Source organism: Tachypleus tridentatus, chromosome 2 (genome assembly GCF_004210375.1).
Source record: "Tachypleus tridentatus isolate NWPU-2018 chromosome 2, ASM421037v1, whole genome shotgun sequence".
In the NCBI taxonomy this organism is placed as follows: Eukaryota; Metazoa; Arthropoda; class Merostomata; order Xiphosura; family Limulidae; genus Tachypleus; species Tachypleus tridentatus.
This window is the reverse complement of record NC_134826.1, coordinates 12,497,559-12,602,815: the sequence shown is the minus strand read 5'-3', so window position 1 is coordinate 12,602,815 and position 105,257 is coordinate 12,497,559. Positions and strand designations below refer to the sequence as shown.

Genomic DNA, 105,257 nt, shown 5'->3' with positions numbered 1-105,257 from the left:
GGAAATCGCACGTCAAGAGCTGGTTACAGTTTAAAACGCGGAGTGCCGTAAGTGTTGTTCAGTATATATATTGCCTAGTTCCTTTGTATATTAAATGTGTAATGTGCTGTAGATAAAAAAAATAAACAACAGTCCTGTTCCATGCTGTGGTTTTAATTAAACACGGAAGGCGAGACACTTAACATTAATCTCAGCTGGAGATTCGACTTTCTGATAACCAAGTAATCCATAAGACAAAGCTTAAAACCATTAGCACCAAACGAACTTGGTTGTTTACGTTGACAGTTGTGGGAGATTTCGTGTAGGGGTGTAACCCTCCAATTGTGATGAGATTCCATGTGACAACTGTATTGACGGCTTGGGAAGTGAACGGTGTGGTAGAACATTCATCTGATTAATGAAGTGTGTATAGAATAAAGATTTAAATCAGTCATGTTGAAGAAGAACCATACAGTAGCAATGGTTTCTACATCATAGTAATTTGGTTTTGAAATAATCTGCCCAAAGATCGACCAAAGAAATAAGCAACTGATGTACTACCAAAAACGATGGAAGGTATATTGCTCTCATCTTGAAGACGCGCTTAGACCGTGAGATACGAAGTCCATGTTTTAACAGTTACTTCTAGGGTTGCAAGATGGAGATTTTCCATATTCTTTAAAGTGACAGGAAGACTAGACACAAGCTTCGCTCTAGCCACAATGAAGCAAGTTTCTCTCAATTACGGCAAATTCATTTGTAGAAATTGCATTGTATTCTTAACACTATCACGAGCGGATGGGTGCATTCAGTCTTGAGGTGAAATTTTACAGTAAAATTAATAAAAGTGTTGAAAATAATCTTTTGTTCCTTCTCTCACCTGGCCTAGCATGGTCAAGCGCGTAAGGCGTGCGACTCGTAATCCGAGGGTCGCGGGTTCGCGCCCGCGTCGCGCTAAACATGCTCGCCCTCCCAGCCGTGAGGGTGTATAATGTTACGGTCAATCCCACTATTCGTTGGTAAAAGAGTAGCCCAAGAGTTGGTGGTGATGACTAGCTGCCTTCCCTCTAGTCTTTGCTAAATTAGGGACGGCTAGCACAGATAGCCGTCGAGTAGCTTTGTGCGAAATTCCACAAACAAACAAACGTTCTCTCACACTTGGAGAAAAAAAAGTTTTGGACAAGGAGATTCGAATCCACGACATGCAGTTCGCGAGGCGAATGCCCTGACCACAAAGCAATGCAGAAAGTGAAAAGGACCTGAAATGTAAAATAATAATAACATATTGTATGCCATTGATTGTAAACACATTTAAATTTGATGTGGTGGTTAATGTATGATAAAATTTCAAAATGGTAAATATTTTTAATTTGTCGCCGAATGAGATTTGTAACGCTAAACTCGGGGATTTGATTCCCTTATGTAAATACAGCAAATAGCACGTTGTGGCTTCGCCTAAAAAGAAAAAAATTGAAGCCCAGAGTGTCTCAGGCAAATGTGTCGCTAAAAGCTGGGTTTATATACTCGTGGTGGGCGCAAAACAGACAGCCCATCGCATAGATTCACGCTTAACTGTAAACAAACATTTTTAATTATTTCTTGAAAACATCTTGGTGGTGTTTTTTTCGACATTTTAAAGCTGCGAATGCATATAAATATTTAAAAAAGATGGTGTCACGAGCTGTGTAATTTGTAGAAAGTATTTTTGAAGTTTCAAACTGTTTCATCTAGGAGGTGTTTTCACGATAAAATATATTATATATGCAACAGGTGCATTAAACCGAAACATCTACACTGACAAACGTACTATTCATTTTTACAATGGATTCGCAATAATATCTAAAATTTTGCAAATTCCAATTATTATTAAATTGTTTAAAACACTTCCATAGTGAGACAACGATCAGTCTTTGGACTTTCAACTTTATATATTTAAAAACGGCTGGTATGTGTAGAGAAAGCACAATTAGAGGAACGAACAACGTTTATACCTTCTTCAAAAAACGTCGAAACGTTGTCCATTCATCTACTAGTATTTTCTCTATCCATACCAACCGTTTTTAAATATGTAATTTTCTTTACAAGTGGGTTTTCTCTTGATCATGGATTGGACTTGCAACGCTAAAATACGGGATTTGATTTACAGCAGGTCGCCCAATGTGATGTTTTACTAAAATTGTTTAAAGCAATGCAGTTATTGTGCTAATTTTGTATTCACCAAAAAAATGTGTATTTTAGCCGCTGATTAAAAGTAAAATAATAAGCAAAGTACATATATTAATGAAGACAACCATGTGTAATAATTGTATACAAATACTTAATATTATATTGTAATGGGTAGATCGTGATCAAATATTTAGTATGCCGATCTGTGGTTTGTAAATATTTATTCTTGTATGCCACTGAACGTTCTGCATCATTTTCAACTGTGGACATCTTAGAAAGTGAAATACAACCTAATTATTCATCTCAAAAAAAGGCCAGATGGTTAAGGCACTTGGCTCGTAATACGAGGGTCGCGGTTTCGCATCCCCATCGCGCCAAACATGCTCGCCCTTTCAGCCGTGAGTGTGTTATAATGTGACAGTCAATCCCACTATTCGTTGGTAAAAGGGCACCCCAAGAGTTGAAAGTGATGACAAGCTGCCTTCCCTCTAGTCATACACTGCTTATTTAGGGAAAGCTATTGCAGATAGCCGTCGTGTAGCTTTGCGCGAAATTCAGGAATCAAAAACATTTCAAAAATTGGTCGTTTAACATAAGGTGCGTTTTGGTGAGAGGTAATACCACAAATTATTACACCAACAAACTAAAACCTGTAGTTAATGAATCATACATAGAGTTCCATTATACTCAACGATATGATTATAAAATTAATATATGTTCAGTGGCGGAGCCAGGATATTTTCGTTGGGGGGGGGGCTGAGGTAAACTGTGAATATGAAGTATATATGGTAGATTATAATAATGTAAATACCAAGGCACATTTCAGAAAGGTGTGCTATTTTGAACTGCGTTTTCAATGCAGTTTTCATTGGAAACTCATACTCTGATTAATAATTCATTGTTACAAATTAGAAATAATCTGTTTATGAAAATATGCGTATATGTAAAAGAGGAAGCTCACTTAAATTCCACCCAAGGTAATACATAATAATAAAGAAAATCAAGATTAGCTTAGATTGAACACTTGATATACCATTAAGAGTAAAGCTACAAATCAAACAAAATGTAACATAAAGACAGTTTATATAGCAGCAACAAATTATCCCATGTGAAGTTAATACACTCTGAGGAAAAGTAAACTCACTATTAGGCTAACTATCTTTCATCGTGTTGTGTTTGTAGTCAATATTACTTCAAAACAATGCGCCTGTTTTGGTGATTGGCAGCAAATGTGTCTGTAACAATATCAGTGTCGAGTTGTTTTGCCCTCCTGGAGTTAACTGATATGACAGCAAGGTTGCTGGTGTCGTTGTTACCACTGCTGGTGCGCAAGTATGTCTTGAGAAGCTTCAGACACGAAAAACTTCTCTCACAGGCAGCTGAAGTGACAGGCAGGGTCACAGCGATACATACAAGTTTGTGGAGATCCATGAAGGCATCCTTGTATGGCTCCAGCATGGTTGCAAGCATCAGTGGTGCAGATACATCCTGCCCTTTGTCTTTCTTCCTGGCAATCAGCCGGTTCAATTGGTGGACCTCCACTGCGAGGTCATCCTCTGCCACACCATAGTTTGCTGCCATTCCTAAGAGTGCTTGCTTGTCCAGAAATGTGGAGTGTTTGGGGTTCAATGCAGTTTCACCCATCAGAACACTGCAGGCATCAGAGGAGAATCTTCTATTCAGCTCGTTGAGCATCCTGTCTATGATGGCATAGAAGGCGTGTCTCCTGGAACCTGGTGTTGGTTCATCTCTTTGGCCAGTACTAGATGTGATTATGAATTCGTCCAGGTGTCTGGGGGCAGATCGCTGTCCACCTTGATGCACCACCTCAGTGCGTATTCCCACTTTCTTACACATATCCTCAGCAGACTCTTTCAAGTCTTTCCATGCTGCTTCAGTTCTCATTTCTGAGAGACCAGAGATGACAGATTGTACTAGGTATGACCTGGGTGTGAGTGGTTCCATTTTGTTACTGGGGTCGTGCACTAATCGTTTCCACATTCTCACCCTCACGATCACCACTGTCCTCCTCACTTGCACCACATGTGTTTGTAGGACCATCTACTAGCTGCCTCTTCTTGGGTAGTAGGTAGTGTTGCATAATTAACCCTATGTGTAGTATGACCGGTTTATGTTTTGGTGGGTGATGTCTGACTCTTGTCTTGTGTGTTGGTGTCCTTGTTTGTAAACGAGTCGCTGATTTTGATTTCCTTTTATTAATCCAAACTGAGTGTGTGTTCCAGTGTGAGGCCAAGTTCTAGAAAGAGCGAGAGACGCGTAAACAAACATAACTCCCTTTTATACAGAGCGCGCGAACGTCAAAGTGACCCCCGAGCAGGCTGACTGCTGGTACCACTTCTTACTTCCAAATTGTGTTAGTTTATATGAAAGAAATGGGAATTTCTCTCCTTATATTGGCATTAGGGCTTGCAAATGATATTCATTTTAAACATCGAAATCTAAGGAAAAAGATATAACATACATACTATTGGGTCATTTCATGAGTAAGGAACAAATAACAACTAAACATAGTTCAACATTACGAACAACTGATCTGCGGCATTGAAATCACCAAATTATATTAATAGCACATGAAAATCCAGAACATATCCGTGAAATACTGTTAGAGAAAGTGTTTATTTTTAACCATATAGCACAAGTACTTATTTATAGGGTAGTGATAATGTAAAGTTACAGGGCTAATTAGGGAACACAAACACAGCTTTAATAGGGCATGTTGTAAAACTGTGGGCAGCTAATGGGAGTGAGCAGGGGGTGTGTGGCGTGCAGCTGCTATCTTGATCTCGATCGGGCTGAGCAGAGCGTACACAATGGTCAGCGGCTCGGTGATCATATGCTTAAGGCGTTCGAGGCGGAAATCGTGCGCTCGAACAAATCAAACCCGCGGCTTGGATATTGAATGGTCATAGTAGCACCAAAACAAAATGTCTAAATTTCAGTTGACCTTCACAGAAAGGCTGGTTTCTTCATAAGTTCACATTATTCATACAGGCCAAACTGTGATTGTGATATTGTTCTTATTATCATAAGTGTGACAAGCACCTGTTACAATAATGCAACTACTTTATTTTGTTTTTTGAATTTCGCACAAAGCTACTCGAGGGCTATCTGTGCTAGCCGTCCCTAATTTAGCAGTGTAAGGCTAGAGGGAAGGCAGCTAGTCATCACCACTCACCGCCAACTCTTGGGCTATTCTTTTACCAACGAATAGTGGGATTGACCATCACATTATAACGCCCCCACGGCTGAAAGGGCGAGTATGTTTGGCGCGACGGGGATGCGTACCCGCGACCCTCAGATTACGAGTCGCACGCCTTAACACGCTTGGCCATGATGAGCCAATGTAACTGCTACATTACATTAATTTAGGCACTTCTAAATAGCCCAATTACAACTTCAAAATTTATTCTAGAATTGTTTAGAAATATTATTTGGTCCGTTAACATGTAAGGTTATTATCTAATCATAAGTATAACATTAATGGGATTATAAGTCACAATTTTAAGTGTATGCCACAATCATCCGTACAATTTTGGATGGCTGGATACGCAATGCAAAATTATCTCACAGGGGACACAACACTGGCTAAATGCTTCATAGTTTTGACCTATACACAATACACTTATACATTCATGCTATGTTTTACTTTTCAATAATAGATACATGAAATTAATGGGTAAATACCTGTGAAACCTTTGATTTATCAAGTAAAATCCCTGATGATCTGTTGTAACTTGAAATCAACGTGGTTGTCTAATCTTCGTCAAAGCTCAAGATAGAATGGTATTACACAGGGAGTGTCAATATAGCACATGAGTTTCAGTGCATTCAGTACGTTGCTATGGGACGCATGACACATACTTCCGTCTTAATGAAGACGTTGAGTTCTACAGATCTATGTCTCTTTGATGTTAATTGTTAAGCAACAACGACGATTGCATTTTCCATATTTTATTAATATATGTAGGTAACAATATTGGGGGCTCAAGCCCCCTGGAGCTGTCACTGTATATGATTGCCCAAAAAACCAAAAAAAGATAAGTATCAGGCTATCCCATACATAATGTCGTTGGTAATACTGAGATTTGAAAGGAGAAAAAAGAAATGAAATAAAACTTTAATCAATTATGTATTTTTATTGCTTTCAATAAGGCTTGCTAACGTCTCAAATTATTTTCAATACAACGCTTATAAAAATCAGCTGGTTTTGTGCCAAAAAAGGTACAAAGACTATTTCTTAATTCATCTATAAAAGTAAACGGTTTTCCATTCAGATGATGTTTGCAAGCTTATGACAAGATAGTAATCTGAAGAGCAAGATCAGGAGAATGATGGGAATGGAGAAGTAGTTTCTCTCAGCCAATCTCTTCAATGTTCCTGGTAGTAATCCTAGTGGTGTGATGAGAGTCATTGTCATGGTGGAAAACATTCTTCTTTCCGATTCAACACAGCAAATTTCTTTTTTTCTCTCTCTTGAGTGCAGTGTTCAGTCAGCCCAGTTTCTGACAGCATCTCTAAACAGTGATTGTCTGGTTTGGTTGCAACAACTTGAAGTGTGTTACACCACCTTTTTCCCATCAAACACTAAGCAAAACTTTTTAGGGTGCTGGTTCGCTTTTGGCTGTAATGTAGCTGGTTCTTTTACACTAGCTCACTGTCGGCGGCGCTTAACATTTTGATAGAGTACCCATTTCTTATCTCGAATCACAGGGCAGTTCAAAAACGAAGCTTGAAGTTCACGAGCGTGAAGAGGTGTGGAGATGTCTACTCGTTCTCTTGGTTGATCAGCTGTCAGCTCATGTGGTACCCATTTTTCCAACTTGGTAACTCTACCAAATTGTTGGAAATGTCGATGAACAGTGGAAGGAGATGAATTGAGTTTCTGGGCTAATTATTCGACAGTTACAGCATAATCCTCCTAGAGTGCTGATAAAAGCAGATCATTATCAAACTCAACAGGGCACCCAGTGCAAAATGCATCCGTCAAACTGCAGTCACCACTTCTAAATTTATTGAACCACCTTTGACACTTCCTCATATTCAGAATGTCATTGCCATACACCTCTTGAACACTTCGAGTAGCTTCGGTAGCACTTTTCCCTTTTCTGAACTCGTAAAACATTATATGCCTTATGTGCTCCTCTAACATCTCAATGATAATTCTTTTAGCCGTGGGGGCATTATAATATTACGGTCAGTCCCACTGTTTGTTTGGAAAAGAGTAGCCCAAGAGTGCCGGTGGGTGGTGATGATTAGCTGCTTTCCCTCTAGATAGCCCTCGTGAAGCTTTGCGCGAAATTCAAAACAAACCAAACCAATCCATAATCATTAGAGCTTCTAAAATAAGTAAAAAAAAAAAAAAAAACGAACTTTCTTACACTTAATGCCATCAAGTTATCCCATATAACTTGTATGACCTCATTTACTCAAGAAATATGCATTTAAACTTATCCTATCCCCAAAAGCGACATTACTTATCGGATGACCTGATATTATTTAAAGACTGTGCAGAAATAATGAAAATTTCATCTTGTGTTTGTGTTTAAACGAATTTGCCCAATTTATTAACTGAAACGAAGATTTTTGTTCTTTACGCTGTGCAATTTTTTGTTTTGTTTTTACTTCGAAATGAAAGTAAAATCAAATCATAAGATTAAAATGGTAAGCCAATTTTTGAAATTTTCTACTTAAAAAATATATTGCATGATAGGTCATTAAAGCTTAACAAATATATGAAAGAAAATAAAGGTTATGGTCAAATAATTTATAGAGTTTTTGTTGTTTTTCACTAAGCAAAATGTGTGTTTTCTTATAACAAAGCCACATCGGGCAATCTGTTGAGTCCATCGCGGGAAATAAAACCGCTGATTTTAGGGTTGTAAATCTATAGACTTACCGCTGTACTAGCGGGAGACTGCTAAGCAAAAGTTATAACATCTTAAAAGAAAAAAAAAGCGAGAAAGAGGGGGAAGATACCTTAACTATAGTGTTTGCAACTATGACAACTATTAAATTCTTCATAATACTTCTCTTTGTAACTCATCTCTGAATTTTAGTAGATTATGCTTAAGGCTCAAAAAGCAACATATTGGAAACCAAAAGGCGTAAATCGTGATGACGAGAAACCTCTTTGTCAACTTGAAGATGATCTAGGAAAGTCGAAACTTTGTTCTCTGCTTTATTAGTAAAAGTGTTAATACTCATATCAACCGTCCTGAGATATACAAAAGGTGTAAAATTGCATAAGAAAGTTATATGCATATTTCTGATTGTTCTTCACAGTTTAAATATGTTTTCAAAACATTCCATCATAAGAAATAAATTGTCAGCCAGATTACATTTATTAATTATCAACTACATTTATTCATATATGTACGTAGAGAGAGCGAGAGAAATTTAGCGATATCTTTATTAAAAATCATTGCAAATGAAAAACATACTATCTAACTCTATGTGATAATATTCTGCAAAAAGTGATTTGGGGCTTTCAAATTTAGTATTTCACTTTCTAGTATTTTCCTGTAAATATTTCAATGTATTCCATTAGAGGGCATTTCATGGAAATAAGTTGTATTATTACAGGTGTGCCCAAAATCTTACTGTTGGATGCGTTAGATTTTCAAAACATGGAATGTTCTGCTTTGCCCAACGGATGGAAACGAGAAGAAGTAATCAGGAAAACAGGAATTTCAGCAGGAAAAATTGATGTATACTATTACAGGTGAGTGTTAAAAGTTATCAAGCTTGAGTTAAAGTTTAAAATAAATTATTTAATCAAAAAGTTAGGAACAATGTTGTGTGATGTAAGTTTAAACGACGAATTATACTTACAAGTTGCAGCGTACAAAATGATTAGTTTATATTGTCACGTGATACCCCGGCGTATTTATTCATGCCGATATACTAAAATGTAGACGAAGCAATGTAAATTGAAGTAGAAATCTAAATATCCAAGACTTTGCTTGAGTTTATTAAATTATATTTATGATGAATTGTTAATGAGTGAAACTACTTGCTTAATATTAATAACTGTACTTGAGGTGTTTGAATGGAAATTAGATACAAATTACAATGTAAAATCTGTGTCTCGGAAAATAACTTATAACCCAGATTATCAAATTCAAACAAAGTGTGAGAAAGCAATAAATGCCAATGAATAAATTATACAGTGAATTAACCATTTTATATTAAAGTTTCAAGGTTAAGAGATGGAAAAAGCTGTTCATTGTTATGTGTATCTATCGTGTGGACCTGTGCTACACACTCTTGGAAGTTGCATAGGTTATTAATTTCAGTGATTTTGTATACACTGTGTGTGAGCTACATTATGGTCTAGTTCATAATATTAGATCAGCACTAGGCAGTAGGAACGCTGACTAGTTAGCATAAGTTTGATTTTACTTTATGAGAAAAAGTAGTTGTATATATTTTTTAGGTTTTACACCACATGTTTATTTCATACACCACTTATAGATATACTAAGAACATCTATATGCCTTTCAGTTGGTAACATATTATAGTATTTTTTAGTATACATAGAAAAATATTGTATCACTCTAATAAATTCTCAGTCAGGTTCATCTTCTCTTCCCTTTTGGACCAGTGGAGCTTTTGTTGACTAATTTTAGGAATATAAAACTATACAGTTGTTTAAAACTGGTAGTATCATTATTTTAAACTGCTAGAGAGAATGAATTTGGTGGATTAGAATAAAATTTGGCAGTATGCAACAAACTAAGTTACCCCACCTACAAACACTTGGTGATGTTAGTTAAGTTTGATCCTTCCATAATTCACATTGATTGCTGTTACTAGAATCTTTCTTAAAATTTAATTTTATAACAGAGAAACAGCACTTGTGAAAAAACAAATTTTAATTTTATATGAAAGTATGGTAAAATATTAAGTAAAGGATAAAAATGTTGTATGGGACAAATGCTTTTCATGTGATAGAGTGATTAGTCAACTAAGATAGAATAGTTTTGTTTGGTAAAGAATTGTTTCATTTTAACATATATCTTCACTTGAATTCAAAACTAAATTTATATCAATTTTAGGACTCCTTGAGTTTTACTCTTGTTTATTATGGTTTGTTGGTCCGATACCTTACAGCTTCCACCTAAACAGTTTATGTAAACATTGATACTTCAGAAACATATACAAAACTATAAGTACAACTTGCTTCTTTGGACAATTTACAGATTAACTTGTTTTGTGGGGTTGTGGGCGAGTTCATTGTTAGGTACATAAATTTCCTTTGAGCTACAGTTGTGAAGTGAATTATGTCTGAAAGTTGCAGTTGACCTTAAGGTCTTGGGTGTTGGTGGCTGTGAAGAGGATTTTGATTTCCAAAAGGATTTAGATCATTTAGTGAGTTGGGTGAATAAATGTTAGATGTGTTTTAATTATATTATATGGAAGATATTGGATGTGGGTTATCTTAATTTAAATTATAATATAGATGGGAATAACCTTAACAGTGCTATGAAGGAAAGGGTTCTTGGTGTGATAGTTGATATGTTTCTAATACCTCTAAGCAGTGTGCTATTGTTAGTGGTAGAGCAAATAGGTTATACCTACATAAATATTGAATACAAGCTTAAAGAAGTTATCATTTCATTATATAGATTACTGTTAGGCCATACTTGGAATACTGTGTTCAGTTTTGGACTTGTTACCTTAGGAAAGAAATCAAATTGATGGAAAGAATTCAGAAGGGTTGCTAGAATGATTCCTGGGGTTTTTATGTGATGAGAGGCTGAAATCTATGGAATTGTTTTCTTTTGAACTGTTTGTTGTTGATATAGAACTGACCACTGATAACAGTACGCATTAAGCACATGCTGTGTAAGGCTATTAGCTAATAAAACATGAGGATATGATACCAAAACATGATATAATTTGTACTGGAAGAAATTCACAAAATACATTGTTATGCTAAAGTTACAGTTAATATGTATAGAAAGCTAATATATAAGAACAATTTGTATATATTAAGGTACAGCTATGTAACCTCAGGTGTGATTCATATTATCTTACATAATACACACACACACTGATACCTTGATATACAAAGTAGATGGATTCCTGGAACTTTGTATATTGCAAAACTTATAACATTATCACAAAGAGAATGTGTTCCCAACCTTCATAACTTACTATTTAATGCTATAGACACTTCATAACTTACCATTTATATTTTATACTCTCCAAAATTGAAACTAAAAACTGCCATAAATAAAAGAAACACATTGTACTGTCATTGTAGTTCTGTTCATGACTTTGGTTGAAGAAGGTTTGTGGGATTATGTTTGGGAGGGATGACAAGATCCATTGATGATCAAAGTTCAGGTTGATGGGTGAAGAGGAAAATTGTTTTAGAAGAAGAAATGAAGTGTAGACTGTTTTACCTTCTTCTACTTCAGTTACCAGTTGTAAGAATCCAACCAAACAGATATAACTTGACAACCAAGAAAATATCTTAAAAAACAATATGTGACTATGTTGATGTCCAATGCTTAAGAGTCCATTTGTTATTGTAATTTTACTCTTTATTTATATTTTATTGTAGATAAATTTATAACATATTTATTCATTTCAATTTATTATTTTAGTTTCAGGTTTCTGTCTAAAATAATGGTTAAAAAAAATCCAAAGTTTGTTGTACCAAAACTTTGTTTATGAAATATATGCATGTCAAGGTATTACTGAACATCTGTTTTATAATAATTTCTTAATGACCCAAAGAATAGATTTACAGCTAGAAGAATTTAAAATATTTTTTGAAAGAGAAGTAACCACATAATGAGACTGTTAAACAACTTCAAACTAAATAACACAAAGATCTTTAGTGTTCTTTGTAGAAGCATAAAAATTTGCAGTGAAGTACTTATGGGTCTTGAAACCCAATCTGGAGCAACGTTCTCATCTGCTAAATGAAGGCTGTAGTTACAAAAGACAACCCACTGTGGTTAAGCTGGCAACATCTGATACTCTTAAGAAAACTAACAGGGATTTGAAGTTGATAAATCTTATGGGTTTGCACCTTAAAATCACTTTTAGTTTTTATGACAATGAAGACCACCAGAAATAAAATTAGAATAGTTCCTTAAATGTGCTCGTGGAAACTAACATTCACAATTTAAATATCCATCAAAATGTGTGGTATAAGTCTGAGCTTACAGACCACCCAATACAAATTAATATTCTAAAGTACATTTATATTACATTGCAAAATAGTATACCTTAATAGGTATATTTTAAAAACATATTTTATATTTACATTGTTTTGCGGTACTAGTTGAAATATTCATGTGGACTGGCATTTGGTAACCATTGGTCTGAGGTTCACCTCACCATCCTTTGAAGAACTTGAGACAATAGAAGTTGTGGTATCTATAAATAATACATTATCATGGCCCTCAGAAGAGCATAATCCATAATGGAGGAAGTAGTTTCAAAGACATCATGGGACTTTCTAACATCATTCTTATAAAATGTAGTTAACTCATAAAGGACAATGAGTAAAGTGCTTTCAAAGAAATAAACTACACTTTTTATGAAGTAGTAAAAATATAAGTGATAGTTCTTGACAACGTTTAATTTGTTTTTTGAAATGATAACTTTGGGCAAGTGAGATTAGTTCATGTTCTTGTAACTTTTATAATATAGTTAGATATATTGTTCTGAATGGTGGAAGGCTCCTTTCCCATTATTGATATTTATATATTGCCAGTATGTTTTAAGTTATATTAAGTGAAGACTTTATTTAATGGGATCATTTTGACTATTTTAAACTAGATTGGAGGTTAATTTCAACATTTTGGTTTTATTAAAAATTTTCTCAAGTACTTATTTTAGTAAAATGTTAAGGTGAAAACATGGATTTTAGTATTTTGGTCTCAGAAACTGATTTATAGGTTTACATTATTATAAAGGGTTGTGCCATGTTTAACATTTGTTATCATATATTTTCAATTATTTTATGACTTATAATAAAACAAACAAATTAGGAAGTGCACAGTTGTTGTAAATAATTACCATAAGTTTGTGCTTTGTATTGCAGTCCAACAGGCAAAAAGTTTCACAGTAAACCCCAACTTGCCCGATATTTAGGAGATGTTGTGGACCTCAGTACATTTGACTACCGTACTGGTAAAATCAATTCAATGCTTCTTAGAAAAAGTAAAAGACAGCGTGGAATGCAGTTTGATTACAGCAGAGGAATCCGTAATGATGCTTCACTTGTACCCCCTATTCGACAGACTGCATCAATTTTCAAACAGCCAGTAACTGTTTTGAAGTCGCAAGAGAGCAAGGTTCGCAACGACTTCAAGCATGGTCCTCAGGAGAAGCCCAGACAAGTATGTGGTCTGGAAGCAGTATTTCCAACTCTAGGGTGTTTATTAGAATATTTATCATTCAATAAGTTATAAAAATAAAAAACTCCTAACATTTGATTATCTTAATCAATGGTTCTAAAACATTTTATTTATATAGATTTATTTATAAAATTGTAAAAGAACATGACAATTTTTTTTTTTTTCCAGTCATCTTAACAGTTCAGATGTTTGTAAGTTTTATAATGTGCAGAATGAACTGCAATTATTGTTAACCTAAAATATGGTTGTTTAATGTTAACAATGAAAAACTGCTTAAACTTTTGTAGTCAACTGGTTTTTTACTTAAACAAAGATATAATTTGCACAATAAAAAAACATGTCTGAAGTTCACTTGTGTAATAAATATACTTTTGTTTATTAAATAGATAATTACAAGCTTGGAAATGCATACTTACTAGGGTTGCTGGTTCTGTATACAAGTTGGAAGTATGTAGACACTTTAGTAAATTTTACAGACAAAAAAATATGAAAAGTTAAAGTATTATAGCACATTTCATGTCTTTCTGATATAGCTTTTTTGGGAAAAACGACTTGAAGGTTTACAAGCATGTGATAGAAACGAGGAGACCTTTGGACAGTTTGAATTACCTAAGAGTATAAAAGGTAATATAAAATTTGTTCTTGGTATATTGAAAACTCCTGGATACTTCAATCAAGACTGCAGATTTACTGCTTTAGTTGAAATAATTATCAAATTGAAAGAAACTGAACAGAGGTAGAATGGATCTCTTAATGTATAGTAAATTACTAAGTTAGTGTAACTTAAGATTAAATCAGCAGTATCAACACTATAAACTAAACAATGTGACACAGAGCTACATACAAAACATAATTAAACAACTTTATTATCTCAGTAAGCTTGGTATCAAATTGTAGTTCATAATTCATATTTTTGTACTGTTTTTAACAAAGTTTTAATTTCTTAATTTTAACAGGCACCCAGGATTAATAAATAACATCATTTCAAAATGAGCTAAAACTATTTTTAACATTTTCAAGTTGAACTAAAATTCCATGCAAAGTTTTATGAAAAGAATTGCAAACTTAATGATGCTTTCTTGACTTCCATAGTAAACTTAGATGTAAGTGTGTTGTTGATCTAGCATAGTTTGTTGTGTTCTTGGCTGTTTGTTCCCACTTTTGTTCACAATAGATACAAAGATCTTCACCTTGGCATTAGTGGGATAATTCTCATCAGTTTGATTAGTGGTACTCTACTGCTTTTGGCCCCTCTATGGATTCCTGTATATGGTGAGGGGACGTCCCAGAAGATGTTCTGTACTGTCAGTTTACCTTCTCTGGGATATGAACATCCACCTGTGTGTTTGCCGTGTGTGGTGACCTGTGAAGGGGAGGAGAGGATCTTGGTGGTTGAGGGTCCAACTCTAACAAACCAGACACTAGCTAGTCCATTTGGGCCAGGATCAACTGAGTGCCAGCATAGGATATCCTCAACGGATTAAGTAGACATTATCTTTGACACTGGTGTTCGGGTATAGTGCTCATGAAACCCTGGTGTCACTGCAGTGACATTATATGGTACTGTAGGGCTTCATGGTGGGTGGGGTCAGTGGGCACTGAAGTATTCTGTTTTTCATTATGGATACCCCTCAAGTAAAAAAAACAAGCATGACAGCATAGAGAAAAATCTGACTACTGGCAAACGACCACACATTGATGACTCTGTGTGGTCAAACTCACAACTTTATCTGTCCCATGATTTTTAATTATACGTTCTTTAACTGAAAACCCCTTAGAGCACATCTCCATTTTTTTATTCAGAAGGATTTAGAAGGGCTTGTTGGCTCTCCTAAATTGGTAAAAAAATTATGTCTGGGGACATTTTAGTGGAAACATCTTCATCATAACATTCCAAACTCATATTGAAATCAAAGGCAAATGGGGATATACCCACTGAGGTTCCTCCTCATTCTACTTTGAATTCTTCCAGAGGAGTTATAGTTGAGAGGGATGTAAAGACCATTCCAGAGTCAAAGGTCCTCGCTGGTTTCACCAGCCAAGGTGTTACAGTCGTGCGCCAAATTTTTACTCATAGAGATGGGATTATGGAGCCGACAAATGTTCTTATATTAACATTTACAACATCATGTCCTCCTACCACAATCAAGGCAGGATATCTGAATTGTGAGGTACAGCCTTATATTCCTAACCCTGTTAGATGTTTTCATTGTTAATTATTTGGTCACTCAAAAACATCTTACAGTGGTTCCTTGACATGTGCTTGTTGTGCTGTTAAAGACCATGATGCTTTTGAATGCCAACTAGAATAACATTGTGTTAACTGTAATGGTCTACATCCTTCTTATTTTACTTCTTGCCTTAAATGGGTGGATGAGGAAGAAGTACAAAGTCTCAAGACAGTTCACAATATTACTTATCCAGAGGCTCAGAAATTACTATTCCCAATTCCAACTCGGACTTATGCTGCTGTAATCCATTCCACTACTACAGTAGGAGTCCAGGCAGACCTTTTCGTGTCTCCTACAGAATCCTTAACAGTGCATCTTACTCTAGTACCCTCCAAAATCAACAAAGTTAACAAATGAGTATCTGCTTCCATCTCTGTCCCTACCACATCTTCCAGTCACTGCTCAACCTCACCTTGTTCAAGCCCAGGTGTTTCTAAGGGGTCTTCCTCTATTGACACCTCAAAAATTAAACGAACCATTCATTTACATCCTCAATCACTGGAAAGTATGTCTACAAACTCCAACCTGCCTATTCGATCCAGAGCAGGATCACTAGATAGTAACGGACCCACATCCAGTAAAGAAAAAAAGCGAGGTCACAAGCAGAAGGTCTCCATGCCATATTCTCCTCCAAAATAAATAAAAAATGGCCACACTAATCCAATGGAACTGTCGAGGTTTTCAATCAAATGTGAATGACATCAAGGATTTGATTGACTTTTATCATTCCAAATGTCTTTCTTTACAGGAAACATTTTTAAAACCTACTAATACAGTCAAAATTTGACAATACTCCTGATACTGAAATGACAGGTCATGTGTAGGATAAGGACATGGGGGAGTAGCACTGCTGGTTGATCAACATGTACTCATCTGGTCCTTGTCATTGAATATGCCCTTGGAAGCTGTAGCCATCCGTATCTCCTTGGGTCGTACCATCACTATTTGCTCCATGTACCTTACCCCTGGAAAAAATTATCACCCATCAGACCTTGATACTCTTATTGAGCAACTGCCAACCCCCTTTTCAATTTTGGGGGATCTTAATGGGCATAATCCCCTCTGGGGTGTTTCTAGTATTGATGTGAGGGGTCATGCTATAGAGCATATACTCTTGAATCACAACCTGTATCTCTTCAATACTGGTTCTTACATTTATTTTCATGCACCCAGTCAGTCATTTACTGCTATAGATCTTTCTCTCTGCTTGCCTTCGCTTTTCACTTGCTTTTCTTGGGAGGTTAACATCAATCCATGGGGTAGTGATCATTTTCCTATGATATTAAGAGAGAGATTGACCATGGTCAGTGCCACCTGACCCATGTGCTTCAGTGGAAGTTGGACCAGGCCAACTGGCCCTCTTTCACTGCTCTCTTGGAACTTGATTCTTCCATCGATAGATGATTGTGTAGCAGCAGTAACTAACTGTATTGTCCAAGCAGCTTCTCAGTGCATCCCCAAAACCTTGACATCTTTCCCACAGCATCCCTGACCTTGGTGGAATTCTGCTTGTTCTATAACATGGAAAGCTCAGAAACGTACTTGGGATAAATTTCGTTGATATCCCACAACTTCAAACCACATTGTATTTCAGCAAGCCCGTGCACAGGTTCGGCATGTTTGGCATCAAAGCCAGAAGGAATCTTGAATTAAATACACCTCCAGCATTTCTTCAACCATCAGTTCATAAGTCATATTGGTTCAGATTCGGAGGGTGAGTGGAAGATATACTTCGGCCCGCCCCCCTCTCTCTCTTAATATTCAATGGCCATGAAGTTGCTGATCCTCAGGGCATTGTCAACAGGGTATTAATCCAGATCCAGAACTTCGTATTGATGATGATGTATTTCCTGTTTTCCCTGAGGCAAAGTTTGTTCTGGAGTCTTCAATCTCTCTTTCACTTCTTTGTCATCAGTAAACATAGCAGTGAAAATAAAACTTTTCTCTGACAAAGCTTGCTTCACATCATCGGCAGATGAGAGTAGATTTTTATCATCAGATTTCTTACAAATATCAACTCCAATCATGTTCATAAGACCATTTGGATCTCATAAGAGTAACATAGCACACAGAATCCTTAATACAGTCACTCAGAATGCAAGAAATCAATTGTTCTCGTCAAGAATACCAAAACGTGATGCCTTCCATCAAACTTCTTCATTTGGAAAGTTTGATATTTCTGTGGATTTGATACCAGGTATCATTCCTTCTGTTGGAGTACTACAACAATGTTGTAAATGCTTTGCTTTCACACTTGAGTTCTTGGATGACCTGCATCGTTTCTTTGGTGTCATGAAATCCAAGGGATCTTCAGAAGTATTGCTAGACATTTCTTCTTCATCTAATACAGTAGTATAATAAATCCTTCCTTTCTCTTTCTTCATGTCTTTAATTTTCTTTGTGGCTGTTTGTTACCAGCTTTTCATTCCATTTTAACCTCTGGGTCTAAACCATTGCATCCACACTGACATTAAAGGTATTTCACACACGTACTGCACATACACACTTTACACATGCAAGTCATTTTCCTTCTTTTCATGTATTAACGTCACTTTATCAGTAAAAAATCAGTACACTGACTAACTGGATGTCGATATCTGTATTAACGTCACTTTATCAGTACACTGACTAACTGGATGTCAATATCTGTTTTTTTCCCAGTTGTGGATCCAATTATTACAAAGGATGCAGCAATTGCCTGCATTTTTGTTCAATCAGTTTTGGGGAAAAGTGTCAGCTAGTAAACAATCTGGAATGACTTGAAAAACTAGGTTCCGTGAAATCCTGTGTGCCTGTTCTGTAAATGCACAATTAAAAAGAATTATTTTTAAAATTTCTGAATTTTATTTTTTTGTCTTGATATGTTTGTGCTCCAAATTTAACACTTCAAATTTTGTTACTTGGAAATTAGGCTTACACAGTTTTCAACTAATTAGAACACAAATTACAAGCAATAATATAAAACTTTATAATTTTTTACTTTATAGTTTGCTGATTTATTAATAAATTTGTTAAAACTATCAATGAAGCCCCTCCCATATGTCTGTGTTTTTCAAGATATCTAAAACAATTTTATGTGTCTGATGGACATGTTTATAACCAAGAGAAGACACAGATCCTGTACATAAATCACTACACATGGCATCTGTTTAGTTTCCAGATTAGCAGAGAGGTCCAGGCCCTCAAAAGAAGAGGTTCATGGATCTCTTGTGCAGGTGCTTGTTTTCTGACGTGTACAATAGTTTGTCTGTAGAAAACGAGACTAGCTCAGGTTTCACATAGAATGGAAGTATTTGTTAAGCTAAAATGAAAACAAAACATAAAAAACACAGTATTTTACCACAGAATGAACAAGTGATGGTGTACCTCGCTGACTTCTTTACTTATACATTTAATTGGTAGTTTATTAATGTGACTTGAAATAATTTTGTACAACTAGAGACCTTGAAATATTTTTATTACTAACAGTAATAACCAACATGTTGATGTCCTTTTTCATAGTTAACATGACCATTGTTTTACTCACTTAATCATGCTTTGTACTATTTAACCAATCAAAACCCAATGTTTTACAGTTAGGGAAACAGATACAGTGTGTGTAATATGTGTTATTAATGTAAACATTATTTCACCTTTGCTACACTGAGTAGAAATATTGTGAATTTTACTTTTTTAAAACTTTAATAGTGAACAATTTTGTATGAAGGTTTAGTATTCTTATATTGTTTCTTTCAGACTTAAAAGGTCCATAATCTTTCAGGAAAAAAATTTCTTATTGGAAAGTGTGTGATATTTTCACTGAATCTAATCAAATGATTATATAACAAAAACCAATACTTATCAAGATATACAAATCAAATTAATGATATTAGTACTTGTTATATAATATACATACATATGTATGTTGAGACATGTCACTGTATAATTTTATGTACACCAGTGTGTTAATAGTAGTACTATGCATTTCGAGATATACACCAAACCGAGACTGTATGATGTCAGTATTGATAAGTTTTATCTGGAGTTATCTAACTAGTGTAATTTGTTTAACTACCTTGAGGTGTTGGACCTGATTTAAATGAAGAAACTGTCCTGAGAAGCATTGCCACTGCTCTGCATGTGTCCAGTCAACCAGTTACTGGACAAACAGGGTTTTCAAAGTCCTTGTTGGAGAAGAAACCTGGCATCTATTTAAATCCAGATCAACCTTTAGTCCAGGTATGTGTTTTCATGTATTCATACATTTGGCTTTTCCTCATTGGAATAAATACTTAAAGTAGTATTCAGTTGGTTGCTATGTTTACTGTTCACTTCAGAAATATAAAGAAATAAACTTTCTAAATGTGATGTTCTCTGACAAACAGTTGTCTTCTTAATCTATACGTTTCTCTAAATTTCTAATTTATTTAAATCACTTTATGTGATACACATTTTAAATTGGTCTGCGAGTAACACTTACACATTCTTTGTTAAAGTTATGCTTGTTACAGAAACTAATATGTTGTAGTGAGATTAATAAATTGAGTTGTGGTCAGTGTGGGAGGTTGAAGTATATCGTTGTCAGAGCAAAAGATTTGAAATATATTGTAGTGAGAATGAGGGACTAGGGTGTACTGTAGTGAAAATATATTTTCTGGGAAGAATACTAAATATTCCTTGAACAAAGGGATTAGTTATTTTTGTACAATAGAGTTAGCATAAGAAAAGCATTTTTTAACAATATTTGATAGAGTAGGTGTTACATATAAAAAATAACAGTACAGTTCATGTCCATCAGGCACTGCTCGTGTCAGAAGATGACATTCTGAAACAAGAAGAACGAGTGCAGGTGGCAAGAAAGAGACTGCAGGAGGCTCTGAATGACTTGGAGGGATAGAAGACCACACGTGAGGCTCTGAATGACTTGGAGGGATAGAGGACCACACGTGAGGCTCTGAATGACTTGGAGGGATAGAGGACCACACGTGAGGCTCTGAATGACTTGGAGGGATAGAGGACCACACGTGAGGCTCTGAATGACTTGGAGGGATAGAGGACCACACGTGAGGCTCTGAATGACTTGGAGGGATAGAGGACCACACGTGAGGCTCTGAATGACTTGGAGGGATAGAGGACCACACGTGAGGCTCTGAATGACTTGGAGGGATAGAGGACCACACGTGAGGCTCTGAATGACTTGGAGGGATAGAGGACCACACGTGAGGCTCTGAATGACTTGGAGGGATAGAGGACCACACGTGAGGCTCTGAATGACTTGGAGGGATAGAGGACCACACGTGAGGCTCTGAATGACTTGGAGGGATAGAGGACCACACGTGAGGCTCTGAATGACTTGGAGGGATAGAAGACCACACGTGAGGCTCTGAATGACTTGGAGGGATAGAGGACCACACGTGAGGCTCTGAATGACTTGGAGGGATAGAGGACCACACGTGAGGCTCTGAATGACTTGGAGGGATAGAGGACCACACGTGAGGCTCTGAATGACTTGGAGGGATAGAGGACCACACGTGAGGCTCTGAATGACTTGGAGGGATAGAGGACCACACGTGAGGCTCTGAATGACTTGGAGGGATAGAGGACCACACGTGAGGCTCTGAATGACTTGGAGGGATAGAAGACCACACGTGAGGCTCTGAATGACTTGGAGGGATAGAGGACCACACGTGAGGCTCTGAATGACTTGGAGGGATAGAGGACCACACGTGAGGCTCTGAATGACTTGGAGGGATAGAGGACCACACGTGAGGCTCTGAATGACTTGGAGGGATAGAGGACCACACGTGAGGCTCTGAATGACTTGGAGGGATAGAGGACCACACGTGAGGCTCTGAATGACTTGGAGGGATAGAGGACCACACGTGAGGCTCTGAATGACTTGGAGGGATAGAAGACCACACGTGAGGCTCTGAATGACTTGGAGGGATAGAGGACCACACGTGAGGCTCTGAATGACTTGGAGGGATAGAGGACCACACGTGAGGCTCTGAATGACTTGGAGGGATAGAGGACCACACGTGAGGCTCTGAATGACTTGGAGGGATAGAGGACCACACGTGAGGCTCTGAATGACTTGGAGGGATAGAAGACCACACGTGAGGCTCTGAATGACTTGGAGGGATAGAAGACCACACGTGAGGCTCTGAATGACTTGGAGGGATAGAGGACCACACGTGAGGCTCTGAATGACTTGGAGGGATAGAGGACCACACGTGAGGCTCTGAATGACTTGGAGGGATAGAGGACCACACGTGAGGCTCTGAATGACTTGGAGGGATAGAGGACCACACGTGAGGCTCTGAATGACTTGGAGGGATAGAGGACCACACGTGAGGCTCTGGAATGACTTGGAGGGATAGAGGACCACACGTGAGGCTCTGAATGACTTGGAGGGATAGAGGACCACACGTGAGGCTCTGAATGACTTGGAGGGATAGAGGACCACACGTGAGGCTCTGAATGACTTGGAGGGATAGAAGACCACACGTGAGGCTCTGAATGACTTGGAGGGATAGAAGACCACACGTGAGGCTCTGAATGACTTGGAGGGATAGAGACCACACGTGAGGCTCTGAATGACTTGGAGGGATAGAAGACCACACGTGAGGCTCTGAATGACTTGGAGGGATAGAAGACCACACGTGAGGCTCTGAATGACTTGGAGGGATAGAAGACCACACGTGAGGCTCTGAATGACTTGGAGGGATAGAGGACCACACGCGTGAGGCTCTGAATGACTTGGAGGGATAGAAGACCACACGTGAGGCTCTGAATGACTTGGAGGGATAGAAGACCACACGTGAGGCTCTGAATGACTTGGAGGGATAGAAGACCACACGTGAGGCTCTGAATGACTTGGAGGGATAGAAGACCACACGTGAGGCTCTGAATGACTTGGAGGGATAGAAGACCACACGTGATCATAAACTTCATTCCTAATAAAACTATTATCAAAACTTTGTGACTCATTCTGAATAAGTGAAACATCAGTAGCCACTCGTTCACTTCACACAGAAATATTTTCTAAATTAGTTGTTATCAGTACAAGAGTTCATGTTTCATATACAGGATTTAGTATGACATATAAGATTGCCTTTGCTCATACAGTTAATTACTGTTTCAGTAGTATGACACTGAATATTTGGTTGTGTTAAATGTGATAGTCATTCAGTTTTCATTTCTAGTACCCTATTATTCAGATTCTTGTATTGGTACTATTAGTGTCCAGAGTTCCATGTTCGTCTTAGTTATGTTAGTACCCAGTTTTTCAAATTTTTGTGATGGTACTGTTAGTGTCCATTTGTTGAACTTATCAGCACTGATATTTTTTAGACTTCAGTTGTTCATTATTAGTACTAATAATATCCATGTATTGAGAGTCTTGTATTTCTATCAATAGTATAAAAGTGTTTGGTTTATTGTGTTTGCACTATTGGTTTCCTAAAGTTCATAGCACTGTGAGTGTTTGAGAATGAATTAAGTGTCAAAATCTTGTATGATGTGGGAAATAGACTATGTTAGAGACATTTAATATTAATATTTATTGTATGGAATGCATATATTTCACTTCAAATGTATGCATATAAACCTTATTAAAATAAAGCATTTCTTTACTTATTTTTGAACCATTTTTCTTTTTATAGAGTTATAAATTCATCCAAAAATTTTCAGATTTCTATGCTTCTATACTTTTCAGTGTATTTTAGCATCAACTAGTGATTAACTACCTTTCCTTACTTATGTCCAGAAAGCATTTGACCAAACTTCTATAAACTTTACTTTGGTGTAGGCATTCTCATGAGGAGATGTTGTTAGTGTACCAGTAATTTACTTCAGTACTTGATACATTTGTGCCATCCGTAATTAAACTATCTGTAATAATTAATTTGAGTCCATATTCCAATAAAAAAAAAGGTTAAAGCAGGATATGAAAGTATCTAAGGTGACACTTCAGACATTCATCTTACAAAAAGGATAAGCTATAATCTTTTTTTAATTCTATTCATTGTATTAGAAAAACATGTAGGTTCAAGAAGTCTTGATAAAAACAAATAAAAACCTAATAAATTGAGAGCTTTCAAAAGGTGGAGCAAACTTTTAATACTTTAACTTTACTCCTTATGGAAATGACTTAGTGAATCTATTAAAATAAATTATTAAATGTTATTCTGCATTATGAATATATTCAGATATTGTGATCAAAGGTTATGCACCTCATAAATTGGTATATACCAATGTTGGTATATTGGTTTACTTGTGAAACATAAAGCACTTGCCAGATAGTACATATTTATTGTGTATTTTGTTTCCCACTCATTAAATTGATATATATTAAATTGCATATAACACACATGCAAAGTGGTATATTGAGTAAATGTCTAACTCTTCCATTCTATTGTCAGTTTTTTAATGGAGGTGACAATGTGTAAAATGAAGTGTCTTTATGATCTTGTAAGATTGTTTAAAGATTATTGTTTGAGGGTCAGGAGGGTAATGAAGCAGATAACAGTAAACTGGCGGTAACGTAACCATAACAATTTTTACAGATTATGGTTTAAGGGCTAGGATGGTAATGATACATGTACCGGTAAACTGGTGGTAACGTAATATTTTTAGATTACTGTTTGAGGGCCAGGAGAGTAATGAAATGCATACCAGTAAACTGGTAATAATGTAACCATAACTGTTTTTAGGGATTCTGTTTGAGGGCCAGGAGGGTAATGAAATATGTACTAGTAAACTGATTTATTCAATAAGTAAGACTGATCCAACAGGTTTCTTTGTATTATAATTTGTTGTAGTGAAAGTAAAGAAGAGTGAATAATAGTTTGTCAGTCATGCTATATCTAGTACTAACAAGTAATTTCAACCAATACCATTCTTCTTCAAGCTGGCTAGAATACCATAGTGGTTGGTATAATTTAACTATTATAATTCATTACATGTCTGCCAAGGTCCAGTGATCTCTACTTATTAACCTATTGACTGCCAAGTATTTCAGCTGCTACAATACAATTCTAATGCTTCTTCATTTTGTAACTTTTTTCGTGACGCCATTTTGGATAGAAAGTGAAACAATTTGTAAGTAGGTCAAATGCATGTATGGTGCTGACATCTAGTGTTGACGTTAGGTATTATGGAGAATTAATTAACTCGTCCATGGCACTGTGTTACCAATCAGCTTGGATGAGTTATCTCGTCTACGGCACCGAACGTGTTAATGTAGAGTTACTCACTAAATGCTGTAACAATTTAAGCTAGTCTCTCAGAATGAAACCCTGAAATTTACTTTATTACCCTGGAATTAAACCTGTAGACAAAAGTCAAAACTTAAATGCACAAATTAACTTAAATCCTTTCAATATAGTAAATAATCTAAAACAAATAACAATTAGAAATAAGAGCTTAAACTAAATTAAGACTTCATTCATATTAAAACCTTTTCATTACTACAGCTTTGGAGCTAAACCTATAAATTATATCCATTTAGACGAGTTGACTTGCTTTATCCACAGTGTATACTATCTTGATATATGCATGACAGTTTTTAAATTCTATTGTATATAACAAATCACAAGTGCTAAAAGCTGTATATTTCTGTCACAGATCCCAAAACTTTTATTTCATACCTGTCGCACAGATTACTAATACCATATTTATTATTGTCACATTAAGACACCAGCAGGGTTTTAGGCCTCAAACCTTAAATCAGACAAACTCGTACAGCGGAAAACTTAAATCCTGTGTGAACTCAGTGTTAAAATACAAAAACAGTGGTGGTAAGTGGTTCACTAGTGAGGCTGAACACTTATAATGTTAAAATTCATATTTCTATAGTCCAAGCAGGCATCCATAGACAGCATATTGTTTAGCAACAAAACAGCTGAATAATTTGGCTTTATGGGGAACTTGTTCAATATGTGCATTTTCACTTCTCTTGCTTAGTGGAAAAGCCAATTATACAGGGGCACCATATTCTTGTCTATCTATCGATAAAATGTGGTTATTTTATTAAACAAAGCTAGGTATACATATATTATGAATTTGTTTAATTTTTATTTTAACCTAAATTAATTTTTTTTTAGTTTTTCTTATCATAACCAGTTTGTTTTTATCTGTGAGGTATGCTGCTATAGCACAACGATTCCTTTGGTCAACTGGTTGATTCTGTGAGGTATGCTGCTATAGCACAACGATTCATTTGGTCAACTGGTTGATTCTGTGAGGTATGCTGCTATAGCACAACAATTCATTTGGTCAACTGGTTGATTTTGTGAGGTATGCTGCTATAGCACAACGATTTATTTGGTCAACTGGTTGATTCTGTGAGGTATGCTGCTATAGCACAACAATTTATTTGGTCAACTGGTTGATTTTGTGAGGTATGCTGCTATAGCACAATGATTCATTTGGTCAACTGATTGATTTTGTGAGGTATGCTGCTATAGCACAATGATTCATTTGGTCAACTGGTTGATTCTGTAAGGTATGTTGCTACAGCACAATGATTCATTTGGTCACCTGGTTGATTCTGTGAGGTATGCTGCAATAGCACAATGATTCATTTGGTCAACTGGTTGATTCTGTGAGGTATGATGCTACAGCACAATGATTCATTTGGTCAACTGGTTGATTCTGTGAGGTATGATGCTACAGCACAATGATTCATTTGGTAAACTGGTTGATTCTGTGAGGTATGTTGCTATAGCACAATGATTCATTTGGTCAACTGGTTGATTCTGTGAGGTATGCTGCTATAGCACAATGATTCATTTGGTCAACTGGTTGATTCTGTGAGGTATGCTGCTATAGCACAATGATTCATTTGGTCAACTGGTTGATTCTGTGAGGTATGTTGCTACAGCACAATGATTCATTTGGTCACCTGGTTGATTCTGTGAGGTATGCTGCAATAGCACAATGATTCATTTGGTCACCTGGTTGATTCTGTGAGGTATGCTGCAATAGCACAATGATTCATTTGGTCACCTGGTTGATTCTGTGAGGTATGCTGCAATAGCACAATGATTCATTTGGTCACCTGGTTGATTCTGTGAGGTATGCTGCAATAGCACAATGATTCATTTGGTCAACTGGTTGATTCTGTGAGGTATGATGCTACAGCACAATGATTCATTTGGTCAACTGGTTGATTCTGTGAGGTATGTTGCTATAGCACAATGATTCATTTGGTCAACTGGTTGATTCTGTGAGGTATGTTGCTATAGCACAATGATTCATTTGGTCAACTGGTTGATTCTGTGAGGTATGCTGCTACAGCACAATGATTCATTTGGTCAACTAGTTGATTCTGTGAGGTATGCTGCTATAGCACAATGATTCATTTGGTCAACTGGTTGATTCTGTGAGGTATGCTGCTATAGCACAGTGATTCATTTGGTCAACTGGTTGATTCTGTGAGGTATGTTGCTACAGCACAATGATTCATTTGGTCACCTGGTTGATTCTGTGAGGTATGCTGCAATAGCACAATGATTCACTTGGTCAACTGGTTGATTATGTGAGGTATGCTGCTATAGCACAATGATTCATTTGGTCAACTGGTTGATTCTGTGAGGTATGTTGCTATAGCACAATGATTTATTTGGTCAACTGGTTGATTCTGTGAGGTATGCTGCTATAGCACAATGATTCATTTGGTCAACAGGTTGATATTTCAACAAATTTTATTGCACACTGTAGGGATTTAGACATTTTTTTTCGATAAAATTTGGAAACAAAACTACCGTTGCCTTGCAAATAATAATAAAATATTACTATTATTATCTTGACCCTTGGTATGGATTCCTGTACATGGTGAGGGGACCTCCCAGAGAAAGTTCTGTTCTTTCAATTTACATCCTCTGGGATCTAAACATCCAACCACGTGTTTGCTGTGCTTGGTGACACGTGAAGGGGAGGAGAGGATCCTGGTGGTTGAAGGTTCCAACCCTAACACACACCACTTTGGCCTTAAATTCCTGTAGGTGGGCAGCTTTGGGGTGACTCCTCTTGGGTCAGTTGGCTGGTCCTCTTGAGCTACGGTCAACGAATACCAGTGTTGGATGTTCTAAACAGGTGTTGTGGACATTGCACCTGATGCTGGTGTTTGGGTATAGTGCTCATGAAACCCTGGCGTTGCTGCAGTGTCCTTGTTTAGCATTGTAGTGCATCCTCTCATTGGGCTGCATAGTGGGTAAGATTAGTGGGCACCAAAATATTTTTTTTTTTATTATGGATCCCCCAAATAAAATAGTGAATAAACAGTCCATAGGTAAACGACCATTTCTTGAAGATTCTTAGCAGCAATCTTCAGCATCTCTTAACACCTGTACCTCATTTTCTTTCAGACAAACCTTTAGAGTAGATGTCTCTCTTTTTCATTCAGAATGGACTAGAGAGACTTGCTGGCTCTCCTGAGTGAGTAAAGAAGCTTTGCTGTGGTGACATATTGGTGGAAACATCCACATCTCAATACAGTGAATTCCTCTTGCATTCAAATGCAATTGGGGATATACCTATTGAGGTTATGCCTCATGCTACTTTGAATTCTGCACGAGGAATTATTATTGATGATGAGAAACCCACTTGAAATAACCTGAAGGTGCCCCAGGAAGGCCGAAATATTGTTCTCTCCTTATCAATATAAGTGTTAATACCTATACAAAGAGTTATTGTGGAGAGGGATTTGAAGAAAATCCTTGAGTCAGCGATTCTCGCTGGTTTCTCCACCCAAGGAGTTTTTGCAGTGAGGTGTATAGCCACTCACAAGGATGGAATTATGATACCGACCAGTGTCCTCGTTCTGACATTTACATCACCACATCCACCTGCCACCATCAAGGCAGGTTATCTCAATTGCAAGGTATGGCCATACATTCCAAATCCTCTCAGATATTTACAGTGTCAGCAGCTCAATCACTCCAGGACATCATGTCATGGTTCCTTGATGTGTACTCGTTGCAGTGGCAAGGACCATGATGCCTGTATGTGTAAAGCAGACCCTCAATGCAGCAATTTCAATGGCTCTCACCCATCCTACTTTTGTTCTTGCCATAAATGGTTGGGAAAAAAAAGAGGTGCAGTTTGAAAATTATTCAAAACATTACTTTCCCTGAGACACGAAAGTTGTTGTTTACCACTTCATCTCGGACGTATGCTGTTGCACTTTGTTCCACTACCACAGTGGGAGTGCAGACGAATCTATTTGTGCTTCCAAAAGAATCGTTCTCAAACAAAATGAAAAGTCTTTTACCTCCATGGTTAAAAAAGTTGATGAATCAATATCAACACCCATCTCTGTCCCTGACATACATTCCAGCAAACCCCAAGACCCACTTCCTCTGGCTCTGGGTACAGGCACTATCTCGGATACATCATATCTCACCCCAAGATGCAAAATGATCATTCGTTCACGTCATCAGTCACTGAAATCCTCTTCCAACAGCAATGATCTGTCCAATTGACCCAGAGCAGGATCCATGGAGGTTGACAGACCTCCCTTGAATAAAGACATTAAATAAAAAAGACGTGGTCGTAACAGAAGGGCTCTCCACCCAATTCGCCTACACATAAATAAAAATAACCACTTTGATACAATGAAACTGTGAGGTTTACATTCTATTTGGATGACTTCAAAGCAGTGATTGTTTCCGACCATTCTGTATGCCTTTCCTTACAGGAAACATTTCTGAAACCTGCCAATATAGTCACCTTTTGGTGGTTTTCTTTGTACAGAAATGACATGTTGTGTGATGGACAAGTGCTTGGAGGGGTAGCACTGTTGGTTGATTAGTGTATCCCCACCCTGTCTTTGCTACTCAACACACCCTTGAAGGCCGTAGCCATCCGTGTTTTCTTGGTTTGTACCATCACTGTCTGTTCTCTACCTGTCTCACCTGCGTGTTTCTCGTGCGTGGTAAGCCGTGAAGAGGAGGAGAGAATCCTGGTGGTTGAGAGGTCCAACTCCAACACACCACTTTGGCTTTGAATTCCTGTAAACGGGCAGTCTTGGAGAGGCCCCCAGATCAATCAGCTAGTCCATTTGGGCCAGGGTCAACTGAATACCAGCGTAGGACGTCCACAACAACTGTTGTGGACATTATATTATGTCTGTCACTGGTGTTCGGGTATAGAGCTCATGAAACACTGGCATCGTTGCAGTGCCCTTAAGGCACTGTAGTGCATCTCCTTGTAGGGCTCCATGGTGGGTAGGGTCAGTGGGCACCAAAACATTTTCTATTTGTTATGAATACTCCTAAAACAAAAAAAATAACTTGAAACCATCGTGACAAACCCGACTACTGGAAAACGACCACATATTCTGTACAGCCTAATTCACCACTTGAATCTGTCCCATAATTCCTAATTTTGCATTCATTAGGTGTCAAACCTCTAGGGCAGATTACCCCATCTTTTTTTATTCAGAAGGGCTTGGTGGCTCCCTAATATCGGTAAGAAACCTACGTTCGGGAGACATTTTAGTGCAAACATCTTCATCACAGCATTCCAAACTCCTCCTGACATCAAAGGCCTTGGGGGGACATACCCATTGAAGTTACTCCTCATTCCACTTTGAATACTCCTAGAGGAGTCATAGTTCAAATTGATTTAAGGACTGTCCCCTAATCGGAGATCCTCGCAGGTCTCACCAGCTAAGATGTCACAACAGTACACCAAATCTTCACGCGAAAAGATAATTCTGGAACCATCAAATGTTCTAATACTAACATTTACAGTACCACGATCTCCCACCACAATAAAAGCAGGATATCTGAATTGTAAGGTGCGACCTTATATTCCAAATCCTGTATGGTGTTTCCATTGTCAACGATTTGGTCATTCAAAACAATTTTGCCGTGGTTCCTTGACCTGTGTCTGTTGTGGTGGTAAAGACCATAATGCCAACTTGAACCACATTGTATAAACTGTAATGATACGTATCCTTCTTATTTTACCTATTGCCCTAAATGGGTAGAAGAAAAAGAAGTACAATGTCTCAAGAAGTTAACAATCTCACTTACACAGAGGCTCGAAAATTATTACCTATTCCATCCAGAACTTGTGCTGCTGTAACCCGTTCTACTACTACAGCAGGACTCCAAACAGACCTTATCCTATCCCTTACACAATCTTCACCAGCAAATCTTAATGAAACACTTCCCAAAATCAACACAGTTCACGAATCAGTGTTTCCTTCCATCTCTATCCTAACCACACCTTCCAGTCGTTGCTGAACTTCACCTTCTTCAAGTCAAGATGTTTCAATGGAGTCTCTCTATCTTGATACCCCGAAAATTAAGCAAACCACTCGTCCACGCCCTCAATCATTAGTACGTGTACCGATAAATTCAGACCCGACCATTCGAGCTGGAGCAGGATCCATAGAGGGCAATAGACTCGCATCCAACAAAGAAAAAAAAACGCGGTCGTAATCAGAAGGATTCTTTACCGTCTTCTCCTCTGAAATAATTGCACATGGCCACATTAATCCAATGAAACTGTCGTGGTTTTCTATCAAATGTGACCGACATCAAAGATCTGTTTGACTTTTATCATCCCATATGTCTTTCTTTGCAGGAAATCTTTCTACAGCCTACAAATACAGTTACTATCCAATACTATTCATTATACCTGAACGACAGGCTATGTGTAGGATGGAGACGTGAGGGAGTTGCATTGCTGTTGATCAGCATGTGCCCACCTGGTCCATGTCATTGACCACACCCTTGGAGGCTGTAGCCATCCGTGTCTCCTTGGGTTGTACCATTACTATTTTCTCTCTATACCTTACACCTGAAGCACATTATAATCAACCAGACCTCGATACCCTCATTGAGCAACCCCCTTTTTAATCTTGGGAGATTTCAATGGGCATAATCCTCTCTTGGATGGCCCCCTATTGATATGAGAGGGCGCGCCATAGAGCTTAAGCTCCTGAACCACAACCTGGCTTTATTCAATACTGGCTCTTACACATATTTTAATGCACCCAGTTAGTCATTTACAGCTATAGATCTTTCTGTCTATTCCCCTTTGTTACTCACTCACTTTTCCTGGGAGGTTGAGATAAATCCACGAGGTAGTGATCATTTCCCATTATCTTACAAGAGATTGGCTGTGATCAGTACCACCCGACCCATGTACCTCGGTGGAAGTTGGTCCAGGACAACTGTCTTCTTTCACTACTCTCTCGGAACATGATCATGCCATCTTATGTAAATCATCCAATGATGATTGTGTAGCAGCAGTAACCAACAGTATTATACAAGCTACTACTCGATGCATTCCTAAAACCTCGATATGTTACCTACAGCATCCCTGCCCTTGGTGGAATTTTACCTGTTCTAGCGCAAACATTTCAGAAGTGTGCTTGGGATAAATTTCGAAGATACCCCACGCTCTCAAACCGCATTGCATTTCAGCAAATTTGTGCACATGCTCTACAAGTTAGACGTCAAAGCCAGAGAGATTTTGGATTAAATACACCCCCAGCATTTCTTCAATCACCAGCACAAAAGTTATATTGGATAAGATCTGGAGGGTGAGTTGAAGATATACTTCTGCTCCTCTCTATCTTAATATCTGATGGCCACGAAGTTGCAGATGTACAGAGCATTGCCAATACTCTTGGGGACTTCTTCTCTCGTATATCTAGCTCTTCGAACTTATCCCTTTCTTTTTAGCCATTAAAAGACAGGCGAAGCATCTGCCTCTTTCCTTACCAACTGACCATTCCTATGACTACAATCGCCCTTTTACACTGATGGAACTCAAATTTGCTATTCATCAGTCTGGCAATACATCAATCAGAGCTGATAACATACATTATAAAATGTTACAACACTTTTCCTGGAACTCTTACTATTCTTTTAGTTGTCTTTAATCGGGTATGGCAGGAAAATGTCTATCCAGGTGCTTGGCGACAAGCTATCATACTTCCTATTCTGAAACCTGGGAAGGATACAATGATTCCTTTGAATTACCGTCCAATTGCTTTGACAAGTTGTCTCAGTAAGATCTTAGGATAATCAATGCCTGCCTCGTTTGGTTTCTTGAATCAAACAACCTCCTCTCACCTACTCGGTGTGAGTTCTGAAGACAACGCTGTATGATAGACAACTTAATTCGCCTTAAAACATCAATCAGAGAAGCCTTTTTTAAGGCGACAACATTTTGTTACTATTTTTTTATTTAGAAAAAGCTTACGATACAACATGGAGATATGGTATCTTACGAGACCTTCATTTGTATGGATTGCATGGCAACTTACCCCTTTTCATCAAGCAATTCTTCATGAAGTGCCGATTCCAAGTCCGTGTGGGCTCAACGCTTTCTCATTTTTTTCATTCAGGAACTTGGAGTCACTTAGGGCTGTATTCTGAGTGTCACACTTTTCATTATAAAGATTAATGCCATCAGTGAACAGCTAACCCCTACAGTTGCAAACGGTCTTTTTGTTGATTACTTTCACATCTCATGTCAGTCATCAAACATGAGGTTTATTAAATAGCAGCTACAAACTGCAATCAATCAGATACTGAAGTGGACCACGGCAAATGGTTTTAAACTTTCACTCTCTAAAACCATTTGTATACATTTCTGCCACAAACGGGGAATCCACCCAGAACCAAAACTCCGTCTTGATGATGTCTCACTTCCTGTCGTCCCTGAGGCAAAGTTCTTAGGTCTTATATTTGATTGTAAATTAAATTTTATATCGCATATCAAGCAACTTCGTATCAAATGTAAAAAAGCATTGAACATTCTCTGTGTCCTCTTTTCTACTTTGTGGCGAGCAGATCGATACTCCATGATCAAAATTTATCGTGCCGTCGTCCGATCCATACTTTACTATGGGTCTGTGGTTTGTGGTTCTTCCAGAACCTCAGCACTTAAAATGTTGGATCCTGTCCATCACTAGGGACTTCGGCTTTGCATCGGAGGTTTTGAACTTCTCCCGTGCAAAGTCTGTATTGAAATTTCATGAACCTCTTTATATATTTGCCGTTTGTAACTCTCTATTAATGTATGCTTCCAAACATCGATCCTTACCACAGCATCCTATCTGGAGTTGTGTTTTCCACTCACAATGTACCACACTTTTTAATAACAGAAAAACTGCCATTGTTCCTTTTAGTCTCCATATCCAGGCACAATCAGAAGAATTTGATTTCTCCTTGAATAACATTGCAGTTTTTCAAATCAGCCTATTCCACCATGGCAAATTACTGTCCCCAATTGTAACGTATCTTTGAGTCATCTGAGGAAAGCAGATACACCCAATTGGAAATATCACTCTTTTTTGCTGAACATCTTTCATGTGATCCATCCATTACTATATATACAGATGGTTCCAAATCGAATGACTCTGTGGGCTCTGCCACGGTTTGTGACAGTTCGATTGTGGCACATAGACTACCCCCACAGTTTTTGTTTCCTCTGCTGAATTGTTGCCATCTCTCTCGCCCTAAATCATATTGAATTAATGAAATATACAAATTGTACAATATATACGGACTCACTCAGCTGTCTATTGGCCTTGGAATCATTCCATGATAGTCACCACCCTCTTCTCATCAATATCGAAAACAAACTGGCCCATCTTTCTCTCTCATCTGTCTCCGTACAATTCTTTTGGATACCAGGTAATGTTGATATTTGTGGGAATGAGCTGGCTGACAGAGCAGCAAAGTCTGTCTGTTCTGGATCTATCATCCCAGTACCCATTCCATACATAGACTAGGGCTATAGTCCAGTTATCAAATCTAGACTGTACATCAGCTAACAGGCAACCTAAAATGAGCAACACAATAACAAGCTTTTTCAAATCAAACCTTCTCAAGGTCGTTGGCCCTCTTGCTTCTGTAAGGATCGAAGAGAGGAGGTTGTTTTTGCAAGGCTACGCAATGGTCACAGTTTTTCAACCCACCACTTCCTTTTATCTGGTACTGCTGCACCAATGTGTGGTCTATGTGGCACTCAGATCACAATCATCCACATTTTATTATCATGCCATCGTTACAACCTAGAACGACAACACCATTTTAAAGATATTTGTAAGGCAGGTTTGCCCTTGACTTTGGCCCATGTTATAGGTGATACTGCCCATCTCACTCATGTTTTTACATTTTTAAGAGCCATTGGTCTTTTACACTTAATTTAAGGTTTTTTTGTCGGACTATACAGTATTTTAGCATGATTTCTTTTACACGTTTTAATTTTTCTTTTGACTTGAACCCAAGACTGGAAAGGCCAACTTCAGATGACTGATTGCAAATTCGATCTTGATGCTTCAGTCTTCCTGGCAAGTTTTAATTTTACATATTTTAGTTTTTCTTTTGAACTGAACCCAGGACTGGAAAGACCAACTTAAGGTGACACAGCAAGGGTGTACTTCTTGCTTCAGTTTTACTGGCAGTTCCTAATTTTACATATTACCTCAATTGCCCTCTACCTATACTGTACCACATATTGTCTGGCACAAATAGCCTTGTAGCTTTGTGCCAATAAACTTTGAATACCTACCTACCTCTACCTGTCGCCTGAAGAGACCAATGATTAATCAGCCCTTGATGCTCATTGAACAGTTGCCTTTTCCCTTTCTAATCCTGGAGGACTTTAATGGGCCACAACCCCTCTGGGGAGGTACTGATATTGATGGGAGTGGTTGCTCCATGGAGCATATGCTCTCTGATCACAACTTTTCTCTTTTCAGTAGTGATTCTTGTACTTATTTTCATGCACCTAGTCAGTCCTTTACTGCTATTGATCTCAATTTTCTCCCCTTTACTATTCTCCCACTTTTTTATAGATAGTTGACAATAATCCACGAGGCAGTGATAATTTTCCTTTAATTATGAGAGAGACTGGCCGTGGTCGATGCCACCTGACCTGTGTGCCTTAGTGGAAGCTGGATCAAGCAAACTGGCCTTCTTTCACTGCTCTTGCAGAACTTGATCCTGTCATCGTCTGTAAGTCATCAATAGATGACTGTGTGGCAACCGTAACTGACTGTATTATACAGGAAGCTACTCAGTGTGTTCCTAAAACCTCGACAAGTTTTCACTATATTCTCGTCTGGGTGGAATCCAGCCTGCTACATGGCATGGAAGGCTCAAAAACGCCTGGAATACCTTTCGTAGGTATCCCACACTCTCTCACTGCATCGCTTTCCAGCAGGCCCATGCACATGCTTGGTGGGTAAGATGTCAAAGCCAGAAGGACTCTTGGATTAAGTTCACAATCAGCATATCTTCTACCATCATTTCCAAAGTCATAGGGGACAAGGTTCTAAACATTAGTGAGCAATATAATTCTCTGTGATGATGCGAAAACCCACTTGTAGAGAAAAGTATATACGTAAAACAGCTGGTATAGGTAGAGAAAACACTATGTAGAAGAGCAAACAACATTGTACCAGCCGTTTTTACATATATAATATAATTCTGCCCTTCTCTCGATCTTGCTTTCTGATGGCCAGGAAGAAGCTGATACTTGGAGCATCGCAGATACTCTAGGTGAAAGCTTTTGCAGGGTGTCTAGAACTTCTGCTTCTTCCTCTACCTTCTTAGCCATCAAGACTTGGGCAGAGTGATCACCTCTTTTCTTTTGAGCTGATTGACTCTATGACTATAATCGTCCCCTTACACTGGTGGAACTCAAACTGGCCCTTCATCGGTCTGGCAGTATGTCTGTTAGACCTGATGATGTACGCTATGAAATGCTGTGCCATCTATCTCCTGCTTCTCTTTATTCTCTTGATTGATTTTAACCAGATCTGGCAGGAGAATGTTTTTCCTGATGCCTGGCACTAGGCTATTGTCCTACCTTTCCCTAAGCCTGGGAAGAATCCCAAGATTCCTTCAAACTACCGTTTGCTTTGACGAGCTGTCTCTGTAAGACCTTAGAGAGGATGGTCAATGCTCGTCTTGTTTGGTTCCTCGAATCAAACAACCTCTTCTCAACCACCCAGTGTGGGTTCCAACAACATTGCTCCACCATGGATCACCTGATTCGACTTGAAACTTCAATCAGAGAAGTATTTCTCAAACGACAACATCTTGTATCAATATTCTTTGATATTGAGAAGGCTTGTGATACAACATGGAGGTATGGCATTTTGCGAGGCCTCCACATATATGGGTTACGTGGCCATTTGCCCATTTTTATTTAATAATTTTTAATGGACATAAGATTCCAAGTTCGTGTGGGTTCGACACTTTTATGTTCTTTTCTACAGGAACTTGGAGTTCCTCAGGACTGTGTTTTGAGTGTCACACTTTTCAGTATAAAAGTTAATGCCATCACTGAACAACTCCCTCTTACTGTTGCAAACGGGCTCTATGTCGACGACTTTCACATCTCATGTCAGTCGTCGAGCATGAGGTATATTGAGTGGCAGCTACAGACTGCCCTCAATCGTTTACTGAAGTGGATCACAGCAAATTATTTTAACTTCTCTCTCATAAACCGTTTGCATGCGCTTTTGCCACTAACGGGATATTCACCCTGGTCTTGAACTCTGTATTGGTGAAATTGTGCTGCCTGTGGTCCCTGAGACAAAGTTCTTGGGGCTTATCTTTGACCATAAGCTAACCTTTATACCACACATCAAGCAGCTATGGGTCAAATGTACAAGAGCACTGAACATCCTCTGCATCCTCTCTTTCACCACTTGGGGAGCAGATCGATGTTCTATGCTAAAAATATATCGTACAGTCGATTGAAGCTTGACTATGGATCATTGGTCTGTGGCTTTGCCAGGACCTCAGCATTAAAAATGCTGAATCCAATTCATCATCAAGGACTTCGACTCTGCACTGGAGCTTTCTGCGCTTTCCCAGTTCAGAGCTTATACATAGTCTCATGAACCTTCTTTACACCTCTGCCGTTTGCAGCTGTCTTTACTATATGCTTCAAAACTTTGTTCCTTATCACAGCATCCCACCTGGGGTTCTGTTTTTCCTTCCTCGGTGGGCCATACTTTTTCAGAACAGACAATCTGCCATTGCTCCTTTTGGCCTTCGTATCCAGGTGCAGTTGGATGAATTGAGTCTGTCCTTTGACAACATTGCTGTATCCACTGGTTAGCCCGTTCCACAATTTACAGCCCCCAAATGTGACTTATCTTTAAGGCATCTGAGAAAAGCAAACACTCCTGTGTGTAAATACTGTCTGTTATTATCTGAACATCTTTCGAACCATCCTTCCATTCCTATTGATACAGATGGTTCAAAATCAGGTGACTCTGGGCTCTGCCATGGTTTGTTGTGGTTTGGTGGTTGCACGCAGAATCCCCTCTACAGCTTCTGTGTTCACTACTGAACTGTACGCCATTTCTCTTGACCTGGATCACGTAGAAGCTAAGCAGTACTCAAACTGCACTGTTTATACTGACTCGCTTAGTTCTCTACTGGCCCTGGAATCACTTCACGTTGGTTCATACCCTGTTCTCGCCGATATTCAAAACCGACTAGCGCATTTCTCTTTAACATCTACTTCTATCCAGTTTTTCTGGATATTGGGCCATGTTGATATTCGCGGGAACAAGCTCGCCAACACCGCTGCTAAATCTATCTGCTCTGGCACTAACATTGCTGTGCCTGTTACATTCAAGGACTATGTATGGTCCTGTATTCAAGGCTCGGCTCCATGCCAGGTGGCAGTAGACTTGGAGTGAGAAACGCGAAATCAAGCTTTTCCAAATAAAACCCTATATTGAATTTTGGCCATCTTGCTTCCGTAAGGATCAGAAAGAGGAAGTTGTTCCAGCTAGACTACGTATTGGCCACAGTTTTTTAACTCATCGCTATTTTTATCTGGAACTGATGCACCAATGTGTTGTCTGTGTAACACTCAGGTCACAATAAGCCACATATTAATGTGTCGCCATCGTTATGACTCTCAATGATGTCGCCATTTGCATCATATTCTGCCCCAAGGTTTGTCTATAAAGTTAGACAGTGTTATTTGTGATGGTGATACTGTCCATCTTAGAAATGTTTTTAGTTTTTTAAAGGCTACTAACCTTTTTAATGCTATTTAAGTTTTTTTAATTTATACATTAGACATTTTTAATGTGATTTCCTTTTAAGAACCAAAGTACATTTAGTTTGATTTGAAATTAGAAAATGACCATAATGTCAAATAACTCGAAACCAGGACTAGAAAGGCCAACTTCAGGTGACTGACGGTGGTTTTTGAACTCACATGCTTGTCTTTCTGACGAGTTATGATAATTACAGTTATGCTACAGAAAGTCCTTTATAACTTGTATCACTGTAGTTTTTTCTTACTGCTGTCAACTAGATGCAAAAATTGGACTTAATGCTAATTATGGTTTTATAAATTAAAAAATTAAACTTTGTTTTGTTTTACCTTAATTTCCTTTTATGAATTTTACTTTAATTTTAACTTTTTACCGGATGTTTGGCGCAGATAGCCTAGTTGCTTTGCGCCATAAAATATCAAACCAATTAATTATCATCCAGAGAGTAGAGGTACTTTTTTCTAATCTTTAGCTTGTTTTGCGAGTGAACGTTTGCTAATAACAAACTTTTGACATTCTAACAAGTGGAGGTTTCTTATAAGATCCATATTGTAACGAGTTGTAGATTGCAGTATTGTTTTGTTTCTTGAGTATTGGTTTTTGTTTGATATCTCCTATTACATTGGGTAACAAAAATTCCCTGCTATGATAAAAAATTCAACATGTACATTTGATAGGTGTAGAAAAATTGTTGTTTACTACTATTTCTCTCGTTATATAGTCGCATAATAGCAGGTATAATAAATAAAGCTAGATTTTCGAATTTTTTTAAAATCTCGAAGTCTACATTCAAGGAATGTCCAGTTCAATCTAAACGTTGATCAACATGTGTTATTATGTCATACTAGTTTTCGATACGGCACTTCTTTCCATAAGTCTGGCATAAGCAGATGGTTAGGGCATTCCACTCGCAATCTGAGGGTCGGGAATTTTAATCCCCGTCCTACCAAACATACTTTCCCATTTCAGCTGTGGAAGGCGTTATAATATGGGATCAATCCCACTAGTTGCTGGTATACAAAAAAAAGAGAAAGAGGTACAAGAGTTTGCAGTAGATTGTTATGACTAACTGCCATTACTCTGGTCTTTCACGGCCAGGCAGTTAAGGCATTTGACTCATAACTAGACCTCAATCTAACATTCCAAACATTCCACTAAGATGATCTACTATTATAAGCTAAGTTAATACACCGTGGTATTGACAATCGTATGTTTTATCGTTAAATTCACTGTTAAAAATAAACTAGACCTCAATCTAACATTCCAAACATTCCACTAAGAATCGTATGTATTATAAGATAAGTTAATACATCGTGGTATTGAGAATAGTACGTTTTATCGTTAAATTCACTGTAAAAAACAAACTAGACCGCAATAGAATATTCCAGACATTCTACTGGAATGAACTACCATTATAAGCTAAGATAATACACCGTGGTATTGACAATCGTATGTTTTATCTTTAAATTCACTGTTAAAAATAAACTAGACCTCAATCTAACATTCCAAACATTCCACTAAGAATCTTATGTATTATAAGATAAGTTAATACATCGTGGTATTGAGAATAGTATGTTTTATCGTTAAATTCACTAAAAATAAAAAAAACAAACTAGACCGCAATAGAATATTCCAGACATTCTACTGGAATGAACTACCATTATAAGCTAAGATAATACACCGTGGTACTGACAATCGTATGTTTTATCGTTAAATTCACTGTTAAAAATAAACTAGACCTCAATCTACATTCCAAACTTTCTAATAAGATTATCTACCATTATAAGCTAAGTTAATACACCGTGAATTGACATTCGTATGTTTTGTTTTAAATTCACTGTTAAAAATAAAGTACAGGTCAATCTAACATTCCAAACATTCTACTAAGGTTATCTACCATTAAAAGCTCAGTTAATACATCGTGATACTGACAATAGTATGTTTTATCGTAAAATTCACTGTTAAAAATAAACTAGACCTCAATCTACATTCCAAACTTTCTACCAAGACGATCTACCATTATAAGCTAAGTTAATACACCGTGGTATTCACAATCGTATGTTTTATTCTTAAATTCACTTTTAGGAATAAACTATACCTCAATCTAACATTCCAAACATTCTACTAAGGTTATCTACCATTAAAAGCTCAGTTAATACATCGTGATACTGATAATAGTATGTTTTATCGTAAAATTCACTGTTAAAAATAAACTAGACCTCTATCTACATTCCAAACATTCTACTAACATGATCTACGATTATAAGCTAAATTAATACACCATGGTATTGGCAATTGTATGATTAATTGTTAAATTCACTGTTAAAAATAAAATAGACCTCAATCTACATTCCAAACATTCTACTAACATGATCTACGATTATAAGCTAAGTTAATACACCATGGTATTGGCAATTGTATGATTAATTGTTAAATTCACTGTTAAAAATAAAATAGACCTCAATCTGATATTCCAGACTTTCTACGAGATGACCTACCATTATAAGCTCAGTTAATACAACGTGGTATTGACAATCGTATGCTTTATTGTTAAATTCACTGTTCAAAATAACCCAGACGTAAATCTAACATTCGAAACATTCCACGAAGATGATCTGCCATTATAAGCGAAGTTAATACATCGTGGTATTCAGAATAGCATGTTTTATCGTTAAATTCACTGTAAAAAATAAACTAGACCTCAATCGAATATTCCAGACATTCTACTAAGATGATCTACCATGATAAGGTCACTTAATACACAATGGTATTGAGAATAGTATGTTTTATCGTTAAATTCACTGTTGAAAATAAACTAGACCTCTATCAACATTCCAAACATTCTACTAACATGATCTACGATTATAAGCTAAGTTAATACACCATGGTATTGGCAATTGTATGATTAATTGTTAAATTCACTGTTAAAAATAAACCAGACCTCAATCTAACATTCCAAAAATTCCACTAAGATGATCTACCATTATAAGCTAAGTTAATACATCGTGGTATTGAGAATAGTATGTTTTATCGTTAAATTCACTGTAAAAATAAACTATACTTCAATCGAACATTCCAAACTTTCTACTAAGATGATGTACCATTATAAGCTAAGTTAATACACCGTGGTATTGACAATTGTATATTATTTTGTTAAATTCACTGGTAAAAATAAACTAGACATTAATCAAACATTCCAAACTTTCTACTAAGTTCATTACCATTACAAGCTGAGTAAATATACCGTGGTATTCACAATCGTATGTTTTATTGTTAAATTCACTGTTAAAAATAAACTAAACCTGAATCTAACATTCCAAACTTTCTACTAAAATCATCTTCCATTACAAGCTGAGTAAATATACCGTGGTATTGATAATCGTATGTTTTATCGTTAAATTCACTGTTAAAAATAAACTAGACCTCAATCTGCATTCCAAACTTTCTACTAAGATTATCTACCATATTAAGCTAAGTTAATACACCGTGGTATTGACAATCGTTTGTTTTCTCTTTAAAGTCACTGTTAAAAATACACAAGACATAAATCTAACATTCCAACCATTCCATGAAGATGATCTACCATTATAAGCTAAGTAAATGCAACGTGGTATTGATAATCGTATGTTTTCTTGTTAAATTCACTCTTAAAAATAAACTATACTTCAATCTAACATTCCAAACATTCTTCTAAGGTGATCTACCATTAAAAGCTCATTTAATACACCGTGGTATTGACATTCGTATGTTTTATTCTTAAATTCACTTATAAGAATAAACTATACCTCAATCTAACATTCCAAACTTTCTACTAAGATGATCTACCATTACAAGATAACTTAATACACCGTGATACTGACAATCGTATGTTTTATCGTTAAATTCACTGTTAAAAATAAACTAGACCTCAATCTACATTCCAAACTTTTACTGATGTGACCTACCATTATAAGTTAATTAATATACCGTGGTATTGACAATCGAATGTTTTATTGTTAAATTCACTGTTAAAAATAAACTAGAGCTCAATCTAACATTCCAAACATTCTACTAAGATGATCTACCATTACAAGCTAACTTAATACACCGTGATACTGACAATCGTATGTTTTATCGTTAAATTCACTGTTAAAAATAAACTAGACCTCAATCTACATTCCAAACTTTCTACTGATGTGACCGACCATTATAAGCTAAGTTAATACACCGTTGTATTGACAATCGTATGTTTTATTGTTAAATTCACTGTTAAAAATAAAATAGACCTGAATCAAATATTCTAGACTTTCTACTGAGATGATCTACCATTATAAGCTCAGTTAATACAACGTGGTTTTGACAATCGAATGCTTTATTGTTAAATTCACAGTTTAAAATAACCCAGACGTAAATCTAACATTCCAAACATTCCACGAAGATGATCTGCCATTATAAGCGAAGTTAATACATCGTGGTATTGAGAATACTATGTTTTATCGTAAATTCACAGTTAAAAATAAAATAGACATCAATTGAATATTCCAGACTTTCTACCGAGATGACATACCATTATAAGCTAAGTTAATACACCGTGGTATTGACAATCGTATGTTTTGTTGTTAAATTCACTGTTAAAAATAAACTATACTTCAATCGAACATTTAAAACTTTCTACTAAGATGATGTACCATTATAAGCAAAGTTAATACACCGTTGTATTGACAATCGTATGCTTTATTGTTAAATTCATTGTTAAAAATAAACGAAACCTGAATTTTACATTTCAAACTTTCTACTTAGATGATCTACCATTATAAGCCAAGTTAATACATCGTGGTATTGAGAATAGTATGTTTTATCGTTAAATTCACTGTTAAAAATAAACTGAACCTCAATCGGATATTCCAGACTTTCTACCGAGATGACCTACCATTATAAGCTAGGTTAATGTACCGTGATATGACATTCGTATGTTTTGTTGTTAAATTCACTGTTAAAAATAAAGTACAGGTCAATCTAACATTCCAAACATTCTACTAAGGTTATCTACCATTAAAAGCTCAGTTAATACATCGTGATACTGACAATAGTATGTTTTATCGTAAAATTCACTGTTCAAAATAAACTAGACCTCTATCTACTTTCCAAACATTCTACTAACATGATCTACGATTATAAGCTAAGTTAATACACCATGGTATTGGCAATTGTATGATTAATTGTTAAATTCACTGTTAAAAATAAAATAGACCTCAATCTGATATTCCAGACTTTCTACGAGATGACCTACCATTATAAGCTCAGTTAATACAACGTGGTATTGACAATCGTATGCTTTATTGTTAAATTCACTGTACAAAATAACCCAGACGTAAATCTAACATTCCAAACATTCCACGAAGATGATCTGCCATTATAAGCGAAGTTAATACATCGTGGTATTCAGAATAGCATGTTTTATCGTTAAATTCACTGTAAAAAATAAACTAGACCTCAATCGAATATTCCAGACATTCTACTAAGATGATCTACCATGATAAGGTCAGTTAATACACAATGGTATTGAGAATAGTATGTTTTATCGTTAAATTCACTGTTGAAAATAAACTAGACCTCTATCTACATTCCAAACATTCTACTAACATGATCTACGATTATAAGCTAAGTTAATACACCATGGTATTGGCAATTGTATGATTAATTGTTAAATTAACTGTTAAAAATAAACCAGACCTCAATCTAACATTCCAAAAATTCCACTAAGATGATCTACCATTATAAGGGCAGTTAATACATCGTGGTATTGAGAATAGTATGTTTTATCGCTAAATTCACTGTAAAAATAAACTATACTTCAATCGAACATTCCAAACTTTCTACTAAGATGATGTACCATTATAAGCTAAGTTAATACACCGTCGTATTGACAATTGTATATTATTTTGTTAAATTCACTGGTAAAAATAAACTAGACATTAATCAAACATTCCAAACTTTCTACTAAGTTCATTACCATTACAAGCTGAGTAAATATACCGTGGTATTCACAATCGTATGTTTTATTGCTAAATTCACTGTTAAAAAAAAACTAAACCTGAATCTAACATTCCAAACTTTCTACTAAAATCATCTTCCATTACAAGCTGAGTAAATATACCGTGGTATTGACAATCGTATGTTTTATCGTTAAATTCACTGTTAAAAATAAACTAGACCTCAATCTGCATTCCAAACTTTCTACTAAGATTATCTACCATATTAAGTTAAGTTAATACACCGTGATATTGACAATCGTTTGTTTTCTCTTTAAAGTCACTGTTCAAAATACACAAGACATAAATCTAACATTCCAAACATTCCATGCAGATGATCTACCATTATAAGCTAAGTTAATGCAACGTGGTATTGATAATCGTATGTTTTATCGTTAAATTCACTGTTAAAAAAAAACTAGACCTCAATCTACATTCCAAACTTTCTACTGATGTGACCTACCATTATAAGTTAATTAATATACCGTGGTATTGACAATCGAATGTTTTATCGTTAAATTCACTGTTAAAAATAAACTAAACCTCAATCTACATTCCAAACTTTCTACTGATGTGACCGACCATTATAAGCCAAGTTAATACACCGTTGTATTGAGAATCGTATGTTCTTTTGTTAAATTCACTGTTAAAAATAAAATAGACCTGAATCAAATATTCTAGACTTTCTACTGAGATGATCTACCATTATAAGCTCAGTTAATACAACGTGGTTTTGACAATCGTATGCTTTATTGTTAAATTCACAGTTCAAAATAACCCAGACGTAAATCTAACATTCCAAACATTCCACGAAGATGATCTGCCATTATAAGCGAAGTTAATACATCGTGGTATTGAGAATAGTATGTTTTATCGTAAATTCACAGTTAAAAATAAAATAGACCTCAATTGAATATTCCAGACTTTCTACCGAGATGACCTACCATTATAAGCTAGGTTAATGTACCGTGATATGACATTCGTATGCTTTGTTGTTAAATTCAATGTTAAAAATAAAGTACAGGTCAATCTAACATTCCAAACATTCTACTAAGGTTATCTACCATTAAAAGCTCAGTTAATACATCGTGATACTGACAATAGTATGTTTTATCGTAAAATTCACTGTTAAAAATAAACTAGACCTCTATCTACATTCCAAACATTCTACTAACATCATCTACGATTATAAGCTAAGTTAATACACCATGGTATTGGCAATTGTATGATTAATTGTTAAATTCACTGTTTAAAATAAACCAGACCTCAATCTAACATTCCAAAAATTCCACTAAGATGATCTACCATTATAAGGTCAGTTAATACATCGTGGTATTGAGAATAGTAGATTTAATCGTTAAATTCACTGTAAAAATAAACTATACTTCAATCGAACATTCCAAACTTTCTACTAAGATGATGTACCATTATAAGCTAAGTTAATACACCGTCGTATTGACAATTGTATATTATTTTGTTAAATTCACTGGTAAAAATAAACTAGACATTAATCAAACATTCCAAACTTTCTACTAAGTTCATTACCACTACAAGCTGAGTAAATATACCGTGGTATTCACAATCGTATGTTTTATTGTTAAATTCACTGTTAAATAAAAACTAAACCTGAATCTAACATTCCAAACTTTCTACTAAAATCATCTTCCATTACAAGCTGAGTAAATATACCGTGGTATTGACAATCGTATGTTTTATCGTTAAATTCACTGTTAAAAATAAACTAGACCTCAATCTGCATTCCAAACTTTCTACTAAGATTATCTACCATATTAAGCTAAGTTAATACACCGTGGTATTGACAATCGTTTGTTTTCTCTTTAAAGTCACTGTTAAAAATACAAAAGACATAAATCTAACATTCCAAACATTCCATGAAGATGATCTACCATTATAAGCTAAGTTAATGCAACGTGGTATTGATAATCGTATGTTTTCTTGTTAAATTCACTCTTAAAAATAAACTATACTTCAATCTAACATTTAAAACATTCTTCTAAGGTGATCTACCATTAAAAGCTCAGTTAATACACCGTGGTATTGACATTCGTATGTTTTATTCTTAAATTCATTGTCAAAAATAAACTAGATCTCAATCGAATATTCCAGACTTTCTACTGAGATAATCTACCACTATAAGCAAGTTAATACACGGTGGTATTGACAATCGTACGTTTTATTGTTAAATTCACTGTTAAAAATAAACTAGACATCAATCTAACATTCCAAACATTCCACTAAGATGATCTACCATTATAAGCTAAGTTAATACATCGTGGTATTGAGAATACCATGTTTTATCGTTAAATTCACTGTTAAAAATAAACTAGACCTCAATCTGATATTCCAGACTTTCTACCGAGATGACCTACCATTATAAGCTAAGTTAATACACCGTGGTATTGACAATCGTATGTTTTATCGTTACATTCACTGTTAAAAATAAAATAGAATGGAATCGAATATTCTAGACCTTCTACTGAGATGATCTACCATTATAATCTCAGTTAATACACCGTGGTATTGACAATCGTACGTTTTGTTGTTAAATTCACTGTTAAAAATAAACTAGACATCAATCTAACATTCCAAACATTCCACTAAGATGATCTACCATTATAAGCTAAGTTAATACATCGTGGTATTGAGAATACCATGTTTTATCGTTAAATTCACTGTTAAAAATAAACTAGACCTCAATCTGATATTCCAGACTTTCTACCGAGATGACCTACCATTATAAGCTAAGTTAATACACCGTGGTATTGACAATCGTATGTTTTATCGTTAAATTCACCGTTAAAAATAAAGTAGACCTCAATCTACATTGCAAATTTTCTACTAAGGTGATCTACCATTAAAAGCTCAGTCAAAACACCGTGATACTGATAATGGTATGATTTATCGTTAAATTCACTGTTTAAAATAAACTAGACCTCAAACGACATTCCAAACATTCTACTGATGTGACCGACCATTATAAGCTAAGTTAATACACCGTTCTATTGACAATCGTATGTTTTATCGTTAAATTCACTGTTAAAAATAAACTAGACCTCATTCGAATATTCCACACTTTCTACTGAGGTAATCTACCACTACAAGCTAAGTTAATACACGGTGGTATTGCGAATCGTATGTTTTATCTTTAAAGTCACTGTTAAAAATTAACTTGACCTGAATCTAACATTCCAAACATTCCGCAAATATAATTTACCATTATAAGCTAAGTTAATACATCGTGGTATTGAGAATACTATGTTTTATCGTTAAATTCACTGTTAAAAATAAACTAGATCCAATCTGATATTCCAGACTTTCTACTCTGATGACCTACCATTATAACCTAAGTTAATACACAGTGGTATTGACAATTTAATGTTTTATCTTTAAAGTCACTGCTAGAAATAAACTAGACATCAATCTTACATTCCAAACATTCCACTAAGATGATCTACCATTATGAGCTAAGATAATACACCGTGGTATTGACAATCGTATGTTTTATTGTTAAATTCACTGTTAAAAATAAACTAGACCTCAATCTAACATTCCAAATATTCCAATAAGACGATCTACGATTATAAGCTAAGTTATACACCGTTGTATTGGCAATTGTATGTTTTATTGTTACATTCACTGTTAAAAATAAAATAGAATGGAATCGAATATTCTAGACTTTCTACTGAGATGATCTACCATTTTAATCTCAGTTAATACACCGTGGTATTGACAATCGTATGCTTTATTGTTAAATTCACTGTTCAAAATAAACCAGACCTCAATCTAACATTCCAAACATTCCACTAAGATGATCTACCATTATAAGCGAAATTAATAAATCGAGGTATTGATAATAGTATGTTTTATCATTAAATTAATTCACTTTTAAAAATAAACTAGACCTCAATCGGATATTCCAGACTTTCTACCGAGATGACCTACCATTATAAGCTAAGTTAATACACCGTGGTATTGACAATGGTTTGTTTTATTTTTAAAATCACTGTTAAAAATAAGCTCGACCTCGATCTAACATTCCAAATATTCCAATCAGACGATCTACCATTATAAGCTAAGTGAATACATCGTGGTATTGGCAATTGTATGTTTTATTGTTGAATTCACTGTTAAAAATAAAATAGACCTCAATCGAATATTCCAGACTTTCTACCGAGATTACCTACCATTATAAGCTTACTTAATAGACCGTGGTATTGATATTCGTTTGTTTTATCTTTAAAGTCACTGTTAAAAATAAAGTAGACCTCAATCTAACATTTAAATAAGACGATCTACGATTATAAGCTAAGTTAATACATCGTGGTATTGGCAATTGTATGTTTTATTGTTAAATTCACTGTTCAAAATAAACCAGACCTCAATCTAACATTCCAAACATTCCACTAAGATGATCTACCATTATAAGCTAAGTTAATACATCGTGGTATTGAGAATAGTATGTTTTATCGTTAAATTCACTGTTAAAAATAAACTAAACCTCAATCGGATATTCCAGACTTTCTACCGAGATGACCTACCATTATAAGCTAAGATAATACACCGTGGTATTGACAATCATATGTTTTATCGTTAAATTCACTGTTAAAAATAAAGTAGACCTCAATCTACATTGCAAATTTTCTACTAAGGTGATGTACCATTAAAAGCTCAGTCAAAACACCATGATACTGATAATGGTATGTTTTATCGTTAAATTCACTGTTTAAAATAAACTAGACCTCAATCGACATTCCAAACATTCTACTGATGTGACCGACCATTATAAGCTAAGTTAATACACCGTTGTATTGACAATCGTATGTTTTATCGTTAAATTCACTGTTAAAAAAAAAACTAGACCTCAATTGAATATTCCAGACTTCTACTGAGATAATCTACCACTATAAGCTAAGTTAATACACGGTGGTATTGCGAATCGTATGTTTTATCTTTAAAGTCACTGTTAAAAATTAACTTGAACTGAATCTAACATTCCAAACATTCCACAAATATAATTTACCATTATAAGCAAAGTTAATACATCGTGGTATTGAGAATACTATGTTTTATCGTTAAATTCACTGTTAAAAATAAACTAGATCCAATCTGATATACCAGACTTTCTACTCTGATGACCTACCATTATAAGCTAAGTTAATACACAGTGGTATTGACAATTTAATGTTTTATCTTTAAAGTCACTGCTAAAAATAAACTAGACCTCAATCTATATTCCAAACTTTCTACAAAGATGATCTACCATTATAAGCTAAGTTAATACATCGTGGTATTGAGAATAGTTTGTTTTATCGTTAAATTCACTGTTAAAAATAAACTACACCTCCATCGAATATTCCAGGCTTTCTACTCAAATAATCTACCACAAAAAGCTAAGTTAATACACGGTGGTATATACAATCGTATGTTTTATCTTTAAAGTCATTGTTAAAAATAAACTACATTCAATGTAACATTCCAAACATTGTACTAAGGTGATCTACAATTTTTAGCTCAGTTAATAAACTGTGGTATTGACATTCGTATGTTTTATTGTTATATTCACTGTGAAAAATAAACTAGACCTGAATCGAATATTCCACACTTTCTACTGAGATGATCTACCATTATAAGCTAAGTTAATACACCGTGGTATTGGCAATTGTATGTTTTATTGTTACATTCACTGTTAAAAATAAAATAGAATGGAATCGAATATTCTAGACTTTCTACTGAGATGATCTACCATTATAATCTCAGTTAATACACCGTGGTATTGACAATCGTATGCTTTATTGTTAAATTCACTGTTCAAAATAAACCAGACCTCAATCTAACATTCCAAACATTCCACTAAGATGATCTACCATTATAAGCGAAATTAATAAATCGAGGTATTGATAATAGTATGTTTTATCATTAAATTCACTGTTAAAAATAAACTAGACCTCAATCGGATATCCAGACTTTCTACCGAGATGACCTACCATTATAAGCTAAGTTAATACACCGTGGTATTGACAATCGTTTGTTTTATCTTTAAAATCACTGTTAAAAATAAGCTCGACCTCGATCGAACATTCCAAATATTCCAATAAGACGATCTACCATTATAAGCTAAGTGAATACATCGTGGTATTGGCAATTGTATGTTTTATTGTTGAATTCACTGTTAAAAATAAAATAGACCTCAATCGAATATTCCAGACTTTCTACCGAGATTACCTACCATTATAAGCTTACTTAATAGACCGTGGTATTGACATTCGTTTGTTTTATCTTTAAAGTCACTGTTAAAAATACACAAGACATAAATCTAACATTTAAATAAGACGATCTACGATTATAAGCTAAGTTAATACATCGTGGTATTGGGAATTGTACGTTTTGTTGTTAAATTCACTGTTAAAAATAAACTAGACATCAATCTAACATTCCACTAAGATGATCTACCATTATAAGCTAAGTTAATACATCGTGGTATTGAGAATAGTATTTTTTATCGTTAAATTCACTGTAAAAAATAAACTAGACCTGAATCGAATATTCCACACTTTCTACTGAGATGATCTACCATTATAAGCTAAGTTAATACACCGTGGTATTGACAATCGTTTGTTTTATCGTTAAATTCACTGTTAAAAATAAAGTAGACCTCAATCTATATTGCAAATTTCTACTAAGATTATCTACCATTATAAGCTAAGTTAATACAACGTGGTATTGACAATCGTTTGTTTTATCTTTAAAGTCACTGTTAAAAATAAACTAGACCTCAATCTAACATTCCAAATATTCCACTAAGATGAGTTAATACACCGTGGTGTTGGCAATTGTATGTTTTATTGTTAAATTCTCTGTTGAAAATAAACCAGACCTCAATCTTACATTCCAAACATTCCACTAAGATGATCTACCATTATGAGCTAAGATAATACACCGTGGTATTGACAATCGTATGTTTTATTGTTAAATTCACTGTTAAAAATAAACTAGACCTCAATCTAACATTCCAAATATTCTAATAAGACGATCTACGATTATAAGCTAAGTTATACACCGTGGTATTGGCAATTGTATGTTTTATTGTTACATTCACTGTTAAAAATAAAATAGAATGGAATCGAATATTCTAGACTTTCTACTGAGATGATCTACCATTATAATCTCAGTTAATACACCGTGGTATTGACAATCGTATGCTTTATTGTTAAATTCACTGTTCAAAATAAACCAGACCTCAATCTAACATTCCAAACATTCCACTAAGATGATCTACCATTATAAGCGAAATTAATAAATCGAGGTATTGATAATAGTATGTTTTATCATTAAATTCACTGTTAAAAATAAACTAGACCTCAATCGGATATTCCAGACTTTCTACCGAGATGACCTACCATTATAAGCTAAGTTAATACACCGTGGTATTGACAATGGTTTGTTTTATCTTTAAAATCACTGTTAAAAATAAGCTCGACCTCGATCTAACATTCCAAATATTCCAATAAGACGATCTACCATTATAAGCTAAGTTAATACATCGTGGTATTGGCAATTGTATGTTTTATTGTTAAATTCACTGTTCAAAATAAACCAGACCTCAATCTAACATTCCAAACATTCCACTAAGATGATCTACCATTATAAGCTAAGTTAATACATCGTGGTATTGAGAATAGTATGTTTTATCGTTAAATTCACTGTTAAAAATAAACTAAACCTCAATCGGATATTCCAGACTTTCTACCGAGATGACCTACCATTATAAGCTAAGTTAATACACCGTGGTATTGACAATCGTACGTTTTGTTGTTAAATTCACTGTTAAAAATAAACTAGACATCAATCTAACATTCCAAACATTCCACTAAGATGATCTACCATTATAAGCTAAGTTAATACATCGTGGTATTGAGAATAGTATTTTTTATCGTTAAATTCACTGTAAAAAATAAACTAGACCTGAATCGAATATTCCACACTTTCTACTGAGATGATCTACCATTATAAGCTAAGTTAATACATCGTGGTATTGACAATCGTTTGTTTTATCGTTAAATTCACTGTTAAAAATAAAGTAGACCTCAATCTATAATGCAAATTTTCTACTAAGATTATCTACCATTGTAAGCTAAGTTAATACAACGTGGTATTGACAATCGTTTGTTTTATCTTTAAAGTCACTGTTAAAAATAAACTAGACCTCAATCTAACATTCCAAATATTCCACTAAGATGAGTTAATACACCGTGGTGTTGGCAATTGTATGTTTTATTGTTAAATTCACTGTTCAAAATAAACCAGACCTCAATCTTACATTCCAAACATTCCACGAAGATGATCTACCATTATGAGTTAAGATAATACACCGTGGTATTGACAATCGTATGTTTTATTGTTAAATTCACTGTTAAAAATAAACTAGACCTCAATCTAACATTCCAAATATTCCAATAAGACGATCTACGATTATAAGCTAAGTTATACACCGTGGTATTGGCAATTGTATGTTTTATTGTTACATTCACTGTTAAAAATAAAATAGAATGGAATCGAATATTCTAGACTTTCTACTGAGATGATCTACCATTATAACCTCAGTTAATACACCGTGGTATTGACAATCGTATGCTTTATTGTTAAATTCACTGTTCAAAATAAACCAGACCTCAATCTAACATTCCAAACATTCCACTAAGATGATCTACCATTATAAGCGAAATTAATAAATCGAGGTATTGATAATAGTATATTTGATCATTAAATTCACTGTTAAAAATAAACTAGACCTCAATCGGATATTCCAGACTTTCTACCGAGATGACCTACCATTATAAGCTAAGTTAATACACCGTGGTATTGACAATGGTTTGTTTTATCTTTAAAATCACTGTTAAAAATAAGCTCGACCTCGATCTAACATTCCAAATATTCCAATAAGACGATCTACCATTATAAGCTAAGTGAATACATCGTGGTATTGGCAATTGTATGTTTTATTGTTGAATTCACTGTTAAAAATAAAATAGACCTCAATCGAATATTCCAGACTTTCTACCGAGATTACCTACCATTATAAGCTTACTTAATAGACCGTGGTATTGACATTCGTTTGTTTTATCTTTAAAGTCACTGTTAAAAATAAAGTAGACCTCAATCTAACATTTAAATAAGACGATCTACGATTATAAGCTAAGTTAATACATCGTGGTATTGGCAATTGTATGTTTTATTGTTAAATTCACTGTTCAAAATAAACCAGACCTCAATCTAACATTCCAAACATTCCACTAAGATGATCTACCATTATAAGCTAAGTTAATACATCGTGGTATTGAGAATAGTATGTTTTATCGTTAAATTCACTGTTAAAAATAAACTAAACCTCAATCGGATATTCCAGACTTTCTACCGAGATGACCTACCATTATAAGCTAAGTTAATACACCGTGGTATTGACAATCGTACGTTTTGTTGTTAAATTCACTGTTAAAAATAAACTAGACATCAATCTAACATTCCAAACATTCCACTAAGATGATCTACCATTATAAGCTAAGTTAATACATCGTGGTATTGAGAATAGTATGTTTTATCGTTAAATTCACTGTTAAAAATAAACTAAACCTCAATCGGATATTCCAGACTTTCTACCGAGATGACCTACCATTATAAGCTAAGTTAATACACCGTGGTATTGACAATCGTACGTTTTGTTGTTAAATTCACTGTTAAAAATAAACTAGACATCAATCTAACATTCCAAACATTCCACTAAGATGATCTACCATTATAAGCTAAGTTAATACATCGTGGTATTGAGAACAGTATGTTTTATGGTTAAATTCACTGTTAAAAATAAACTATACTTCAATCAAACATTCCAAACTTTCTATTAAGATCATCTACCATTACAAGCTAAGTAAATATACCGTGGTATTGACAATCGTACGTTTTATTGTTAAATTCTCTGTTAAAAATAAACTATACTTCAATCGAACATTCCAAACTTTCCACTAAGATCATCTACCATTACAAGCTAAGTAAATATACCGTGGTATTGACAATCGTATGTTTTATTGTTAAATTCTCTGTTAAAAATAAACTAGACCTGAATCGGATATTCCAGACTTTCTACCGAGATGACCTACCATTATAAGCTAAGTTAATACACCGTGGTATTGACAATTGTTTGTTTTATCTTTGAAGTCACTGATAAAAATAAACTAGACCTTAATCTAACATTCCACACATTCCACTAAGATGATCTACCATTATAAGCTATGTTAATACATCGTGGTGTTGAGAATAGTATGTTTTATCGTTAAATTCACTTTTAAAAATAAACTAAACCTGAATCTAACATTCAAAACTTTCTACTAAGATCATCTATCATTACAAGCTAAGTAAATATACCGTGGTATTGATAATCGTATGTTTTATTGTTAAATTCACTGTTAAAAATAAACTAGACCTCAATCGAATATTCGAGACTTTCTACTGAGATGATCCAGCATTGAATTTCAGTTTGTGCTATCACAAGTAGTTTTCCCAGAAAACTGAAGTTTTTAACAGATTAGCAGTCGTAATATAAAGTATAAACTGACCACTATTTAACATTTAATAATAAGGTGAATAATAACAAAATAGCGATTAGACTTCGTAGACCATATCGTCTGTTAACCGTGACAACGTTTGGTATCCGATCGCCGCATTATTAGAATAACCAGATAACTTCCGTTGTCTTTTGCAATATATGTATTAAGGATTATCCTAAATCGACTAAGCTGGGTGTACCCCGAGAGATACCACTGGAGAGATACTGCTAACGATGACGGTATCCAACTTATAAAGCAATACATTCTAATCATTTCAAAGCAGTGTTTTATGACTTTGTGTATTCATAATTAAAGAGGTTCATTAAATCATGATCAATTATTTGCATAATTCTTTTTCTGATTTACGAGTTGCTTAGTTATTTCTTATTAATAGTAACCATTTATCTAAGTTTAACCTAGGTGTTTAATTAGCCACAATTCCAAATTAATGATTTACTTGTCGTCGAGTTTAATTAACAGAGGCTAGTTATTTAAATTTCACTTTGATAATTAACTTCACAATACTCCAAAATAATTTATCAATTTAAATTTTATTTATAAATATCGTTTTTCTCTATTTGTGTTCAATTATTTTTGTATGCCAGGCAGAAGTTTTTGACATCATGTAATAAATATTCCATATATTTTTTACCTTTGAGCAATAAGCCACATAGAAACCTCCCAGATGCAGGAGATTTTCCAGATATTTTCATGGTAAGACTTTTCCAAGGCTGCATGATATTCGATACTGAAGGAAACCTTTTTTTTTCTACTTCTTCTTTTGAGGAAAGAACGACGGAAATGATGTAAGGTATAACCAACCAATTATGAGTAGCCTGGATAAGCTTTAGTGAAAGTGGCTTTACGTTGTTTGCAGCAGTCTTCCTGAGGTTAGGGTTTTGTTTGGACGCAAAAGTGTTCCATCGTTCAGTAAAGCATCATGGAGGCCATCAAGAAGAAGATGCAGGCCATGAAGCTGGACAAAGAGAACGCATGTGACCGGGCCGATATCGCCGAACAACAGTGTCGTGATGCTAATGCTCGTGCAGATAAGGTAAGGTAACTGTTGGCGTCATTAACTTATGGTAAAGTATTACCCCTGTATAGCTCTGTATATCAGTATTATATTAAAAAGGTTTCCTTTGTACAGCTGTCTATACCCGTATCTTGTTCAATCGTTGTGCACATTATCTTGGTTCGATTCCCTTCAATAATTCCTTTTCCCGCATAAATAAAACTGATATTACCCTGCCCTCTACGAAACAGTTACTTAAAGAGTGATGGTTTTGAAATTATATTTGAAAGTAAGCTTAGGTAAGGGGTAAAACGTTTAGTAAATGTGATTTATAAACGAATTATTAAAGTATTTAGTTAACTAGAAATATATGGGTTATATCGCTTCATTTAACTATTGGGTTATTTATAAATCTAAACACTAATGACGGAAGCACTGCATAGGTTATATTACTTAACACACGCGCACTTAGAAACTATTCTTGCCATAACCTCTTTATTTGCAAAGCTCTATATAAAAATACACTTACTCAGAAGCGTACGTAATATGTAACTCGATGCTAGGCAGAAAAGTTCCCTAACTAAAAATAGCCCACCTAACTATACATGGCAATGTTTTAGGCCCATACAAAACTACGACATACTTCCACAGACATTTTTTTACACGGTAAATTCACCTTCTTGCAAGAATGACTCATAATATTTGTTTAGACAAGTGAAAACATAATGAAGTTTTCTTTGTTCGGACATTATTGGTAACAAATATAAACTGATATTTGTGTGCTACTTCCTAAACCTAATCATTATTTCTTTCTGAATACCGTTCTCCATCACCAACAACATACAACATTGGTTTAGTGCTAATAGTTTCATCTAATCAGATATAACATACATCTGATCAGTATTGTAAACATCATTTTCTGAACGTTGTTATCTCACTCAACTAATCAATGATTTTATCTAAAAATTCTTCTTTGAGAATTGACAAAAATTAGAAGAAAGTAATTAGCAGTTATATTTAAACCTTAAGTATTGAAATAATAATAATTAATAATTTATTTAAAGTAACAGTTCTTGACTCTTGAATATTAACAAAGACACATATGGCTTTATGAATCTATAAATGAGAAGGCTATATTTTTGTTTATGTGAGCTCCTTATTTTCAAATGGAATTTAAGACTTATAGCTGTTAAATTTATTTCTAAGACTTCTTTATACCTTTGAGAATATATTTTTGTTTAAGGGTAATTTTTACTTTTTTTTATTTCAGTTATATCCTAAGTCTGAAGTTGGTTACACGATCAGCATTACGATTTTGGAGTTTGTTTTTACTGTTTATGTAACTGTGTGTAGGTTTTGTGTGTTTTGCTTCCTTTCTTAAAATGGAATTAAAACAACACATCGTAATTTTTAAGGATTACTTGTAAACCTTATGGACATAATGATCAGATATTGTTGAAATGTCACTCTTATAAAAACCACAGTTAAAAGTGCGAAACGTGTGTGGTAAGCACCGTATCTCGAACCCGGAACCCTTGGATTCCCAGTCCGACATGTTAAACACTTTGTCGAGTTTTAAGAGGAAAGAGAAGTATAGAAACATATCGAAGATGACCTAGGAAGGTAGAAACGTTGTTCTCTCCTTATCAATAAAAGTGTTAATACCCATAACAGCCGTTCTGAGATACATTTTTATTTTAAGTGGGTTTCTCGTCATTAAGAAAAATTAGAATGCTTTAACTTAGAGATGAAATTAATTATTTTAGAGTATTTATAAATCTTTAGCTGAAAAGGTGACTCACATAGGAAATGAAAGAAATTTCTTCTTAAGACAGATTTACCTTTATAGGCAGAAGAAGAAGTGAGAACCCTTCAAAAGAAGATTCAACAGATTGAAAACGAATTAGATCAAGTCCAAGAACAACTTGTTACCGCGAACGCCAAATTAGAAGAAAAAGACAAAGCACTTCAAAATGTAAGTAAGCATTTCAATCCTTTACCCAAAATATTTCAAATATATTATTAAGGTTAACTCATGAAATTAGTATGTAATAAATTATGTTACCGATTCTCATTTGTCTTGTGTGAATATATATGGATTGTTATAAGTTTTGTGTTATATTACTTTGTAATTATAATTTGATTTATGTGAACATAGAGGTTGTTATAAATGTCTTATATGAATTATTATTTTTCGTTTGACTTGTGTTAATGTATGGGTTGTCATGAGTGTTGTACTATAATATTCTTTAGTAATAACTCTGATAGTGGACATCGCTTATTTGTCTTAAAAACTTTGAAATTAATAACTAATAACGAACATTAGGCTGAAGGAGAGGTCGCTGCTCTCAACAGAAGGGTTCAACTGTTGGAGGAAGACCTGGAGAGGTCAGAAGAACGGCTAAAAATCGCCACTCAAAAGCTTGAAGAGGCCACCCAACTGGCTGATGAAAGTGAACGGTGAGCATAAAAGTGTATATAAAGATCATAACTACGTGGAATACGAATGAAAACGACCATTTGTGTTCTAGAATAGAGGTTTTATAGTAAAAAGAAGTGTACTTGTTTGTAAAAATTAAAATATGAATATTATTCTTATAAATGTTTTAAGTGTGTATCTATAAAACCAACAAATATTAGAAATAACCGTCCTTTCGTTTCCAGTATGCGCAAGATGCTGGAGCACAGAAGTATCACAGACGAGGAACGCATGGACTCGCTGGATGCTCAATTGAAAGAAGCACGTATGATGGCAGAAGACTCTGACAGAAAATATGATGAGGTGACGACGATGGCATGTCGTTGTTATATGTCATGAATGTCACATGGCTGTTGCTTGTTAATCAACTAACTCGTTAATGGAGGTACTCCAGTTTGATGATAGACCATTGTAGAATATCACATTTTAATTTCGCTTTTTAAATATAGTCTATTAATTAAAAGAACATTTACAGCATGATACTAATGGAGAAACACCTGTCAATAAAACAAAGTCAGTATCCAATGTTCGATATCCAGTTTACTTAAATGAATACTTCTTTTAGTAGCTAGCCATCTTTAATCTATAGTAAAGTGTCTTGTTGAATAAACAATGTGATCTTCTCACGTTAATTAAGAGCTAATTCAGCTAAAGCATACATTTCTTACGAGTTGAGTAATATAGTTAACACATAGGTTCTTTTATATTAACATTATGAGTAGCCCAGTTTAACAAATAAATTATTCTACGTTAATATACTGTTTAACAAACCGGTTTGTCTACATTAATATAATAACTAGATTACTTCAAGGACATGAAATTGGCAAATATTTTTTTCTTTAAAAGTATTCTTATTTCAATTAATAAAATGCTTTAATAGTTATTTGTACTTAAATTAAATGAAATTTAAAGAGTAAAAAAAAAGTCACTCATGTCCTTTTCATATACTAATTGCGTAAATATAAATCTTTGTGTATGTTACCTTTAACTTATTAAAGTTTCGAAGAGGATTTACTTTTCTAAGGAGAATCTGTGTTTTTTCTAAGTTCGAGCCATAATATGATTGTAGGTTGCTCGTAAACTGGCCATGGTTGAGGCTGATTTAGAAAGAGCAGAAGAAAGAGCGGAAACGGGTGAATCGTAAGTTTTTAACACATTATGTGTTTTATAGAATAGACGTACAAGTATAAAAAAATTTAAAACCACGACTGTATGTTTTCACCTACATTTTCAGGTCTATATTTTCTCTCCAACACTGACTTAGCTTCTGAAAAATCATATATAATATTTGTACAGTAAGACATATAAGAACAAGAACTATCTTGAATGTTGTGGTGACAGAGTCTTTTTATAATCCTTAAAGGTTTAACAGATGTTACTTGAACAAGAACTATCTTGAATGTTGTGGTGATAGAATCCTGTTATAATGCTCAAAGGTTTAACTGGAGTTATTTGAACAAGAAATGTCTTTAATGTTGTAGTGACAGAGTCCTCTTGCGATCCTGAAAGGTTAAACACTTGTTATTTGAAGAAAAGCTATCTTCACTGTTGTGGTGACAGTCCTGTTGTAATTTTGAAAGGTTTAACAGATGTTATTTGAACAAGAAATATCTTCAATGTTGTGGTGACAGAGTTCTTTGAACGCTCCAAATTGTTAAATCTGATGCACACACAGGTGAATTCTACACTGTATCTTGATCATGACCGCTCCTTTTATGAGACTGCTTGGCTCGTTTTGAGGTTCTCGGCATTTTATGGATGTAAAAGAGTGGTATATAAAAACTCGGAAAAGTGACATAATTTTTATGTGGTTTTCTGTTTCTATTGTAGTCAATAACTGAGTGAGTTGAATTACTATTAAAACACTTAACCTTGTCAGCTTTCTATTAAAATTAGTGTTTAATAGATAAAATCACAATAAAATCATTCAAAAAACAAAAAAAGGTTTGGTTCTTTAGTTAAGTGGAACACATGTTTTTGAACAAAAGAAATCTATGGGTTAACTATATGTAAGTTAAGTGGAACACATGTTTTTGAACAAAAGAAATTTATGGGTTAACTGTATGTTTAGTTAAGTGGAACACATGTTTTTGAACAAAAGAAATCTATGGGTTAACTGTATGTTTAGTTAAGTGGAACACATGTTTTTGAACAAAAGAAATCTATGGGTTAACTTTTTGTTTAGTTAAGTGGAACACATGTTTTTGAACAAAAGAAATCTATGGGTTAACTGTATGTTTAGTTAAGTGGAACACATGTTTTTGAACAAAAGAAATCTATGGGTTAACTGTATGTTTAGTTAAGTGGAACACATGTTTTTGAACAAAAGAAATTTATGGGTTAACTGTATGTTTAGTTAAGTGGAACACATGTTTTTGAACAAAAGAAATCTATGGGTTAACTATATGTTTAGTTAAGTGGAACACATGTTTTTGAACAAAAGAAATCTATGGGTTAACTGTATGTTTAGTTAAGTGGAACACACGTTTTGAACAAAAGAAATCTATGGGTTAACTGTATGTTTAGTTAAGTGGAACACACGTTTTTGAACAAAAGAAATCTATGGGTTAACTGTATGTTTAGTTAAGTGGAACACATGTTTTTGAACAAAAGAAATCTGTGGGTTAACTGTATGTTTAGTTAAGTGGAACACATGTTTTTGAACAAAAGAAATCTGTGGGTTAACTGTATGTTTAGTTAAGTGGAACACATGTTTTTGAACAAAAGAAATCTATGGGTTAACTGTATGTTTAGTTAAGTGGAACATATGTTTTTGAACAAAAGAAATCTATGGGTTAACTGTATGTTTAGTTAAGTGGAACACATGTTTTTGAACTAAAGAAATCTATGGGTTAACTGTATGTTTAGTTAAGTGGAACACATGTTTTGAACAAAAGAAATCTATGGGTTAACTGTATGTTTAGTTAAGTGGAACACATGTTTTTGAACAAAAGAAATCTATGGGTTAACTGTATGTTTATTTAAGTGGAACACACGTTTTTGAACAAAAGAAATCTATGGGTTAACTGTATGTTTATTTAAGTGGAACACACGTTTTTGAACAAAAGAAATCTATGGGTTAACTGTATGTTTAGTTGAGTGGAACACATGTTTTTGGACTAAAGAAATCTATGGGTTAACTGTATGTTTAGTTAAGTGGAACACATGTTTTTGAAGAAAAGAAATCTATGGGTTAACTGTATGTTATGTTTTGTAGGAAAATTGTAGAACTTGAAGAAGAGTTACGTGTTGTCGGTAACAACTTAAAATCGTTGGAAGTTAGTGAGGAAAAGGTAAAGTTGATGAAAATAATAATGAAGTTGCTAATTTTGATTCGATTTGTTTAAAAAAGGATTAATATATATTAATAATATGCTTGCCTGCCCAGAACTTTCCTCGCAAGTTTCTCGATCAAACTCTAAAAATCTAATATCATTTGAAAGGCTTCGTCTGAGGAGTCTAGATTGCATATTGTCTTTTCTATTGAAAATTATATTACCTATGTTTTGCTCAGTCAAACTTTTTAATGCAACGAGTATGTTACACGATGGTACAGTGTAGCGTTCTCACGTGAAGACTGGTTTCGACCTCAACTTTGATTATTTATTTGCAAATTATTTCGCACAAACAACACTTAACCCGCGTGTAAATTTGTAAAAAATGAACTTTACATTAAATTAAGTTGCTTTGGGCTTTTTCTACTTATTTAAGTTGAAAATATGCATGTATAGTTCGTGCGAAACCATATGCTTATCACTTTGTGAAAACCAATCAGACGTTTGATAATCAGCTAAGTTTATCTTCATTACAGGTTTACTTTTACTATGTAATAATTTAGCTTCGGTTTGTTGCATAGACGGTCATGAACACCTTTTAGCTACTACTTTCTTTATAACGGTTTTATTCTACGTTTTTATGAATTCCTAGGTTTGAACTCGTAAAACCATGTCGTACACTAAATGTTCACACACTGTACGCCGTTATAATACCATTAATATAGTTTGTTGTTTACTGTACGGGTAATTATTTATATTAAACAAAGTTACGTCTACGTGAGTTGGTTAACCACATAAAACAATTTCAAAGATACCAGAATGTATTAATCTAATACATAATGATTTCAAGAGAGTTTATCTAAAATACAACGCAGGAAAGTGATAGAATAAATAAAGTACAAACGAAGGCCATGAAAACTACTGCGAAAGTTTGGAATCTTGTAATGCTAAAACCATATGTGTCACAGATATGTAGCGTTGTAAAAACTATCGAATTGCTTTGAATATATTTTTACCCTTTTCTATGTTTACTTTCTTTGTCAGTTAATATTTTGTAATTTATTACGGATCTCTCATGGTGTTTGTTAATGATATTGTGTTTGTATAAAGGCCTAATTATTAATGTTTGTTTTCGGTTTATAGCACTATTCACAAACTTCTTAGTTATCTTCTGCAACGTTTTTACTGGTTCACTATCTTGTGCCTCTAGTTAAAATTTTTAACATTAAAGTTCATAGTAATTAATTTTTACATTCATTAAGTTTGTGGCTACTTCTTAGTGACGTCTTTATTGTCAACTTAGCTCTTCGTTTTCTTCGACCTTTCCTTTCCTACAAGTAATAAATTATAATAACGCATTTACTAAGTTCAGTTTTGAAAACTTCAGTGTTTTTTTAAGTTGCATTATTCTTTAATAAATTAAAACTGTGCACAGAATATAAAACTGTTATTTTTTTGGGAAATCTCTCAGCACCACAAATTCAAATGTTCTGAACGTTATAGCAGCTTTACACAAATAAGGAAAATTTAGGCTTAATACACATTTTACTAATGCCATATATTGAGTGTAGATTCCATTGATATGTGTTTCTTTTTTTTTAGGCTCAACAGAGAGAAGAAGCATATGAAACTCAAATTCGTAGCATGACTTCCAGGTTAAAGGAGGTGAGTTCTATTATCTTTCTGTATTTTCAAATTGCTGACATAATTCCTTTTGACTGTCTTCAGTTTACGAGGACATAAACTATTGACTTCTGACAATTATCCCCATATCTTGTAAGAGTTACAAAATAGCGAATCCAACTTTTCAGGGTTACAAAGCTAAGTAAAAACGTAAGTTTTTTAGTGCAAGAATTAATCTTTTGAATAAGATCTGTTTTTATTGGTGAACAAAGTATAGAACAATAACAACATACCTGGAAGTAGCCACACAATACTACACAAACCAGTGATGACGAGAAACCCACTTCTTGAGAAAATTTATATGCAAAAACGGCTCGTTTGGGCTGAGAAAACACTTTTACATAGAAGAGCGAACAACGTTTCGACCTTCTTCGGTCATCGTCAGGTTCACAAACCTCAGCCCAAACGAGCCGTTTTTGCATATAAAATTTACTACACAAACCAATATAAGTGTGTTGGCAGTAGTCATGAGTACCACACAAAGCACCACAACTGTGTCGGAAGTTGTTGCACAGTACTACACAAAGAACTATAACTGTGTTCGAAATATTCATACACTACTACACAAAGCACTATAACTGTGTTGGAAATATTCATACACTACTACACAAAGCACTATAACTGTGTTGGAAATATTCATACAGTACTACACAAAGCACTATAACTGTGTTGGAAATATTCATACACTACTACACAAAGCACTATAACTGTGTTGGAAATATTCATACACTACTACACAAAGCACCACAACTGTGTCGGAAGTTGTTGCACAGTACTACACAAAGAACTATAACTGTGTTCGAAATATTCATACACTACTACACAAAGCACTATAACTGTGTTGGAAATATTCATACACTACTACACAAAGCACTATAACTGTGTTGGAAATATTAATACACTACTACACAAAGCACTATAACTGTGTTGGAAATATTCATACACTACTACACAAAGCACCACAACTGTGTCGGAAGTTGTTGCACAGTACTACACAAAGAACTATAACTGTGTTCGAAATATTCATACACTACTACACAAAGCACTATAACTGTGTTGGAAATATTCATACACTACTACACAAAGCACTATAACTGTGTTGGAAATATTAATACACTACTACACAAAGCACTATAACTGTGTTGGAAATATTCATACAATACTACACAAAGAACTATAACTGTGTTGGAAATATTCATACAGTACTACACAAAGCACTATAACTGTGTTGGAAATATTCATACACTACTACACAAAGCACTATAACTGTGTTGGAAATATTCATGCACTACTACACAAAGCACTATAACTGTGTTGGAAATAGTCATGCACTACTACACAAAGAACTATAACTGTGTTGGAAATATTCATACACTACTACACAAAGCACTATAACTGTGTTGGAAATATTCATACACTACTACACAAATCACTATAACTGTGTTGGAAATATTCATACACTACTACACAAAGCACTATAACTGTGTTGGAAATATTCATACAGTACTACACAAAGCACTATAACTGTGTTGGAAATATTCATACAGTACTACACAAAGCACTATAACTGTGTTGGAAATATTCATACAGTACTACACAAAGCACTATAACTGTGTTGGAAATATTCATACACTACTACACAAAGAACTATAACTGTGTTGGAAATATTCATACACTACTACACAAAGCACTATAACTGTGTTGGAAATATTCATACACTACTACACAAAGCACTATAACTGTGTTGGAAATATTCATACAATACTACACAAAGCACTATAACTGTGTTGGAAATATTCATACAGTACTACACAAAGCACTATAACTGTGTTGGAAATATTCATACACTACTACACAAAGCACTATAACTGTGTTGGAAATATTCATACACTACTACACAAAGCACTATAACTGTGTTGGAAATATTCATACACTACTACACAAAGCACTATAACTGTGTTGGAAATATTCATACACTACTACACAAAGCACTATAACTGTGTTGGAAATATTCATACACTACTACACAAAGCACTATAACTGTGTTGGAAATATTCATACACTACTACACAAAGCACTATAACTGTGTTGGAAATATTCATACAGTACTACACAAAGCACTATAACTGTGTTGGAAATATTCATACACTACTACACAAAGCACTATAACTGTGTTGGAAATATTCATACACTACTACACAAAGCACTATAATTGTGTTGGAAATATTCATACAGTACTACACAAAGAACTATAACTGTGTTGGAAATAGTCATGCAGTACTACACAAAGAATTATAACTGTGTTGGAAATATTCATACACTACTACACAAAGCACTATAACTGTGTTGGAAATAGTCATGCGCTACTACACAAAGAACTATAACTGTGTTGGAAATAGTCATGCACTACTACACAAAGCACTATAACTGTGTTGGAAATAGTCATGCAATACTACACAAAGAACTATAACTGTGTTCGAAATATTCATACACTACTACACAAAGCACTATAACTGTGTTGGAAATATTCATACACTACTACACAAAGCACTATAACTGTGTTGGAAATATTAATACACTACTACACAAAGCACTATAACTGTGTTGGAAATATTCATACAATACTACACAAAGAACTATAACTGTGTTGGAAATATTCATACAGTACTACACAAAGCACTATAACTGTGTTGGAAATATTCATACACTACTACACAAAGCACTATAACTGTGTTGGAAATATTCATGCACTACTACACAAAGCACTATAACTGTGTTGGAAATAGTCATGCACTACTACACAAAGAACTATAACTGTGTTGGAAATATTCATACACTACTACACAAAGCACTATAACTGTGTTGGAAATATTCATACACTACTACACAAATCACTATAACTGTGTTGGAAATATTCATACACTACTACACAAAGCACTATAACTGTGTTGGAAATATTCATACAGTACTACACAAAGCACTATAACTGTGTTGGAAATATTCATACAGTACTACACAAAGCACTATAACTGTGTTGGAAATATTCATACAGTACTACACAAAGCACTATAACTGTGTTGGAAATATTCATACACTACTACACAAAGAACTATAACTGTGTTGGAAATATTCATACACTACTACACAAAGCACTATAACTGTGTTGGAAATATTCATACACTACTACACAAAGCACTATAACTGTGTTGGAAATATTCATACAATACTACACAAAGCACTATAACTGTGTTGGAAATATTCATACAGTACTACACAAAGCACTATAACTGTGTTGGAAATATTCATACACTACTACACAAAGCACTATAACTGTGTTGGAAATATTCATACACTACTACACAAAGCACTATAACTGTGTTGGAAATATTCATACACTACTACACAAAGCACTATAACTGTGTTGGAAATATTCATACACTACTACACAAAGCACTATAACTGTGTTGGAAATATTCATACACTACTACACAAAGCACTATAACTGTGTTGGAAATATTCATACACTACTACACAAAGCACTATAACTGTGTTGGAAATATTCATACAGTACTACACAAAGCACTATAACTGTGTTGGAAATATTCATACACTACTACACAAAGCACTATAACTGTGTTGGAAATATTCATACACTACTACACAAAGCACTATAACTGTGTTGGAAATATTCATACAGTACTACACAAAGAACTATAACTGTGTTGAAATAGTCATGCAGTACTACACAAAGAATTATAACTGTGTTGGAAATATTCATACACTACTACACAAAGCACTATAACTGTGTTGGAAATATTCATGCACTACTACACAAAGAACTATAACTGTGTTGGAAATAGTCATGCACTACTACACAAAGCACTATAACTGTGTTGGAAATATTCATACACTACTACACAAAGCACTATAACTGTGTTGGAAATATTCATACACTACTACACAAAGCACTATAACTGTGTTGGAAATATTCATACACTACTACACAAAGCACTATAACTGTGTTGGAAATATTCATACACTACTACACAAAGCACTATAACTGTGTTGGAAATATTCATACAGTACTACACAAAGAACTATAACTGTGTTGGAAATAGTCATGCAGTACTACACAAAGAACTATAACTGTTGGAAATAGTCATGCACTACTACACAAAGCACTATAACTGTGTTGGAAACATTCATACAGTACTACACAAAGAACTCTCACTGTGTTGGAAATAGTCATGCAGTACTACACAAAGAACTATAACTGTGTTGGAAATAGTCATGCACTACTACACAAAGAACTATAACTGTGCTGGAAATATTCATACACTACTACACAAAGCACTATAACTGTGTTGGAAATATTCATACACTACTACACAAAGAACTATAACTGTGTTGGAAATAGTCATGCAGTACTACACAAAGAACTATAATTGTGTTGGAAATATTCATACACTACTACACAAAGCACTATAACTGTGTTGGAAATATTCATACAGTACTACACAAAGCACTATAACTGTGTTGGAAATATTCATACACTACTACACAAAGATCTATAACTGTGTTGGAAATATTCATACAGTACTACACAAAGAATTATAACTGTGTTGGAAATATTCATACACTACTACACAAAGCACTATAACTGTGTTAGAAATAGTCATGCACTACTACACAAAGAACTATAACTGTGTTGGAAATATTCATACACTACTACACAAAGAACTATAACTGTGTTGGAAATAGTCATGCACTACTACACAAAGCACTATAACTGTGTTGGAAATAGTCATGCACTACTACACAAAGAACTATAACTGTGTTGGAAATATTCATACACTACTACACAAAGCACTATAACTGTGTTGGAAATATTCATACACTACTACACAAAGCACTATAACTGTGTTGGAAATATTCATACACTACTACACAAAGCACTATAACTGTGTTGGAAATATTCATACACTACTACACAAAGCACTATAACTGTGTTGGAAATATTCATACAGTACTACACAAAGAACTATAACTGTGTTGGAAATAGTCATGCAGTACTACACAAAGAACTATAACTGTTGGAAATAGTCATGCACTACTACACAAAGCACTATAACTGTGTTGGAAACATTCATACAGTACTACACAAAGAACTCTCACTGTGTTGGAAATAGTCATGCAGTACTACACAAAGAACTATAACTGTGTTGGAAATAGTCATGCACTACTACACAAAGAACTATAACTGTGCTGGAAATATTCATACACTACTACACAAAGCACTATAACTGTGTTGGAAATATTCATACACTACTACACAAAGATCTATAACTGTGTTGGAAATATTCATACACTACTACACAAAGCACTATAACTGTGTTGGAAATATTCATACAGTACTACACAAAGCACTATAACTGTGTTGGAAATATTCATACACTACTACACAAAGCACTATAACTGTGTTGGAAATGTTCATACACTACTACACAAAGCACTATAACTGTGTTGGAAATATTCATACAGTACTACACAAAGCACTATAACTGTGTTGGAAATATTCATACACTACTACACAAAGCACTATAACTGTGTTGGAAATATTCATACAGTACTACACAAAGAACTATAACTGTGTTGGAAATAGTCATGCACTACTACACAAAGAACTATAACTGTGTTGGAAATAGTCATGCAGTACTACACAAAGAATTATAACTGTGATGGAAATATTCATACACTACTACACAAAGCACTATAACTGTGTTGGAAATAGTCATGCACTACTACACAAAGAACTATAACTGTGTTGGAAATATTCATACACTACTACACAAAGAACTATAACTGTGTTGGAAATAGTCATGCACTACTACACAAAGCACTATAACTGTGTTGGAAATAGTCATGCACTACTACACAAAGAACTATAACTGTGTTGGAAATATTCATACACTACTACACAAAGCACTATAACTGTGTTGGAAATATTCATACAGTACTACACAAAGAACTATAACTGTGTTGGAAATAGTCATGCAGTACTACACAAAGCACTATAACTGTGTTGGATATATTCTTACACTACTACACAAAGCACTATAACTGTGTTGGAAATATTCATACACTACTACACAAAGATCTATAACTGTGTTGGAAATATTCATACACTACTACACAAAGCACTATAACTGTGTTGGAAATATTCATACACTACTACACAAAGCACTATAACTGTGTTGGAAATATTCATACAGTACTACACAAAGCACTATAACTGTGTTGGAAATATTCATACACTACTACACAAAGCACTATAACTGTGTTGGAAATATTCATACACTACTACACAAAGCACTATAACTGTGTTGGAAATATTCATACAGTACTACACAAAGCACTAATACTGTGTTGGAAATATTCATACACTACTACACAAAGCACTATAACTGTGTTGGAAATATTCATACAGTACTACACAAAGAACTATAACTGTGTTGGAAATAGTCATGCACTACTACACAAAGAACTATAACTGTGTTGGAAATATTCATACACTACTACACAAAGCATTATAACTGTGTTGGAAATATTCATACACTACTACACAAAGAACTATAACTGTGTTGGAAATAGTCATGCACTACTACACAAAGAACTATAACTGTGTTGGAAATATTCATACACTACTACACAAAGATCTATAACTGTGTTGGAAATATTCATACAGTACTACACAAAGCACTATAACTGTGTTGGAAATATTCATACACTACTACACAAAGCACTATAACTGTGTTGGAAATATTCATACAGTACTACACAAAGAACTATAACTGTGTTGGAAATAGTCATGCAGTACTACACAAAGAATTATAACTGTGATGGAAATATTCATACACTACTACACAAAGCACTATAACTGTGTTGGAAATAGTCATGCACTACTACACAAAGAACTATAACTGTGTTGGAAATATTCATACACTACTACACAAAGAACTATAACTGTGTTGGAAATAGTCATGCACTACTACACAAAGCACTATAACTGTGTTGGAAATAGTCATGCACTACTACACAAAGAACTATAACTGTGTTGGAAATATTCATACACTACTACAGAAAGAACTATAACTGTGTTGGAAATATTCATACACTACTACACAAAGCACTATAACTGTGTTGGAAATATTCATACAGTACTACACAAAGAACTATAACTGTGTTGGAAATAGTCATGCAGTACTACACAAAGCACTATAACTGTGTTGGAAATATTCATACACTACTACACAAAGAACTATAACTGTTGGAAATAGTCATGCACTACTACACAAAGCACTATAACTGTGTTGGAAATATTCATACAGTACTACACAAAGAACTCTCACTGTGTTGGAAATAGTCATGCAGTACTACACAAAGAACTATAACTGTGTTGGAAATAGTCATGCACTACTACACAAAGAACTATAACTGTGTTGGAAATATTCATACACTACTACACAAAGCACTATAACTGTGTTGGAAATATTCATACAGTACTACACAAAGCACTATAACTGTGTTGGAAATATTGATACACTACTACACAAAGATCTATAACTGTGTTGGAAATATTCATACAGTACTACACAAAGCACTATAACTGTGTTGGAAATATTCATACACTACTACACAAAGCACTATAACTGTGTTGGAAATATTCCTACACTACTACACAAAGATCTATAACTGTGTTGGAAATATTCATACACTACTACACAAAGCACTATAACTGTGTTGGAAATATTCATACAGTACTACACAAAGCACTATAACTGTGTTGGAAATATTCATACACTACTACACAAAGCACTATAACTGTGTTGGAAATATTCATACAGTACTACACAAAGCACTATAACTGTGTTGGAAATATTCATACACTACTACACAAAGCACTATAACTGTGTTGGAAATATTCATACAGTACTACACAAAGTACTATAACTGTGTTGGAAATATTTATACACTACTACACAAAGCACTATAACTGTGTTGGAAATATTCATACAGTACTACACAAAGAACTATAACTGTGTTGGAAATAGTCATGCAGTACTACACAAAGAATTATAACTGTGTTGGAAATATTCATACACTACTACACAAAGAACTCTCACTGTGTTGGAAATAGTCATGCAGTACTACCCAAAGAATTATAACTGTTGGAAATATTCATACAGTACTACACAAAGAACTATAACTGTGTTGGAGGTAGTTACACAGTATTCTATAAAGCACTATAACTGTGTTGAGGTAGATGTGCAGTATTACACAAAACACTATAATTGTTTTAGAAGTATTCGTACAATACTGCACAAAGTACTGCAACTGTGTTTAGCACTACACAAAGCATTATAATTGTGTTGGAAATAGCTGTGCAACAATACACAAAACATGATAATTGACATTCATGTTCTCATAACTTTCACTTCAGGAGACTCTGAAATCTGGGATATTTTATATCTTATTATAATTCTAAAACGAAGCTTACTTTTGAATAGAATTTTATGGATTTTGTGTAATAAGAATTTTATAGTCTTAAATAATAAGTTAATAGAAGAAAACTCAGCTAAAACTGCTATAGTATGAGGTAAATGAAAACAAAAGTATGGAAAAAATGCGAGATAGCCATTCTTTATGGTAAAGGTTATTTTCCTTTTTTGTTTTCAATGGTTTAATAGAGTACCATATTGTTTACAGTTTGAAAAATATTTACACACGATAAGTTAGGTTAACATGAACTTAAATGCCATATACAGTAACAATAACAGTAAGTTTTTACTTTAAAAATTGTGTTATTCGATTTTTTTGTTACTTTAGGCTGAAGCTCGAGCAGAATTCGCCGAAAGATCTGTTCAGAAACTTCAGAAAGAAGTTGACAGGCTTGAAGGTAAAAACAAAGAGAATAGTCTATTTCTTACAACAAAGTTACATGATACGTCTATTGCACGGAATCGATACCCGGCTATTGGTGTTCTAAATTCGTAGACTTCTTCTGTTCACCCTGGTATCAATTAAATATAATAAAGGAAAAAAAGGATAGAATGGTTTTAAATTATGAACAAACTTCAAACTAAATCATAGTAATTTTTAGTTATAGGTCATGCCACATATAATCTTGGTGAGTGATAGTGTAAAAAAACCTGTTGGTGGATTTATAGTATGGGGAAAGTCGCATTCTAGTTTAGACTACTTATGCCATTATAGTTTTAATGTTGTACGTATGAGTTACCCACGTTACTAACTTACCAGTAAAGGCCCTATAGCCCTATACTTCTAAATCTTTTTACTAAATGGACATAGCTATGAATGATCCCAGAGTAGATGCCTTTAAAATTCATTATTAATGTGGAGAACTTTATGATTTATCCATTTTCATGTAAAGTGTTTTATTTTATGTTGGCATACAGATATTGTTTTCTGTGTGTGCTCATGGGATACGTATGCTCATGATGTTAAGTGCTCATGGAAATGTATACCGATGTCCACAAACAGTTTATTTGTTTTTAGAGGAAACTCTCTTTGGGGTATGTGTTGTGTTCACTGCACATAATCTAAACTCAGATTTTAGTGTTGTAAGTCCATAGACTTAACTACCACTGTTCCATTGGGGGAACTTGGATTCTAATAGATTTTACTATTATTTCTCTGTTACCACATAAAACTAATGTATGTAAAGAAGTTAAGCACTTCTATACTCTACATTTTAAAATCTCATATAAACTCTCATCTTGATTTCTTTTTACAGATGACTTGGTCAACGAGAAGGACAAATACAAGGCCATCTCAGACGAGTTGGACCAAACCTTTGCAGAGCTTACTGGTTATTAAACGTTTCACATTTCTGTCTTTGTGCTGCAAAGTGCAATTCTGTATCCAGTATAAGCTTTCAATTTAAACACTTAAATTAACTTTAGAACACTCTTAGAGTGTCAGACAGAATTAACGTATATAAATCTGTAGCAGATTAAAGAAATGTTGCTGAAGTAATCTCGTGTATGAAAGAGGAAGAAAAAAACGATTATCTCTAGAGTTGTGTCTTTATTTTTACATGAAGTTTACAGATACGTCTGACCTTATTGGTTACATGAATATTACAAGAGTTATTATTGCTGTTTTATTTATTACAGAGATATCAGAGCATGATACCACTAAATATTACTCAAGTTATAAGATGCAGCCATTTCCATAACAATAACATTTAAAAATAAGGTGCCTTCCCTCTGGTGGTTCCTAGAATTGTTCATTCGTATGTAATGAAACTTATGTTTCCAAACAAATTGGCGATCCTAATTCCCATAAAGGACTCAAATAAAATGAGTATTAGGTCAACAATATGCATCTTTCACGTGATATTTAAAGACAGGCTTAAGTACATGACTAATAAATTTCAGGAGAAATACATGATAACGTGAATGGATATCTTGTATAACAACAATTATGAATGTGAGATGTTTTCAGTAGTAGGCGATGAGTGATAAAACTAGGTGTCACTGAGTTTGTGGTACTCAGAGGAGAACTGTAGTTAGATATTAACAAAGATTTAGTTAGACATCTATAATATGTTCCAAAGAAGAGTGGAATAAAAGTTATCACACTATTATGACTGGAAAACAGGTTTATCAGGACATTTAGTAACAGGTTGAGAACTGCAGATGATAAATATTCAAATGGCTGAAAACTTGGTGCTCAGAGAGCCTTAAATCAATTGTGTAAATACTATTGGCATGCAAATCAAAACTCTATATGCTGGTCTCTCTGAGTGTTGTATTCCAATCATTTTTAGAACAGCCATGTAATTTGCTAACAGTTTGGGCTTTTTTCTTGATAATGGAGAAATCCATTCCACAGATCATGCAGGAAAGTAGTGGAGTACAACAGGTGTAAACTGTTTATTTCGTGTACATACTGCAAGCTTTTAAACAATAGCAAAAGCAGCAGAAGAATATGTAAATCAACAAGAGAACTGAAGTGTGTCCAAGCTATGGTATTAGTAAACAGCGATGATGAAACACATTCATCCATACCACCCAACAATATATATATTTTCCCCACTCCAGGAGATTAAAAAGAAAGAAGACGAAGTCTGGTGTCATGTATGGATTATTTTTGTAAATCAAAAACAAGTTTAGCCACAGTTATCGTGTTTACAAGGCTAGCAATTGTCCCCAAGATCAAGGTATTATATAAATTAAATGTGAATTTATGCATTGTTTTTCATCTAAGATCAAAAACTACAAAAATAACAAGCATTTTCAATCAAAATTTCCAAACCTAGAAGTTCCTTACAGTTTTTTTCGAAATATAAGCACCTTTCAAATGTTTTTCTTCTGGGTAAGACAAAACTCCTGTTTAAGGTTTTCAAAGTAATTTTTATTGTTAAATATCTAATGTTGCACGCTTGCTGTTTGTCTAAGAAATAAAAACAATCACAAATTTCACATTTAATTTTAAATTAGTAAATCATTTTATTGCATGCTTCACAAAAGGATTTTTTAACGACAATTACTCAGACTGTTATATCCTTGGTGTTTTTTCCAAACTTTAGTTAAAATTCTTATTTGTGTTATTTTACCTTTATGTACGCTTTTCAAAATGAACTCTTCCTTCATCAAAACTTCCAAAATTTAAGCCCTGAGTTGACATGAATATTCCCGGTCATTATTGGCTTTACTTCTGAACAAAATACCAACGATAGAAGAGAAATAGAAATTTTTTTTATCAAAATTAGAATATTATTACATCTTCTTTCCAAACTTAGTCCACCTTTAAGTCTGTTTTGTATTCAGAATAAGAGATTTTTTTTAATGTTTTGAAGTGATATAACATTTTTCATTAAAGAACTTTTGTTTTACTATTGAGTTTTCTAAGAAATAGATACAATGACAGATTTCAAACTTAATTTTTTATAAAATACATAATCTATGCACATTTCAAAAATATTTTTTTTATCAAAATTACCATATTTGTAACCTTTGGGCGCAGATAGCCTAGTTGCTTTGCACCATAAAACACCAAACCAGCCAACCAACTATAACCTTTGTATTTTCAAACATTTTGTGACAATATTTTTAATGTTAATCGGGTATAAAAATAAATTTGAAGTATGCTTTTCAAGATGGAACTTACGCAATTTTCTTTAATTTCGAAAATAAATAATATATATTTACACGAATTTTCTATAAAATAACTATAATTTTACTGCTTGGTAGTTAAACTATAAGCTAATTAAATAAACGAGGAAATAAAAATATCATTCATAAATCGGAGTTAATTAATATAATCAATATTTATTTCAATTATAGGTTAAAACATAGTTTGGTAAAATTAAACGCTTGTATGGTTTTTCCACAGTATAACATTTGTATGTGCCATAAAAACGAAATAAATTGCTCATGTAATCTTATAGAAATGATTCAGTTTACAAACCACCAGAGTAATTTTGTTTTTTGGAATTTCGCACAAAGCTACTCGAGGGCTATCTTTGCTAGCCGTACCTAATTTAGCAGTGTAAGACTAGAGGGAAGGCAGCTAGTCATCACCACCCACCGCCAACTCTTGGGCTACTCTTTTACCAACGAATAGTGGGATTGACCGTCACATTATAACGTCCCCACGGCTGGGAGGGCGAACATGTTTGGCGCGAACCCGCGGATTACGAGTCGCACGTCTTACGTGCTAGGCAATTATATTTTGTGTATTATTTAGCTACAAAAGCTATCCAGCTTCGTATAAAAATAAACTCGTAGCCCAATCTGTTGTCCAGTTTACTACTTTTTACGACTTTTGTTTGTCTCAGAACATTGGAGCTCTCGTTATTGATATCAGAGAATATGTGACATTTATATATATGCTTACTTATTTTAAAAAAATACACATACTGTCATATTCCTCTTACAAAAATATTGTCTTGAAATCACTTTTTGTTTAAATATCTCTAATGCTATTAAATTGTCTTTTCGGTATCATTTAATTTTGAGTTGGTTTTAAAATAATTTAGCGTTATATAAAGAGTAACTTAAAAGGCCAGTTTATTGACAAATTTAAAATTTTCATCATTAGAAATAAGTGATCATTAAAAATTACTTTGAAATGACTGTGAAATGTTTGTAGATAAAGTTGATGTAAATTGTGGTCACAATCGGTATATTGCATCTCTCTCTTCGCTGATCTCACAGAATATGTTCTGTTTTACATTTTCTTAGAAGAAACAATATCGCGTCTTATCTCTTCATCAGAGTGTAGGTTTCGATCGAGTTCACCATAATAGATTTTGAAATCTAGACCTCTGGAGAGGAAACGTTTGTTAACAAGAATCCCCAGCTCTTATGGTGTTGTTTACAATATTTATTATAACATTATGGGGTCTCCACTACCTCCCCAGATAGGGTGTTAATTTCTGACTCTTGAGTTTTTATCCCTAATCACTACGTCATGTCAGGCCTCTGTTAATTTCTTTATAATGATGCAATATAGTTTGTAATTGTTTGAAGTTTCATTTTATTTTGATTATATATTGCAAAGGCACAATCACTAAAATTTATATTTTGTACAATGCTCTTTTCTAAATCAATACCACAGTGTACCATATTAATTCACGTTATATGTTAGTTAATTAGTTAGTTTTAAGTGACACACCCCTATGGTTTTCGAGCTAAAAGGCAACAGAACTGGGGTTTTGTCGAAGGTGTACTTACTTACATGACAATCATTCCCACCTATTTCAGTTATACGCAGTATGACAAAATAGATGCTTTTATGCCATTATGTAATTTCGCTATTCTTAATGCGTGTGCAATATTATGTTAAAGGATCGAAACCTATTTCTGACCAAGAAACGTCATCTTACTTCGTAGCATGAGATTGAATCAAAACGTTCATTACTATGAACTACATTGGACATGTTAACATTGTAACAACAGATTGAATCAATATGTTCAATGCTATGAACTACATTGGACAGGTTAACATTATAACAAGTGATTGAATCAGTATGTTGATTACTATGAACTACATTGGACAGGTTAACATTATAACAAGTGATTGAATCAGTATGTTGATTACTATGAACTACATTGGACAGGTTAACATTATAACAAGTGATTGAATCAGTATATTGATTACTATGAACTACATTGGACAGGTTAACATTATAACAAGTGATTGAATCAGTATATTGATTACTATGAACTACATTGGACAGGTTAACATTATAACAAGTGATTGAATCAGTATGTTGATTACTATGAACTACATTGGACAGGTTAACATTATAACAAGAGATTGAATCAGTATGTTGATTACTATGAAATACATTGGACAGGTTAACATTATAACAAGTGATTGAATCAGTATGTTGATTACTATGAACTACATTGGACAGGTTAACATTATAACAAGTGATTGAATCAGTATGTTGATTACTATGAACTACATTGGACAGGTTAACATTATAACAAGTGATTGAATCAGTATGTTGATTACTATGAACTACATTGGACAGGTTAACATTATAACAAGTGATTGAATCAGTATGTTGATTACTATGAAATACATTGGACAGGTTAACATTATAACAAGTGATTGAATCAGTATGTTGATTACTATGAACTACATTGGACAGGTTAACATTATAACAAGTGATTGAATCAGTATGTTGATTACTATGAACTACATTGGACAGGTTAACATTATAACAAGTGATTGAATCAGTATGTTGATTACTATAAACTACATTGGACAGGTTAACATTATAACAAGAGATTGAATCAGTATGTTGATTACTATGAACTACATTGGACAGGTTAACATTATAACAAGAGATTGAATCAGTATGTTGATTACTATGAACTACATTGGACAGGTTAACATTATAACAAGTGATTGAATCAGTATGTTGATTACTATGAAATACATTGGACAGGTTAACATTATAACAAGAGAGTGAATCAGTATGTTGATTACTATGAACTACATTGGACAGGTTAACATTATAACAAGAGAGTGAATCAGTATGTTGATTACTATGAAATACATTGGACAGGTTAACATTATAACAAGTGATTGAATCAGTATGTTGATTACTATGAAATACATTGGACAGGTTAACATTATAACAAGTGATTGAATCAGTATGTTGATTACTATGAAATACATTGGACAGGTTAACATTATAACAAGAGAGTGAATCAGTATGTTGATTACTATGAAATACATTGGACAGGTTAACATTATAACAAGAGAGTGAATCAGTATGTTGATTACTATGAACTACATTGGACAGGTTAACATTATAACAAGTGATTGAATCAGTATGTTGATTACTATGAACTACATTGGACAGGTTAACATTATAAGAAGTGATTGAATCAGTATGTTGATTACTATGAACTACAATGGACAGGTTAACATAATAACAAGTAATTGAATCAGTATGTTGATTACTATGAACTACATTGGACAGGTTAACATTATAACAAGTGATTGAATCAGTATATTGATTACTATGAACTACATTGGACAGGTTAACATTATAACAAGTGATTGAATCAGTATGTTGATTACTATGAACTACATTAGACAGGTTAACATTCTAACAAGAGAATGAATCAGTATGTTGATTACTATTAAATACATTGGACAGGTTAACATTATAACAAGTGATTGAATCAGTATGTTGATTACTATGAAATACATTGGACAGGTTAACATTATAACAAGTGATTGAATCAGTATGTTGATTACTATGAAATACATTGGACAGGTTAACATTATAACAAGAGATTGAATCAGTATGTTGATTACTATGAAATACATTGGACAGGTTAACATTATAACAAGAGAGTGAATCAGTATGTTGATTACTATGAACTACATTGGACAGGTTAACATTATAACAAGTGATTGAATCAGTATGTTGATTACTATGAACTACATTGGACAGGTTAACATTATAACAAGTGATTGAATCAGTATGTTGATTACTATGAAATACATTGGACAGGTTAACATTATAACAAGAGATTGAATCAGTATATTGATTACTATGAACTACATTGGACAGGTTAACATTATAACAAGAGAGTGAATCAGTATGTTGATTACTATGAAATACATTGGACAGGTTAACATTATAACAAGTGATTGAATCAGTATGTTGATTACTATGAAATACATTGGACAGGTTAACATTATAACAAGAGAGTGAATCAGTATGTTGATTACTATGAAATACATTGGACAGGTTAACATTATAACAAGAGAGTGAATCAGTATGTTGATTACTATGAACTACATTGGACAGGTTAACATTATAACAAGTGATTGAATCAGTATGTTGATTACTATGAACTACATTGGACAGGTTAACATTATAACAAGTGATTGAATCAGTATGTTGATTACTATGAAATACATTGGACAGGTTAACATTATAACAAGAGATTGAATCAGTATATTGATTACTATGAACTACATTGGACAGGTTAACATTATAACAAGTGATTGAATCAGTATGTTGATTACTATGAACTACATTGGACAGGTTAACATTATAACAAGTGATTGAATCAGTATGTTGATTACTATGAACTACATTGGACAGGTTAACATTATAACAAGAGATTGAATCAGTATGTTGATTACTTGAAATACATTGGACAGGTTAACATTATAACAAGTGATTGAATCAGTATGTTGATTACTATGAAATACATTGGACAGGTTAACATTATAACAAGAGATTGAATCAGTATGTTGATTACTATGAACTACATTGGACAGGTTAACATTATAACAAGTGATTGAATCAGTATGTTGATTACTATGAACTACATTGGACAGGTTAACATTATAACAAGTGATTGAATCAGTATGTTGATTACTATGAACTACATTGGACAGGTTAACATTATAACAAGAGAGTGAATCAGTATGTTGATTACTATGAACTACATTGGACAGGTTAACATTATAACAAGTGATTGAATCAGTATGTTGATTACTATGAAATACATTGGACAGGTTAACATTATAACAAGTGATTGAATCAGTATGTTGATTACTATGAAATACATTGGACAGGTTAACATTATAACAAGAGAGTGAATCAGTATGTTGATTACTTTGAAATACATTGGACAGGTTAACATTATAACAAGAGAGTGAATCAGTATGTTGATTACTATGAACTACATTGGACAGGTTAACATTATAACAAGTGATTGAATCAGTATGTTGATTACTATGAACTACATTGGACAGGTTAACATTATAACAAGTGATTGAATCAGTATGTTGATTACTATGAAATACATTGGACAGGTTAACATTATAACAAGAGATTGAATCAGTATGTTGATTACTATGAACTACAATGGACAGGTTAACATTATAACAAGTGATTGAATCAGTATGTTGATTACTATGAACTACATTGGACAGGTTAACATTATAACAAGTGATTGAATCAGTATATTGATTACTATGAACTACATTGGACAGGTTAACATTATAACAAGTGATTGAATCAGTATGTTGATTACTATGAACTACATTAGACAGGTTAACATTATAACAAGAGAATGAATCAGTATGTTGATTACTATGAAATACATTGGACAGGTTAACATTATAACAAGTGATTGAATCAGTATGTTGATTACTATGAAATACATTGGACAGGTTAACATTATAACAAGTGATTGAATCAGTATGTTGATTACTATGAAATACATTGGACAGGTTAACATTATAACAAGAGATTGAATCAGTATGTTGATTACTATGAAATACATTGGACAGGTTAACATTATAACAAGAGATTGAATCAGTATGTTGATTACTATGAACTACATTGGACAGGTTAACATTATAACAAGTGATTGAATCAGTATGTTGATTACTATGAACTACATTGGACAGGTTAACATTTTAACAAGTAATTGAATCAGTATGTTGATTACTATGAAATACATTGGACAGGTTAACATTATAACAAGAGATTGAATCAGTATATTGATTACTATGAACTACAATGGACAGGTTAACATTATAACAAGAGAGTGAATCAGTATGTTGATTCCTATGAAATACATTGGACAGGTTAACATTATAACAAGTGATTGAATCAGTATGTTGATTACTATGAAATACATTGGACAGGTTAACATTATAACAAGAGAGTGAATCAGTATGTTGATTACTATGAAATACATTGGACAGGTTAACATTATAACAAGAGAGTGAATCAGTATGTTGATTACTATGAACTACATTGGACAGGTTAACATTATAACAAGTGATTGAATCAGTATGTTGATTACTATGAACTACATTGGACAGGTTAACATTATAACAAGTGATTGAATCAGTATGTTGATTACTATGAACTACATTGGACAGGTTAACATTATAACAAGAGATTGAATCAGTATGTTGATTACTATGAACTACATTGGACAGGTTAACATTATAACAAGTGATTGAATCAGTATGTTGATTACTATGAACTACATTGGACAGGTTAACATTATAACAAGTGATTGAATCAGTATGTTGATTACTATGAACTACATTGGACAGGTTAACATTATAACAAGAGATTGAATCAGTATGTTGATTACTATGAAATACATTGGACAGGTTAACATTATAACAAGTGATGAATCAGTATGTTGATTACAGAAATACATTGGACAGGTTAACATTATAATTGAATCAGTATGTTGATTACTATGAACTACATTGGACAGGTTAACATTATAACAAGTGATTGAATCAGTATGTTGATTACTATGAACTACATTGGACAGGTTAACATTATAACAAGTGATTGAATCAGTATGTTGATTACTATGAACTACATTGGACAGGTTAACATTATAACAAGAGAGTGAATCAGTATGTTGATTACTATGAACTACATTGGACAGGTTAACATTATAACAAGAGAGTGAATCAGTATGTTGATTACTATGAAATACATTGGACAGGTTAACATTATAACAAGTGATTGAATCAGTATGTTGATTACTATGAAATACATTGGACAGGTTAACATTATAACAAGTGATTGAATCAGTATGTTGATTACTATGAAATACATTGGACAGGTTAACATTATAACAAGAGATTGAATCAGTATGTTGATTACTATGAAATACATTGGACAGGTTAACATTATAACAAGAGATTGAATCAGTATGTTGATTACTATGAACTACATTGGACAGGTTAACATTATAACAAGTGATTGAATCAGTATGTTGATTACTATGAACTACATTGGACAGGTTAACATTATAACAAGAGAGTGAATCAGTATGTTGATTACTATGAAATACATTGGACAGGTTAACATTATAACAAGAGATTGAATCAGTATGTTGATTACTATGAACTACATTGGACAGGTTAACATTATAACAAGAGAGTGAATCAGTATGTTGATTACTATGAAATACATTGGACAGGTTAACATTATAACAAGTGATTGAATCAGTATGTTGATTACTATGAACTACATTGGACAGGTTAACATTATAACAAGTGATTGAATCAGTATGTTGATTACTATGAACTACATTGGACAGGTTAACATTATAACAAGTGATTGAATCAGTATGTTGATTACTATGAACTACATTGGACAGGTTAACATTATAACAAGAGATTGAATCAGTATGTTGATTACTATGAACTACATTGGACAGGTTAACATTATAACAAGAGATTGAATCAGTATGTTGATTACTATGAACTACATTGGACAGGTTAACATTATAACAAGTGATTGAATCAGTATGTTGATTACTATGAACTACATTGGACAGGTTAACATTATAACAAGTGATTGAATCAGTATGTTGATTACTATGAAATACATTGGACAGGTTAACATTATAACAAGAGATTGAATCAGTATGTTGATTACTATGAACTACATTGGACAGGTTAACATTATAACAAGTGATTGAATCAGTATGTTGATTACTATGAACTACATTGGACAGGTTAACATTATAACAAGTGATTGAATCAGTATGTTGATTACTATGAACTACATTGGACAGGTTAACATTATAACAAGAGATTGAATCAGTATGTTGATTACTATGAAATACATTGGACAGGTTAACATTATAACAAGTGATTGAATCAGTATGTTGATTACTATGAACTACATTGGACAGGTTAACATTATAACAAGTGATTGAATCAGTATGTTGATTACTATGAACTACATTGGACAGGTTAACATTATAACAAGTGATTGAATCAGTATGTTGATTACTATGAACTACATTGGACAGGTTAACATTATAACAAGAGATTGAATCAGTATGTTGATTACTATGAAATACATTGGACAGGTTAACATTATAACAAGTGATTGAATCAGTATGTTGATTACTATGAACTACATTGGACAGGTTAACATTATAACAAGTGATTGAATCAGTATGTTGATTACTATGAAATACATTGGACAGGTTAACATTATAACAAGTGATTGAATCAGTATGTTGATTACTATGAAATACATTGGACAGGTTAACATTATAACAAGAGAGTGAATCAGTATGTTGATTACTATGAAATACATTGGACAGGTTAACATTATAACAAGTGATTGAATCAGTATGTTGATTACTATGAACTACATTGGACAGGTTAACATTATAACAAGTGATTGAATCAGTATGTTGATTACTATGAAATACATTGGACAGGTTAACATTATAACAAGTGATTGAATCAGTATGTTGATTACTATGAAATACATTGGACAGGTTAACATTATAACAAGAGAGTGAATCAGTATGTTGATTACTATGAAATACATTGGACAGGTTAACATTATAACAAGAGATTGAATCAGTATGTTGATTACTATGAACTACATTGGACAGGTTAACATTATAACAAGTGATTGAATCAGTATGTTGATTACTATGAACTACATTGGACAGGTTAACATTATAACAAGTGATTGAATCAGTATGTTGATTACTATGAAATACATTGGACAGGTTAACATTATAACAAGAGATTGAATCAGTATGTTGATTACTATGAACTACAATGGACAGGTTAACATTATAACAAGTGATTGAATCAGTATGTTGATTACTATGAACTACATTGGACAGGTTAACATTATAACAAGTGATTGAATCAGTATGTTGATTACTATGAACTACATTGGACAGGTTAACATTATAACAAGTGATTGAATCAGTATGTTGATTACTATGAACTACATTGGACAGGTTAACATTATAACAAGAGATTGAATCAGTATGTTGATTACTATGAATCAGTATGTTGATTAAATACATTGGACAGGTTAACATTATAACAAGTGATTGAATCAGTATGTTGATTACTATGAAATACATTGGACAGGTTAACATTATAACAAGTGATTGAATCAGTATGTTGATTACTATGAAATACATTGGACAGGTTAACATTATAACAAGAGATTGAATCAGTATGTTGATTACTATGAAATACATTGGACAGGTTAACATTATAACAAGAGATTGAATCAGTATGTTGATTACTATGAACTACATTGGACAGGTTAACATTATAACAAGTGATTGAATCAGTATGTTGATTACTATGAACTACATTGGACAGGTTAACATTATAACAAGTGATTGAATCAGTATGTTGATTACTATGAAATACATTGGACAGGTTAACATTATAACAAGAGATTGAATCAGTATGTTGATTACTATGAACTACATTGGACAGGTTAACATTATAACAAGAGATTGAATCAGTATGTTGATTACTATGAAATACATTGGACAGGTTAACATTATAACAAGTGATTGAATCAGTATGTTGATTACTATGAAATACAACAGGTTAACATTATTGATTGACAGGTTAACAGGTTAACATTATAACAAGAGAGTGAATCAGTATGTTGATTACTATGAAATACATTGGACAGGTTAACATTATAACAAGAGAGTGAATCAGTATGTTGATTACTATGAACTACATTGGACAGGTTAACATTATAACAAGTGATTGAATCAGTATGTTGATTACTATGAACTACATTGGACAGGTTAACATTATAACAAGTGATTGAATCAGTATGTTGATTACTATGAAATACATTGGACAGGTTAACATTATAACAAGAGATTGAATCAGTATATTGATTACTATGAACTACATTGGACAGGTTAACATTATAACAAGAGATTGAATCAGTATGTTGATTACTATGAACTACATTGGACAGGTTAACATTATAACAAGTGATTGAATCAGTATGTTGATTACTATGAACTACATTGGACAGGTTAACATTATAACAAGAGATTGAATCAGTATGTTGATTACTATGAAATACATTGGACAGGTTAACATTATAACAAGAGATTGAATCAGTATGTTGATTACTATGAAATACATTGGACAGGTTAACATTATAACAAGTGATTGAATCAGTATGTTGATTACTATGAACTACATTGGACAGGTTAACATTATAACAAGTGATTGAATCAGTATGTTGATTACTATGAAATACATTGGACAGGTTAACATTATAACAAGTGATTGAATCAGTATGTTGATTACTATGAACTACATTGGACAGGTTAACATTATAACAAGTGATTGAATCAGTATGTTGATTACTATGAACTACATTGGACAGGTTAACATTATAACAAGTGATTGAATCAGTATGTTGATTACTATGAACTACATTGGACAGGTTAACATTATAACAAGTGATTGAATCAGTATGTTGATTACTATGAACTACATTGGACAGGTTAACATTATAACAAGAGATTGAATCAGTATGTTGATTACTATGAACTACATTGGACAGGTTAACATTATAACAAGTGATTGAATCAGTATGTTGATTACTATGAACTACATTGGACAGGTTAACATTATAACAAGTGATTGAATCAGTATGTTGATTACTATGAACTACATTGGACAGGTTAACATTATAACAAGTGATTGAATCAGTATGTTGATTACTATGAAATACATTGGACAGGTTAACATTATAACAAGAGATTGAATCAGTATGTTGATTACTATGAAATACATTGGACAGGTTAACATTATAACAAGTGATTGAATCAGTATGTTGATTACTATGAACTACATTGGACAGGTTAACATTATAACAAGTGATTGAATCAGTATGTTGATTACTATGAACTACATTGGACAGGTTAACATTATAACAAGTGATTGAATCAGTATGTTGATTACTATGAACTACATTGGACAGGTTAACATTATAACAAGAGAGTGAATCAGTATGTTGATTACTATGAACTACATTGGACAGGTTAACATTATAACAAGTGATTGAATCAGTATGTTGATTACTATGAACTACATTGGACAGGTTAACATTATAACAAGTGATTGAATCAGTATGTTGATTACTATGAAATACATTGGACAGGTTAACATTATAACAAGAGATTGAATCAGTATGTTGATTACTATGAACTACATTGGACAGGTTAACATTATAACAAGTGATTGAATCAGTATGTTGATTACTATGAACTACATTGGACAGGTTAACATTATAACAAGTGATTGAATCAGTATGTTGATTACTATGAAATACATTGGACAGGTTAACATTATAACAAGTGATTGAATCAGTATGTTGATTACTATGAAATACATTGGACAGGTTAACATTATAACAAGTGATTGAATCAGTATGTTGATTACTATGAAATACATTGGACAGGTTAACATTATAACAAGAGATTGAATCAGTATGTTGATTACTATGAACTACATTGGACAGGTTAACATTATAACAAGTGATTGAATCAGTATGTTGATTACTATGAACTACATTGGACAGGTTAACATTATAACAAGTGATTGAATCAGTATGTTGATTACTATGAACTACATTGGACAGGTTAACATTATAACAAGTGATTGAATCAGTATGTTGATTACTATGAAATACATTGGACAGGTTAACATTATAACAAGAGATTGAATCAGTATGTTGATTACTATGAACTACAATGGACAGGTTAACATTATAACAAGTGATTGAATCAGTATGTTGATTACTATGAACTACATTGGACAGGTTAACATTATAACAAGTGATTGAATCAGTATGTTGATTACTATGAACTACATTGGACAGGTTAACATTATAACAAGTGATTGAATCAGTATGTTGATTACTATGAACTACATTGGACAGGTTAACATTATAACAAGAGATTGAATCAGTATGTTGATTACTATGAAATACATTGGACAGGTTAACATTATAACAAGTGATTGAATCAGTATGTTGATTACTATGAAATACATTGGACAGGTTAACATTATAACAAGTGATTGAATCAGTATGTTGATTACTATGAAATACATTGGACAGGTTAACATTATAACAAGAGATTGAATCAGTATGTTGATTACTATGAAATACATTGGACAGGTTAACATTATAACAAGAGAGTGAATCAGTATGTTGATTACTATGAACTACATTGGACAGGTTAACATTATAACAAGTGATTGAATCAGTATGTTGATTACTATGAACTACATTGGACAGGTTAACATTATAACAAGTGATTGAATCAGTATGTTGATTACTATGAAATACATTGGACAGGTTAACATTATAACAAGAGATTGAATCAGTATGTTGATTACTATGAACTACATTGGACAGGACAGGTTAACATTATAACAAGACAGGAGTGATTGAATCAGTATGTTGATTACTATGAAATACATTGGACAGGTTAACATTATAACAAGAGATTGAATCAGTATGTTGATTACTATGAAATACATTGGACAGGTTAACATTATAACAAGTGATTGAATCAGTATGTTGATTACTATGAAATACATTGGACAGGTTAACATTATAACAAGTGATTGAATCAGTATGTTGATTACTATGAAATACATTGGACAGGTTAACATTATAACAAGTGATTGAATCAGTATGTTGATTACTATGAAATACATTGGACAGGTTAACATTATAACAAGTGATTGAATCAGTATGTTGTACATTGGACAGGTTAACATTATGATTGAATCAGTATGTTGATTACTATGAAATACATTGGACAGGTTAACATTATAACAAGAGATTGAATCAGTATGTTGATTACTATGAACTACATTGGACAGGTTAACATTATAACAAGTGATTGAATCAGTATGTTGATTACTATGAACTACATTGGACAGGTTAACATTATAACAAGTGATTGAATCAGTATGTTGATTACTATGAAATACATTGGACAGGTTAACATTATAACAAGAGATTGAATCAGTATGTTGATTACTATGAACTACAATGGACAGGTTAACATTATAACAAGTGATTGAATCAGTATGTTGATTACTATGAACTACATTGGACAGGTTAACATTATAACAAGTGATTGAATCAGTATGTTGATTACTATGAACTACATTGGACAGGTTAACATTATAACAAGTGATTGAATCAGTATGTTGATTACTATGAACTACATTGGACAGGTTAACATTATAACAAGAGATTGAATCAGTATGTTGATTACTATGAAATACATTGGACAGGTTAACATTATAACAAGTGATTGAATCAGTATGTTGATTACTATGAAATACATTGGACAGGTTAACATTATAACAAGTGATTGAATCAGTATGTTGATTACTATGAAATACATTGGACAGGTTAACATTATAACAAGAGATTGAATCAGTATGTTGATTACTATGAAATACATTGGACAGGTTAACATTATAACAAGAGAGTGAATCAGTATGTTGATTACTATGAACTACATTGGACAGGTTAACATTATAACAAGTGATTGAATCAGTATGTTGATTACTATGAACTACATTGGACAGGTTAACATTATAACAAGTGATTGAATCAGTATGTTGATTACTATGAAATACATTGGACAGGTTAACATTATAACAAGAGATTGAATCAGTATGTTGATTACTATGAACTACATTGGACAGGTTAACATTATAACAAGAGATTGAATCAGTATGTTGATTACTATGAACTACATTGGACAGGTTAACATTATAACAAGTGATTGAATCAGTATGTTGATTACTATGAAATACATTGGACAGGTTAACATTATAACAAGAGATTGAATCAGTATGTTGATTACTATGAACTACATTGGACAGGTTAACATTATAACAAGAGATTGAATCAGTATGTTGATTACTATGAAATACATTGGACAGGTTAACATTATAACAAGTGATTGAATCAGTATGTTGATTACTATGAAATACATTGGACAGGTTAACATTATAACAAGTGATTGAATCAGTATGTTGATTACTATGAAATACATTGGACAGGTTAACATTATAACAAGAGATTGAATCAGTATGTTGATTACTATGAACTACATTGGACAGGTTAACATTATAACAAGTGATTGAATCAGTATGTTGATTACTATGAACTACATTGGACAGGTTAACATTATAACAAGTGATTGAATCAGTATGTTGATTACTATGAACTACATTGGACAGGTTAACATTATAACAAGTGATTGAATCAGTATGTTGATTACTATGAAATACATTGGACAGGTTAACATTATAACAAGTGATTGAATCAGTATGTTGATTACTATGAACTACATTGGACAGGTTAACATTATAACAAGTGATTGAATCAGTATGTTGATTACTATGAAATACATTGGACAGGTTAACATTATAACAAGTGATTGAATCAGTATGTTGATTACTATGAAATACATTGGACAGGTTAACATTATAACAAGAGATTGAATCAGTATGTTGATTACTATGAAATACATTGGACAGGTTAACATTATAACAAGTGATTGAATCAGTATGTTGATTACTATGAACTACATTGGACAGGTTAACATTATAACAAGTGATTGAATCAGTATGTTGATTACTATGAAATACATTGGACAGGTTAACATTATAACAAGTGATTGAATCAGTATGTTGATTACTATGAACTACATTGGACAGGTTAACATTATAACAAGTGATTGAATCAGTATGTTGATTACTATGAAATACATTGGACAGGTTAACATTATAACAAGTGATTGAATCAGTATGTTGATTACTATGAACTACATTGGACAGGTTAACATTATAACAAGTGATTGAATCAGTATGTTGATTACTATGAACTACATTGGACAGGTTAACATTATAACAAGTGATTGAATCAGTATGTTGATTACTATGAACTACATTGGACAGGTTAACATTATAACAAGTGATTGAATCAGTATGTTGATTACTATGAACTACATTGGACAGGTTAACATTATAACAAGTGATTGAATCAGTATGTTGATTACTATGAAATACATTGGACAGGTTAACATTATAACAAGTGATTGAATCAGTATGTTGATTACTATGAAATACATTGGACAGGTTAACATTATAACAAGTGATTGAATCAGTATGTTGATTACTATGAAATACATTGGACAGGTTAACATTATAACAAGAGATTGAATCAGTATGTTGATTACTATGAAATACATTGGACAGGTTAACATTATAACAAGAGATTGAATCAGTATGTTGATTACTATGAACTACATTGGACAGGTTAACATTATAACAAGTGATTGAATCAGTATGTTGATTACTATGAACTACATTGGACAGGTTAACATTATAACAAGTGATTGAATCAGTATGTTGATTACTATGAACTACATTGGACAGGTTAACATTATAACAAGTGATTGAATCAGTATGTTGATTACTATGAACTACATTGGACAGGTTAACATTATAACAAGAGATTGAATCAGTATGTTGATTACTATGAAATACATTGGACAGGTTAACATTATAACAAGTGATTGAATCAGTATGTTGATTACTATGAAATACATTGGACAGGTTAACATTATAACAAGTGATTGAATCAGTATGTTGATTACTATGAAATACATTGGACAGGTTAACATTATAACAAGTGATTGAATCAGTATGTTGATTACTATGAACTACATTGGACAGGTTAACATTATAACAAGAGATTGAATCAGTATGTTGATTACTATGAACTACATTGGACAGGTTAACATTATAACAAGTGATTGAATCAGTATGTTGATTACTATGAACTACATTGGACAGGTTAACATTATAACAAGTGATTGAATCAGTATGTTGATTACTATGAAATACATTGGACAGGTTAACATTATAACAAGAGAGTGAATCAGTATGTTGATTACTATGAACTACATTGGACAGGTTAACATTATAACAAGTGATTGAATCAGTATGTTGATTACTATGAACTACATTGGACAGGTTAACATTATAACAAGTGATTGAATCAGTATGTTGATTACTATGAACTACATTGGACAGGTTAACATTATAACAAGTGATTGAATCAGTATGTTGATTACTATGAACTACATTGGACAGGTTAACATTATAACAAGTGATTGAATCAGTATGTTGATTACTATGAAATACATTGGACAGGTTAACATTATAACAAGTGATTGAATCAGTATGTTGATTACTATGAAATACATTGGACAGGTTAACATTATAACAAGTGATTGAATCAGTATGTTGATTACTATGAAATACATTGGACAGGTTAACATTATGATTGAATCAGTATGTTGATTACTATGAAATACATTGGACAGGTTAACATTATAACAAGAGATTGAATCAGTATGTTGATTACTATGAACTACATTGGACAGGTTAACATTATAACAAGTGATTGAATCAGTATGTTGATTACTATGAACTACATTGGACAGGTTAACATTATAACAAGTGATTGAATCAGTATGTTGATTACTATGAAATACATTGGACAGGTTAACATTATAACAAGAGATTGAATCAGTATGTTGATTACTATGAACTACATTGGACAGGTTAACATTATAACAAGTGATTGAATCAGTATGTTGATTACTATGAACTACATTGGACAGGTTAACATTATAACAAGTGATTGAATCAGTATGTTGATTACTATGAACTACATTGGACAGGTTAACATTATAACAAGTGATTGAATCAGTATGTTGATTACTATGAACTACATTGGACAGGTTAACATTATAACAAGAGATTGAATCAGTATGTTGATTACTATGAAATACATTGGACAGGTTAACATTATAACAAGTGATTGAATCAGTATGTTGATTACTATGAAATACATTGGACAGGTTAACATTATAACAAGTGATTGAATCAGTATGTTGATTACTATGAAATACATTGGACAGGTTAACATTATAACAAGAGATTGAATCAGTATGTTGATTACTATGAAATACATTGGACAGGTTAACATTATAACAAGAGATTGAATCAGTATGTTGATTACTATGAACTACATTGGACAGGTTAACATTATAACAAGTGATTGAATCAGTATGTTGATTACTATGAACTACATTGGACAGGTTAACATTATAACAAGTGATTGAATCAGTATGTTGATTACTATGAAATACATTGGACAGGTTAACATTATAACAAGAGATTGAATCAGTATGTTGATTACTATGAACTACATTGGACAGGTTAACATTATAACAAGAGATTGAATCAGTATGTTGATTACTATGAAATACATTGGACAGGTTAACATTATAACAAGTGATTGAATCAGTATGTTGATTACTATGAAATACATTGGACAGGTTAACATTATAACAAGAGATTGAATCAGTATGTTGATTACTATGAAATACATTGGACAGGTTAACATTATAACAAGAGATTGAATCAGTATGTTGATTACTATGAACTACATTGGACAGGTTAACATTATAACAAGTGATTGAATCAGTATGTTGATTACTATGAACTACATTGGACAGGTTAACATTATAACAAGTGATTGAATCAGTATGTTGATTACTATGAAATACATTGGACAGGTTAACATTATAACAAGTGATTGAATCAGTATGTTGATTACTATGAACTACATTGGACAGGTTAACATTATAACAAGTGATTGAATCAGTATGTTGATTACTATGAACTACATTGGACAGGTTAACATTATAACAAGTGATTGAATCTATGAACTACATTGGACAGGTTAACATTATAACAAGTGATTGAATCAGTATGTTGATTACTATGAACTACATGGACAGGTTAACATTATAACAAGTGATTGAATCAGTATGTTGATTACTATGAAATACATTGGACAGGTTAACATTATAACAAGTGATTGAATCAGTATGTTGATTACTATGAAATACATTGGACAGGTTAACATTATAACAAGTGATTGAATCAGTATGTTGATTACTATGAAATACATTGGACAGGTTAACATTATAACAAGTGATTGAATCAGTATGTTGATTACTATGAACTACATTGGACAGGTTAACATTATAACAAGTGATTGAATCAGTATGTTGATTACTATGAAATACATTGGACAGGTTAACATTATAACAAGTGATTGAATCAGTATGTTGATTACTATGAAATACATTGGACAGGTTAACATTATAACAAGAGATTGAATCAGTATGTTGATTACTATGAAATACATTGGACAGGTTAACATTATAACAAGTGATTGAATCAGTATGTTGATTACTATGAACTACATTGGACAGGTTAACATTATAACAAGTGATTGAATCAGTATGTTGATTACTATGAACTACATTGGACAGGTTAACATTATAACAAGAGATTGAATCAGTATGTTGATTACTATGAACTACATTGGACAGGTTAACATTATAACAAGAGATTGAATCAGTATGTTGATTACTATGAACTACATTGGACAGGTTAACATTATAACAAGTGATTGAATCAGTATGTTGATTACTATGAACTACATTGGACAGGTTAACATTATAACAAGTGATTGAATCAGTATGTTGATTACTATGAAATACATTGGACAGGTTAACATTATAACAAGAGATTGAATCAGTATGTTGATTACTATGAACTACATTGGACAGGTTAACATTATAACAAGTGATTGAATCAGTATGTTGATTACTATGAACTACATTGGACAGGTTAACATTATAACAAGTGATTGAATCAGTATGTTGATTACTATGAACTACATTGGACAGGTTAACATTATAACAAGTGATTGAATCAGTATGTTGATTACTATGAAATACATTGGACAGGTTAACATTATAACAAGTGATTGAATCAGTATGTTGATTACTATGAACTACATTGGACAGGTTAACATTATAACAAGTGATTGAATCAGTATGTTGATTACTATGAAATACATTGGACAGGTTAACATTATAACAAGTGATTGAATCAGTATGTTGATTACTATGAACTATACATTGGACAGGTTAACATTATAACAAGTGATTGAATCAGTATGTTGATTACTATGAACTACATTGGACAGGTTAACATTATAACAAGAGAGTGAATCAGTATGTTGATTACTATGAACTACATTGGACAGGTTAACATTATAACAAGAGAGTGAATCAGTATGTTGATTACTATGAACTACATTGGACAGGTTAACATTATAACAAGTGATTGAATCAGTATGTTGATTACTATGAACTACATTGGACAGGTTAACATTATAACAAGTGATTGAATCAGTATGTTGATTACTATGAAATACATTGGACAGGTTAACATTATAACAAGAGATTGAATCAGTATGTTGATTACTATGAACTACATTGGACAGGTTAACATTATAACAAGTGATTGAATCAGTATGTTGATTACTATGAACTACATTGGACAGGTTAACATTATAACAAGTGATTGAATCAGTATGTTGATTACTATGAACTACATTGGACAGGTTAACATTATAACAAGAGATTGAATCAGTATGTTGATTACTATGAAATACATTGGACAGGTTAACATTATAACAAGTGATTGAATCAGTATGTTGATTACTATGAAATACATTGGACAGGTTAACATTATAACAAGTGATTGAATCAGTATGTTGATTACTATGAAATACATTGGACAGGTTAACATTATAACAAGTGATTGAATCAGTATGTTGATTACTATGAACTACATTGGACAGGTTAACATTATAACAAGAGATTGAATCAGTATGTTGATTACTATGAAATACATTGGACAGGTTAACATTATAACAAGTGATTGAATCAGTATGTTGATTACTATGAACTACATTGGACAGGTTAACATTATAACAAGTGATTGAATCAGTATGTTGATTACTATGAAATACATTGGACAGGTTAACATTATAACAAGTGATTGAATCAGTATGTTGATTACTATGAACTACATTGGACAGGTTAACATTATAACAAGTGATTGAATCAGTATGTTGATTACTATGAAATACATTGGACAGGTTAACATTATAACAAGAGATTGAATCAGTATGTTGATTACTATGAACTACATTGGACAGGTTAACATTATAACAAGTGATTGAATCAGTATGTTGATTACTATGAACTACATTGGACAGGTTAACATTATAACAAGTGATTGAATCAGTATGTTGATTACTATGAACTACATTGGACAGGTTAACATTATAACAAGTGATTGAATCAGTATGTTGATTACTATGAACTACATTGGACAGGTTAACATTATAACAAGAGATTGAATCAGTATGTTGATTACTATGAAATACATTGGACAGGTTAACATTATAACAAGTGATTGAATCAGTATGTTGATTACTATGAAATACATTGGACAGGTTAACATTATAACAAGTGATTGAATCAGTATGTTGATTACTATGAAATACATTGGACAGGTTAACATTATAACAAGAGATTGAATCAGTATGTTGATTACTATGAAATACATTGGACAGGTTAACATTATAACAAGAGATTGAATCAGTATGTTGATTACTATGAACTACATTGGACAGGTTAACATTATAACAAGTGATTGAATCAGTATGTTGATTACTATGAACTACATTGGACAGGTTAACATTATAACAAGTGATTGAATCAGTATGTTGATTACTATGAACTACATTGGACAGGTTAACATTATAACAAGTGATTGAATCAGTATGTTGATTACTATGAACTACATTGGACAGGTTAACATTATAACAAGAGATTGAATCAGTATGTTGATTACTATGAAATACATTGGACAGGTTAACATTATAACAAGTGATTGAATCAGTATGTTGATTACTATGAAATACATTGGACAGGTTAACATTATAACAAGTGATTGAATCAGTATGTTGATTACTATGAAATACATTGGACAGGTTAACATTATAACAAGAGATTGAATCAGTATGTTGATTACTATGAAATACATTGGACAGGTTAACATTATAACAAGAGATTGAATCAGTATGTTGATTACTATGAACTACATTGGACAGGTTAACATTATAACAAGTGATTGAATCAGTATGTTGATTACTATGAACTACATTGGACAGGTTAACATTATAACAAGTGATTGAATCAGTATGTTGATTACTATGAAATACATTGGACAGGTTAACATTATAACAAGAGATTGAATCAGTATGTTGATTACTATGAACTACATTGGACAGGTTAACATTATAACAAGAGATTGAATCAGTATGTTGATTACTATGAAATACATTGGACAGGTTAACATTATAACAAGTGATTGAATCAGTATGTTGATTACTATGAAATACATTGGACAGGTTAACATTATAACAAGAGATTGAATCAGTATGTTGATTACTATGAAATACATTGGACAGGTTAACATTATAACAAGTGATTGAATCAGTATGTTGATTACTATGAACTACATTGGACAGGTTAACATTATAACAAGTGATTGAATCAGTATGTTGATTACTATGAAATACATTGGACAGGTTAACATTATAACAAGAGATTGAATCAGTATGTTGATTACTATGAACTACATTGGACAGGTTAACATTATAACAAGTGATTGAATCAGTATGTTGATTACTATGAACTACATTGGACAGGTTAACATTATAACAAGTGATTGAATCAGTATGTTGATTACTATGAACTACATTGGACAGGTTAACATTATAACAAGTGATTGAATCAGTATGTTGATTACTATGAACTACATTGGACAGGTTAACATTATAACAAGTGATTGAATCAGTATGTTGATTACTATGAAATACATTGGACAGGTTAACATTATAACAAGTGATTGAATCAGTATGTTGATTACTATGAACTACATTGGACAGGTTAACATTATAACAAGTGATTGAATCAGTATGTTGATTACTATGAAATACATTGGACAGGTTAACATTATAACAAGTGATTGAATCAGTATGTTGATTACTATGAAATACATTGGACAGGTTAACATTATAACAAGAGATTGAATCAGTATGTTGATTACTATGAACTACATTGGACAGGTTAACATTATAACAAGTGATTGAATCAGTATGTTGATTACTATGAACTACATTGGACAGGTTAACATTATAACAAGTGATTGAATCAGTATGTTGATTACTATGAAATACATTGGACAGGTTAACATTATAACAAGAGATTGAATCAGTATGTTGATTACTATGAACTACATTGGACAGGTTAACATTATAACAAGTGATTGAATCAGTATGTTGATTACTATGAACTACATTGGACAGGTTAACATTATAACAAGTGATTGAATCAGTATGTTGATTACTATGAACTACATTGGACAGGTTAACATTATAACAAGTGATTGAATCAGTATGTTGATTACTATGAACTACATTGGACAGGTTAACATTATAACAAGTGATTGAATCAGTATGTTGATTACTATGAAATACATTGGACAGGTTAACATTATAACAAGTGATTGAATCAGTATGTTGATTACTATGAACTACATTGGACAGGTTAACATTATAACAAGTGATTGAATCAGTATGTTGATTACTATGAAATACATTGGACAGGTTAACATTATAACAAGAGATTGAATCAGTATGTTGATTACTATGAACTACATTGGACAGGTTAACATTATAACAAGTGATTGAATCAGTATGTTGATTACTATGAACTACATTGGACAGGTTAACATTATAACAAGTGATTGAATCAGTATGTTGATTACTATGAACTACATTGGACAGGTTAACATTATAACAAGAGATTGAATCAGTATGTTGATTACTATGAACTACATTGGACAGGTTAACATTATAACAAGAGAGTGAATCAGTATGTTGATTACTATGAACTACATTGGACAGGTTAACATTATAACAAGTGATTGAATCAGTATGTTGATTACTATGAACTACATTGGACAGGTTAACATTATAACAAGTGATTGAATCAGTATGTTGATTACTATGAAATACATTGGACAGGTTAACATTATAACAAGTGATTGAATCAGTATGTTGATTACTATGAACTACATTGGACAGGTTAACATTATAACAAGTGATTGAATCAGTATGTTGATTACTATGAACTACATTGGACAGGTTAACATTATAACAAGAGATTGAATCAGTATGTTGATTACTATGAAATACATTGGACAGGTTAACATTATAACAAGTGATTGAATCAGTATGTTGATTACTATGAAATACATTGGACAGGTTAACATTATAACAAGTGATTGAATCAGTATGTTGATTACTATGAAATACATTGGACAGGTTAACATTATAACAAGTGATTGAATCAGTATGTTGATTACTATGAAATACATTGGACAGGTTAACATTATAACAAGTGATTGAATCAGTATGTTGATTACTATGAAATACATTGGACAGGTTAACATTATAACAAGAGATTGAATCAGTATGTTGATTACTATGAAATACATTGGACAGGTTAACATTATAACAAGAGATTGAATCAGTATGTTGATTACTATGAAATACATTGGACAGGTTAACATTATAACAAGAGATTGAATCAGTATGTTGATTACTATGAAATACATTGGACAGGTTAACATTATAACAAGTGATTGAATCAGTATGTTGATTACTATGAAATACATTGGACAGGTTAACATTATAACAAGTGATTGAATCAGTATGTTGATTACTATGAAATACATTGGACAGGTTAACATTATAACAAGTGATTGAATCAGTATGTTGATTACTATGAAATACATTGGACAGGTTAACATTATAACAAGAGATTGAATCAGTATGTTGATTACTATGAAATACATTGGACAGGTTAACATTATAACAAGAGATTGAATCAGTATGTTGATTACTATGAAATACATTGGACAGGTTAACATTATAACAAGTGATTGAATCAGTATGTTGATTACTATGAACTACATTGGACAGGTTAACATTATAACAAGTGATTGAATCAGTATGTTGATTACTATGAAATACATTGGACAGGTTAACATTATAACAAGTGATTGAATCAGTATGTTGATTACTATGAACTACATTGGACAGGTTAACATTATAACAAGTGATTGAATCAGTATGTTGATTACTATGAAATACATTGGACAGGTTAACATTATAACAAGAGATTGAATCAGTATGTTGATTACTATGAACTACATTGGACAGGTTAACATTATAACAAGTGATTGAATCAGTATGTTGATTACTATGAACTACATTGGACAGGTTAACATTATAACAAGTGATTGAATCAGTATGTTGATTACTATGAACTACATTGGACAGGTTAACATTATAACAAGTGATTGAATCAGTATGTTGATTACTATGAACTACATTGGACAGGTTAACATTATAACAAGAGATTGAATCAGTATGTTGATTACTATGAAATACATTGGACAGGTTAACATTATAACAAGTGATTGAATCAGTATGTTGATTACTATGAAATACATTGGACAGGTTAACATTATAACAAGTGATTGAATCAGTATGTTGATTACTATGAAATACATTGGACAGGTTAACATTATAACAAGAGATTGAATCAGTATGTTGATTACTATGAAATACATTGGACAGGTTAACATTATAACAAGAGATTGAATCAGTATGTTGATTACTATGAACTACATTGGACAGGTTAACATTATAACAAGTGATTGAATCAGTATGTTGATTACTATGAACTACATTGGACAGGTTAACATTATAACAAGTGATTGAATCAGTATGTTGATTACTATGAACTACATTGGACAGGTTAACATTATAACAAGTGATTGAATCAGTATGTTGATTACTATGAACTACATTGGACAGGTTAACATTATAACAAGAGATTGAATCAGTATGTTGATTACTATGAAATACATTGGACAGGTTAACATTATAACAAGTGATTGAATCAGTATGTTGATTACTATGAAATACATTGGACAGGTTAACATTATAACAAGTGATTGAATCAGTATGTTGATTACTATGAAATACATTGGACAGGTTAACATTATAACAAGAGATTGAATCAGTATGTTGATTACTATGAAATACATTGGACAGGTTAACATTATAACAAGAGAGTGAATCAGTATGTTGATTACTATGAACTACATTGGACAGGTTAACATTATAACAAGTGATTGAATCAGTATGTTGATTACTATGAACTACATTGGACAGGTTAACATTATAACAAGTGATTGAATCAGTATGTTGATTACTATGAAATACATTGGACAGGTTAACATTATAACAAGAGATTGAATCAGTATGTTGATTACTATGAACTACATTGGACAGGTTAACATTATAACAAGAGATTGAATCAGTATGTTGATTACTATGAAATACATTGGACAGGTTAACATTATAACAAGTGATTGAATCAGTATGTTGATTACTATGAAATACATTGGACAGGTTAACATTATAACAAGAGATTGAATCAGTATGTTGATTACTATGAAATACATTGGACAGGTTAACATTATAACAAGAGATTGAATCAGTATGTTGATTACTATGAACTACATTGGACAGGTTAACATTATAACAAGTGATTGAATCAGTATGTTGATTACTATGAACTACATTGGACAGGTTAACATTATAACAAGTGATTGAATCAGTATGTTGATTACTATGAAATACATTGGACAGGTTAACATTATAACAAGAGATTGAATCAGTATATTGATTACTATGAACTACATTGGACAGGTTAACATTATAACAAGTGATTGAATCAGTATGTTGATTACTATGAACTACATTGGACAGGTTAACATTATAACAAGTGATTGAATCAGTATGTTGATTACTATGAACTACATTGGACAGGTTAACATTATAACAAGTGATTGAATCAGTATGTTGATTACTATGAACTACATTGGACAGGTTAACATTATAACAAGTGATTGAATCAGTATGTTGATTACTATGAAATACATTGGACAGGTTAACATTATAACAAGTGATTGGATCAGTATGTTGATTACTATGAACTACATTGGACAGGTTAACATTATAACAAGTGATTGAATCAGTATGTTGATTACTATGAAATACATTGGACAGGTTAACATTATAACAAGAGATTGAATCAGTATGTTGATTACTATGAAATACATTGGACAGGTTAACATTATAACAAGAGAGTGAATCAGTATGTTGATTACTATGAACTACATTGGACAGGTTAACATTATAACAAGTGATTGAATCAGTATGTTGATTACTATGAACTACATTGGACAGGTTAACATTATAACAAGTGATTGAATCAGTATGTTGATTACTATGAAATACATTGGACAGGTTAACATTATAACAAGAGATTGAATCAGTATATTGATTACTATGAACTACAATGGACAGGTTAACATTATAACAAGTGATTGGATCAGTATGTTGATTACTATGAACTACATTGGACAGGTTAACATTATAACAAGTGATTGAATCAGTATGTTGATTACTATGAACTACATTGGACAGGTTAACATTATAACAAGTGATTGAATCAGTATGTTGATTACTATGAACTACATTGGACAGGTTAACATTATAACAAGTGATTGAATCAGTATGTTGATTACTATGAAATACATTGGACAGGTTAACATTATAACAAGTGATTGGATCAGTATGTTGATTACTATGAACTACATTGGACAGGTTAACATTATAACAAGTGATTGAATCAGTATGTTGATTACTATGAAATACATTGGACAGGTTAACATTATAACAAGAGATTGAATCAGTATGTTGATTACTATGAACTACATTGGACAGGTTAACATTATAACAAGTGATTGAATCAGTATGTTGATTACTATGAACTACATTGGACAGGTTAACATTATAACAAGTGATTGAATCAGTATGTTGATTACTATGAACTACATTGGACAGGTTAACATTATAACAAGAGATTGAATCAGTATGTTGATTACTATGAACTACATTGGACAGGTTAACATTATAACAAGAGATTGAATCAGTATGTTGATTACTATGAACTACATTGGACAGGTTAACATTATAACAAGTGATTGAATCAGTATGTTGATTACTATGAACTACATTGGACAGGTTAACATTATAACAAGTGATTGAATCAGTATGTTGATTACTATGAAATACATTGGACAGGTTAACATTATAACAAGTGATTGAATCAGTATGTTGATTACTATGAACTACATTGGACAGGTTAACATTATAACAAGTGATTGAATCAGTATGTTGATTACTATGAACTACATTGGACAGGTTAACATTATAACAAGAGATTGAATCAGTATGTTGATTACTATGAAATACATTGGACAGGTTAACATTATAACAAGTGATTGAATCAGTATGTTGATTACTATGAAATACATTGGACAGGTTAACATTATAACAAGTGATTGAATCAGTATGTTGATTACTATGAAATACATTGGACAGGTTAACATTATAACAAGAGATTGAATCAGTATGTTGATTACTATGAAATACATTGGACAGGTTAACATTATAACAAGAGATTGAATCAGTATGTTGATTACTATGAACTACATTGGACAGGTTAACATTATAACAAGTGATTGAATCAGTATGTTGATTACTATGAACTACATTGGACAGGTTAACATTATAACAAGTGATTGAATCAGTATGTTGATTACTATGAAATACATTGGACAGGTTAACATTATAACAAGAGATTGAATCAGTATGTTGATTACTATGAACTACATTGGACAGGTTAACATTATAACAAGAGATTGAATCAGTATGTTGATTACTATGAAATACATTGGACAGGTTAACATTATAACAAGTGATTGAATCAGTATGTTGATTACTATGAAATACATTGGACAGGTTAACATTATAACAAGAGATTGAATCAGTATGTTGATTACTATGAAATACATTGGACAGGTTAACATTATAACAAGAGATTGAATCAGTATGTTGATTACTATGAACTACATTGGACAGGTTAACATTATAACAAGTGATTGAATCAGTATGTTGATTACTATGAACTACATTGGACAGGTTAACATTATAACAAGTGATTGAATCAGTATGTTGATTACTATGAAATACATTGGACAGGTTAACATTATAACAAGAGATTGAATCAGTATGTTGATTACTATGAACTACATTGGACAGGTTAACATTATAACAAGTGATTGAATCAGTATGTTGATTACTATGAACTACATTGGACAGGTTAACATTATAACAAGTGATTGAATCAGTATGTTGATTACTATGAACTACATTGGACAGGTTAACATTATAACAAGTGATTGAATCAGTATGTTGATTACTATGAACTACATTGGACAGGTTAACATTATAACAAGTGATTGAATCAGTATGTTGATTACTATGAAATACATTGGACAGGTTAACATTATAACAAGTGATTGAATCAGTATGTTGATTACTATGAACTACATTGGACAGGTTAACATTATAACAAGTGATTGAATCAGTATGTTGATTACTATGAAATACATTGGACAGGTTAACATTATAACAAGAGATTGAATCAGTATGTTGATTACTATGAAATACATTGGACAGGTTAACATTATAACAAGAGAGTGAATCAGTATGTTGATTACTATGAACTACATTGGACAGGTTAACATTATAACAAGTGATTGAATCAGTATGTTGATTACTATGAACTACATTGGACAGGTTAACATTATAACAAGTGATTGAATCAGTATGTTGATTACTATGAAATACATTGGACAGGTTAACATTATAACA

At 33.2% G+C, this 105,257-nt stretch overlaps 2 protein-coding genes and 1 long non-coding RNA gene across 3 annotated transcripts; 2 read left to right on the top strand and 1 right to left on the bottom strand.

Annotated features, from left to right (window-relative positions):
* Positions 1-8,747: 8,747 nt before the first annotated feature.
* Positions 8,748-21,081, top strand: LOC143238316 (methyl-CpG-binding domain protein 2-like). The gene is made up of 5 exons (XM_076478420.1): positions 8,748-8,887; positions 13,232-13,529; positions 14,081-14,171; positions 19,839-19,996; positions 20,556-21,081. The coding sequence occupies exons 1-5, from the start codon at positions 8,793-8,795 to the stop codon at positions 20,652-20,654; spliced, it is 741 nt and encodes a 246-aa protein (XP_076334535.1). The 5' UTR covers positions 8,748-8,792; the 3' UTR covers positions 20,655-21,081.
* Positions 18,349-56,328, bottom strand: LOC143238322 (uncharacterized). Its single transcript, XR_013020521.1, has 2 exons — positions 56,111-56,328; positions 18,349-18,575 (listed from the first exon to the last, which is right to left on the bottom strand). It is a non-coding gene; the product is annotated as an uncharacterized LOC143238322 (long non-coding RNA).
* Positions 56,287-74,006, top strand: LOC143238308 (tropomyosin). The gene is made up of 9 exons (XM_076478411.1): positions 56,287-56,512; positions 58,323-58,448; positions 58,800-58,933; positions 59,138-59,255; positions 60,022-60,092; positions 62,170-62,245; positions 63,830-63,892; positions 72,797-72,866; positions 73,725-74,006. Exons 1-9 carry the CDS (start codon positions 56,399-56,401, stop codon positions 73,805-73,807), a joined length of 855 nt encoding a protein of 284 aa, XP_076334526.1. The 5' UTR covers positions 56,287-56,398; the 3' UTR covers positions 73,808-74,006.
* The last annotated feature ends 31,251 nt before the right edge of the window (positions 74,007-105,257 follow it).

Excerpts from the sequence above, each read along its gene's own strand:
- LOC143238316 (XM_076478420.1), top strand. The coding sequence starts at position 8,793 with ATGGAATGTTCTGCTTTGCCCAACGGATGGAAACGAGAAGAAGTAATC. Across the intron at positions 8,888-13,231 it reads ATTGATGTATACTATTACAG|TCCAACAGGCAAAAAGTTTC; the intron begins GTGAGTGTTAAA and ends TTTGTATTGCAG. Across the intron at positions 19,997-20,555 it reads CAGATCAACCTTTAGTCCAG|GCACTGCTCGTGTCAGAAGA; the intron begins GTATGTGTTTTC and ends CATGTCCATCAG.
- LOC143238308 (XM_076478411.1), top strand. The coding sequence starts at position 56,399 with ATGGAGGCCATCAAGAAGAAGATGCAGGCCATGAAGCTGGACAAAGAG. Across the intron at positions 58,934-59,137 it reads CTGGCTGATGAAAGTGAACG|TATGCGCAAGATGCTGGAGC; the intron begins GTGAGCATAAAA and ends TTTCGTTTCCAG. Across the intron at positions 60,093-62,169 it reads AGAGCGGAAACGGGTGAATC|GAAAATTGTAGAACTTGAAG; the intron begins GTAAGTTTTTAA and ends TATGTTTTGTAG.